The following is a 114,707-nucleotide window of genomic DNA, read 5'->3' on the forward strand; positions in this document are numbered from 1 at the left end:
ACTTACTCAATCCACTGAGGTACATTTAAGCGGAGTCCAGAAAGCCAAAGCTGAATCCAATTCCATGTCAGAGCCCGCCTCTCTTCCGCAAAGAGACAATTTGTCACCGGGCATCGATCAAACACAGGACATCCCAGTGGCCTGGCAACGGGCGCCATTGAGACCTGGATGGCAGGCCATAACCGCAAGGGAGCGAGGTGAAGCCGCTAATGTCTGGAGTGCACATCCAAGTTCATTAGTCTTGGATGGGTGCGGAAAAGCAGCTCGACACGAAATGGAAAGTTTTGGCGAACTTTCCAGCTGGTGAATGGTCGTAAATCGCAGCGCGAAAAGCTAAAGGTCTAAAAATATCCCGGCACTCAAAGGCAATCGATGTGCCCGCAGCTGGCAGAGATGGGCGAACGCGAGCCGGAGTCGGACGAGGACTGCGAGGTCTATTGTAAGTCGTTCCCTGTAAGTTGGCAGTAGCAGCATGTCCTTACTCATGGATTATTCCGCAGTCCTGAAGCCGGTCAACGAGTACAACATTGTGGACAGGATCAAGGAGGCCAACAAGGAGCTATTTGCGCTGGACGACGAGGCTTCCAATGGCAACGGCAAAGTGACCAAGGTGAAGTTTGCCCTGAATCTGGAAGATTACGAGCCCACGGAGCAGCAGAAGGAGCTCAGTCCCAGTCCGCCTGATGAGCTGCTGCAGCAGTTGACGCAGCTGAAGCTGAAGCCCATTGCAGAGGAAGAACCAGCGGCTCCAGAAGTGTCTAAGGTAGCAGAGGCACCGCCGCCGATGGAAGAACCAGAAGTCGATGAAGTGGAGGAGGAGATATGCGAAGAAATCGTGGACTTGAGTGAGGTGCCCCAACAGCCCGTGGTCCAGGAAGCCACTCCCATAGACGATGAAGACGACTTCTCCGGCGTGGATGAGGCAGACCTGGATGACGATCCTCCGGCTAAGGATCCTTCTGTTCCTGGCTCACTCCAACTGAGACAGAGCACTTTCGACCAGGATGACTCCGATCAGAAGAGTCTTACCAATCTGCTAACCGAATCCGACTGCGAGGAGGAGGAGCGCACCTTGAATGAGGCGCGCCAGAAACTAAGGGATGCCTACAAGAATCTTTACAAGACTTTGGATCCAAAGCAGCAGGCAACCATTGACAGGTTGACGGGAGCCGAAACTGAAGTACCTGTGCCGGCGCCAGTGGTGGCTCCAGTTGAAGTCGAAGAGGAGGATGACCTGTCCATCATTGTGGCCAGCTATATTCCAGATGACTTTGAGCTCAACGAGCAGAGCATTTACTACAAGAAGGAGGAGCCCGATGAAGTCAAGGAATCCTGCACCACATGTCCCAAGGCCGCTTCCAAGACCTTCTTCACTTCGCGCAGTTTTAGCTTTCGCCGTCGGGCCAAACCCACGCCGACGCCATCCTCTGCCTCTGCCTCCGCTTCCACGACATCTCCGTCCGTGCGGATGAACTATAAGATCTGCTGCGAGCACCGCCATTCAATTCAGGGCAAGCTACCAAGGTACACGGGCTACATGTCCGAGTACGGACTGACTGCCCAGCAACTGCAGCGACGGGACCAGCAACTGCGGCGGAAGCAGCGCTTCTCCATGGAGCAGACCATCAATCGCAACGAGCAGGAGCTGAAGAAGATGCAGGACAACGAGCGAGCCTTCACCACCTGGCTGAAGAACAAGATGCGCTATCCGATCAACAAGACCCGCAACATGTTTGATGCCCACAAGAGGCGGGGAAGTGTGGCCGCCGCCGGAAGTCCGCGCCAGCATCCCCAAGCTCATCCGCATCTGCACCAGGAACAGGAGCAGCGTGGAGGACGGCGAAGGCGCCGACGCGACAGCGGCGAGGTGGAGGTGCACGCCTATCGACACCTACTCGGCAGCTGGAACAAGTAGAGTAATGTAGTTCTTACATTAGTTTATTATATAAATGTATCGTATTATATTTAATTTGTAATACAACTTTTGAAGCGTGAAAAATGAGTGACAGGGATCGGAGTGGCGGGTCCTTTAACAGATAGACAATGGTAACAGGATAGTTTAATTACGACTGGAGTGGCCCACAGGCTTTGAAACAGCTGCCTCTAATGACGCGACTTCTTCGACTTGTGGCCATTGTCGCGACTGTCATCCCGCGAGCGCTTGCGATCCTTGTCCTTGCTGCTGCTCTTGTGTCCGGACGATGAGGAGGAATGATGCTTGTCCCGGCTGTGGTACTTGTCCTTCGACGATTTCGATGGGCTTTAAAATAATAGAAGGGGTTTGCGAATGTTTTAAATGAATATTCTCAAATAGTTATTCTGTGGTTTTACAATTTTGAGCAAGCAAGGTGTGATGCTTTTCGTTTCTTTGAAATCAATTTTGCCAGACTAAACAATTATAAATAATTCGACATAAACCCAAACAACAAAATACTGATTGTATTACACCGAAAGTCAAACGGAATTTGGGGTACACCTAATCAAACTTGCCAAACCAACACCAGAAGTAACTTATCAATTGATAAAAATATAAATTAACAAAAAAAATCAATGAAATAATTTTTTTTCTTAAGAATGTTCAATTGCTTAGAAGAAAATCAAATTTAAAACGAAATTTCCGTGGTGTGATTGTGGGTGAAATGATATGGGAAATGCACTTGCGTTAGGCCGTATGGTTGGGTATTAGGTGTTCGGGGCTTTCGATAACAAACCTAGATGAGCTGCCATGTTTGGAGCTGGAGGACTTTAAATGCGAAGAGGACGAGGAGGAGTTCGACTTGTGCTTTTTACTGTGCGTCGACGATCGAGCCTCCTCGCGGTCGCGGCGACTGTGTTGGGCGTAACATGGGGTAGAACGATTGATATAGATAAGAGAAAGGAGATCTCGGATAAGGTAACTCTTCATGGGGTCGCTGCTCATACCTGTGCTTTGAACTCTTGCCGTGCTTCTTGGAATCGAATTTGCCGTTGCGTGGTTTGTCATCTGTGGCATAATCATGGTTGCGGTCTTCCTCAGCAGCCTCGCGCTCCAGATCGGACCAATCCTTGCCAGATTCCTCATCAGAGCCAAGATCTTCTGCAAATTTCAATGAAAAGAAATACAACTTGTGCTTGGGAAGCTTGGGTTTGTGCATACCATCGCTTTCTTCGCTGTCTTCTGATGCCTCTGAGTACTCGGAGTCCTCGTCCGACTCCTCATCCGATTCAGCGTCGGTGGGATTATAGGCCTCATCCTCTTCGGACTCGGCGGTTTCGTTTTCGCCTTCGCTGCCCGATTCCGGGTCCAAGAAAGTCCAGCCGCCTTGGTCAAAGAATCCCTCCGGATCGTCTGTGATAGTCTTCATGATCTTTTGCCAGTTCAGGGATTGAACGCCCTCCGAATAGCGAATGTCGCAGGAGCTGTGGGATACTCGTTAGTAAAAGTACATTTTAAAAAAGGGGCAGCGAAACCTACTTGAGCCACTCCTTCACGTGATCCAGCATGTTCATGGGAATGGCGTTCACCATGGCCACCTTTTTGTTATACTCCTTGAACACAAATATCATATCGAAGTTACGCAAATGGAACTGAACGCGCTCGAAGTGCACCAACTCCACATCGTCCAGCGTGATGACGAATGGCGGCCATTCTGTGAGATTGACCAGTGATCCCGAGGTGGGTTGCAGCGTCACCGTGCTGCGGAAGGGAGCTCCAGGGAATCCCAACTCACGGAACGGCGTGTCGAACTCCACAACCGACTTGGTCATTGTTTCCACCTTCTCGCAGAAGCTCTTGAAGGCGGTCTTGAGCTTGTGGCGCAGCTCGCGTTCCGCCTGCTCAGCAGCCAAGTCGTCGCGGTCGTGCATGTGCTGGTGCTTGCCCAGATCCGTGGTGATCTCTCCCACTTCCGTGTAGAACTGCACATCCACGTGCTTCTTTTTGCCAAACATGATGGCGTACTTCAGGTGGAAATGCAGAAGAATGATCATCTCGCCGTCGCAGGGCTGGAAAAACGCGCTCTTGATGTTGTTGTACAGGATGTCCACCTTGTCGCCGCGCACGGAGATGTAGCGGAATCCATTGGAATGCGCTTCCAGGCTGCCCGTCATGCGCTTGGTCACGATGTTGGGCCGAATGTACAGATCCTTCAGCTTGGGATTGCCCTTGTTCTGGGACAGAATGAGCGTGTCTTGCTTCACAAGATCCTCCTTCTCGCGCTCCTCCGCCTCGCGGGTCTTGAAGCGCTTCTGCACCTCCTTGATCAGCCGGAAGGCATTGTTCAGATTTGCAGATGGCGCTCCCACCTCTCCGTGTTCCTTAACATTGGAGCTGCGGTATGTACTGTAGGGAAAGTGCTTGTGTTAGTGCATTCCTGTAGCAGATTGCGTACTATACTTACACTTCCTTGACGAAGGTGGCCTCTGGCTGAGGATAGAGTCCGCCTTCGTTGCGACCCATCGTGGCGCCGGGATGAAAGAAGTTGATTCGCAAGTACGTATACTCGCCCTCCACCGACTGCGAGATGTTCTTGATGGTCGATATATGGAACGGTACCTGGATGCCAAACACTGGCATGATGACGGTCTCGTATTTCTTGTCCACGTAAAGCTTAAGCTCTTTTACTTCTGGTTCGCGCGGCATTTGGCTGATGGACTTGTATGAAACGGTGTTCTTGCGCACCTTCTCCACCTCCTTCGAGTTTCCCTGCTTGGCCAGTCGATCCTTGGCGCGTTCGTTCAGCTGCTGAGCCAGCTCACGCTGGTGCTCTTTGCGCTTCTCCTCCGTGTTGATCTCGTTTCGCAACTTCGACTCCAGCACCGCATTGCGCTTGCTGCGGCCCAGAATCTCGGTGCCCTGATCTTCTTTAGCGGTCTTCTTGTCATCCACATCTTCCTCGTCGCTGTCGTCCTTGATGAAGATGCCCACGTTCTTGATCTTCTTCTTGGATGGAGTCATCACACTGGCCGGAGATTGTTCGCCAACGAGGACGGTGTCTCCGATGAAGAGGGCGTAGTTCTTGCCCTCTTTGTCGGTGGCTTCGGGATTGGTCAGATTCGAGATGCCCACGTGCAAATTGAAGACCATATTCTTTTTGAGTAGTGCCTGGCATTTGGGTCCGATGACAATGGAGTTTTCCCGGAATTCCAGGCCCATGGCGAAACCAAAGCTCTTGGGAAGATTGTCCACCATACTGGGCTTCTCCTTCTTAACGTAGTCCAGGGTCTTCTCGTAGACGTCGCACAGCTTTGTGCCCGGCACCAGCAGCTTGAGAATCTCCTCCTGCACACTTACCAGAAATGTGTAGTTCTCCTGCATGGCCTCGGTGGGATTCACCAGAAAGGTGCGCGATATATTTGAGCAGTAGGACTTGTAGCGGGCGCCCAAAGAGCATACAATCACACCGAAGTGCAAGGGATTTTTGTCCGCCACGGCGGAGAACTTCAGACTGTAGGCACCTCCCGATTGGATGATGGGTGGATAGGCCATATCGAGAAGTCTTGGATCAAGACCACTGGTGTACTTCTTCTCACCAATGGCAGCCTCGCAGCCATCTGAGAGCTTGTTGTGTTTGACTTTCTAAAAGGGGTTGCAAGGGTTAATAAAAAAGGGAAACACATCACGTTATAGCCCGGAGCTCACCCTATCCGAATCAATAATGTCCATGATCTCATCTTTCAAATACTTGTTGAAAATGTCCATTGACACTAGCGATGCCTTGCGTATGTTGTTGATCTCGGACTCATCCTTGGGACACATAAGGTAGGCGATAATAGTGCTGATGTCCACATGCTCGAACTTGGACTCCTTCAGGGACTTCTTCCAGGCTTCGCTGAACTCCCCGGGATAGGCGTCCTTGGTGAAGATACCCAAGCGCTTGCCCTTCTTGGAGTTCTGCAGGGCTTTGATGAGTTTCTCGAAGTTGCCCTGGTCCTTGTCCGTCTTATCGAAGGGTAGATCAGAAGGGATTAGAGAACATTCGGCCTGGAGCAGAATTGGAAACTCACCCGATCCCTCACAAGGAGCTTTATTTCGGGAAAACCTTCTTCGGTGATGTTCTGGGTCTGTTTCAGGAACTCTATTTTCTTTTTGCTGGTAAGGAAGTAAACTGCGTCTGAGCAGAACACGGAGATGGTGTCCGTCAGCTCGTAGCCCAGCAACCAGAGCTGCAGGGCCATGGACTTGGAGTACATGACATCCTCCTCGACGCCCACGATGCTCATGATGCAGTCCAGATTCCTGAGTGCATCATCGTGTCCGATGCTGGGAGCCTTCGAAAGACAAAGAGATGGAGATCAGTATGCAGTAAGCCCCTTTAACCCGCACAACCTGGTCAATGGGTACTTAATTTCACCACATCTCCCAATCCCCCATTATCGCGTTCCTCCAGCAGACACTCCACGTGCTCCCCGGTGCTCCTGCTGCCCAAAAACCCGGAGATTGCCGACCGGCGGACGGACTCACCCTCCATTCCGTGTAGAGGCGCTTTACGCGGCGCACGAACGCCTCCTTGTCCAGCACAAAGCTCGACATCTTGCCGCCGGATTTGTTACAGTGTCTGCGATAACTCCGCTTAAAATGCGCTAAACGCCAGAAATTGCATTTGCAAATTCCGCCGGATAAAAAAATTGCGCGGCGACCAGATGAAGAAGAAGAAGAATCAGCGTCAGCGCGAGGTCAGTGTGACCGCTCTTTAAAATACCACAATATACCAATTGAGTCTCAGTTGCCACTGATAAAATAGTGTGACCAAGCAACAGTACATACAAACCTAGCAGGGACTCGAACCACTTTTCAAAGTTTTTGGCGCCGTATAAATATGCACTCAAAAAAAAAGTTAGCAATGAATTTGATATTAACTAATAATTAATTTACTTTTAGGAAATGTAGCTCCTGCAAATATTAATTCTGCCATTAAATGAAAGACTTCGGCACAGTTTCGTTTAAATATAGCTAAGTTTATTATTGTTTTCCTCAGTATTATCAACATTTGCAATTACGTACTGTGACGGCTAATATGTGAGTTCGTTGAACTTGATTCATTGGTTTTTAGCAAAGTCTAAGAATTCAGAGCTAGTTTAATTCTTTGTGCCCGCCGGACTTTCGGCCTCATCCGGCCGGGCAACCTGCAGATACTCCTGGATATCGTAGTCGAACAGCTCAAAGTCGTATCTGTGGGGAAAAACAAATTATTTACTTGTTAGCATGCACCCGTATCGTAATAATCATTTAGAAAGGTGTCCAAGGGTATGCATCCATGTGTTTTGCATGGGAAAGCTGGAGGGCACATACTCTTGGGCGTTATTCGAAATCCGTTTCAGTGTAATACTTGTAATACTCGTAGAGCTCCAGCATTTCCTGGCGCGTCAGCTGGGCGTAGAACTGCTGCTGGAGCTCGTGCGTCTTGCGGCCCTTGCCCATGTTGCGCCACACGGGCGCTATCACCCGCTTGAGGCCAGTCTTTTCGATTAGATATAATTGATCCTCCGCCAGCGACTCGAACTTCAGTATCATGTCGAACCGGATGAGGCAGGGTGTGCAGAAGGAGGTGGCCGCCACGAAGTGCATGTCGATGAAGCTGCCGCGCTTCACCTGGTCGAGCAGCCAGTGCACGAATTCCGGGAACGACGGGAACTTTGTGTTGGCCGCACGGGCAGCCAGAGAGGGCTATTGCGGGAAAAGTTAAGGTATAAGGGTTAGTTTCACAAAATTCAATGTACATGTTATGTTGCTCGGTGCGTATACTTGATATTTTCGGGCAGCAATATCGCGTATACGCAGTGGGCGTACCTTCTTGCGGTAGTTGCGCACAATGCTGCGCCCCAACTTGTCGTGGAAGGAGTAGGGCAGGGCGAACACCATCTTGTCCCGATAGGCACTCAACAGCCGCTCGAAGGGATCGCGTGCGATGATAAAGGTCAGCGAGTAGTTCTGCGCCTCACGCAGCTGTCGCCCGAAATAGAATGAGTTACATTAAGCATAAGTTGGAGGGGAAGGAGTAAGCATTGCTGTGGGACGCACCTCGTCGAGGGTCACCCTGGGATAGCGCTCCCTGGCCAGATTGAGGAGAATCTTCTTGGTTTTGCGCAGATAGCTGGGTGAGTAGCCGGCCAGGACGTTGAAGTTGAACATCCAGGACGAGGAGGCAGCCTTAAAGACATTGCACCTGCATAGAAAATCAGCTTAATAATAACTCTACTTTTAACCACAAGAACGTATTTGCTAAATCCAAATTCCACACTGGAATGGAATCACCAGATAACACCCACCAGATAATGTGATACTTTTTGTTGACCAAAAACTCCCACGTGTTCGGCGTGTGCCACGCGTCGTGACCTGTAAGTAAAGCATAAGCGATCAGACCCCCTCCAGTGGTCGGTTCCAAGCGGAAGGACCCACCCAGGACATCCAGGCCGTAGGCGGAGCACTTGTCCTTCAGCCGCTCCCTGCGCTGGTCCATCCGCTGCTCCACCTGGAGCATTTCCTGCGGCGTGAGTGTCTGCACGGCATACTCGGGGATGAGGGGCAGGAGTGTCTGGTTGCTGTCCTGTTTGGAGGGCAAATATGCGAAAGGTGAGCCACTGTGCGTCCAGCTTGGGTTTCTCGGCGGGAATGGGGGTAGATAATGGGGGTGGGGTGCCCAAATGCCTGCCAATGCGACTCGCTAATGCGCAATCAATTTGGCTATCTGAATTTTATTTAGCCGCTCTGTTTACATCATTAATTATACGAGCCTGTGACTTGAAGTGTTTGTTGTGTGTGGTGGGTGTGTGTTTTGGTTGCATGGTGTATGGTGTATGGTGTATGGTGTATGGTGTGTGGTGTGTGGTGTATGGTGTTTGTGCGGGTTACATATTTACTTTATCAACATAGCGCCACTTGTTCTTGGTCTTGCCCGTTGCCACGACGGTCAGGTCCTTGTTCTTGTTCTTGTTCAGCAGCAGCACCGGATACCGGACCACCGGATACGGAAACTGGCCATGTTGCTGCGGCTGCTGCTGCTGCTGCTCCTGCTGCTGCTGCTGTTGCTGCTGCGGCTGCTGCGGCGACTGCTGCTGCACATTAAAGGCCTAGAAAATCAGTTGCAGTTGCGTTTGTGGATAAGGATTTGGGCTGGTCTGGGTGTTCGCTATCTGGGTTAAGAGGCAGGCGGGGATGGCGTGGCGTATGCGCAATGTACAAGCATTCGGTCTAGCTCCAAGGTCGCCGCCCCCTCGAGCACTACAAATTCCACATTTCACATTTCCCATTTCACAAGCCGAGTGAATCTCAATCTCAATCCCAATTAAAAGCCCCAGACGCCAGTGTCAACTGTCATCTGGAAAATGGCCACATGAATCAAGTGGCTGCGGCTACTCTGCGGATGAGTTGGCGTCATCGTGGCAGGCACTTTGCATTTGACTCGCGTATCCACTTGCCATACCGCCATACCCATGTGACACACTATATATGTGGCCTGCATACCCTTGGAAGGGCGGGGACTTCAACTTAGGGATTGGGCGGAAAAACTCACTGGCACATGAATGCCGCGTTCAGATAAGATTGATTAATGGTCGTGGCTGGGCACTGGAGCTGAATAATGAATGCGATACTTCTGCAAATGTTTGGCCTGCTTCGATGACTTGTCCAAACATTTAGATGCTTTCACCCTAATTGTTTTCGCCAATTTTATTTCGTTTAATAAACGAGTAATTGCTAATAATGCATCAGAATTTGCACTTATAAGCATATTGAAGTGATGTTTGAGGAGGAACTTATCATGGTATTATGGCGAATTTAAGACACTAGCAAGAGCATTTAATTCTCCACTTGCTCGGTGAAAAGCGACTTAAGTGGCGCTAGAGCAGCGAAATGGTATGCAACTGCGGAAATGGGAATGTTTGGACTGTAGCCCCTATTAGAGTGGACCAAATGCGCGCCGCGGCTGCTAGAGTGGGTATACGAGGGTGTTTGTGATTCGCTGTGCTTAATTATGCGTGTGTGCCGCTCGGGCAAAAAAATACGACAGTTTAACTGGCAAACAACACGGCGTATGCGTGTCTTAATGTGCTTGTGCTTTCTGGGTCTGAATAAGCATGTGTCATTTGGGTAATGCTATGCAAATTAGCAGTGGGCAAGCGCATATTGATTGAGGTGCCAGCCACCCGTGAATCGATATCCTCCGGCCCCCCGTTGATGACTTTTTCATGATGCCACACGCAATTAAGTGTAATTTGTGCGAAAGTTTTCCTTTTTCGCAAGCCATTTGGCCAAGGCCAATGGACGATGGGCGATGGACGATGGGCGCCCAAGAGTCTCTGGCGACCACGCAACAAAGTTTTTCACACTCGCAAAACTTGAAAAGAACTGTTGCCAAAGATTAAACGCACCCATTGATATTATTTGGTCCTACAACTTTTCATTTTAATCCATTTATATCTGCTTTCAAACATTATGGAAAAGTGCAGGAAAGTATGCTACGTCTAAGGCATTTATCCTTCGCTTTTGCGGCTTTTTATCACTTACGAATCTGCCTATTGTTGTAATTTCTCGCTGTGTAAGCGGCTTAGGCCATGCCAAAGGGTTGCGCGGGCCAAAAGGGGCGTGGCCAGAGGGCGGTCGGCCAGCTTATGTGATTATAAGCCAAGAACGCTTTCCGTCCATCCACGTCCGCGTTTGAGTGTGTGTGTGCGTGTGTGTGACTGTGTGTGCGTGTGTGTCCGTGGGGCGTCGGAATATTCCGTCTTTGTATGGCATTTGCTCAATTTCAAGCACAAATGGGCGATAAAGCCAGCCAAAGCCCGCCGCTAATTTCAAATTAATTTGCACCCAATCAAGCGCACACATAATGCCCGGAAAGCCAGTTCAAATACTGCAGTCCAGTCCGGGTTCCCCGGCGAGAATTGAGGCGCTAAACGTGCAGTGCCCAGGTGCGAGAAGCACCTCCAAGTTGGGTAAACAAATAGCAGCTAGATGGGATGGGGATGCCTTCGGTTGCGGCTATTTAACGTGGCCATTTATGCCGATCGCTGCTAATTTGCGTGTAAGATTTGGTTATCGGCTCTTGCCAAACGGCCTTCACACCAGATGGTTTATTGAATTAGATAATTGCCCAGATTGCCAGCTGATTAGTTTGTTGATTCGGTGCGCATTAATGCCAATTCATATTAATTGCTTTTCTCGCTTTTTTCGTTCTGGTTCGTTTCTGGTTTTCAGCCACCTCCTCCGATGGCCTGAAACAGAAACTGAGTCAGGCAATCGATGGCCTGCACTGTGTTTGTTGGCAGGCGATGAGGGGCGGGGCGGGGCGGTTGGGGCGGCAACTACAAGCAAGTGTATCTACAGGCAGGTGCACTGAGAGAAATCAATAGTGCGCCTTAAAAGCATAGCATTTAGTTTCTAAAAGGTGTCTGCATAGCTATCATCACACGTAGTAACGAACTCAAAAGAGATTCAATTTCTATTATAATTATATTGCGGCTATATGGCCACAGCTATTTCTCTCAGTGCACTGGTATAAGCGCTTTGTTCAGCAGCTGTTTGCCGGGCACTCAAAGGGCTACGAATGGCACCCTGCACCCACTGCCACAGCCAGTGGCACCGTGGCAGCGTGGCACTTCGCCTCCACTCACCTCGAATCCTCGGATCTTCTGCAGCTGCTCGTTCCACACCAGGTAGGCCAGGGAGAGGGGCAGGAGCAGCAGGGACACGGCCGTGAAGATGAGCAAATAGCGCCGGATGGCGCGACAGTTTGCCAGGCTCTTGCTCAATTTCATTTAAACTCGAAAATAGCTGCATAGGAACTGGTGCGGATTCTCCCCTGCGGCTCCCGTTGGCTGCCGGCTTGCTGGATTCCTAGTGGTTCTGGGTTCCAGGCTCTGGGCTATGGGTTCTGGGTTCGATGCGGTTCGATGTGGATCGGTACTGGACTGGCTATTGATAGTCGTGGGACATTTCCTGCTGCTACGCGGTCGCAAAGTTTGCCTGCAGTTGGCGACAGATTTTGTAAGTTCTCATCGCTGTCGCCGGCGTGCTGGCTAAATTTAGTTTTAGTCCGCTGTGCTAAATGTTCTTAGCCGAAAAAGGCGGCGGGGCACAGCAACCAAACATGAAAAAGAAGCAAACAAGAGCGGAAACCAAAAATATATTGAATGAGCTGTGCGGATGACGTTTTTTGCTTTATGGCCAAGTGGCTTTCGACCGGAATGGTGTCACTGCAGTGGGGCCAATATTTCGGGCCAACAATTGATTCGCTTACGCTTTTGTTCAGTTATGCTTTATGCTTTTCGATTGTGGGGGTGTGTGTGCCTTTGGAGCTTATACATTTCGGGCTGCAAGTCAGGAAGGAAGTGGTTTATTGATTTTCTGCTCACTTCAGAACTCCACTGCAACTGGAGCTCGGAGTTTGTGGGAAAAACACCCCTACATAAATTACTCGACTCTTCGTTTTGTCTGCTTGCTAACTCTGCTCAAGTTCTGCTGTCTCTTCGCCATTGTTATCATTAATTTATGTTTTCTGTCTTTTGGGCAATGCTTAGTTCTGCTTTTTTGAGGCTCCATTTTAGCTAGAGGCAAGCTGTTGACTTTCCGCTGTTATTTGTGTTTGTTATTGATTTTCTGCTCACTTCAAACTCCATTCTACGGGCCTCGGAAGGCAAATAAAAAGAACACCCTCATTTTTGTCTGTTTATGTTTGTAAAGCCGTGCCTGTTTATTTTCATTTTGGCCAGCCTTTACTTTGCTCTGCGTTTTTCGTTTATTTGGTTTTCACGCCATTTCTGCTGACCTTAAACTTCTTATAAATAGTCACATTTACGCATTCAAATATTTGCTTTTTCATTTCAAGTTTGTAAGGCTATTTGAATATCACTTTATAGCAGTTGTATTTATTGCTATGTGATGCAATGCCATCTCTTAGCAGAACTTTAATTTTCACGAAACTAAACAAAATCACTTCCAGCTTGTGCCCTTTTCAGCCTCTAGCTTTTGTATTCAGTTGGGACTTTATTGCACTGTGGGTCATCGAGTTAATTGTTTGGCACCGTGCACGTAATTGTTTCTTAATAATTTTATACACACTCAAGCACACAGCAAACTTGGCAAACAAATGCTAAATGCGGGGCGTAAGAGGCGTATACGTAACGTGCTGTCAATTGCCGTGATTTCTCTGCCCTTCCGCTCTCTCCTCTCTCCTCTCACCGCTCTCCGCTCTCGCTTCACAACAATAAACAACAACAAACACGCGGAATGCGGGATGAGGGCAACTTTTTAGTTGCTGTTAGTCAATTGTTTGCCAATTGAAGAAAAGCGCGCAATCAATATCAATTCGCCGCCAGGCGGGCTTGGCTGATTTTCTTTATATTTATATTTTTATTTTTGAATAGAGGGGGTGTGTGAATGAGCAGCAAACACCAACCGTTAGCGTCATCACCGCACAACGCACATTTCACGAGTGAAATCAAAATCAAATGCGAAATGAGCACAGGCTGAAAGCAGCGGCGTCGGCAGCGCGGCCGCTGCGCAGTTTCGGTTTTCGCCAGTCTCCATTCTCCCTTCCTTCGAGCTCTCCGTGTGCCATTCCTCAGCTCCTTGATTCCTTGATTCTTCCTTGCGCGCTCTGTTTGTTGCTGTTTCTCGGGTGGCTTTTCGGAGGCGGGGTTTATCGGCGGGCGGGGGCGGAAGTTCCTCGAATTCTGGGTTAACGCAGCACAACAATTTTTGTTTATCGCTGAGCAAAGGCGCCGGTAACGGTAAACGGGAGAGTGACGAAGGCGGAAAAAGTGCCGAGAGAGAGAAGAGAGTGCGCAGTGAGAGTAAACTGCTGTTTAGAAAATATATATTTGAAATCATTTTTAAACAGCCTAAAATGTTAATTTACCAATTTTAGGTTTCTATTAATCTTTGCATTGTTGAAATGCTTTGAAATACTTCAAGTGTGTTTAAGACTAAAATGAAACGTACAATCCCACACACCATAAGTATTTCAAAGCATACTTTTTGGGATTTCAAATAATTAAAGAGCAATGTAAAAATATAAATAAATAAATAAAAACTTAAACTTATAATTTTTCGTTCTTTGCACATTATTTCTTGTAAAACCAAAGTTTATTTTTTGACAGCACCAAAATTTAAAATAGGCTCTCTAATTAATGTTCGAAAAAGAATCTTAAAATAGTTTTCGAAATATCAATTTCGTTATTTATCTTCGCTCTTACTCAAAATGTCTTTTCGTATGCCTATTTTCGTATTTTTATTCAAAATAAGATTATTGCTACGCAAATGAGCTAGTTGACAAGTTCCATTGAGAGATTACACGCTTCTGTTATCAATGCCAAATATATTTCGTTATAAAAATACGCCTCTCTCTTAAACGGTGCTTGACATTTCAAAGATTTCATAAAAATTCGCTACTGAATAGGTAAATGCAAGTGTGGAAGGCTTAGTCACAATTCGATTAGCTCTTAGTACTTGATGAGGGAATGCACTTTTCCATCCAGCCGTTTGCGACCCTCCAGTCCAACTAGTTCCATGACCACCAGGCTCTCCACGACAACGCCACCCACTTTGCGGATGAGTTCGGTGGCGGCCACCAGGGAACCACCTGTGGCTAGTAGATCATCTACGACAACGACTTTTTGGCCCGGCCTGATGGCGGATTTTTGCATCTCAAAGGTGTCCTAAGATGATGAATTTCAAAGCATGAACGTCTGTGTGCTTGTGAATAGTTAGCAATAAATTAGGGAGTACTCACGCTACCGTACTCCAGTTTGTACTCCACGGAAACCACTTCTCCCGCCAGCTTGCCCTTCTTGCGAATCGGCGCACATCCCAGGCCCAACTCGGTGGCTATGAGGAGATTGAAGAGGAATCCCCTGGAGTCCAGTCCCACTATGATCTCCGCATCGGGAGCACTTTCCCGGATGTGATCCACCAGCAAATCCCGCAAGTACACACAGGCCTGCGGATCCGTGAGCGCTCCAAAAATGTCGCTGATGTTTTACATGAAAACAGTGGGTTCTACACATTAACAACCTGATAAGGGCCCATCCTGATAGCCCCGTGCGAAGATAACTCACCGAAACAGAATGCCCTCCTTTGGGAAGTTCGCATACTCGCCAATCTTGCTCTTCACGTAGTCTAGCTTGTCTTCCGCGCTGATTGAGGGGCTCATCTTTCTGCTTTTTAGATATTTTCGCTTATAAACTTACTTTTAAGGGGCTTTTTACATGGGTTCTCTGATTTCAGCGCTACGTGAGTGCGTGCCCAACTGCGGATGGTTCTGGGGAACAGCTGATAAGTCAGCTGTTTTCGGGGGAGGTGGTTGCTGTTGATGGGAGATACTTCACGCGATGAACGGTCGTGTTGAGTTCGCTGCGCGGTCGATTTGAAATTGAGGTGGATAAGGAAATGTGGGGACTTTTATATATTATAAAATCAAAGCTTTACAAATATAAATATAATAAATAAATATAAAATATTAAATAAATAAAATAATAATATAGCCAGTTTGGCGTTCTTTCACTAAGTACAGCAAGTAATATTTAATAATTAATATAGTATATGCGACCTGATTTGATTAACTACAACCACTTTTCTTTCTATGATTTTTTTTTGTATATTTTCTGTGTATTTATCTCAGAGCTATAATCTTTCACAAATGCTGGCCAGCTATTTAGAAACCAAACATTTGGTTTGACATTTGCTTGCACAAAGAAAGCAGTGCAAGGAATTCGGCAAACATCCTGCAGGTAGTCATGTGGGATAGAGAAACCTCCCCCGACTTTTCTCTGTTTCTCTGGGTCTTTCTCTAGGTATCGAAGCTATGTGAATAATAAGTGGAGAAATCTCAGCAATTCTTCGAGGGAAAGACGCAATTGCAGCACTGTTTATCGAGCTAAATGATTGAAAAGAAATGCCAACAATTTTCGCTGCACTTATCAAAGGCGGGCCAAGATCGGGAACTCTCACCTGGACTCCCTCTCTCTCCCTCTCTCTATCTGGCTTGTTCCCTCTCGCTCGCTGTCTGCTACTCACACAGGTGAATGCGAGTATCTGTGTGTCTGTATCTTGGACTCCCAATGCCAAGAAAGATTCAGTTCGTTTCTCAGCGCCGAACGCGACGGTTCAGTTTTTGGTGGTTTCTTCCGAAGAAGCGTGTCGAATTCGAATTCTCTGCCCGCGATTTTTAATAATTAATGCAAACTCGCGAACAATAGTAGTAAATTAAAATAACAACAATAGTCCGGAGGAACAGCTAAAATCGAAACCTGTTCTCGATCAAAGTAAGCAGCGATATAACGCATGGAAAGCAAGAGTTTGCAAATGCTCATATTAAATTCGATCTTAACGGCCAAAGTAAATGTCAGCCGACAAAACTGCGCCCCGTTTTTGCCATTTTAAAAGTCGGAAAACCACTCTAATGCCAGCCATAAACCACAACCATGCTGCAGTTACTCCAATAACGACTGAAACAACAAAGTTCAAACAACATAAAAACGTGAAAACCTACAAATAATATATATGTGTACATCTATGCAACATTAGAGACAACTGCAACAATATAGCATAGTGCAGCAACACATTCACATTGCAGCGGTGCACCTGGAGAAATATTTGCGCAAATAGCCCTCGAAACTTAGTACAAAGGGGTTTTAGTCTTAGGATTGGCTTAAAACAGTTGAATCTCTAGTATAAGCTTGTTGTAATCCTTTCTGAAATACTTCAAAAACTGAATGGAATTTCCTTTTTTCTCAGTGTGCCAGTCACACACACACGCTTAACTCGGCGATGTGAAGACGTGCGTACTGAAACTGCAACTGCAACAACAACTGCTGCAACTGCAACTGCAACAACAACTGCGCCCGAGTAACGTGAAAAACCAGAAAGAGGCACAGTTTTTGTTTTTCTGCTGGGTTTTGTTTTTATATCTCTTTTCTGAGCCAAGCGAGCATCTCGACTGAAACTTCTGCGGCTGCGCAGAGGCGGCCTTCGTGGTGAAGGGCATGGAAATGGGGCGCTCGGAAAACAGCGGGAAAAAAGGGAAATTTATGGCCGAACTTTGGGAGCTGGGCTGTATTGTGTGTTGGGTTGTGTGAAGGTTAAAGGATTCCACAACTGAACCCGTTTTTAGCTGATACCTGCACATCGGATCCTAAGTATCCGTGGCACTGGGTAGAACCCCTAGCCGCTCCTGATCTTTTCGTAGGCCCCAGCCGAGTGAAGAATCTCGGTGTGAGTTGCGATTATGCATAGACCTCCATTGTAGTTGCCTGGTTGGTGGCTTGGTATGCGCGAATGTTTGCTAACATCCAAATCGTGATCTAATAAAAAACGTAGAGGCACAGAGACACATACCAGAGGCCCACGAGCTGGATGAGTGAGCGGACCAGCTCTGGCTGGGATGGGGTCGTCTTGGAGCGGATTGGAGACTCTTCAAAGGCGCCGTGTGGCTGTGGATGCCACCAGCTTTCGCAAAAAGTAAGCGCGTAAAATGGATGGCAGCTGGAAGGGCTGTCAATACATTGAGTAACTGACCGCAGAAAAGTAAATTTTTGCCGGTTCCACGGGCCTTCAATCCCGTTTCGTTTGGCGCTTCTCCCAGTTGGAGGAGAAAAGAAATCGACTGCTTGGCATACAATACAATATGCAGAAACGATCATCGCACCTGAGAACAACACATTGTATCAAAAGGGGGAACCCGAAACCGAAGAAATGGGCAAAAGCGAAAAGTTCGAATGAAAACATGGAACAAGAGCCACTTTAAACGCCATTTCCGCATAATTCTGAAACGTACAAGTAGGAACCAGTTTCGAATGGCGGTGGCTGAAATTTAGCAACTTTTTTGAGAAACCACGAACGTGTTAATCAAGCCACTGGCACCAACGTCTTTAGGTTCCACTTTGTTGGCCCAAACAAACCATAACAAGCTGGTTACATCTACATGTAGCTACGCTGATCGCCAAGCGGAACAATGCGAGATTTTCCCCCGCTTAGCCGGGCAAAAGCTGAATATGTGAAAATTAATTACCAGTGTGCGGCCAATTGGTCGGTGTTTCGGCGGTTTGATGGCTTCTCGCCGTCTTTCAAAGCCAGAAGCCGCTCCAGACTCGGCTTACTCACCCAACGGTCGTCTGCCTGGCCGTGCCTAATGTGAAATTTATGTTTATAAAGTAGAAAGTCATCTGCGGCTCAGGGTGATGGAAGTGGATATGGAGTGACCAGTGTGGATCGAAATGGCCGCAAAAGAAAGCCCCTCTCAGCTTGGAGTGCAGTTTTCGCAACTGCCACTGCAACTGCATTTTTCTGGTGGTCGGGGCTCCTCAATTTGGCTGCTGGCCACGTTTAAGGTATTACCATTACCCAACTGACCTTATTTCCTCGCTCATACGAGCATGTGCAGTCGCAGCTAAAAAGTCGCGTAATTGCTGAGATTGCAGCTCACCCATAGCCGTTGACTTGCTTGTTTTTGAGTATTTATTGCAGTGCACAGGAAACTAAACTATCTTGTATCTCTACTGACGAGCAGATATTCAAATCAGCTGAAACATCAGTTTACAAATGGTACCTGCATCGTAGTACCCGTAGATCTTCGATCTCGTTTTCTTGGTGTATTTATACGTATTTAGGAATATTTCTCTATTCATTATTTTTTGCCGTGCAAGTGAAACTCGTCCAAAATGCTGGAACCGCCGGCCGGTGAGCGGATGTAACCCAAGTCGAGACCACGCTGATTTTGCTGCGTCATACGAACTGGAGAGCCTGCCATCCGTCCAGTGGTCACTTTCTTTTTGGTCACGTTCGAATCCGAAAAACCATCGATGCAGTTGAGCTGAAACGCCCAACAAACGCTGAAAACCCACTGCAAACAATGAATTACCCCATGGAGATAAAGGAAGTTATTAGACGTCTGCGGTTTGTCTGTCTGGTCCAGTGCAATTTTCCCGAGACTCGCTTTTCTGGCTCCGCGCACATGAGTCATGGACAAGATTTTCCATCGATGCGATTGGTATGGGCCAAGTTATCACGTGCTGACAGGAAAGTTTTCTTCGTGTTACTGGGCTGGGCTCGTACTACGAGTATGTTTGTTCTGCTGGCCCGACTCTCTCTTTTGTGTTAGCATTGTTGTGTTAATCGATTCCACTTTTGCCTTGGACTTCAACTTCAACTTCCAACTCCCATAATTGAGTCTTATTCTCTTTGTTTGCCGCAGCTTTAATTCACCTTAATGAGCCAGTCTTGACCAAGTTCCTTTTGTTGTACTTCTCACGGGCGGCGACCTACCATTGTGATACAGTTTCCTCAGTTTCGACACAAAAATAAATATGATAAATTGGGCTGGGAAAACTTGTTGGAATGGTGGCCAGATGAAAAGCCAATGAAATTGCACTTAGGAGCACATTTTTCGTGTCTGTCAAAATGATTGGATCGAATCGCAAACGAGTTTATTGATCGCCAGCCAGTTTGGGCCGTGAATCATGGCTAAAATTAGGCAGTCGAGGCACACAGATTTTTTTTTGCATAATGGCTCTCTCCCTTTGACATAGAATTAGTGGCAGATATGAGGCAATAGTGGTAAGAGTCGTTAGCTTTTGGCCAAATAATTGCTGATTTACATAAGCAAAAGCAAAATTGTGGCCCCCGGCTACTTCTCTTTCGCTGGTTTCGCGATTAACATTCGCATTCGAATGTGTTTTGATTGAAGTGAAGGGGAAAAGCTCACAGAAAACATGTTTAATGATTTGAAAATGTTTTCGAGTGGACCGACCCATGCAGATGGATGGAAAGTTATCATTTGATGGTTTGACAGAAAGCCTCTTGCATCCGACTCTTGTTCCCTGACTCAAAAGCATTACACATCACGAGGTCATCAAACCGCAAGCTGGCCAATTTAATAAGCTTAAGCAGCATAGAGCGCCCAAAAACCGATTTATGACCAGCAGAAACGGCATTGTACGAGCTGCCCTGGTTGCTTTGGTTCCATCTTCCAATTATTACCCACAAGTTGGTCGCCAAACACTTATCCACGCTCGATTCACTCCCTCCATTCACAGGCAAACAAAGCAGCATTCCGCACTCTCTAAAAAATGGGAACGAAGATCGAGTACGTGGACACCACGCATCTGTACGCCTCCAAGTACATCCGCAACTCCAAGGCGATCGGCGTCTTGTGGGCCATCTTCACCATCTGCTATGCCATCATCGGCATCGTGGCATTCGTGACACCAGGTGGGCATACTCGGTCTTATTTATTGGCATTAGTTCCGTGACTGATCTGCTTTACGCCGTCTATTTCAGAGTGGATCGGTGATCCGGACAACGACGGAGCTGGTCGCCTGGGCCTTTGGCAGCAGTGCCAGCGGGACGAGATCTTCGACAACTGCCGCCGACGCTGGGAGAGCATCTTCGAAGTGCCCACCTTCTCGTTTCAGGTAAGTAAACCGCTGAGCTCTGGACTAGAAATGCAATATAGGTGTTTTGCACATATACTTTACTGATGAAGGGATAGCCTTGCAAGTGATTGCCATACCCTATTGAATTCTGTTTCATTGAGTTCTTAGAGGCCTCACCTCAGTGTGATTACTCGTCAGATACCTGTACTTGACCACTTTGCATTTTTTCCACCCATCTGCAGTTGGCCACATTCTTCATGTTGGGCGCCATCGCTCTGGCCTTGCTGACCATCTTTTTCTTGGTTTGTTTGCTGTTTATGAAGTCGACGCGTGTTTTCCACCTTTGCGGTTGGATGCAAATCATATCAGGTATGTATCTCCCACTCCATCCCCTTGGGTTAACTATGGTTAGGCCATATCGAAAACATCACGTTCTTGTGTATACACTGTGTTTTGATGTTTTTCCTCTATTGATAGTTGTACGTGTTGTTATCTCTGTTACACAATGCTATTAATTAATTCCAGCTCTCTGCATGATTGTGGCCTGCGCGGCGTTTCCCTTTGGCTGGAATTCGGACGATTTCCGCAAGATCTGTGGCCCGGAAGCGAATCGCTTTGAGCTGGGCTTGTGCGGCATTCGCTGGGCTTATCCACTGGCCATAATCGGTTGTGTAGATGGTGTGGTCTTGGCCACTCTGGCGTTTATCTTGGCCACGAGGCACGTGCGCCTGCAGCCAGATCCGATATACCAGAACTCGCTATACAAAGGTGGGTTTTGCGATAAGGCTTTTACCAAGGAAAAATTTATATGTGGCTTATTATTCGCAGGTGAAATCAACAACGCGTACCTCACGGATGCCATTAGCTTGGCGGGCTCGAGGAAGTCGAATCCACGCATAACTGGCTTGAATTTGCAGCCCATTTTGTTGGTGGCTCCGCCAAATGAGGACAGCATATCGCAGTTTTCTCGTTATCACTGAGGAAACCATTCAAACAGCCAAGACACCAACCAACCAAGCCTAGCACGCGCACGAACCAGGGGTGAAACTCAGCTTAAAGTTTTCCATAAATTGTTTGAGCTATATTTTTAACCGATTTTCGCCGCAACTATAAGATGAAACTGTGTAAATGTGTGTGGTGTGTACTTGAGTGTGAAAGTCAGAGAGTGAATGATTTGTATATGCCACTTAGCCCGACTGAATGCCAACTTGTAGCTGTAAGCTTGGATTTTAAACTATTATTTAGCATTTCGTGTGAATAGCTTGTGCCTAAATGTACGCTTCGATTAAGTTAACAGTTAAAAGATAGTCCCTAAAGCTCTGCCTGTAAATTATATACCCATTAACAATAAACATGTACAAATATTAAACATAAAACCAATGTTTATTTCGACCACAAACAGCAGCCTCAATTATGCCATCATCATCATCATCAAGGTCAGCAACTTCTGGACTAGGCAAAATCAAATTACGACCACCCCACGCATAAAAGCCCATAACGAACAACTTAGCGCCCAATTTGTTTGTCCTTAGTCTGCATTCAGATTCGAATTCGGCCCACTCCCACTTTCAATAACCATTTGGCACATACTTTTCCAATAAAGTATTTCCAAGGAATCGGGAGCTTACTCCCCCTTCCCAGTGTGGGAGGCAATTGAAATATCCCGGGCAAGAGATCCGTGCCGAGTGCAAGTGGCTCCGGCTCTTCTACGGCACGTTTTAATATTCTTGTATAATTCATAAGCAATTCCATCACGGGCCTAAGTGGCCAACCAGCTGACGCCGAGCAAATCGCTCCAGATTCGACAGGGAATCCACCCCGAGATGGGATTTGCCTCCACATCTTTGAGATACTCTCAGATACTCTGAGATACTTCTATTTTTGTTTAGCTTTTTTGTTCAAACACCCAAATAATTGTTTTAAATTTTAATCTTTTTTGCTTATTGCACTGCAAATTCTTAGTTTATAATATACTTTTAGGTTTCCGACGTTTTTTTTGCAGTCTTAAAAATGTTTCCATTGAAAAGGTCACATAAGTTTTTGTAGTCTGCTCTTGGGCTTTCGTGCAGAGCATCTAAAACCTCGGCTTGCCAGTCGGCAAGCAACTTTGATTGTTTTTATTTACTTGAGCCATTTCTTTTGCCGCCTGCAACATATGGCCAGCATTTTTCCAATTGTACTCACGCATTTTCCGGCCAACCCCAAAGGAAACCCACCCAGCTACACAAAATGGCAATGAAGATCTCGGGTATTTCCGGCTGGATTTTGATGTGCCAATTGTTTTTATTCGATTTTATGGTGCGTCATAAACGAATTTTTAACTTTTGTTGTCCTTGAGGTTTGGCGGCCATTTCATTGCGAACATCGAAGGACCTAGGAAGGGGCTCTTTATAAGGGTGGATATGTGTGGCTTGCGTTTATGGCGCCGTTGGCCGCACATGTTGTTGGCGAATATTAGTTTATCACTCGCCGCTTTATGGATTTCCAAGTGGCTGAGGCAAATTAGAGTGGCATAACAACTTTTTCATGGTCTATTCGTGGATATTGGGCGTTATGATAGCTGGCCACGCCCTTTCGCACAGCAGTTCGTTTCGTTACAATACTCCGAGGGCAAATTCTGAAAACCCCCTTTTCATGTACAAAAGGAGGCGAAATGAATTGCGCCTTTAAGGTTTTCGTTTAAGTGAAATGTCAGCAACAGAAATTGAATCGAAAATTGTAAAATTGGTTTTGTATAAACATTTTTGCCAAATGAAATGAAAACGCTTTTCTTAAGTCCTGTGCCGCTTGCCTCCTGCCTGCCATGAAATTTCATTCTTATGTCTCGTTTTCCGCTTTTCCTTCCTTTTGCCGGAGCTTTCCGAGCAAACATTGCAAAACATCATATTTCTTGTGCCTGTTTTTTATTTCCGAAACAAAAGCCCATCCAAGTGGCCTAAACTAGCCACCCCGTCCGCCCTTTTTCACAGAACTTGTGTATAATTTATTGCTCATACGACCCGTGTTCGTGCGGGTATTTTCATTTGCTTCTTTTTCAAGGGGGAAAAGCAGAAAATGTGTGGAATTGTGGGAACGTCAAAAGTGCGTCAATCAACAAAGGCTTCAAGGCAACGAAAAGCCAGTTCTCCTGTTTATTTTCTAGTTCATTTTTCCGTTTTTTACTTGCTCTGATTTATAAGAGTCAGAAATTGTTCTGGGAACTGCCGAAGCTCGGAGATGGAGAATCTGCTCGTAACAAGCAGATTTATGCTTTCAGCTTGGATTTATGGAGCCTAAAGATATTTTTAAGAAATATGAGAACTCTGGCCAAAAATTATTAACCCAAAGCCATGGTTAAGCCATGGTAATATGGTTTTAAATATGGTAAGATTCTCATTTATATTTCATAATTTCGTACATCCTCAGCCTAAACAATATTTAACAAATACATCAAATATAATTAAGGTCTACGACTAACTTAAGCTAACAGCTAACAAAACTAGAAATGAGTGCTTGCATTTTTCACATTGTAATCATTGACTAGTGAATTATTTGTAGCATTCCAGTGACAAAAATGTGTACAAATCATACGTCTATCTGCAAGATACAAGATACAAGTTACTAGCAAACCCGTTTGGCGTTAGTAGCAGCAAGATGAATATGATTGATTGGTTCGATGTGGAAACTGAGTAATGATAATGCTAATGCAGTGGCAAGAACGTCAAGTATATGCCACGAATTTGGCCAGAACGAAACTAAGATTAAGTATTCGCATACACACTCTCACTCGCAGACTCAACCATTCACACCTTAAGGATCTAGTTGTACGTCTATATCCGCAACTACGACTCCTGACTGATTCCTGCACTGAGGCTTCCATCGATGATGGGCTGCGCGTCCTCCTCGCTGTTTCCCTCCCCCAAGCAGGTGGCCATGGGTCCATGCCGCAGCAGGGAGTAGCTGTCCCGATGATGCACGAGTAACCTGTGCTGCTGATGGGCGATGAAACTGCTGCCCCGCCTCAGGGACCTCCTGCCCATCTCGAGGATCTCCAGCGTGGGATCCCGGGCGAACACGAAGTTCTGGTAGGCTCTCACGAAGCTGAAGATAATGGCAAAGGCTCCGCCCAGGATCATCAGGTAGGATCCGATGGGCACGGCACTCGGGGCTATCACTGTGCCCAAGTAAATCCAGCGCTTGATGGCTGGTGTCAGCTCAGAGATGCCCTGTAAAGTTCGCAGTTTACTAGACTTTCTGGGTGTGTTCTGGCATTTGATGGCTCACCTCTTCCAGCCACATGACCGGAAAGATAAAGTCTCGAAAATCACGCACTGGATAGACGTCCTTGGCACGTGTCACTTTAAGATTCAGCTGTATCCGCACTTTGCCCTCCAGTGGAACTCCAAGTTTCTAATGGAGAGCAGACGTTAAATTAGAAGAGCGTTATATAAGAACGTTACATTTAAGTTGCAAATTAAGCTACATAAGCACATGCCGGAGTTTGATACTTTAAGTTTATTATGTATTATTATATTCACTAACCGGTTGTATTTTGAAGTAGGTTTCATGCTTCTCACGTTCCGGCTTCAGGCCTTCCACGGAATTGAGAAGATCTGGGTGGGATTCAAAGAAATGGGGATTGGATATGTACACGGGGGCGCCGTACTGGCATGGGCTGATGTTCTGGAGACCCTGAATGGGCTCATATTCGCTGGTATCGTAGCACTTGTTCTCCGGATTGTGTGCGGAGTCGCCGTAGGAATTGTTGGGCAGCCGGAACAGATCCGCCGCTATGCCATCCTTTTCCAGGCTCTCCACATATTTCAGCGGTATAATCCTGCACAAATCCTTGTCGTATATGTGAACCACCTCCGACTTTGTGAGCTCCCGCGGCGGGAAGAAGGATCCCTCCGATCCAGCTATACTCGTGCACGGCGGCTCACTCCAGTGGGGCAGGTGATCCAGTCCGTTCAGCTGGTCTATATAGCCAAACTGGTCCATGCTGTCCATGCCCGTCTTGACGGAGGACACCTCCGTGAGGGTGCCATTGCGACCCAGGAGCAGACCCATCCTCTCCATCGGTCTCATGTGCTTCGGATAAAACCTGTGGGCCAAGCTCACCAGCGCATCGTCGTAGCCAAAGGCCAGTTGCTCGGCAGTGACGTTGATGAAGGGTTTGAATTGAGCAGCCGTTACCACTACGGATATGGTTTTGGACAGGAGATATCCCAGCTTCGGGCTGAGACTGGTGAGGGTCTTTAAAAGGCATTTCATATTGGTAAATATTATAAATTATAGGGAACATAGCTGTGGAATTTAATTTAAAATGTCCTTACCAGCAGCGGAATATTGGGCGTGGTTATGGGCGTGTCCTTATCAATACTCAGTTCAGGAACAAATTGCAGTATCTTCTTATGCTGATATGACACGGTGTAGTTATTCTCGTGGAACTTGACATTCACCTTCTGCATGTCTTCCCTGTAAAAAGCGGAGAAATTGATAGTAATGTCTTATCATTAATCGGCACGTGCTGCGCACTCGGATTCGTGGTCCAAAGTCAGGGGCGGCCAACAAAAAGCCAAGCAATTGAATGTCAAGTTCAGTGTCGGCCGGGTAAAAGCAAAAGGCAAAACGAGTCGAAGCCAACATAAAAAGTGGCAGCGGATGACGGGCACTTTGGGCCCGATTGTCATTGCGGCCACAAGTTAACAATTTGAACCTATCATCACAGCCGAGATTCCCATGCAAATTAAACTCTAAGCTTATGATGCAGTGATTGAATGATTGATCACTTTGAACCGAACCCTCTCAGGTTATCCTTCACTGAAACGGGTTCAGTTCGGGCTGTCCATATGGAGGCCCATTATTAAACATTGCACTACATTTGCACGAGCTCTAGATGTTGTAATCTCAATCAGCGGAAACTCGCCTTCAAGAGCTGTGAGCTCATGGTTTAATTGGCCAGCTAATTGCACGGCGGCCCACGGCTGTTGGCCAGTTTGATTGGGTGTTAAAATCGAAGAGATAATTCAATTGTTTGCACATTGCCGTGGCTAATGCCCAGGCTTAGTTTAATCTGATCTCGATAAGCCCAGGTTGCTTAAGTGATTACTATTTTAGCTGATATGCAGAGATATAACTAAGTGGCGCTATTTTTACACCCGATTTAAGGAAACTCCAGCTCAGACACCAAGTAAAACTTTGTAACTTATGCATTAGTTTTAAAAACATCTGAGCTATAATTATTTTGCAGTTAGCAGTGGAATGCTAAGTCCGGAATTCAGTAGTCTATGAACCAGAGAAAAAGGCACATATCACTTCCTAAGCCCCTAATTATCCCTGCTAGAAGTTCAATAAGTTAACCATTGACCGTTAGCGTGGCTAATATTTTTAGCCACTTGAATTGCTTTTAGCCACTTGCGTTTCTAATTACAGGTATTAAGACATTAACTTCCGAGCAAACCACGACCAATCGGAGTGCTGTGCCAAAGCGGCCGTGGAAATTTATCTATGCTCAAAGGTTTTCCAGCCTGAGGTGTCAGAAAAGGCGTAACGAATTTTTCAATTGCCGCGATTTATGGCCAAATACAGCAGCTGGTTGGCTTACCTGTAGACAAAAGGACCCACTTCTTGCAGGTGCGGCTTTTCCCCTCGGAGAAATCCGTCCGGATTGGTCACATTGTAGATGTAGAGCTTGGTCAGTCGGATGACGCCAGGCCTTTGCCAATAATGATAGCTCAGTGTATCATTCCACAGCCTTAAGTTCTAAAGTTCACAAAATTAAAACCTCTGGAGTTCAGATTTCAAGGGGAACAAACCTTTAGTATAAAGTAATCCAGCCAGGGCATGGAGGATAAAATAATGCCTAAGATTAAAGTAATTATTCCAATAATTATCACAGCTAATCTGTCTGGAATGAAAGAAGAAATATGAAGTTATTATTTTGCTGTTTAGGCAAAAGTTGAAGTATTGCAGCAAGACTTAGCTAAGTGCTATTATTATAAATCACTTGGGCAGTCCTGAAAGCGGAGCAAAACGCTTGAGTTATATTATAACCCGGTTTTGTTGACTAAATAATGACGAAAATTACCCCCTGAAGTGCAGCTTTTCATATTCCTTTTTGATGCCGGTTTTTGTGCGATTTCGTAGGGTAAATAAAATAAAATTATTTGCGAATTTCACGGTGCAATTTCACGGATGTCACATGCAATTACAATGGTCAACACACTCAGATTCGCCATCTCGTGGGCAGTCAATCGCGATCTTGGCCGACTTATACAGCATATGCACGTACATATGACAGCTGCCAAAATTTACGACGCTCTGTTATCACTAATTGAAACTTAATCGCGGCCGATGCAAAGTTAATTGGCGCATGCACTTCGCGTCTGCAACTTCATCATCATGTATCTGCATCCACATCGCCTTGCTGGCATTTGGAGGCGGTGGGCGTGGCCAGCAGCATCTCGCTTGACGAATACGAATCCGAATCGGAATCCTCTGATGGTTCCGCTGATTATTATTAAGATGATGATGAAGCTGCTGGACATATACGTACAATGCCAACGAGTTCTGAGTATTTTCACGGGTTTTTCTGCACTTGCGGCGACCAGTCAACGAACTGATCGCCACGCCAATCCGATCAAGAAAAAGCGTTTTCGCTATCAGGTTTCGCCAAAAAGTGCCGCCGCCCCGAAAAAGTGCAAGGTGAAGCGTTTTGAAACAACATAAATTTCAATTTTATTTATTATTTATTATCTTTTAAAACGCTGCTTCGATTTTGCAGGTCACTGAGTCAAAACTGCGACGTCAGCGATAAGGTCGACAAAATAAGTAAAAAGGGAAGGAAGTTGGCTGGGCAAAACGAATCCAGGAGTACTCTACACGGATAAAAGGCAGGGCTAGTAACTACCACTGCTATTACTAAGACCGCCAAGTAAGAACTAAATTTGTGAAGTATTTTTAATTGAAAAGTAGCTTTAGCACTTTCAATTCTTTTACTGATTGATCTAACAATTAAACAATTAGAACAATTAACCACCACGAGTGCCATAAATCAGCTTGGAACTCATTAAGTCCACATTTCAATATGGGTGCAATACTTGCTGTCAAAACATAGCCGGATTATGGAGTATGTGCACTGAATCACTCTTGGCCTGGCAAAATTCCGGCGACTACTGCTCTGGCTGGTGTGCCACTGACCCTGAAGAGCTCTACGATCGTAAACTCTGTCCCAGAGAAAGTTACGCAAAAAGGAGAGTGAAGTAAAAAGCCGAAAAGCGACAACAAGTGTCATAAAACCAGGCACATAACATTTTGAGCCCAAGGTCAAGGGAAGACAGCGCCTGAACGGAAGGCTTTATTCGGTTGTTCAGTTCTCCAAAGCTATAATGTTACTGCAATCGAACGCCTATTGCAAATCGAGCGAGGGTTTCCGAGCGCCATGGGAAGATACATATAGCCATATAGGCATATGCCATATAGGCATATAGCCGCAGCGATATGGTCACTAAACATGTGGCACACAATTGATACGTCAGCGAACGACGACTGTTGACAATTATGCTGATCGCCAACTTACTTGGATATTTCTGTTTCGAGTTATGTTTTCTTTGGCGGGCTTGGCTTTTATGTGCCATTACCTGCTCATACTTGAGGCTTAAAATGACAAAATAAATCTTATAGTTATTGTAAGCTAAATATGCTATTGCAACCCCTTTCTGTGCGCCTCTGCTTTAATTGGATTTGGCCGCTGGTGTCATATGCTCGTTTCTGTTCAAAATTGCAGCTGAGCACGCGATTCTCATATTTTCAAGCTTCTAAGCTCGACAGCTAGCCAAAAACCACGCACAAATGCTTAAGAACCAAAACAGCGAGAAAAGCGAGAAAAACCTAAGAGCTATGCAATTGCCGTAGACTTTCAGCTGTTTAAATGAGACAATTTAAATGGTAAGTAAGATTAGCTGGGAGGCCTAAGTGAAACATTTGTTGGCTGGGGGGCCTATGCAACCTGCTTTTATTTGTTGTTTCTGTTGAGGCTTGGCCCCAAAAAGCACAGAAAAAGGCGAAAAAGAATAAACGTAAGTTTCCCAATTGCCTGTTAAAATTAACGCTCACAATTACCGGCCGTAAAGCTGCAGCTGCTTCGCAGCTCTTGGCCAACAAAAGTGGCGGCGAAAAGGCAACAAAGCGTGCTGGTCATATACCATTTCAATAGACAGTTTCTGGTCCCGCATAGACAATACCATACTATGCCCATTCACAATGGAGCTAAACAGTTGCAATGTCCGAGACAATCGAGCCGAGATTTCGCCCAAGAACGTGCCATGCAAATAACAATAATCCCAGACCCGATCCGGCTGCCCCTCCCCCAAAGTCATGATGGCCATGTAAACACTTTTGTTTAAGCAAATAATTGCCATTCCTGGCGGTCCGAGCTCACTTCCTCGTACGCGTTACAATTTCCATCACGTGGCCGCATCTCCTCCGCCGATCTTCTATCCGAATGCTATACATGTATATAGCAGATCCCTCAGTGGCCAGCACTGGCCAATTAGCCGAAACAAAGGGCAATGGCAATGGGCATGTCCCACGAAAAAAAAAACACACACATCCCAACCGGTTTCTTGCCACCGAGACGTGCCTTCGCGCAATTTTGCATTTAAGTTATCGCGTTTCGGCCCTTAATTAAAGCATTTACAACTGATTCTCGGCCGGGATAAGGACCCAACCGAAAGGAGGCTATGCTTGAAGAGATGCGCCGGCCGAAGGTTAGGAACTGGATCTGGAAAGTTTGCCCCGAGATGAAAGGCCAAAACACTGCGAGGGTTCGTAGCGGAAATCCTGGGGAGAAACCCAGAGTGGAAAGTGAACTGGCACTTCCACTCGGTTGAGTCAGCCGAGATCGAACTGGAATGTAATTGATGACCCCATTTAGATGAATATGGGAAGATACCAATTTAACTGGCGAAAACATTTTTTTGCATTTATTGTTCTCAGACTTCCTATATGCATGGTTTGTTGGTCCTATTGTATAATAGTGGAGCTGTAAAAGATTCGCTTTATTGTTTCTCATTTTGTATTTACAACTTTTAAAGATTTAGTATTCCTTTTCAATATTTATGCGCTTTTCAAACAGTATACGAGTATTTATTTTGGCTTCTGGTTGACTGCATTCTGTGTCAACATCTTAAAAATTCCGACGCAGAGCAACCGAAGCTGAGGCACGATCTTGGCCAGGCCTTAATGCCAGCATCTGGTTATATAATCGCAAAGTACACTCCACTCGCAGACGTGATTCGGTGTTGCCAAAGAGTCCGCTGCATTCGGGAACTCTTCTTCTTCGGCCACTTGAGCCACTGCATCGACTGCCACCATCGCGCCTGTTTCTGTTTGAGCCGGCCAAACAAATGGCCAGAAGCTAGAGCCCCCGCTTAAGACACAGAATTGGCCATAAGCAACCTGCTTATGCTCACTCTCCCAATCCACACGGCATCCACGGCGGCTACTTGATTTCGCACTCAACTCACTGTCGCTATCACTGGCCCCTTGAATCCACTCGGAACCCACTCGTTCACTCTTTTCGGCGCTCATTCACTGATTTGCAGTTTCAGCTGCACAGGGAGAAATACTAGGGCTGTAGTACTCACCCATCAGCTTGTGAGTAAAACTACTAATTAAAGCAATCACTTGAAGCAATACAGTAAGTAAGGTATCTTCAGGTTTTTCACATTATGAAGATACTCAGCAGTATTATTAACATCAAGTTCAATTGCTTTCTGTGTGGCCACTTGCCCCCCACCCCCTGCCTAAATGTCTTAGCCATTGATTTGGCAACATTTTCATATTTGCTTTGAATGAGCTCGTGGCTAGTTGCTGGTATTGGTCTTCGTAAGTCCGAGTATTTGGCAGTTAAAAGTGGCTAGTATTGCTGGCCACAAAGTTTTCAATTGCGAATTTTGTGTTTTTAATGCTGCTTGTTGTTTGTTCGTTATGCTCATGCTTGGCCATAGAATTGCCCAAGAGAAATCAGCCAGCTTCCTCAATAAGCAGTAACATAACTGCTAGACAGCTTCTCTCATATAAGCCAGTATAGGGGCCAATTAAGAGCTTGGCTATTTTGGCCTTTAATCGTGCAGATGTATCTCAGATAAATCCTTCGGCGATCGTCACGTCCAACAGAAGTACCCATAATTGTCCCTGGCCAAACAGCATCCCCTAGAAGTCCAATAGCAAGGCACTTGGCCAACATGGCAATAAAGCCAGGCCAATAGTCAAGTGCAAAGCGCTTAAAAAATAATTCTATATAAGCGACAATCGAAAACGCCTCGAAAACGAAGTGAAACCAAAAACTAGTGAAAAGCGAAACGTAAACAAACGGAGCCTGGGCTTCAGTCTAAGCCAAGTTCAGACAGCAGCCGTCCCTCTCTGGCGAATGTTCTTGGCCATGGTTACTAGTTACTGTTTGCCAGCTGGCTGGCTGCTTGCACACTTGGCTGCCTTCGACTAACTAAGCCTAGCTGGCCTGGCTCGGCTCACTCGGCGTATACGCAATGTCGGCCATTGCATAGAACGCTACAATCTCTGTTTGAATTGGAAAACTCGAGTTCGTGTCTGTGTGTTTCCTTGATTTACATCTGCGCGTAGTTGGCTACTTAGTTTAGCTGTTTGCAACTTTTCGTTTCGTTTTCAAGTCTGCCTCTAAATTGTTTTGGTTTCTGTTTTGTTTTGTATGTTTCGGGTTTGTTTCTTATTGCCTCTCAGTTTTTCCTTTCGGCCAAAGACTAGTTTTTCATTTTTTTGGCTGCAGTTCTTGGATGACCAGTTTTGTAAACAGCATTTTGCGGTATTTTTTCAAACTGTCAACATGCCAGTGTGGGTATGGTCTTTGCTTTCAGCCAACTCAACAAGCATCTGACCAATTTGGCAGTTGATATTGACTTTTAGCTAGCTAATTGAGCATTTAATAACATTTTTCCTTAATTCAATTTTCTTGTTGTTCGACGAAGGTGATAAGAGTCTGTCAGTCAAGGCATTTCCTTTTCGGGAAAACTTGTCAGAATAGTATGGGAAAACTCCTGATACGCTGGTTTATATTATGCTAAAAGAGTTTTTTAAGATGTTTTACCTTTTTCTTAAATAAATTTTCCGCAATTATAATTAATGAGTTGCCTCGTGCTGAAATTAATGTACTAATTGTTTTTGCTTTCAAATACGCCTTGTTTATGCATCATTATTTTGAATTCAGTCGGATGACTGGCATATTTTGCTGTGTAATTAAGTGGGGTGTACTTACTATTGCTAATCCTAACTCCATTTGATATTAACATGGAGAGCGGCGTTCCCCTGTGTGTCACATGGGGGCGGGACCTCCGCCCCGTGGCAGTTGACCCCTGTGATGGCTGTGCATGTTGTTGCTGCTGTTGTGGATGCTGCTGTTGCTGTTGCTGCTGTTGCTGTTGCTGTCGTCGACCACGCCCACAGGTGGCCCAGTCAAGGAGGTGATCTCTAGCGGTGCGTCCATATCGCAAGTAATGTTTTTCCAAGCCCATAATTCAAGTCTATCGGAGATAGTAGCAATAAAAGCGGTTGAGGTGGATTAGTTCAACGCGACTAGGGGACAACAACATATTTATGGAAGGCAATTATAAATTAAATTGCCTGCCGTGTCGGTCAAATACTCCCTGGGGTCGTTCGTCTGACCAGGAGCCGCGAAGAATTTCTAGAACCTGGCACCGCCAGCCTTGGCATACTTCTCCAAAGATTTGGCTGCGATTAGCTGCATTTTCAAGCGGACCTACTGAAACCGCAATGAATCGTGCCATAAATTCAGTTACAACAGTATAATAATATATGTTTTTATTAGCCCGCTGGCTGATAAATGCTCCATGGCGTAAATACATTTGTCACTCGGTACGTGAGTGGCGGGGAACCCTCTCCGCTGGCAGGTCGTTACCTTAAGCACAGACAATATGCTAATTGGGCAGCAACCACCGGCTACCGGCACAGTTTCATTTGCTTACTAATTGAAAATGCAGAAAATAAAATGGAATTTATCAGTGGGTCCAGGAAAACGTGAAGATCACAGCTCGATCTTAGTGTATTAATCAGGTTTTGCGGAAATAAACTCAGGTCGATGCACGTGATCAAATCATATCATAAACAACTTAAGAAGAACCAATGCAATATATTTAGAGTTCAGTTCTTGTTAAAGAAATAGATATGGATTTTTCCATATTTTCATTTACTGCCTAAAATGATAAGCAGCCCTTTGATTTCCATAAATATTCCATAAATCTATTCGGCTAATTGCTTCATGCTGAAATGGTTCCACTAATTGTTTTTATGTGTCTTGTTAATGCCTTGTACCTTATTTTTCATTCGAAATATGCTAATGCATGCTTATAAATAAAACAAGATAAAGTGATATAGTCTAGTATAATCTCAACATTCTAGCATTTGCAGTTCTTGAGATCGAGGCTTTCATGCGGACAGGCGAAATGGCCAGATTAAATCCGCTATTGATCCTGATGAAGAATATATAATATAATATAATATAATATACTTTATATGGAATCATTTCCTTCTGCCTGTTACATACTTTACATCGAATCTAGTATACCCTTTTACTTTACGAGTTACGGGTATAATTAAAAAAAAAATAACAAAAAAATAAATTTCCAAATTTGAATACAGACTGTTAGAGAATTGCGTCAGAAAAATTTAGAGGTATGCCACTTTAAAATCCGATTAATATAAGTTGAGTTATGGACTTTAGAACTTCAGCCTTGGGACACTTTTGAATTTTTACAACATCATTACATCAGAAAAATTACAAAAAAATTTTGAAAAAAAAAATTTCAAAATTTGAATGCAGACTTTTAGAGAATTGCTCCAGAAACATTTAGAGGTATGCCACTCCAAAATCCGATTAAGATAAGTTGAGTTATGGACTTTAGAACTTCAACCTTGGGACATTTTTTAATTTTTACATCATTACATCAGAAAAATTACAAAAAAATTTTGAAAAAAAAATTTCAAAATTTGAATGCAGACTTTTAGAGAATTGCTCCAGAAACATTTAGAGGTATGCCACTCCAAAATCCGATTAAGATAAGTTGAGTTATGGACTCGAGAACTTCAGTCTGGAGACATTTTTGAATTTTTACAACACCATTACATCAGAAAAATTACAAAAAAATTTTGAAAAAAAAAATTTCAAAATTTGAATGCAGACTTTTAGAGAATTGCTCCAGAAACATTTAGAGGTATGCCACTTTAAAATCCGATTAATATAAGTTGAGTTATGGACTTTAGAACTTCAGCCTTGGGACACTTTTGAATTTGTACAATATCATAACATCAGGAAAATGACAAAAATATTGAAAAAAAATAAATTTCCAAATTTGAATGCAGATTTTTAGAGAATTGCTCCAGAAACATTTAGAGGTATGCCACTTTAAAATCCGATTAATATAAGTTGAGTTATGGACCTTAGAACTTCAGCCTTGGGAAACTTTTGAATTTTTACAATATCATAACATCAGGAAAATGACAAAAATATTGAAAAAAAATAAATTTCCAAATTTGAATGCAGATTTTTAGAGAATTGCTCCAGAAACATTTAGATGTATGACACTTTAAAATCCGATTAAGATAAGTTGAGTTATGGACTTTAGAACTTCAACCTTGGGACATTTTTGAATTTTTACATCATTACATCAGAAAAATTACAAAAAAATTTTGAAAAAAAAATTTCAAAATTTGAATGCAGACTTTTAGAGAATTGCTCCAGAAACATTTAGAGGTATGCCACTCCAAAATCCGATTAAGATAAGTTGAGTTATGGACTCGAGAACTTCAGTCTGGAGACATTTTTGAATTTTTACAACACCATTACATCAGAAAAATTACAAAAAAATTTTGAAAAAAAAAAATTTCAAAATTTGAATGCAGACTTTTAGAGAATTGCTCCAGAAACATTTAGAGGTATGCCACTCAAAAATCCGATTAAGATAAGTTGAGTTATGGACTCGAGAACTTCAGTCTGGAGACATTTTTGAATTTTTACAACACCATTACATCAGAAAAATTACAAAAAAATTTTGAAAAAAAAAATTTCAAAATTTGAATGCAGACTTTTAGAGAATTGCGTCAGAAACATTTAGAGGTATGCCACTTTAAAATCCGATTAATATAAGTTGAGTTATGGACTTTAGAACTTCAGCCTTGGGACACTTTTGAATTTGTACAATATCATAACATCAGGAAAATGACAAAAATATTGAAAAAAAATAAATTTCCAAATTTGAATGCAGATTTTTAGAGAATTGCTCCAGAAACATTTAGAGGTATGCCACTTTAAAATCCGATTAATATAAGTTGAGTTATGGACTTTAGAACTTCAGCCTTGGGAAACTTTTGAATTTTTACAATATCATAACATCAGGAAAATGACAAAAATATTGAAAAAAAATAAATTTCCAAATTTGAATGCAGATTTTTAGAGAATTGCTCCAGAAACATTTAGATGTATGACACTTTAAAATCCGATTAATATAAGTTGAGTTATGGACTTTAGAACTTCAGCCTTGGGACACTTTTGAATTTTTACAATATCATAACATCAGGAAAATGACAAAAATATTGAAAAAAAATAAATTTCCAAATTTGAATGCAGATTTTTAGAGAATTGCTCCAGAAACATTTAGATGTATGACACTTTAAAATCCGATTAATATAAGTTGAGTTATGGACTTTAGAACTTCAGCCTTGGGACACTTTTGAATTTTTACAATATCATAACATCAGGAAAATGACAAAAATATTGAAAAAAAATAAATTTCCAAATTTGAATGCAGACTGTTAGAGAATTGCGTCAGAAACATTTAGAGGTATGCCACTTTAAAATCCGATTAATATAAGTTGAGTTATGGACTTTAGAACTTCAGCCTTGGGACACTTTTGAATTTTTACAATATCATAACATCAGGAAAATGACAAAAATATTGAAAAAAAATAAATTTCCAAATTTGAATGCAGATTTTTAGAGAATTGCTCCAGAAACATTTAGATGTATGACACTTTAAAATCCGATTAATATAAGTTGAGTTATGGACTTTAGAACTTCAGTCTGGGGACATAATTGAATTTCTACAAATTCATAACTCAGGACATAACTCAGCTAGTGGAAGTGCGAAAGAGAAATTTTAATATTTTCTGGATGATCGGTAAAAATTCGGCCAAAGGGGAATTGTACTCAGTGCACATGATCAATAATCGGGTTCAATTGCGGTGACAATTGTGCAAAGCAGAATATTTCTATGCAAAGTGCGGAAAAAACATATGACTGAGGCAACGAACTTTGCATACCTGGGCTTATGTTTGAACTGGACTCTCTACTCTCAACTCTATTTTTGCCGCTCCGAGTGTGATCTCATAGCTCATTTGGTCATTTACCAAGATTTTTATTTAAGCCGCATCTCAAGTGAGGGCAAATTATTTTTAATTGACTTCTGACATAACTGAAATGTTAGTTAAACGCCTGTCACAATTGAGCGATTTTGGTTTATGAACAAAGTTGTGTAAAGTTGGATACAGGGAAAAAATAAGAAAACAACCATATTCAAACCCAATTAATGACATTTATATCTTTTGTACTGTGTTTCGCGATGTTTTTTGGGTATCTCTTTTAATTGCAGCCAGCTTGTAAGCTGCTTTGGGCCAAGAGAAGCTGCCTTAACTTTTTGCCATTTTGGCAGGGCAAATATTTAGCCGTGCGCTTAATGAGCATAAAATAATTAAGGCCGCATTTAATTTGCCAGCTTCCCAAGGGTATTCAAAGGGAAAGGATGCGGAAACGAGCGAGGTTCTCTGGATAACGACTTCATTCGAAGTCCAGCATTCAGCATTCAACATTCAGCAGTCGGAAGTGGCTATTATTTATCATCTTGCGGTGCGGCACTCCCCCACCATTAACCCCTTGTTGCACACTCCTTTGCCAAAAGTCACGCCTCAATGGCCAACGCCAATCCATTAAGAAGTCCCCAGCTCGGCGGAGCAGAAGAAAATAAATAAAGTGGTAAAATCAGGGGAAGAAATACTAAAAGATAAACACGTTTTTTTACAATTTTGCGCTTATTGTGCTTATTTGCCACGCCGTGGTCACCTGGCTTCTTTGGCATAAGCACATTATGCAATCCGAAAATAAGACACCGGCACAGTGAGACTCTGGACTGGATTGGCCTGGCTAGAAAATCATTAAAAAATAGCACAAGCATTTGCGTAAAGAAATTTCAAAATGCCAAATGCGAAATTTGATTGACCTAAATACGGTTTTATAATAGCCATATATCCCCGGCCAGACCAGAGGTGTATATGGCAACTGGCTGGATGTGTCGCAATTGCCACATGCCTCTCGCCGCCACTGGAGCACCATGTCCAGCTTGGCCAGCGAAGCTTTCTAACAGCTGACGCCGACGATACCCAACCCGATTCCATGGCTTGCATCTGTATAACCATTCCCATTCCCAGTCCCAGTCCCAGTTACAGTCGCTCAGCCTCACTTTCGATTGCAGTTGCAGCAAAAGTAGTGCCAAAAGTAGGTTGCCTGGCCAGCAGGCCACTTGGCCACTGAGCCACTGAGCCACTCCGTCCAAAGCGTTCGTTGGCATTTGCCGAAAATCTGCATTCCCGCTTGCACCTGCTGCGCTTTGCTGCGGCTCATGTTGCTGCTGTGGATGTGGCTGCTGTTCGCGTGCATTTCGAAGTGTGAGTCAAGAGCTGCGCCTTCTGTGGCGCCTGCTTGGGGGAATTGTGTTAAACTCACTGGGAGGGAGGATATCAATTTCGGAAAATCCCACATTTATCTATGGCTTCGTGAACTTTAAATGGGCAGAAAAAATTGGGCAAACACTGGCATTCCGCGGGGATTCTGGAATAACCAGTCGGCAAAAGAAAAATCAATGTATGCTTTTGGTTTTCTTGTACTTATGGAGCATTTTAATTAATAGTGTTGTAACTAACAGAAAGAGTATTTATGAAATGTTAACCAGTTGGCTGGCTCTTCTTTTTCTAGTGCCAAATAATTTCCTTAACTTCTGTAGAGTGTATCTTAAGTTCGCTGCTTTCCTTGACTCATTCGCCGATGTTGCCCATTTGCAAACAGTAGCCACCAGCTGAAGTGGCTGTTTCTCCTCCTCCTCCGACTGGCTGTCCGCTGTCTGATGTCTGCGATGTCGTTCCTCTTGTTGCACTTGTTTGTTTTGGTTTCTTGGGAGTGCAGTTGTGACTGTGGAGCTGCTGCTGATTTAATAATTTCACACAGCCTCAGTTTCAGGTTACTGTGCATTTTTTGCTCAGTAGTGCGAAGGTCACGCGCCGCTTTTTCTCTTTCCCCCAGATACTATTTACCATCCTCAGCTGCAGAGGGATCCAGTTTTTTGGCTGGAGTGCGAGATTTCGGCCTGTTTTATGCATTTTTAATAAATTTCTGCTTAATTTTTGGCAGCCAACGCTTTATAATTTTATGGTCGTTATTATTTATTCCTTCTTTCCTGAGCTTTTATTACATATGTATATAAAATATCAATTTTTTGGAATCATCTGCTTCCTTTTCCTCCTTGGGCGAAGGCACTTGAATGGCTTCATAAGCCATGGCCAAGAGGTGCGCCCACAAAAGGGACGAGCACATGGACACATGGGCCTGGCATTTCATAATTGGCATCGTTGGGAACGCGTTGATTGGCAAATTGTATGCAATTATTGAAACTGTGGGTTGCCTCTTTTTGTTCGATTTCACATGCGAAAGGTTCGTTCATCTTTCCCGCTGTTGACATTGAGATAAACATAAAAATCTTTCCGGAAGTCTCCGTTCGAACCAGAAGTGCTCTCTCATTTAGCTCTAATTGCAGCCTGCACTTGGTGCATTTATTTGGCTATGCCCCCAGCAGCATAACGGCTAAGTGCACGGGAAAAAACTTTATAGCCCTTAAATTAAATTTAAAGAATATTTTATTATAACCTACTGCAAGCTCGATTGGCTTCATATAATTCGATAGTAGTTTATTTCTTGCTTGAAGTCAAATTTCTTTCTGTGTAAGAGCTTTCCGCTCGGTAGCGCCACACTTTCCTTGGCGGGGAGTAGACTTCATCCAACTCTTATTTTATTATGCCATCGTTTTGTTCAGCTCAATTAAGATACAACGCATCGGGAGCGAGAGCGATGGCTATATTTACATGGGTATATTCATAGCTCAGCTAGCCAGGCCAAGCGCAACAAATCATTCTATAAATGGTACAACAACAGCAGCAAACACTGCACGAGCCATGTATACAATTTAAATGGCATTAAGTAATTCAACATTAACATTAAACTTCATGTTATAATAATTGTTGTTGAGGGAATTGAAAAAATGGTGCAGTTGTGTGCGGAAAGTAGAGTTCGCACAACTGAAACGAAAGACTTAGGAAACGAACTTGACATTGTGGGATCACACTGTTGGTAGTTTTATTTACTTTAATTACTCTTTCCCTTTCAGATTTCCAACTTAACGGGGGGATAGTTAAATCCCCCAAAATAAAAGTTCGCTTTTTTTGCAGTAGCTTGATAACTGCCTTTTCAATTGAGATGCCCTAACTGAGCTCTCATCTTCAAAATCACTTGATTAGTTGCCGCGGCATTTGACACGCGTTCGCTCAAGCCCGAGAGCGGCAAAAAGCGTTAACAAGATTGTTGTGAACGTCATGGAGTCTGGACGGCGTTGCAGTGCTCGTCCAAGTCGCAGACTTGGCTTAAACCGTGGCCAATCACTGAAGCGTTGCCGGCCGCTCCATGAACAGCTGAATTATTGGCAAATGTTTTCCAATACTCGGCAGCAGCTGCGTCGAGTGTTGTAATTTATACGCGCACACTCTCCCGCTGTCTATTTTTGGGAACATTTTATGGCCTTTTTTTTTGGCGCAACCATACGCGAAATGCTCCAATTACGCTTGAGAATTTCCACTGAATTAAAAAGCCCTTTTCGAGCAGGCTTTTTCTGCGAGTCATGAATCAATTTCGTTGGGTTTGAGAAGGGTCTGATCTGGTTGTCAGAGAAATAAAGACGGCAAGGTCGTGCGCGAGTGTGTGTGGGCCGGCAACTTCAATCCTGACCTAAGTCACTATATAAGCTTATAGCCAGCCGATTCGCTTGTCTCGCCCGCGGCCAGAAATTAGCGATTGATTGCTTTCTCGCACTTTAAGCCGCCAAATGGCAATTTGCCAATTTCTCGGCCTTATCAGGGGGCCAATCAGTTGGTTATTAAAGAGCATGGCCCGCTCATTATGTAAACCTATCTGCCAGATATTGTATGTTCGCGTTATTAGCAAGTGTGCCTGCCCCGGGCGGTGGTCAAATGAATCAGAAATTCACAAAAAAAAAAAAAAAGCGGCTACACTCATCACAAAACTTGTGTCAATATTTCAATTTAACGGTTAGGAAAGCACCAAAGCAACGCAACAAAAGCGGCCTTTTGTGTGACGTCTATTGCACTTAAAGGTATTTTTTCGCTTGCGGTTAATTTAAGACAACTTCTGTGTCCACGTTTAAGTCTGGCAAATCGGTGGGCGGACAACTAGATGGATGGCTGGGTGGGTTGGGATGAGTGACTAGCTGGCTGTCCCAACTAAGTGCTCTAGGAGGTGTAGACAGCGTTGGAAATTTCGCCTAAGTTGTTGTCTGCGGTTCGCTTGAAAGTGAAACTGATTGGGCTAAGCCGAAATGTGGCGTGATAAAATGGTGCTCGAAGACTGGCTTAGGGGTGTTGAAAGACCTAAATTTGCCTTAAATTGTATATAGTAAACACATAAGACTTCTAAATGAGGGTAAACGCTTCTTCCAGCATTCCCACATAACGTGGATTTTAGTTAAATCCAAATATTCTTTTAAAACCACCGCAAATGTCATCGTAGATTGTTTGTTTTTGGAACATCTGTTTGCGCTGACCCCTAAATTTCACACCATTTCACACACAAATGTCTCAATTTTTATTACTTTTATTTGCTTCAAGTGTTTCAGTTAAGCTGTCACTGGGGTCATAAACCGTATTTTGCAAGATCTGCGCAAATGGCATAGGAACTCGTAAAAGAGGCCGATTTGTCAATAATCAATAGCGAGATGTGACACATCAAATAGAAAGACCTATGTTATACGTCAGACCTGTAGTTTCGCTAAAAGGGAAATACGCAGAGTTGGGTGATCTTACCTCTGTGGCTCTTGTAAATTCACCTTAACATTGACCTTAACTCAGCGTGCATGTGGGTCAAACGCAATCAGGGGTGGGGAAAACGCATCGCTGTGGGGTTTTTGGTACGTGTCTGCGGTGGCATATTTGCGAAATCCCCCACTAGCCAAAACTGAAAAAAAAACCCAAAAACAGATCGCCAGACTCCGAATCATATGCATTTGGCCAAGAGACAAACATACGAGAAATGACCGCTCATAACCACATTGCCGTTATTTTGCATAACTTGCAAAATGTTTACACTTAATTGCAGACTGCTAAAATAAGCCAAAATGCGAAGGCAGAAACAGCACACAAAACTGTTTATAAATTGAAGCAAACAACCCAAGAGTCATTGGGCAAGGGCTTTTCTGAGTAGTCTAGATTTTGACATCCCATTGATAAGGCTGCCGGCTGTCCAGTGTTTTTTTTTAGCAATCAGCTTAATTGATTTGCTCCCGTCTGGCAAATAAAATGATATTTTTGACAGCTCCGTTAATGTTTATAATCCAATTAAATGCGCACAATGAACTGCATTTCGATTAAAAGGTGCAGGGGACTGCCTATTTGAGCTTATATAAGCATGCCGCTGATGAAATTGATAAGTCAATAATAAAACAATATAAATATAGCATTATTGAAATTTTATTCGTTGACATATCACTGAAATGCATTTAATTATATTTTCGATTTCAATTTAAATCAGATAAGTACTATTCATTTGAATTGAGATAGGTTGCTGAACATTTCTATTGACATACAATATTAATTCAGTTCATGAACAATTGGATCACGATATTTAAATTAATTATATTCAAGAGAAATAAACTAATTCCAACCAATAAATAAATGATTAAATTATTTAAGTTCCATGCGACTTAATTTGAATACACTTATACAGTCACAACACAAAAAATATATTCTTTTTCTAATCAATCAATAAAAGTTGGTTCACTTATGCGATTGAAGTCAAGGGTTAATAATTATGTATGTTAAATAAATTGCAGACCATTTATTCTTCGGCAGTTAATGAAAACATTGCAGCCAATCCGCGAAACCTTTAACAGAAGCACATTAATAAAATTCCGTACTTGACACGCGGAATATAATTAATGAAACCACACTTGATATTTACTATGTTTTGACACCACACAGAATGTTGCACATACGCCCTCAGGCCATTACTCATACGCCCCGTTTGTCACTTACGTTTCGAAAATTCTCAGGGGCTGCACGGCTAATCCAAGGTTTGTCTTTCGCTGGTGGAACTACGATTGGAATCTATTTGGGTCAGATGTAAACTTTTCGCATATTCACTGCCGCAAACTTGATTGATTTTGAGCCAATTACGATATGTTTTTGCTTGGAATTTGGCTTTCAAGAACTCATACTAGCATTATCCTTCGCACAGGCACTCGTCGAACTCTGTGGATTTAGTTAGCCGCATTTACTGACGATCGCGCCCGCTGGCGAGAGCATGTGTCGTTTTAAGTTGACGCGTCGAAATGAAAAACTGGCATGAATGGACCGTCGTCTGGGCAAGACGTTTTTGTTTAAAACCCACAGACTTCGGCAGCGATCGCCGACTAAGTACGAGTGCTTTTAAGCCGAGCCGATCGTTCAGATTCGCTTGAATGTATCTGTGAGATACTCGCACCGCTCAGCTTGCCGGAGTGCTGCAATCCTAGCCGCTGTTTAGATTTAAGGCAACAGAAGCAGAAGCAGAAGCCGAAGCAGAAATTTGGCAATTGGCTAAAACGCATGCGCAGCCGAGGTGAGTTTCTCTCATGTTGAGTTTTTCCTTTCCTCAACAGGTAATTGGCCTGATTGGAACTGGGGTTTTTTTCCCATTTATGCTGAGTCACCTGTACTTTGGGTTACTTCTCTTGTTTACTTGTTTGTTTTTGTCTCGCTTTTTATCGCCGTCGGTGGTTCTAGTTAAGTGAACTTGACGTCTTTTTATAGCTTCCTTAGTATTTCCGACTTTTGGGGTTTTTCTGAGGGATATGCGGTGCGACAGCTCGGAAAGTCTTGCCCTTACAGGATCGTAAGTGCATGGAGAAAAAATATTGCCAATGTTTCTGCTCTGAAAATTGTTAATCATTTTAAATATTTGTGTAGCCTATAATTGCAACCAAGGTTAATTTTGTTTGGATGCTCCCATTGAAGACCGTATCAATTGCAGATAATAAACCCGAATTATACACCTTGAAGGCGATGGTTGTGAAAAACTCCCCATTGGCCATAAGCTGAAGTGGAATTTTCCAGACGCGCAATTGTTTTTATGTGTCTAAGTAAACAACTCAAATCGGGGGCTTGACTGCCCTCGCCAGACGGCTAATTCCCGCCAATTCAGAGCGATTTAACAAATACAAATCAGCTATCACGCACTGACGTCATAAATATAGTAAAACCTTTTGTTGATCTTACCTGACGGGATCTGAACTCTGCAATTAGAGACCTGTATGTAGATAGGGGTTGCTTTTATGGCCAAGAACTTGGTCATAAATTTAATGGTATTGATTAATACACTCATTAGATGAAGGACATCAACTATCCAAGTCAATCATAATTTTCTTAGGCTATAAATACCACACAGTAATTAGCATGGCACTCTAGTATATCCGCTATAATCTGCGAGTTTTACATACGTGTTTTGCATTGGGATAGCTTCGGTTCCAGTGAAGATTGATGATGTTAGATGACAGCTTACATTGCTTACTTTAGATTTCAGCACATTAAGTAGCATGACCGCACCGGAAACTGGTCTTTTGTGGAACCATTTGCCGCCTCAAAGGAAGTCATCCCGCAGTTCAATGCGATGCCAGTGGGTCACAATGCGAAGCCTCTCGAAAATCCTCAAGTGCTCAGTAAACTTGGTGAGCAGGGTAGTCGGAACTAGCTGTGCTTCGCTTGGCTTACAAATGACACAGTTACCCAGTTATCGGCCAAGGATGGCACTGCACTTATTTGTCCCAAGACCTTAATCTAATATACAGTACAAGCAGCAACGAAGGCTGCAGTGGTCAAGAACGACTTAATTGCAATTGTGAAACTCGAAACTAAAGCACAACCAAGTATTTTTACATTTGACAACGAAAATTTAAGACCGCGACACATGTTATGGGACAAGTTGTGGTCGCTTTTGGACAACCAAAATTTTAACTTATATTGTTTATAATTATAATTGCCAGCATTTTGCGGAAAAGGCCACGGTGGACATTAAAAATATTCAAACTGCCTCGGCAGACGCTCCACTTGAATGGCAAGAGGAATTTGACTCTGGAATGACTTAAGTCATTTTTACAGAGGCCACTAGTGGCCACTCATCGCAAGTTCAAGTTTGCCAGACGCAATCACATGGAGTCGGTCTTAAATGGGTGATTAGTTAACGGCACGTTCGAATTAATTGGCCTGCGACAAAGATCTTAACTACAGGATCATGCTCGCTACTTGGTACGGATATCAAAAACGAAGAAGTCACTGAAAACATGGTGATTTGGGCAAATGATAAAAATGATACTAAGGGAAATCGTAATAGGAAAGATACACATTTTTAAATCTCAGCCTGGCCTGGCTATATGCAGGTTATTAAAGGCGCGAAATGTGTGAAATATTATCTAATAGAACCCACGTCATAACCATTAAAAAAGGTAGTTTATATGGTTTATGTTTTATAAATAACAAATATTAAATGTACGATAAAGAGGTACTGTTGATACGCCGATTAGTAGAAGTTTGTTTGGCAGAATATTCTACGTTAGATTTGCTTAATAAAATTCACAAAAATTACGCTTTCGCCAGCATTAAAACAGAAATTCACCGCACTTCGAACTGGCCAAGCCTTAATTTTGTATAGACCCTTTCGAATAGGTTTCGCAAACATTTTAATTTGTTTGTCAGACACTCGGCAGTAAACCTTGCTTAAACAGTGGTAAGGGCACAGATTAATGTGGTAATCGCACTCGAGGATCAACAAAGTAGACCTGGGGTAATACGAATTTCGAACCTGCGACACTTTTGATTTATTAATAGAGAGTCGCTTTTGAAAAGGGTGTGACCAGAACGACACATCATCCTTCACATTGAGAGTTGATTCACCTGAACGATCACAAAAACAGGTCTCAAGTGTCGCAATCCAACCTAGAGAGGTTACTACAAGTCCCCAGCCCGAAAACCCAGCCAGAAAGATTGAGAAGATCAAACGGCATCTCATTGCCAAGCAAATCGGAAATCAGACAGCACGAGCCAGGCCCATGAAACATATGACCTAGCTGAAACAATATGTGCTAGCTGGTTATGGCCATAAAACTATTGCCAAAAATATGACGTGAAGTGCAGAAATTTTTACATATCCATTAATTCAATTATTCACCGACCAGCACGCGGTAAACAGGCTTACAAAACTCTGCCTTCCAAGGGCCATAATTCACAGACGACTGGCCTAGAAGCCGTCGCAGCCCGAGGAGTTGGCCCATCCAGCGAATTGGCCAACTTAATGCATCTTTTTCTTTCAATTACCGCTTGAAGGACAAAACAGACAAACAGCCGGCTGCAGGGTTCTGCGCAATCGTGGTCAAAAGCAAGCCAAGTCAGCGCCTGCAGACAAATCTCTTTATTATGGCCAAGAAATGAAAAGTTGGAGTCGCCTTGCTGTTGGAGGCGTTGAAGAGGAAATAATTACCCGCAGACTTAATGTTTTAATTTGTGGAAAATGCTTTGCATCTTGACGATTTTCATTGGAATTTATATGGCTGGGGGATTAATCGCTGCTTAATTGGAAATTTCAGGGCAGTCGAATTCTAAAAATGTGCAGCCTCACAAATATATATATTCTATCAATTTAATCTTATGTTAAGCCAAATAACATTTATTTGACAGTATCTACAAGTTTCCAGCAGAAACTGCAATTATTGTTGCTGCTAACATAGCACTGCTCGCCACATAATCAGATACTGTTAAAGCTGAGATACAGTTCTGCATACTTTTAGGAAGATACAATATATATGTATTATAATCTTCATAATCATTCCAAATAAATAACTTTCTTTGAATTTATGTGAATTTTTCCAGTACGCCTAAGAACACTTATCACTCTCTATTTTATAGACGTAAGTTAATGCCTAATGACAGTTTATTTTCTTATCGAACATCTAGATCCCGCCGCTATATAGAAAGGGGCGGTACCCGACAAATGATCCACATGGGAAAAACAGGGCTTTCCTCGATTGCCCCACCTTTGCATTGCCTTCTCATTAATTTCGAGCTGACTTCCACTGCAATTACCAATTACTGTCAAGGCTACTAATCTTGCACCGACTATTGGAATAATAATAATAGTTTATGGAGGGATTTTACGGCGATCGCATTGCGGAAAGCGCCTCTGCATTTACGGCTTAATTGATTCAACTGTAAACTCACTACAAATGGTCTTAAAATAAAGCGTTTACATTTATTGAAACTGGTTTAAGGCCCAGTGTGCTTTTTATGACGTCGGCCACTAAAATGATTGCGATGTGCGGACAGACACCCAACGGTAAAGCTATATAACTTCAGGTCGCCGGGTCAAATGACCTCGACTCACTTGCGCCCGGTCAAGGGTCAGCGAATTGCGGCAAAGCTCGCTGTATTTATTGCACTTTTTATTCTGGCCGCACTCAATCAATTGTCATTCAGCTTGATCGATATATGCACTTCAATACTCAGTACTCACTGCTGACAGGTCCTTGCCTTCGTTGATAATGATTAACTGGCTCATTGCCCGCAGGATAATTATGCTGCTATTGTTGCTTAATTATTATGCAATAGTTTTTATTATTCCTTCTTTTTCTTTCCTTGTTTCCGAAGGGTCAGTCAGTGCACGCCATTAATTATATGGTAATGAAGCACTACTCATCTGTAGAGTTAATATTCTTTTACTCTACTTATTTTCAGAAATAATATCATCACTATGACTACGCACAGAGCTTCGAAATCGACTAAATGGCTTGAGAGGCTGTGGCCCTTAGTTTACTCAATTTCAGATTTCTTTTTGCGACTTCAGTAGCGGACTGAGGGTCTTAAAAAATGGAAGAGTAAGAAAGATAGCGTTCAAAGGCACATTTTCGTTTAGCCTGGGTTCTATGCCATATGCCTTAATTTTATGTTATTTTTTAAATATATAGCATCTTGAAAATATAATATTATGCGCCCCTTTAAGGCGCTGTGTGTTTAGACTGCCCTCCTGACTTTTGCAGCGCATTTAACAGGTCTTAATTGAACTGTGCGGTTGACCTGTTGGCATGCGTACGACAGTACATATAGAACCACACACCAGACTTTCAGATACAAATTCCGCATCATGCGTGGGGAATTTAGCAATTACAAAGATGTGCCACCACTAAAACATTAGGTATTAAATTAAGTATGAGAAGTGTATAAAGAGGAATAAATATTAAGCATAGCAATATGCTCTAAAATGAAATAAGATAGGCAAATGATGTAACTCTCGGTATTTTCGAACCTACCGCAAACTAAACAAACAAAAAATATGATTCCTTGATTGTGGCAACTTCAACCCTTCGATGCGTCCGACAGGCTGCAAATGTCAATCAACTGGAGGCAAATAAAAACAAATTACAGACCGCATTTTGCATAAATGTAAATAATAATTTGAACCCAAGGCAAACAGGGCGCTGAAAAAAAGTAGATGAAGAATTAAATTAAATTGTGCAATCAAAAACTGTGATGAGTGAGCAAAAACCGAAATGCCAAAGCCTGGCAAATGCAGAAATTGTTTCGAGGCACCTCGTTTGCCGTTTGCCGTTTGCCATTTGCCATTTGCTGTTAGCTGTTGGCCTGGTCAGAAACAGAAGCCAGATGTCCATCAGAAATGCATCCAATGGATTTGCTAAAAAGTAGCAGGCGCCGTATCCCGGATGAAACACGGCGGAAGAGGAGCAGTCACAGGAGCTCTCCGTCCGGATAATTAAAAATGCTGCGCCTCCGGCCGCAGGCCTTCACTCACCGGCTTCAACTGCACTGGCAGCCAAGTTAATTGAATTGGCTTATGGTTTTTCTGATTATTTCTTTGGCTTTCTCAGGTTAGAAGCGACCCATCCAGGCATAAGCGCTCATTCTATATTTCATAAATAATCATTTCATATTTCCCTAAGCACGTGACCAAAACTAATTTTATTTTCATTATCCAATTGCGTTCCCCGCACCTAATCCCCATGCCCTATAAATATATCCGTATAAAACGGGGTCACCCTTTCGCTAATTTAGCAGCGTGTCCAAATTACCGGGCATCCCTTTGTCCTTCTCGGCGGCGCGGCGGTGGTGGTTTGATTTTCCAACCTTTGCATACATTTCAGCGCAATCTGTTGCCCAACTAGGCGTTACATTGATGCCAGTTCCGTGGGGCGGGGTTGAGGAACAGGCCTTATATAGGGGGTGGCACTCGGCGGCGTCAGCTGGCCAAACTCTCTAATTAGTCCTGACAACTTGTTGTGAGATCACGCGAATCGAGCAGTCGCTACTTGCCAATTGGGTGATCCATCAGATAAGAAACGAAATGAAAGTTATGGGACAATTCCTATTACAGGATTTATATCTAAAGGCTAGCGATTAGGGAACTGGAATATTAATAATTAAATGTGTAGCTGGAATACAATTATTTAAGAGCTCAGTACTGATCAACACATACCTTGAGAAAAACCTCCTTCCACTCATTTCCTTGCGTGCAATAAATTTCGTGTAAATTTGTTTGACTAATTACTCGCGATCCGGCGATCCAATGTGACAACTACAAGGCCGCATAAATTCCCAAATTACTTCCGAGTGGCTGGGCGCGCACCTCGAATCGCAGATTTCGTTGCCCACAGCGAGTCACATAACTCAGCGAGACATAAAAATTAATTAAAGTGCTCCTTGGACTCCTCGAGGGACTCGAGTCAAGTAGCCGCCGAATGTCCTTTGGCTGCTTTCACACGTTGTAGCGCGTCCTTTTCCCATTTTTCCTCCTTGGCCGCAGCGTCAAGTGATGAGCCGTTTTTCTAGGCATCTGGATTTCAACCCTCCTCGAGTCCTGTGGGTTTGCTACTGTTGTTATTGTTTCGAGCTGTCAAATTTCGTTGTATCCTGCCTATCCTTTGTGTGCCAGTCTGCGTCTCCTTTCGTGTAATTTTATTAATCACAACAACACATTTGTTGTCTGCTACCCTTTTGCTCCTTGCGATTGCGATTGTGATTGTGATTGTCCTTCTCCTGTGATTTCTGGGCCTGTGTGCCTTGTGTCCTGTCATTTAGTTTTGACTAATTACGCAATTTGTATGCAATAAAAAATATTAATTGCCTTCGCGCCGCCTCTCCTCGCCTGGAAAATTATGCAACTCTTTGATTTTTCGCAAAAGCACTGTTTATTTACTTTTTGCTGCCGCAATTCTGGAAAAATGCTGGGCGTGGGGAAATCAAGGGGGCATGGTCGAGCAGGGGCTATGCGAATTTTCCAGTTGGTTTAATCGGCGCCCTCATGCGGACATCGAAAATCAACGAGGTTCAGCTGTAAAAAATTGTAAAAAATAATATTGCAAAAATATTCCTTCTGTTCTGCCTTTAAAAAAGCGGAAAGAGAACTTCATCGCAAATCATGAACTGGGGTAAATTAATAATTGTTAAACAAAATGTAACCATTTGAACTAAGGTTCAACGGGGTGTTTAATAAAGACGGGATCGATTTGATACCCCATTCAAATACCAATAATTAACCACTTTATTTGCACTTTATTGGCATTATAAGGAGCTGGTTCAAATTAGCTTTTCTCACATATTTACACACCTAACTAGGCCCACTTAACAACCACTCAACTGAACGGCACTTTCCAACCACATGGTCCAAACACAAATAAATATGCGAGCCACCACAAAACCACAACTACCGACAAACCACACACACACACATGGCCAACTCACAAACCATTAAATGTGTAAATTTCATAAATTAACCAATAAAGTTGGCAATTATTTCCATACACTCACGAGCTGGTGAAAAAAGCACGGTGTGCAATCAAATTAAGTGAAATAAAGTCATAAAGTGAGGAGTGGAAAATATTTTCATAAACTGTTTGGCGGGTCGTGGAGTCCAATGAAAACTTTTCGCCCAGCGCCGAAAACAAATACAAATAAAAATAAAGAAAATAAAAATGTGAGCCAGAAACTTGGCAACTAAAAATCGCTTCATTCTAATTACTTCCGTTCGCGACTCCGCTGAAGGACTTCCGCCAGCAGGACACGTCGTCCAGTCCAAGTTCAAGTTGAAGTTCGGGATTTTCTCGGCATTCGAGTAGTGGGAGTAGCAGTTGCGAGGGGGGCGTGGCGCATAAAACAATCGTTTTGTAATAAAGATGAAAATTTTATTAAAAGATGTCGGAAACAGATGTCGCCGGCAGGACGAGAACGAGAACGAACTCCGAACCCAGAAGCCAGAATCCAGAATCCAGAATCCAGAATCCCGAACCCAGGAGGCTGGAGCAACCCACTGGGCAGCAAAAGCCAACGACAACACACACTTTATAATCTTTTATCGCATTTTTTCTACTTGGCTGACACAAAGAGCGTATTTATGCGACTGTTAACGTTATGAAAAGCCCATAATTTCGCAGCCACCCCGAGAGTTGTGCTTCGGTTTCTCTAGTTGCCGGCGCGTATAATAAAAATAATAAACGTTGTCCTGAAAATCGATGGCAAACAGAATTCGCATTCATTTCATGGATGGTGGGCGGTGTGGAGTGGGTCTCGTGGTGGGCGTGGTGGGGACATGGTCGTGGCAGCAGCTGATATCGACAGTTAACTTGGCTGGAATGCTTTTTCTATATCGTCTCTCGCATCGAGTGTCGTGTATAAATGTTTGCGCTTTATTATATTGCCCGGCCACGCCTCCCCGTCCATGAATTCCGAATCCCGAGTCCCGAATCCCGAAACCCACCAACCAACCAACCAACCACTCAACCACCCATTTGTGCCCCAACCATCTTGCAGCATCTTGTGACATTTTACCTTTTTTTCCAGCTGTAGCTGTAGCTGCTGCTGCAGACGATACACGATAATGATATCCATATAATGATGCGACTGTCAGCGGCATTCGATTCCACGTACTCGCCCCAAACAGCCATGAAGTTGTTTATTCGAGCCGGAGTGGCATGTGGCAGGGCTGACAGAAAGAAGTCTTTGAATTTGGCCAACTGGATTTACCTGCAAGGGTATTCGCCCGATTGGGTGAAGTGAGTTTAGTTGTCAGATGCTTCAGGCTTAGAAGAAGCAGTTGGAGATGAGTAATAAGCTTTGATGTGTACTATCATCTTGATTCAGATTCGTGTGCTCATCTGTTTATGAACTGTGCAATCATTTCTACAACGATATAGTGGGTTCAATACTTTTGTAAAGAGGAATCTATATTGCCTTTGATCTGTTTTAGATCGAATAAGACCATTCACAAATATGTTTTTCATACATTTTTTGTGTTGTTAGGATGGGGAATATAACATATTACATTTAAGTTATTCTTTGATTTCTCAATCCCATAATCAATTCAATCTCCTCACATTCATCATACATACTTGTATATTGCGTTACGAGTCCGAACAATAAACGCACAAAGCCCGGCCAAAAAGCCAAACGTTAACAGCACAATAATCCCCACTGCAGACCCAACATCATTTACATATTTTCAATTCGGCAAACAAATTAAAAAAATAAAAACGGAAATCCACTCACCCTGCTGGCAACACTCCGAAAAACAATTAAAAGTTTGTCTTCAACACCTTCCCCCGGCCGGAAAATGGGGGCAAGTATATATATTATTGGGGCTGCCTACAAAAGCCTGTTTTGGTGACCCCTTTCATTTGTCAAAAAGCAGAAGCAGCAGCAGCAGCAGCAGCAGCGCCATAACAATGCCAGATGGAATCCGTATCCGTATCCAAATCCGAGCAGGAAATGGGAAGTCGGAGGAAGCTGCACATTCAGCCCACTTATCAAATAATTGTCCTCATATTATGGCGACTACAAAGAGAGATGCGAGATAGCGGCTAAGAGAGCGCCATTTTCCGAGCGGAGCCGTGGAAATTGTAGAAAATGGAAAATACTCAGCTTCAGCTTCTGCTTCAGCTTCAGTGTCGGTGGCAAATAAAAATGTAAGGACTCTTCAGCGCACACAGACACACACAGGCCACAGGCGGAATCCTTTGCATAAATGATGATGGTATGATGAGAAGTTTTAATCATTATTATCACATATTTATACGCTTATATGAGCATGTTTTATGTACTCGCTGCCAGCAGGAGCAGCCGGAGTGAGTGCGGGTGAAGTGGAAGTGTCCTGGCTGCACGGATACGGGGTAATCCTTTGAGGCGTGCTCCATATGAAAGCAAAAAGCCACAAATGGCAGCGCAAAACAATCTGTGCTGGGGCCTTTGTTATCCTTGTACTTCTTCCTATTGTCGAGAGCACTTCTCCTCCGCTCCGCTCCGCTCCTGATGCCATTCCGATGGCATTCGAGTGAGGCCACGCCCCTTCAGCGGGAGGGAGTCCTTGGAACCCCAGCCACTGGCACACAAGGGTTGCTCGCTGCTCTCGTCCTCTCTCTTTCTGTTCTGTTCACACACAATAGAGGCCAAAAGGACACACACACAATCTTTGCCACATTCTGCTGTTTATCTAGTTCCTAAGCTTACATAACCGCTGCTCAGCTATTTTCGCATTTACCACGCTTTCGACGCCGAGTAAATAAGTCATCATTGTCGATAAACTCGATTGTCGTCATCAACGGCGACGAGGACAACTAATTTGCGGTCATAATAAAAGTTAATCTACTGACTTCTTGGCCGCTTGCCGGGATTCTCTTTCTTTCTCCACGCCTGCAACAAATTGGTCGCACAAATTCGAAAGTCTATGGATGGAAAAGTCCAGCTCGTCTTATGCACCTTAGTTCCTTGACTCTGCATTTGTAGAAAATACTTTTAAAATTAACCGAGCTGGTGCAAAATTTGTTCTATACCTACCCAATGCTCAGCTTAAACAGGTTGAGAATTATAATATTTAAAACGAATTTTAAGTAGTAAATAAAAAAGCAGTTTAATCGATGCAGCTCAGTTCCTTGACTCTGTATTTTAAAATTGTAATTTATTGTGCGGAGTTATTTGTAGAAAATATCTTTAAAATTAACCGGGCTTGTGAACATTTTATCTTTGCTTACCCAAGGGTCAGCTTAAACAGGTTGAGAATTATAATACTTAAAACGAATTTTAAGTAGTAAATAAAAAAGCAGTGTGGAGTTATTTGTAGAAAATGTCTTTAAAATTAACCGAGCTGGTGCAACATTTTTTCTTTGCTTACCTATAGATCTTATATTTTTATTATATTATATTATTTTATATTTATAATAATTATTATATTATTATATAATTATTATATTATTAATTAATCGATTTGCACCACTGTACGGCACTGTGCAATGGCAGCTCAAACTTAATAAGATCGAGGCAAATTCAGTTCAAGGCAGCGAGTGGCAAAGGCAACAAAACAAGAAAATTAAATTTTTATTGTTTTCACACAAATAAAATCAAATAAAAAGCGTACAACAATAACGAGCAGGCAAAGGCTAAACAGGACACTCACGCACACACACGCGCTCTCGCAAGGAGAGCGAAACAGAGAGAGGAAGACAGAGAGAGAGAGAGAGAGAGAGAGGGCGAGAGCAGGATGTACATAAGGACGAAGCATCACGTGCCGCACAGACGACACTTCTACTGGGCAGGAGGAGCGGACCAACCAACGACGAGCAACCCCGAAATCGCAGTCCTGGGCATACGGATGCTGCGTCCTGCGCCTGCCAGGACATTCTGCCAACGAGTTCAGTTCGAATTGAGCACTCGACGCGAACGCGACAACTGGCGGGTAGAGACGATAACTGACTCAGTACGGATAATACAGACTACGGAAGTATAGAGCAGCCAGCTCCGTCGCGTTATGTCTACGGCCTTCCTCGTGGACAGTCTCCTGCACGCCCAGCAGACCTACACGGAAAGCCAGCTGAAGTCCAGCCTGAGCGAGATGCTCCTGTCGCGTCGCCCGGGCACGGGAACGGATACGGCGGACACGGCGGAACAGCCCAACGAGTCCTGCGGCTGCTCCAAGTTGCGCGGCTACAAGTGTGATAAGTGCCGCGAAATCCGTGCCGAGAGTGTGGACAGCATCGAGGAGATGGACGAGGACGATGGATCCTCCTCGGCGGACGAGATCGTCGCCGACATTGGCAGTGTCGAGGGCGAGGAGCCGCACATGGATCTCGACGAGGAGCTGGAGGAGGAGCTGGCCGATGTGGACGAGCCCGTGGCAATCAAATTGCCCAAGGTGGAGCCCAAGGAGCCCAGCATGCCGACCGGCGGCAACACCATCCTCAAGGATACCAACAGCAAGCCCATTCTCAAGTTCAGTGTCAGCGCGATCCTTGGCGACACCCGGGAAGGAGTGCGGGTCAGAAATGGTAAGATACTACATCTGACTTGGTTTCTGACTTGTGTTTAATTTTCTAGTCGTAGTTTAGTAGCTTTTAGATCCAACCGCCCTTTCATTCTCTTTGAACGTCGTTTTCACTGGAACCCCTTGCTGCCGAAATGATTATATTTTATAATTACCTTGGGCCTTTCCCATTCTGAAGTGGCCCTAAGTCGGGAGATAGTTTCCTCCAATTAGGCTTACGCCGCGGGCTGCTTCAAAGAATGCCATAAAAAGGCTTGGCAATTAATTTGCCGTGGCTAATGCCGAATGAAAACAAAATACCAAACACAATTGCAATATGAAAAGCCAAAAGAATAACAAATGTGGCCAAAAGTTTCGGCAGACTCCTAGCGAGGGTAGAACCCAAAGTCCTGGTACTTCGCAGTTGCCTTAGTTTTTGCGCCGCGATTTATTGTGTGTTGGTCCAAGTCCTCGGGGCGTTTCGCCGCTGATCCTGCAGGCTGTAAAAACACAGCCAGACCTAATCATGTTTAAATTATTGAGCCAAGCCCCCGAGCACAAAGCCGCATAACCAGTTCGTCCCATCCACATCCGCACTTCCGCCAGGATCCGCATGGGAAGGATCCTCTGCCGCGTGCTGCTTACAACGGGGGATGAGAATGGGAATCCCTATGCCAGATAGGACATGGAATAGTCCCGGGGTGGGGGGCAGAAGGTAGGCGGAACCAATTGGCCATCAGTCAATGTAACAGCTCTGCCTTGGCCGTTTTTTAACCATTGTTCCCTTGTAGTTCTGGGGATTGTGGGATTTAATTGTCACGTGATTATGGCATCGCGGTTTACTTTCCATATTAATGAGTGGGCAGGACCTTCTGATTTCCCTTATTTTATGTCTATTTTTTATGGGATTTTATTGGCGATATTTTGGCGCTAAATCGTGTTGTTTTTTATGGCCAAAGCGTGGCAGAAATAGGCTGCTAAAATTCAGGAAATATTACTATTAATAGGTATTATAATTAGAAATGATATGCGTAAGTAACTTTTAATGTCTTCATAGTTCAGCCAAACTACTTTGACCATTAGGTATCCATTAGGTATTACCCACTTTCTAGCTTTTCCACCCATTAAGTTTCCCAACTAATTGCCATCGAATTTCAATCAATAATCCACTTAGCACATTTTCCCCTGTAAACGGCTTTTTGCGAGAGTAGGAAAGTAAGCCATGAATGAAGTTTTTTGCAGGGCCGTAAACCAATAAGTCGAAAAACTTGCCACATTTTCGGAGCACAGATGCAGATACAGAAAAGTCGGTAAACCGCCGACGAACAAAACAAACAAAAGCGAACAATTATAACTTAATTTGTGCGCTCATTAGGCACACATGTGCCACAACACACCCACACACACACACAGGACAATCAAGGATGCCACATAGAAATGGAAATTTTCGGGGCTCCGCAGAGCAAAAAGCCGTTGGCCACAGGAGTCAAAAGCATCAGATTGAACGCGCACACATTGTCGAAACTAAAGAGGCGTTAATTCGTTAATTGTTTCAGTTCTCTAATCGAATTAAAATCATATCCTGAATATCCTGAATATCCTGCAGCAACTGCCAGCCTGTCAGGATGTGTGCGTGAGGCGGGGCAAATCAACATGGGGAACAGCCACCATGGCGGCTGCCTTTTTGGGGTGTTTAATTAGAAAATGAAATGCAGCCACACAGGGCTCCAAGCTTCGAGTTTCCATCCCCCGATATCCTGCCGTACACATCCTTTCAGCATATCCTTCAAAGGCGCCAAACTTTGCTCTCAAGGTGCGAGCTCCTTTGTCTGTCTGTCCGTCTTCCTGTCCTTCTGTCTGTGTGTGTGCGTGAAGTCCTTTATGGCGGAGTTTGTGTTTGCTTTAATTATGCCAACTTCACACTGACACTTCAAAGCAGATTTCATTTCCCATTGTCTGCGCGCGCGTATGTGTGTGTTTGGGGGTTGGGGTTGCTACTTGGGGGCCATGGCGCCTGTCTGGAAATTCGCAAGACAGCACATAACGCGCTTCAACGACTCCTTGAGAGTGAACCAAGTCTCGAGGCAGGATAACGACTTTGGCAGATTGTTTTCAAGGCTGACAATCTGACACTTGAAAGTGGTCTTAGGCACAGCAGACAGAGCAATTAATTAGCATGCAATGAAAGGCAAGTTAGGGGTCTATTATATTTTGTTAATACCTCAAATTTGATTAAATGGCACCTTCTAGTTTTCCCTCCAGTTTTTTTTTCCAAGTGCCTCCATTTGACCTTCAGTGACTCACTCGCCACTAATGGTGCCGCCACTTCTCCTCCACAGAATTCATGCAACCGCAGCATATATGGCCTTATCTGCAGCAAAACTTCATGCAGCAGCACTCGCATCAATATCAGCAACACCATCAGCAGCAGCAGCAGCATCAGCATCCGCATCCCCACCCGCAGCACCAGGCGTTGCCAGTGCCAGGACATCAACACTCGCATCCACATCCGCATCACCATCATCACCAACATCCGGGCGCGGGGCACGCCCACTTTCCGCATCCCGCATTTCTAACGCATCAACTGGCGCCGCATCAGCAGCAACATGTACAGCAGCAACATCCCGGCAATAGTTGTCAACCGCAAACCGCATCCTCGTCGTCGTCACCTGGCAGCACAATTAGTGATAGCGATAACAATCACGGCGCATCGGTTGCCACTGCCAATGGCAATGGCAATGCTGGCCAGGATGGTCGACCGCACGAGCTGGCGAATCCCAATCCCGACGACGACAGCAGCGCCAGTCGAAGATTAGCGCAAGACAAGCAGCATCAGCAGCAGCAGTTGCTGGGCGCAGGAGGAGCTGGAGGAGGGAGTGGCCATGGCCATCCGACGCCGCCGCCACCGCCTCCTCCGCCGGTGATTGCCAAGCCCATGCCCAGCCGCCCCACGCCCTTCCTGCCGCACACCCTCAACCACCCGCACCTCCACTCGCTGCTGGCGCACTGCCGCAATCCCTACATGAGTGGTAAGATACTCTGAAAAATTTAGATCTAAGTAAATTTAAAAGATTATTACACAGTATATATTAAACCAACAATATATGCTTGAAATCATCTTTAGAGGCAGATTAAATTAAGCAAATGCAAGAACTCATTTCAAAGTGTAGGGCCCTAATGGCCGAATATATCAAGTGTCACATCCCCAACCAGCAGCCAGTGGCACCCCGCTGTGCCCATTAACAAGTGTTTTGGTCTAATGCATTTCCTCATTTCCCGTTCCCCCTCTGGTTGCAACAATTGCAGTTGGCGCCCAAGTGTTTCCCCTGCCGCCTGGCCAGGGATTCCCCTGGGCGCACTCGACGCGTGGCAAGCCCCGCCGTGGGATGATGCGACGTGCCGTCTTCTCAGGTGCGTAGTTGGGGCACCCACTCCCGAAGGGGCTCAATTAATGGTGGCACTCATTGCAGATTCGCAGCGGAAGGGGCTGGAGAAGCGCTTCCAGCAGCAGAAGTACATCAGCAAGCCGGATCGCAAGAAGCTGGCCGAGCGACTGGGATTGAAGGACTCTCAGGTGAGACAATGCTGACATTACGCTGCTTTGGAGGATGGCTCCAAAGGATGAACATGTTGTCTATCATGCCGCATTTCATTTATATAACCCAAGTGAGTGGCGTTTACTCAACTGGGGGCATAGCTCAGGGGTAGAGCGTTCGACTGCAGATCGACAGGTCCCTGGTTCAAATCCGGGTGCCCCCTTCCTACACTTTTGCTGTGATTTATTTTGTGCACTTGCAGCACAGTACTACGGCTAGGAAATAACTTCTTCAGTTTGTGTATTGCTTATACAAGTCTCAGTATTTATTTAAATACAGTTCCAGCCACTCGTAAAATTATTGCATCATTCTTTTAAGATATTTGCAATCACGTTATTTTGCCGTTTCACTCAAAGGTATAGTTTTACTTTTTGCACCAATGCAAGCGCCTAAAATACTGCAAGGATTTAAGCTAGTTACTAACTTTGCATAGATACTTTTCCAAAATCTGCAGAGGAAACTGCTCTCGCTGCAGTTTATAAGCTCTTTGTTCCGAAGTTATCTAATTACCAGTTTCCTTACACATTTCGGTGACCAAATTAATTTATTGCGTCTAGTTTGGCAGAGTTTTTGCACCACACATGTGCCCCAATTTTGCCAAACTTGCCCCACCAACACAACACCCAATTAGCATTTCAAAGCCCATTTGGCGCGTCAAAAACTTTGCCACTAAACTCAGTAAATTTGGTGTAAGCCATCCATAAACAATCTGCGCTCGAAAACAAAACAAAAATCAATAAGCATAATGAGCGCAGAATTATGCCATTATAAATTATATTTAACCGCTTACGAACATTTCGTGTTGCCAACTTTTCGAATCAGCTTTAATAAGCAGACAACAAAGGGCGCCATAGCCGTAGTATAAAGTGGCCAAAACCACTTGGCCCCACACAAAAAGCGAACAATGTGGAGAAAACTCCGCCCTGGAAGCTCCGTGGCAATGGCTGCGCACGGGAAAATGGCAGAAAAGCGGAAAATGGATGGGGGTCAGTGCTCCTTGAAGTGCGCAGTCGCTTTCTTATGCACATAGCCCAGATACACATATATACTGGCGATATATAGCCGAGGTCGCGGTGGAGTATAATGAAATTATAACGAGCTGTAAGAAATTCATGCCGCCTGAGACGGCGGGCAGTTTTCATTGATTGCGCCGTTTTTTTCCCAGCCCGTCGGCATGCAATAATTAAATTAATTTTTGTAAGTCAAAAGGAGCCCTTTTCGCTTTCACATTTCACATTTCACAGGGCTGCGAAATTGGCCATTTGCGTGGCCAATTCGGTCGTGTCACAATGTAATCGATCACAACTCAATCACGGCGAGCAGTCATCCCCTGAAATGCTGGTGACGAAAACGATGCGGATGCGGATGCTGATGATGCTGATGACTGACAATGTCACGCCGAATTAGTGCAGCTCTTTTTGCACTTTTCGCCGCATTTCACTGGCATATGATTCATAAAAACTTCATAATTGCACAATAAGCGTGTCCAGTGGCAGGGAACTCAGGAATTCATCAACTCATCGGCCGGGCCACGCCCCTTTCAGGAAAACATTTGCCGATCGATCACTTGCGCCCTAATGATCCTATAATGTCCGCGTCCGGAAAAAGATCGTCCAGTCGAATGCGACGGCATTTCATATGTTCAAATGTTACTGCGAGATGGAAATTGCGGAATCCGCTCCACAAGCTGCGGCGTTAAATAATGGTGATTTTAAAATGATTGATTAAGCAGCGACTCAGTTTAGTTAGATGGCTGGCGTTTAAATTTATGGAGTTCACTTAGTCCATATGGATCAGAGAACCCGCCTGCATTGTAAATTTCCCTGTAATGAACCATTTGTCTTGGGCAGTCCATTATAAGTTCGCTGCCTTAGCTGTTTTTGTTAATTCACTTAGCCATGATAAACTTTGGCTAATACTTTTGCAGTTACCTCAGACTTATTCCCCTCAAAAGTTTCAACTATTATTTGATGATCATTGCCTAGACTTCAGCTATAAATCTTTGGTTTGAACACTTGAAAGCGCAGTTTGTCAAAGTGTGAAAATGGGGAGCCAGTAGAATGCTAAAACAAAAGGCAGGAAAAACCCCAGCGATGAAAAAAGCTAAAGGAAAAATGTGCAAAAATGTCAGAAAAATTCGCAATCAAATCGCAGCGGGTGTGCAGCTTGCGGTGGCTGGAGCCCGGGAAGCTGGACACACAACACTGGACCCTGGGCATCCTGGAATCTGGAGCCTGGGCGGGGAATTGTGACCAGGACACAGGACAAAGGACACACAAAGTGTTGGCCAGCCGGCGGCGATGGGAGCTCCATTAACGATGGCTTCGTAACGAGTGGTTTGGGTGTGGATCCGGAGTCCTTTTCCCCTGTGGAGTGGGCGATGAACGAGTGCGGATATTCACACTCGAGTGACACAGGTTGAGCGTGAGTGTGTTTGTGTGTGAGTGAGTCCTTGTAGCCACAAGGTTGCTTGAGTGTGGGTGCATTGCACTGCGCCTAGTTGTATGCAACATGATTTAAGGGCCTCCATCCTTGCTTTTGCTGCACTTTTTGCGGCCGTTTGTTGTTCATTTTGGCGCACAGTGGCCGCCATAAATATCAGCACACATTGCACTGCCCTGCAATTGGTGGAAGTGGACTTCGACTGGGCACCATTGTCCAGTGTCGCGTGCCCTGCGGTTTGGCAAACGCTGCATTGATGAGGACGCCCAGGTGATTCATCATTTCGAGTGTTGTTCACTGCAACGTTTATTGCGATTTTTACAAACGCACTCGAAAAATCGCTGGCGCCCAAAAACCGAAGCGTTTATTGCAGCCAACGCGATTTATGGGCGGTTTTTGGTTTCACTTTTCGCCCCACCCCCTCCCCTCCGCCAATTGGAATGCAGGTCACGTTCTGGGTGTTATTAACTAAGGCATTGATCAATGGATTTGTCTAGAATGCATTATTAGCTGGCAGGTCTGGTGCCTGAAATCTGTAGTACTGTCATATAGTATATTACTGTCATGTAGGCTAAATAATGGGGATTATGGAAGCGCATATTATAATAGCACCCTGCATTCAGCACATAACTGAGGATCCATGAGCTCAATATAATTTCTATAAATAAACCCCGCGCGGCACACTCCTTCAGTCAGTCACGCCCTTCAAAGGCGAGCTGCAAGTGACAGTTACCAGCCTCATAATCCGCTGGCTATAAATTTAATTGCCATTAATGGCACTCGAAGACAAAGGGCGGTGGGAAAAGGGGAAAGCTGAAAGTTGTCCGCAGGCGGCTGCCAAAATCACGCGGCGGAAATGAAAACATCTTGAGGCCAAATGCGATTTGCATTTTTAAATCAATACGCAGGGACTCAAGGATCGGGAATATATATTCATATAGATGTGTGTATGTATGTGTGTACTTCAACCCCCGCACACACACACGTGTCTGGCCTGCTGCCCTCTCTTTCGCACAGAGCAACTTTTTAAGTGTCGTGTCCAAAACAAATTCGTCTGTTTTTGATTTGTCGAAAAATGGGGGAGCGAAAAAATAGGCAGCGCGCAGCTCGAATAAAGGAAATAAAGGAAATTCCCGCCAGCGCCTGGCAATCAACTGTGGAATTTCCACCCATTTCCCCACCCTTTTGGCTCTCTCTTGGCATTTTCACGTTATAAATATTTTTATTTTCCATTTCGTCTGGATTGTCTTTTGTACGTTTTTTTCCGGATTCACGGGGGATTCCCACAGCACTCGTTTCGTTTTTCTGCCCTTATTTGGTTTGCGATTTCGATTTCTTTCGCGGTGGCGACAGAAGCCAGCGGCTTTAAATCAAATTGCACAATAAATAATCCCCGAATGGGAATCGAGCGTATTTAACACTCGATGTGGGTTGGTCTTTTACGCTGTTTGCTGCGGTTTTATGGACCTTGTAATCCTTAAGGGCCGTTTAGCGGTTTATATGGTAAAAGAACTGGGTGAGATTTGAGATAAAAAGTTGAACAAGAGGATTGCTTAATAACTCCGATTTGATGAGCATCGAAACAATATGAGCATATCTTATTTGAAGCGTCGACTTCCCAAATGAAAGAACACTTAATGCTCATAGCTCGCATTTCATTTCAATTTGGCAATTTGCAACCCTCCGCGCCCAGCGATTGGCGAACATTAAAAACCATCATTCGCAGCTTTGGTTACAAAATAAATTGTTGACAAATTGCTAAATAAACGGTCGTGGTCCACAGGCCAAAGTATTTGGCAAGCACTTGGCCTGCTCCTGAAACAATAACCACAAAAAAGGGGAGGACCAATGGACCGTGGTCAGTAACCCAAAACGCACTGCCAACTGCTGCCGGAATGACTTTCGCAAATTGTAGCAGACTATTTAATACGCTATTACGCAGCATATCGAATGACATTCTCGGTGCCGAAATGGGTTGACAGCCTGCTCCTGGCATGGATATATACATATATGTATATGCTATACCATCCCCGACATCCAGTCTCATTAGTTAACATATGTTGCCGAGGCCAGGATTCGGGATTTGGAACTTGGGACTCGAGACTCCCCCACAAAACAACAGCTTGTGCTCATTGCCCAAAGTCAATTTTCGGCAAAAAAAAAAAAAAAATTCGAGGGGAGGAAGAAAAGTCCGGCAGAGGGGCGCAATTTGTAGCCCACTTTCCGCCCGACTCCTCTGGGTGGTTTATAAAAACTTCAAACGAATTCTATGCGCGTTATGCTGGCAGCGTGTCAGAAAAATATGTTACTTATCGTTTTGGCTTACTGTCAATGGAATGGGCCCAACTTCCTTGGGGGAGAGCGTTTATATTATATTGAGGGCTTGGGTCTTTACCAAAGTGGCAAGACGTTTAGCCGGACTTCGAGATGAGGTGGGTGCTCAAGAACTCTATTTGGATGTGAATTAGTTAAGTCCAGGCTAAAATTAAGATGAACTCAAGAATTCATCTCCAGGGAGTTGGAATGGTATAGAAAATACCTATAAAGCTGTCTAGAAGTATGCAACGCACCTTTTTTACTGGCACTTTCTATTTAACTGCTGATTTCTGTGGCACCCACAAAATGATAACTGATAACGACTAAATCAAATAGCTATTAAAACGATGGCATGCCAATATTACCCCTGGTTTTACAATTAATATTTAATACAATATACTACATATGTTGCGCAACAAACAAGCCATCTATGCGAATCTGCTAATTACTATTCACAGCAATTGGATTTCAGCATTTGTCGCCAGGCACAAATATTTGCATAAATTTAATTATTATAATCGCCGCTCATAGCGAAAAATGAAGCGAACATTTTTGTGTTAGACAATAATTGCGGGTTTGTCGTGAGGGGCAACTGGCACTCGTTACATGGCCAATATTTGTTAACAAGCCGGACTAACACACAGCAAAATCCGGCTCATTTGGGGGCCTATCGAGTGCAGTTCATAATTCCATAATTTCCGAAGCGGATTGTCTATCGGGGCATTTCCGTAAGCTGGTTGTTTTCACGGTGGGTCGGTTCAACTGGAACCGGTCTTGGAGCAATGCAAACCAGGAGCCACAAGCTGCTGGAAGAACACCAGCTGAACGAGGAGCGCAAATGTCCAGACGCCGCTCCTTGGCACACTAAACTGCACGCTTTATAATTAATTTCCATCAGAAACAGACGATGACGAGATGACGACGGTGGTGCCCAAGTGGTCCCAAGGTTCCATTTCTCCCTCAGTATACGACTGCCTTTCGGCTGGACCCATAATCATTAATCTTATCGCCGCCTGAGCTTATTATTTCAATTGCTTGCGGGGTGGCGGAAAATGGGAAATCTGGCTTTCCGCCGCACAGACGCTGAAAAACTCGATGACCGGAAGTAAGCGAAACAGCAAGCCGAGAACCAAGTGCCCAAAATCAGGCACGTGCCACTGGGAGTTGGGTGTAGGGTGTTGGGGGTTTGGATTCCGTGTGTTGTGTTTCCAAGGAATCTCTGCGGTTAATCGGTTGTTCAACATGTCAGCGGCTTTTTGCAGCCGTTGTTTACTTACTTATTTATAAATGCCAGAGCTTAAGTCTAATTGAGGGGTTGGCCCGGGCTCCCACCCACTTTACGCATCAATTTGCTTTAAATTTCACATCAAGTCACAATCTAATTACCGCCGGGGTGTGGGTCGCCCATAAATTGTTGCAAATTGCTGGGCCTGGCTACAAAGTGCGAATGTCCTGCTGTGTCGCAGACTCGCAAGGAGCAGGGCGGGTGGCAGCCAGGACTGCACAATAACTCAAAAACAGCTCATGGAGCATGGTGGGCCAAGGATGCTGCCCGGCCAGTCCTGCAATCTGCTTCAAGTGTCCCAGCTAGCCTGTCAACTGCAGGGAGCTAAGCCCTCCACCCGGGACACCAGGAAGTGAGTTGCAGGACTTACAGCATTTTTGCTGGACCAACTTTGCAGCCTGCACCGTGGGAGATGGACACATAAATAAGTATTAAATGCAGATCACATGTATATGGGCACTTCAAGTCTTCGAAACCATAGGGATATTTTGTGCATTAGGATTGCGGTTTTAAAATCATTTAAAATCATTTGAAGCCCTTGGCTTCCGATTGTTCTTGCCCCACTGTGCGGCCTCTAATCAATTTGTAGCCGCTTTGGGTAAATGTCTCTAATTTGCATTTATTATGGATATGCTCGTCGTCTGGCGCTGGCAGTGCAGTTCAAACTTCTGGCCGGTCCATGGCCACGCCCCCACACACACGACCCGCCCCAATTGGGTGGTGGTGGTGGACGGATCCGGACGGATGAGTGGGTTTGTGCGAGATTCAATTTGCCACAGAAAAGTTTTCGTCGGATAGCCGACAGAAGTTTGTTTTCCCAAAAGCGAAATTTGATACCCACTCCACTCATACCTCATACGCCCCGACGGCCATGAAAAGTTCCAGATCTATGGCCATCCCAGGTTGGCTGCTCCGGACAGCTTTCCATCCGCTGGACAGTCGCAATTTACCCATTTCAATGAAACTACAGCGTGTTTTTCAGAACCCATTTATCCTCTTCATTTGCAGGTGAAAATTTGGTTTCAAAACCGGCGCATGAAGTGGCGCAACTCCAAGGAGCGGGAGCTCCTGGCCAACGGCGGTTCCCGCGACCAGACGCTGCCCAACAAGAACAACCCGAATCCGGATTTGAGCGATGCCAAGTGCGATCGTCCGCTGACGCCCCTTTCGCCCTCCCTGCTTTCGCCCAATGGTAGTGCCACGCCTCCTCCGGGCGCGGTGGCCAAGGATGAGCCGCCGACGGCAGCTGTCACGCCCAAGTCGCCGCAATCCGCCAGCAGCAGGAGCTCCCCCTCCGTGGGCTATGGCCTCCAGATCAGCTCGCCGCCTCCGCTGCTCACCAGCCTCAAAATGGGCGATCAATCGGCTGCGGCCACGCCCACTCCGCTGCCGGGCACAACCGTTTCCTCCGCCGCCTCCTCGCCGCCCGCAGTCACTGCCTCCGAGTTCCAGGCCAAGATCAATGCCGAGATGCAGAAGCAGCTGGTGGCCGCCGATCTGAAGTTCAAGCTGGAGAACAGCATTCAGGAGGCCAAGCAGCGCCGCTTCGAGCAACTGCAGCAGCAGCTGCATCACTCGCCGCACTTCAGTGCCATGCGGGAGGTGGAACTGGCCGCCGCCGCCGCGGCTGCGCAACTGCATCATCACCACCAGCAGCAGCAGCAGCAGCACCAGCAGCAGCAGCAGCAGCATGCGCAGCAGCAACATGTGCAGCAGCAGCACCCAGGCGGCTCCGAGTTCATGAAGCTCTACTACGACGACTACGACGACTCCAATTCGGACAGTGACGAGGAGATCAGCGTGACGTGATTTGCGACTGGAGGAGAAGCTGGTGGTGCAACGGGCCGTGTACATATATGTTTTAATTGTAAATTTATTGATGCATTCAAATTATTGTATTTAATGATATGTGTATGATATTTTTTCGAATTTAAATCCGCAAACGAAATAAACTCCTTTGAAAATTATAACACCCATGCTGGTCCACACTTCACTTGACATTTCAGCTACCAACGCTGATCAGGAATATATAGGTTTTATTACATGCCTTAAAATGAACTAAAGGTAAAATCATTTCGTAGTAACATTAGTAAGTGTGTGTTTACAGAATACTGAGCCAACAACCTCGGCTGGGACTTAAGAACTAGAAATCACTCTTTCGACTAAACTAGGACAGTTAACAGATGGCGACTGGTCTTTGTACATGGAGGTTACAGGTTACACAAGGAATTGGCCGGTGGGGAGCGTCGATCCCCGCCAGAATTCGAGTTTTGGCTTCGAGTTCTATTCGTCGTCCATGCGAATGGCATGGTTCACATGGCCCTCGTCACTTGTTGACTCTCGCGGATCGGCAATCACCGTCGTGGTGGTGTACTGCACCTGGGAGTCGCTCTTGAAGATCTCCTCGGAAACGGCGGGATTGTCGATGCCCTTGCCGGTGATCTTCAGCACATTGCGTCGCTGGATGAAGTCAATGATCAGGGAAATCAACCAGCCCAGGAAAACGGTGAGTAGACAGCCGATCATGCTGTACCACATGTAGCTCAGCCGGAAAATGGGCCAGGATCTGTAATCTATGAATCAGTAATCTATCTAGAAGATACCTTGCAGTGGTCTTACGTGAATCCGCCCTCCTCAATGATGTCCACAGGTTCGGTTAGCAAGCTGCCAATGATGTTCGTTATGTTCACATGGCAATCGCATTGGTCGATGGACGTGGGCAGTGCGGGCTGCTCCACGCTGACTATTTGAGCCACCACGCCCACGAAAATGACCAGGGCCAGGGACAAAAGTCCTCCATAGAAGGCACCCTTGGTATTGGCCTGTTTGCAGGCGATGCCCAGCACGAAGAGGCCCAAGGTGACGCCACCAATCAGTCCGTTGAGGGTCAGCGTGGCCTGCAGGACTCCACCCAGGTGCTCCACGATGAAGACCAGGCCGAAGGAGGCGATGCCGAAGCCCAGAGACATCCACTTGGCGTAGGTGGCTCCCTTCTCAGGGGAGATTTTGATGTTCATGCCATTGACCAGCAGATCCTCACAGGTCACAGCGGACAGGGAGTTCAAGGCAGAGGCCACAGTTCTGTTGGAAAAGGAAAACAATTTGAATAAGACTGCCTGAAACTCCTCCGGAGTGCAAGAGCTCACCCCAAACTGGCTGCGAAGATGCCAGCCACAAAGATACCCGCCACGGAGCTTATGTGCTCGTAGGTATTAATCACATAGTAGGGCAACAACTGGTCCGTGGCTGAAATGCGACCCGCAGTCAGGGGATCGCAGTCCGCATAGTGGGTGAAGACCATCAGACCCGTGTAGAAGTTCAGCAGGAAGACGGCAATCAAACCAATAATGGCAAAGCCGAGGGCAATCTTGGCCAGCCTCAAGGACTTCAGGGACAGGCATTTCTGAACGGAGGCCTGGTTGGTGCAGAACAGCGAGGTCCAGTAGAAGAAGCCACCAATGACCACCGACCAGACGGTGTGACGTGTTGTGGGATCGGGATCCATGCTGGAGGATTAACCAGTTTATTAGGGTACTTGGATGCTTTGCACCTAACTCACTTGAAGAACTCCAAGCGATTGTGTTCGGATGCAGTCTGAAAGACCTGGATGGGATTGCCACTGTAGAAGCAGCCCAAGCCCACGATCAGCACCAAGGATACAGCCAGGACAGCAGCCTGCAAGGATTAGCATCTGTTGAATACCTCAACTGGGAGAGTAGTCTTAGCGCGGCACTCACCTGGAAGGAATCCGCAATGACCACAGCCTTCATGCCACCCTGAGAGGAGTAGAAAACGCAGACCACATAGATCAGGACCACTGCTATTTTGGTGTCCAGTCCCGTGGCCTTGGACAGAGCAATTGCCGGGGCCAGGACAGCCACAGCCGTGTAGAAGCACATCTGCAGATGGAAGTTATGTAAGGAACGGATCCTTTGCAAGTGAAGTACCAGAACCCACCTGAATGACATAGAGCACTGCACCCAGAATCCTGATCTCCTTGCCAAACCGAATGCCCAGGTACTCATAGCAGCTCGTGAGCTCCATTTTGAAGTAAATGGGATAGAAGATCTTCACGGCCACCGGAATGACCAGCACCATGGGGATTACGATGAGCACAAACTGGGTGCCCTGGAAGTACATCTCGGAGGGATTTCCCAGCAGTTCGATGGCCGTGATGAAACTGGTCGTGAGACTGAGGGTCACCGGGAAGATGCTCATCTCGGAGCCCAGCAGGAACTCGTTGGAGGAGCTGCCGCCCTTCTGGAAGAATCCATAGAAGATGCCGATGCCCAGCGAGATGACCAGCATGCCCAGCAGGATCACGTAGTCGTATCCCGAGAACGTGGCCTTGTGACTAGGCGCACTGCACTCCTCCAGAGCCCCGGATGCGGGAATCTGTTGGTTCTTGAAGGCTCTCAGGAGCAGGGTGGCGGCATTATCGAACTCCACATGCTCCTGGGATCCACTGGGCGCCTCCCCCCGCACGATCAGATACTTGTGGCTGGAATCCAAGGGCGCAGATCCTCCTGGAGTCGGAGACCTCTCCTGCAGGGCCAATGCGGTTATAGAATGTGCCAGGGCGCACAGGGTCAGCAACTTTAGAATGGTGTCCTGGGTGGCGAACATCCTGGATGACGGGCAAGGACGATGGGATGGGGATCCAAGGATGGCGATTTCCGGGAGATCACTTTCTCCAGCCGACTTTCCGCCCGGCGATGTGTGTGCAAACTGAAACGAGATCAGATCGGAAACGATTCAGACTTGGATCACTTGCAAGATCAAGGTTCGCGAAGAGAAATTGCAACGAGGCGGCATTACAAAGCCCACACCGCACCGTGGGTGTCACATTTGGTGTCATCTTGGGGCCCATTAATTAATTAACCGAATGATCTGGATCTCCCGATCCGGAGGAGGGGATGCCATCGACCACTGGCCATTGGCCATTGGCCAGCGTCCCATGTTCAAGTACAAATACATTATTTCCTTATACAAACAATTCCATTGCGCGTAATTGCTTTATGATTAATATGTTTTCTTCATGGGGCGGCAGTCAAGGCAACGCTTTTTTGGGAGATATTTCTTTTTCTGATTTCGGATTCCAGATCCAGAGTTATGGCTCTTTTGGGGTTACAAGTCACAAGTGGTAGGGCGAAGAGTGAGCCCAGCAGAAAGCTGCCTCAAACTGGTTGTTGATTTATTCAAACTGGTTATTTCTGGCCAAAAGAAATCGCACATCTTGTAAGCGGTAAGGAATTTGGTAAGATATTTGGTGTTATTCCACGCCCATTCTAGGATGCCCTTAATGTTTGCATATTTCATCAGTTTATTAGTTCTGTAACACCGTTGTATATTTCCATTTCCTTGCTGATTTATGCAATTACTTGTCGTTTAAATTGTCAAGTATTTGAATGCATTACACAAGCCTTATCTTTGAGTAACTTGAATTTATTACACATGTCTATTACTCTGTCCCCTCTTAATTGTTAAATCATAAAACAAACATTCTGCAACTGATCAACGATGGCAATCACTTCCCATTCAATTGATCCCAAACACTCGGCAATTATTCTTGATGAGACCAGAAGCCCTGGCGCCTCCTCCTCCACCTCCTCCCACCGCCGCCCGCCTCTTCTGCCTCCTCCCACTTTTCCGGCCAATCAAACCATTTGAGAAAAGCTGCTCCTGTGCCCCATGGACATGAGCACTCATATGGCCTGAATGGCGAATAGATAGGGCTACAATGTTTCAGCGAAAATGGGCAGTGTGAGCGCACCAATCGAGATTTAAGCGAATTCAACTGGTTTAGATCGGTGGCCATTGGACTGAGCCGGATTGCGCCGGTTTTGGCCAGAAATTCGCCATCGCTCGGCGAATCTTCGAAGAGCAGCATCCAAGTCTCCGAAGGCAAGGCCGGAAACTAAGAGCAAAAGGCCCGACCAGAAGAGAGCGGTGGTCAAGATGGCCAGCTGCACAGAGAGAAAATACCAGTGAGTATTTCCTCGTGTAATTATAGCTAAATAAAGCTATTGCCAACCAGCTTATTTCAAATAAAGTACTGTTAAATAGGAGTATTATTATATATTTTGTTCAGATTTACAAGCTTATAATTTATGTACACTAAGAGTAATATTTTATATTTTTTGTTCAGATATACAAGCTTATAATTTATGTAAAACTATGAAACTATATTGGTTGTTTATTGGTTTGTTATTTGTTATACTTTTGGGGAAACCCGTTTTTCTCGGTGCTCATATGAATTGTGGGTTCTGGTTGAGAACAGGCGTCTGGCTTAATTGGTGGACTTTTCCCCAGCCCATTCCAAAAGCCCTTTGCTTCCATTAAATGGCATCATCATCCAGTCTTCGTACCCAATTAATATGCGCGTGTTGTTTTGCTTTTCTAGCCTTTTTAACTCGTGTGGGGGAACTCGCTTCTATTTTATTATAATTAATTTAAACAAAATAAACCGCTTGACAAGATCTGTGCTGCAGACTGTTGGCAGAAGATACCAATCGCAATCAGAGCGATTTTCCACAGCCACGACAGCTGCAAACATTGCCTACTTCAAATGCGATTAGCTCGCACAAAAACAGAGTGAAGTAACAAACGCCAATATTTAAATGCTTTTGGGAATGTAAATAAATACCTTACTTACTTTCAGCTTTATTAGCTTGTTCGACAAATGCATTCTACAATTTGTTTTTGCCCTCACAACTTTTTTTCTAGTTATTCATGAGCAATTGAAATAAATTTATTTTAGCTAAAACTTTTTAGCGTTCTGGGCTGAGATATTTGCCAACTATCAATTAAACTGTCTTGGGTGCTTGCACTTATCAATGACAACCAGTACGAAAAACTTCAAAATAACTCACTCACTTGCTTTCACTGAAAAACTGATTTACTTCTCACCTCAGTTAGTAATTTTCCAATTCGTCAAGTTCGATATCCTTCGGTTGTCGTATCCGTTTAGCTCTCAAATGGAATTAAATTTGCTGCACTGTATCTTAGAAATGTTCTGAACTGGATTTGCAATATGGTGCCACGATTGTTTCTGTATTTCATTAACGTGTTTTCTATTTAGTCACAAAACAAACTAATATCACTGATTCGCTTGGTCCCTCGAGCCGAGTCCTTTCCGAATTATTCTTCACTTTGAGCACTAGTTGTTTCCTGGTTTTCCAGCTCGACGACCGAGCTGTTCGAACGTATTGACAATTTTTAAATGAATGAGTTTTGCAAGCGGCCGTTACGCTATTTTATACAACACCCAAGGCGGCGCAGGCAAATCACAGATCTCGGATCTCGGATCTCAGATCTCGGGCTCCCAGTTTCAGCTTCAGCTTCTGCTTCGGGAACCCCACCAATCGAGATCTCTTCGGGGTCTTGGAAAGCGCAGAAAGAGAGAAAATCGAACTAAGAGCAGGCGAAGCGTCGCCGGATATGATAACGCCGATCTCCACGAAGAGGGGAAACTCGATCGGTGGCCAGTGGTCGTGTGGAGTGCTCAGATATAGGCAACTTATTTTAGTCTGGGCCTAGACTGAGCAATTTAAGATTATGCTACTAAACTGCTTTTTAAAAAGATAAATTATAAATTAATAAATTAATTTATGAAATAGTATAATACTTTCAACTAAAAGGTTAGTAGAAAGTTATAGAAAAGTGTGGGTACTGAGTAGAAAATGTTTGAGAAAATACTTCGGGTGCAAAATCGCGCATAAATGTTTGCCAAACCGTCACATAAATTGATGCCAATTAATTTCAGAAAATTGCAGCGCTCTGATTCATAAGCGACGATTCATCTTAATTCTACAGAACTCGCTCCCAGAAAATATCCGGTAATTTCCAACTCCTTTGCATATCCCTCGATCGCGATGGTTAATTGGCGGGCTGACAAGTAGAGCCAAGTGAAATGCGCTGTAAACAAACAGAAAAGTTTAATTGCTGGTTCTTGGCCAGTTTCGCTTGCGTGATGTGTAAATATTTCCATTCGGCTCACCCTTTATTACTTTTTAAGTAACTCGAGCCCGAGTCACAAAGGCAAAAAGTGCGCCAATTAATAATGGAAGCGATTATATCTTTCGTTTTTGTACATTTGTCGCCTCGCCTCAATTGCTGGCCATGTTATGTTTTACTTGGATAACGATAACGAGTTCGATCTGGTACGATTTTGATCAGGCATGACACTCTTTCTCCCGCTAATAGAAACTTATTTGTTTACAATTCCTGTGCGCCAGTGTGGGAGTTGAATTCTAATTGAAATGTATTCGCAATTTGAGTTTAAATTTGAACTCAAAACGGCGCCGGTCAGTTCAAAAAGCGATCCAATCACAATAAATTAAAACAGTGTTAAAAGGAAAGGGATCCAAAGCACTGAGATGGCACATCCAAATATCCAAATATGCAACGGGTGCTTCCCCTCGAGCGGAAAGTCTCCAAATCGACGCCTACTTTTCTAAAGGTCGGTGAGTTATCTAGGCAGATATGCACTTAAGCATGAAGCGTGTTGCATTAATTAAATATGCCCGACATGTCGTTAACTAACAGTCTCATGTAAATCTTGGCCATTCAACTAGCTTAGCCGACGAAAAGCAGTTAAAAGCAGTTCGGCAAATGCGTCTCGGTGTCTAGGCCCGAAACGATCCCATTCCATCCCATCCCATCCCATTCCACATCCACATCCACAACAAATCCAGCTAACTCTGTTCCTCGGATGCAAGTGGCCGGAGACGTCACAAAACTGGTCGAGCCCCTCGTCCGTCAAGTTGTTCTTTCGGACTTTGGTCCGGTTGGTTGGGTATCACATCACATCATATCAGAATGTTTTCCAAACATTACAAGACAATCTGCACACGTGCTGGCTGCGTGGTGTCGAAACTGAAAATACGCAATATCAATAAACAGAATTTCGGATTCAATTCCGGCATTACACAAGATCAAGCGCCCCTCCTCCATCGATTCATCGGATCGGAATTGGAGAAAGCGTAGTAGTCAATTAATTTACTAATGAGAGTGGGCGTTGACATTGCTAAAACACTTGTTACTAATTACAAAGCTGAAAAATATATTTTTCCTTTCACTCAGAAACCTAACATCTATTTATAAATTCCTTGCAAAACAGGTATGCTAATATCAAAACGTATTCCAAACTCTCCTTGATTTTTCCCAATATTTTGTTTCTTTATAACAACTTAAATTTCTTTCTGTGTATTTATATTCAATTAACGAATGTCTCAATTAGTTGCTGGCCTTAATTTTGGGTTTGCGAAGTCATCGCACTTCCGTCATTGCAATTTAATATTTATCATATGTTAAATACTTTTCAAACGAATCTAGTATACCATTTTACGTTTTCTTTAAAGTTTCAAATTGCGCGCCTAGTTCAATGGCGTTGCCACTGTGGTTTCGCTGAGCTGCCAGAACTATTTTCAAAAATCGTAGTGCATCGATAATATTTCAAAGAAAAGAATCGATTATTGCTCACCTCTAATTTCCAATACTTTTATCAAAGGAATATTTACATTAAAAATTTGCTTTTTAGCCGTTGATTATAAGCGAAAACAAGGATGAGTGCAGCCGCCGCCGCCGCTTCTGGAATCCAGAGCACAGCGGGCGCCATTCCTATGCGCAATGAGAAAGGTAAACAGCATAGCTCGATCCCCGCCAGAAATTGTTTATAAACTTTGTATCTTTTCAATAGGTGAATTGTCCATGCAAAAGGTGAAGGTGCAGCGGTACATATCCGGAAAGCGACCCGACTACGCCCGTGCGGACTCCAGTTCGGAGGAGAGCGACGACGATGACTTCATTGACACCAGGAAGCGCCTGGAGCGCCACAAGGCGGAACGGCATAAGCTGGAGCTCTCCCGTCGAGGAGGCAGCGCGGAGGGTGAGGAGCGGGCTGCTGGTGAGGGCCAGGAGGAGGACGCTGCCGAGGTGGACGATCCCCGCCTCCGAAGATTGCGACAAAGACCCGTGGACATGGAGGACATGGAACGTGAGCGGAGGGAGCGCCATCGACACATACACGAACCGGAAATCATGGAGAGCGACAGCGAGGACGAGGAGGAAGACGAGGAAGCCCAGGGAGCGATTCAGCGGGGCACCAACAAGATCACACTGGCCTCCGAATCCGACACGGATGCCGAGCTCAGCGACGCAGAGTTGGAGAACCGACGCACGAAACTGAGATCCCGGATGCTGCAGCAACAGCGCGAGGAGGAGGTGCTTCAGAAAGAAGATGAGAAACAGTCGGAGTCCTCCGAATCAGAAAGCTCCGAGTACGAGGAGGAGACCGAAAGCGAGGAGGACAACGAACCCCGCCTGAAACCGCTCTTCGTCCGAAAGAGAGATCGTGCCACCATCCAGGAGAAGGAGCGAGAGGCTCAGAAGCAGAAGCAGCTGGAGGCGGAGGCCAAGCGGGCAGCCAAGGAGCGAAGAAGAGCCACCCTGCGAATGGTCGAGGAGAGCGTCAAAAAAGATCTGGAGAAGACCAAGCCGGAGACCAATGAGGCCAGCATCGAGGACGTGTGCACGGATGACGAGAACGACGAGGTGGAGTACGAGGCCTGGAAGCTGCGTGAGCTGAAGAGAATGAAGCGGGATCGCGAGGAGCGTGATAAGTAGGTGCATTTTTAATCGCTTTGACAGCCACTTTTTAACCTTCCTTTCCCCTTTTCTTTCAGCGTCGAACGCGAAAAGGTGGACATTGATCGCATGCGCAACATGACCGAAGAGGAGAGACGCCAGGAGCTGCGCCAGAACCCGAAGGTGGTCACCAACAAGGCTACCAAGGGCAAGTACAAGTTCCTGCAGAAGTACTATCATCGTGGTGCCTTCTACCTGGATGAGGAGAACGATGTCCTTAAGCGCGACTTCGCCCAGGCCACGCTGGAGGATCACTTCGACAAGACCATCCTGCCCAAGGTGATGCAGGTGAAGAACTTCGGCCGCTGTGGCCGCACCAAGTACACGCATTTAGTGGACCAGGACACAACCAAGTTCGACTCGCCCTGGTACGCCGAGTCATCCAGCAACATCAAGTTCCACAACGAACGCGCCGGCGGCATGAGGCAGCAGTTTGACAAACCCACCGGTTCGAAGCGGAAAAAGATGGAGTAGTGTTAGACGTATGATGTATTTGACAGGCAGTAGGAAAGTAACAACTAAATATTGTATGGCCACAATTATGATGGTTCCAAAAAACAAACAATTATATATAATACAAAAAGTTTATGTGTAAACTGTGAAAGAGATTTCGTCTGGGACTCCGCAGTGTGATGTACTTCCTTGTAGTTAATCGCGAGCTAAATGACATAATGGCTGACAAACGATAACAATATAAGCGCAAAAGCACTTAAAAAAATATGAAATATCCAAAAACAACGTTTAAAGTTTGAGCTTGTACTCCTGCAGCATTTCAATCTTGTGTTGAACGAGCGCCTGCATAACAGCCTCGGCTTTGATAAAGTGTACCTTTTCATAGTTGTTCAGACGTCGCTTAGACTTCGTATCCTTGCTCGTGGTGACCACGTACAGATCCACACTGATGGCCAGCGAAGGCGGTTGCACGTGCACCTTACCGCCGGCGCTTTGAATAATGACTGTGGGAGATTACCTATTAGCTAATAGTTGGCATACGTTTTCAGGAAGACTTGCCTTTCATTTCGGTTGCCTTTGGCACGATGTCTTCACCGAGCATAAAGTGCAAGCCATACAACAAACGTGGGTGTTCCAGTACGCTGGAGGGTTTGAACTTGTAGGTCTCCTCAAATGTAGCGTCGCTGAACAGATGCTCTGCCTTTATGTCGATGCTTCTGGTCTTCTTTACAGAGTGCAGCCAATTGGTGGACAAGACTGGTTTGTTGGAAGCAATGACTGTCAGAAACTTGTAGGTGCGCTCGCCCTTGTCCATCATAAGCAGGTCGCACTTCAAGGGATCTTCGGTGATCTCCACCACGTCTAGAAGGCAGAGAAGTGAAATTAGAATTCAATTCGCTTTGCGGCATGCGGTTTCTTACGCTTCAGTGACTTTAGCACAGATTCCAAAGCTGGACGATTGCACATGGTAAACGCTATCTTAATTTTGCCTGCAGTCTTGGCCTTCCTCACATATAAGTTAATTGCTAGAAGGAAGAAGGAGGCAAATTGAGTGTACACCTTAAAGCGGAATACTTACCTCTAATCGGATCGCTATCCGTCTGACTAAATCGCGTTGTAGCTGCAATGAGAGATAGTTGCGCCAATGAAATACTCAAATACTCATCAGCAATAAGTATTAAACTTACTAGCGCCTGATCTGCTCTTTAGGACTTCCCCATCAGTAGACATTTTAGGCTTCTTGGAAGTGGCCTCTTCGGGGGCCGCTAACCGCTTGAGTCCCCTGCTAGTTCCGAAGCTGGTTGGTAACTGATCGGCTTTAGGGGTTGCGGTACCCGACGTGGCAGCCCGAGCTGACCTGGCTGTGCGTGTAGTTCCTGACACATTTGGCCCCTTGGCAGCAGCAGAGCTGGATGATGGCTCTTCAATTGAGGGCGTTGCAGAGCGCGACTTGGCAGATCGGGTTATTCTGGCGTTATTTGCAGAGCTTGTGGAAGACTCTGGGTTTTCAATGCTTATTTTGGATATGCGGACAACCGCACGTTTAAATATTGCGCCCTCTGGTTTTACTTCCGCCAGGGTGTCGGAATCTTCGACGATTGTCTTGCGCCTGGTTCTAGTCGTAGACTTTTCCACAGGTGCGGCAGCTTGGTTGGACTCGGATTTCTTGCGTTTGTATCCTCTTTTCGGTTTGACGGTCTCTTCAGAGCTCTCAGCCTCTTCTACGCTAGCTTTGCGCCTGGTTTTGGCTGCTGGCTTGGGCAATTCCTTAGCTATGTTCCCCTGAACCTGTTTTTCTTTTTCTGCTCCAGGTGCCGTAGCATCTTCGTCGGCAGTTTGGCGCCTGGTTCTAGGTCTTGGCTTGGAAATATCTTTTGATGTTTCCTCTTTACTTGACTTGACCTTTTTAACCTTTCTCTCACTTACAGTCTGGACTGAACTTTCTTCTTTAGGCACCTCGGCATCATCAGCGCTATTCGTCAAACCCTTTGAAATATTCTTAGATGTGTCTGCCCTACTCGACGCAGCCTTCTTGAGCTTTCTTCCCTTTGCTAGATCAGGCGCTCGAGCATCTTCGTCGCTGGTTTGGCGCCTTGTTCTCGTAGTAGGCTTGGGAATATCCCCGGATGCGTCTGCCTTATTTGTCTCCGCCTTCTTGACCTTTCTACTAGGTTTATTTTTGGTAGGCGGCTCTTCCTTAGACTTATCCGCCAACTCAGCGTTGGCTTCATTCTTTTCTAAAGAGCTTCCCGGAGTCCCAGGACGGCTTTGGATTCGGCTTCTACGGGATTGCAATTGATTGACAACTTCTTTAATAGGATCGTCTGCTTTATCTTCCTGTGTTTCCTCTTCCAGAATAGAATCGATATCTTGTTCCCGAATAACTGACTTGTTAAGAGCTACAAATTGGATTGTAAATACGGTTTCCTCAATTATAAAATAACTTACGTTCTGATTTTTTATCGACTGGATTGTCTCGCCGTTTTATCAAATTACTTTTTGGTCTCTCAGAACCCTCTGAAATTCGTCTGTTTTTACGACTTGCTGTGAATTAAATAGATTTCAGATCGGTGAAGAATGATTCTATTGCGAGTGGCTTACGTGTTGCTGGAGGAGATTCCGATTTCGCCACTCGTTTGCGACTGACATCGTCAGTTGCTCTTGTGCGCCAACGACTTTTGTTACTCAAGTTACTAAATACTCCCTCAATCTGACAAATCTGTAAGGAAATATTCCACATTGCTAACTGAGCTTGGAGTTTACGATTAAGTTACCTTTTGATAGTGATTCTTATCCTTGATCACACACGGCTCAAAAAATTTTATCGACTCTTCATTGGGATTTACAGGCGACGTTACCACAGTCCCTGAAATCATTTCATTGAGCACAGCATCTATCTCATCGCAAGGCTCTTCAAAGATTTTCGAAACTGGAAAGGGTTTTAGTTCCCAAATCCATAACACGGAACTGCTTTGATATGCTTACCTGTTACAACTTTGGCACTGTCGTCGAGTGGAATATTCTCCTTGTCTCGTAAACTTACGGAATGCTGATTGACCACAGGAAAAGGTTGCGTGGCTATGAAGTCTTGGCACCGAGAGCTATTGATGTGGGCAGGAAATGCTTGAGTAGCTATGAAATCTTGGTTGGAAGTCTCAGTATCTCCTGGTGGACCAACAGAATTGTTTGCTTGTGGGCGTCCTAAGTTAAATGCCTGAGTTGCTATGAAATCTTGGTTGGAAGAATCGTTAGCTGTCGAGGGTTTAAGTGAATCAATTTGTTGTGGCCGTCCCAAGTTGAACGCCTGTGTCGCTATGAAATCTTGATTAGTTTCCTTATCTTCTTGAGGCTGCGGACGTCCCAAGTTAAACGCCTGAGTCGCCACGAAGTCTTGGTTATTTTGCTCATTGTCTTCCTCGTCACTTTCCAACAATTTATGCCGTGGAAATCGTTGAGTGGCTATCATATCTTGATTAATTTCCTGACTAGATGATTTGTCTGTGTCCGGTGTGGCAGTAGGAGTCTCAATTGTCGCCACAACCAGCTGTTTAACGCCGTTAAACTGCGGTGTGGCGGTATTCGTTTTGTCCGCAGGACGAACGAAGAAATCTGGACTGCTGGAGCCATCGCGCGCTTCCCTCCCCATGATTAGCTCAATCAGATCGGGGGTGCAAATGCTTCTAGCCACAGACGGAGCGGTCAAATCAGGTGTAATGCAGCCATCGCCACGCGGCAATATTTCATCCGCTTTGGTGCTACTCAGGGCACTGCATTTGGAATTGTTAGCTGACCAGTTTAAGGCACTTATTTCAATGTCGGTGGTGTCCAGTTGATCTAAGTAGAAAGCACACATTATTGAAAGTCATCAGACTCAATGGATGGCCATACCACGCTTATCATCCTTCTTATCAATAGTTTCCATTGGCTTTGGTGGCTGCGCAAAAACATCGCAGAGTACCTGTGAGGTATCGAAGTCATCAATGGCATCCTCATTATAATCCTGGGTGCACATGCGTATCACGCTGCCCTCGGATGATTCCCCATCGCTTTCCACCGTCGGATCCCGGTTATTAACCACCGGAATAACCGAGGGTTTAATCAGGGGTTTTTCAGGAGGAAGATACGCAAGCATATCCTGCGTTTCGGGTATCATGAAGTCATCGCCCAGCGACACTCTTTCACCGGTCGAAGGTCTGTTGAAGACCACCGCCTGGGTCTCGGGTATGAAGAAGCTATCTGCCGTTGTGTTGACTGACGTGTTGGCGGATGGAGGCTGTGTTTCGGGAATATCCATGCTGTCCAACGTCGTGTTGGTTGATCTGTTCTTCAGGCATTCCCCGAATCCACTACTATCGTGGACCTGAAGCAAAAGGTAGGCATTTGGATATGGATCCTGTTAGAATGGCAAGTGCTCCTACCTCATCGTGATCACATTCAATCTCCAGCCTGGCCTCCACATTGCCAAAGCGGAGTTTCACCTTGCCGGCTAAGGTGTCCTCCCTGGCAATGTCCACCACGGTCTTCTCCTGGTCGTTCACGAAGATCCTGCCCACCAGGGCGGCCAGGCGCACCACCCCTCGGCGCAGGATGCAGGCGGTGGCGTGTGCCAACTCCATTGACTGTCGTCCATTAAGAAAATGTTATTAGTGCTGGAATGTACATAGTAGAAGTAAAGGCAAATTTACCTCGTCGGCGATGCTGATTTCCAGGCCCTTCTTCCTTCCAATGCGGTATATTATATCAGGCTCCAGAAGAACGGCCGGCAGATCTCCAAAAAACAGGCTTACATCTGCCATCCTGGCGGGAATTCCTTGATCACTGAAGGACGAATAAAAAACAATACAATAGTTGGAAACAACAAACGCAACGGACGGTCACACTTGCAACGGGCGCCAAACACAGTCGATAGGCTATATGGTAGCATTAGTTCGAACAGAGCTGCCAACTCGTGAGGATAGGGTACACAATTTATTGTTAATAAAATTACTAAAGGCCTTGTGCTACTTTAATATCGATTCTTTCTGATATATTTTGTAATAGGTAAGAGGTGGTGTTTTGACAAACTGACTTTGAATATATTGTTTTAACGATATTCCGATAGACAATTGTTTACGATAATCCGCATTATCACAAGCAGATGGCAGCCCTATTCATCACCATGACAATCGGTGGCTTGTCCACTAGTTTTGAACAGCAATTTTTATAATATAAGCATAGTTTTAATATACTTAACCATGAGGCATGAGTGATACCGATACGGACGACACCGATCTGCTGCTCCTGATACAACCGAACTTCTGCGCGGAGGACAAAATGAGCGCAGGCGCGGCGGCAGATGCACTGGCCATGCCCCCGCCCCCGCTTCCGGCGTCCACAAGTTCGGCGTACCAGTTCCTGCATCCCAGCAAGAAATCGGAGCTGAATAGCATTAATGCCCGGCTCCAGAACATCGCACTGGATGCGGAGGGACCTCCCTCGGACATTTCTACCATTTCCACGAATACTGTAAGGAACGCTGGACGGCCAAACAGAGAGCTCCATGGCATGGTGCACTCCACGCCGAAGAGTGGGTCCGTTGAGCCCCTGCGCCATCGACCTGCAGACGATAACTTCCTTCTCGAAATTGACCACTACCTAGACGACAATAGCGCGCATCGCTGGCAGAGGCACGATCAACACCTGCACCACCGCAGCGATGATCATCTTAGGAACGAGCGGGTGGGGCAGGAGGGTCATCCGGGCACCTCGTCCCTGCCCAGCATGAAACTAGCTTCGTCCTCCTCCGGCGCTGTTTCTGTGGAAGCAGCCAGGGTCGATCGAAACAGCTTGAACGAGAACAAGATCATTAGCCTAAGTGAGCTCTGGGGCAAGAGTAGCTTGTCCAAAACTGTACTCGACAACAACTCTCCCAACCGATTATTGTGCAGCTCTTCGCTGAAAGAGGAACAACTAAGAAGGCAACATCTTGAGAAAACTGTCCACGCACTGCAGTCGCAGCTTCTGGAGTACCAGCAGCGTATCTCGGTGGCTATCGAGGTGGATCGTTCCAAGGATGTTGCTCTTACCGAGGCAGAACAAACTCTTCAAAGTCTCAACTACGAGGTTCAGCACCTGCGGGACGCTGTCCACCGGCTGGAAGCGGACAGGGGCCAGTCTCAGAGCAAGTTTGATGCACTGCAGAACGAGTTGTCGCAGGCGGTCAACTTGGCCACCAAGTTCCAGGAAAAGAATGATAAACTCGAAAAAGAGTTGGACCATTGCAGGCACGATGCCAATCAATGGGAAGAAAAACTGGAGCAACTGGAAATGCAACTCAACAGCAGCAAAAGAGCGGAGGAGCTGTCCCATGCCGAGCTTAATAAGCTAAGGGATAAGTTTGCCAAGGTGGACTACCAACAAGAAAAGGTAATTTCAAAGAAATTATACAAATTCTGACCATTTTTAAACACATTTTCTTATATATTAGCTAAAAGCGCGGATTGAGGAACTGGAAAAGGACAAGAACACGCTCACTAACCAAAAGGAAATGCTGCAGGAATATCATCAGAAGCAGAAAGCAAGAGCGGATTCCTTGGAGAGCCAGCGTAAATCCCTACAAGAAACTCTGGCCAACCTAACAGAAACTGAGGTTATTTTTATAACTCCCAAAAATAAATCCAATAATAAATTATTGCCGTTTGCAGACCAATCTCAAGAAAAAGCTAGATATACAGCAGAAATCCCTCAAGCAATACTACCAACAGCAAATGGAAAATGTCGTGGCCAAGAAGATGCAGGAATTCCAAGACCAGCTGGACAAGAATGAGGAGCATTTGAAGAACGAAGCTCGTGAGCGTGAACGTCTAATAGCCGAGCGGGCCGTAAAACAGCTTGAAATGATCAACGAGAAAAACAACCAGGAACTGAATCTCATCCAGGAAAAGCACAACGAGGAGGTGGAGCTGTACCGCCTCCAACTGGCGAATGCCTCGAAAAAGATCGATGAAATGGATCTCAAGCTCAGCTGTTACAAAACTAAGCGGTAAGATGTGAAAGCTCTATATGTTTTCTGGTAAAATACAAGTGTTTGCCATTCCAGTGCTGATATTGCGGAGAAGCTGCACGGAGTAATGGAGGCCCAATGGCAGCAGGCCCTTGCTATACTCACCACTCCTAGTCAGAACTCTCTCATGCAAGCCAGTGACACTGAAGGGGAATCCCCGGAGCTGAACAATGCACGCATGTATCCAGAAACGCCAAAAACCAGCAAATCGCAGCGCAGCAACAGCACTGAAAAGAATAACCTGGATGTGGTGGGCAAACGGGATCCACCCTCGCCGATGGACAAGCTGCAGGCCTACATTGAACTGCTGCTCAGCAAGTCGCCCAGTGACTTCGACAGACTAGACGAAATCCTAGCCATGACGGTTAAACAGGGTAGCAAGCAAACCAAACCAAAGAGCGGAAGTGGCAACAGTAAGCTTCCACCCTGGAAGTGCTGACAACGAGAGAAGCTCACGATAAGTAATATTGTATCTAGAGATACCTGTAGTTTAATAAGCATGAATCCCTCCTTAAACGGATGCTACGATGGACATTGTAGTTGTATATTTTTCTATGGAATTCTAAAAGTAAATAGTTTAGTTTTTGCAAAATATGATGGTTTATTTGATAATATCAACAATTGAAGGCAGCGTGGCATTCTTATGCAGCACGGGAAAAACAAAGACGAAAATGTAGTAATAATATAAAGTTTTGGTACAAAAGGTGTATTTTACAGCTCTATGAGACCTAAGCCTAGGAATCTTGTGATATATTCATTTTTCGGCAGTCGCCAGTGAATGTTGTATTTTTATATCTTTTAGAAGGATTCATTCTTTGATTCATCTGCTTTTTAGATTGTTTATGTGTCTGTCATTGATATGCTTTGAGTTGAGTTATTGAGTATGTTGTGTGTTCGAACCGATCGCATTCCCATTAACCTTATTTGTAGACGATTTGGGGGAACTTTGGGGCATTCCCATAGAGACCCTCTGATTCCCAAACTTGAATGTGAGACTCTCGCGTTAGCACCACCAAATGCTGATGGGTTGAGTAGCAGATGCTGGAATGAAGGCAGTGATTAGATTTGATTTTATTCGAATATGCAGCCACCTCTCTCCTACCTACGAATGGGCGATGTGCCCGTGGTCAGCTCACTGACGAAGCTCAGGTTCCAGCTAGACCAGAAGCGCACGAATCCTCCCTCCACGGCGGTGGCTATCACGTTGACACCCACTCCTTCTTTGATGTAGGAGTAGCACACGGCCAGGATGCGATCCTCGTGCACCAGGTGCTGCACGTACCGCGCGTTCACTGAGTGCAGCCTCAAAATGGATTTGCCATTGGGATTCACATTCACATTGACGAAGTCGTCCAGGTTCTCCTCCGTTACCTCAAAACATTCGTCGGCCACGTTGAGCGAATTGGGCCTGATGGCAGCTGCTGTGGGCTTTGGATCCGTGCTGGTGGTGGAGGATTGGGGCAATGTGTGTACCGTGACAATGTCTCCCAGCGTAGGACTAATTGCCACATGCGTTATGGGAGACTGATGAATCTCTGCCGGGCGGGCAATCGTGCGCACATAGCTCCAGCTGAGGGAAAATCAAATGAATACTTTCCTTAACAGAAGATTCACGTGTGGACTTACTCATTGAGATCCCATATGACGGCAATGCCATCGCGACCCGCAGTCACCGCGATCTTAAACTCCACGGAGAGGGTAATACATGTAATCTCGTCGGTGTGCCGCACCAGCAACATGGGTCCCAGCCAGTTGAGATCGGCACCGTCCCGCTGGAAAGCATCCGCGCCGGAAGAAGTGCTGGACGAGTTTACTGAGGAGGCAGAACTGGTTGGATGCAGGCTGCCGCCTTCATCTGACCTCTCCGATCCACCTACTCCGATTCCCTTGCTAGTCATCTTCCGGAAAGCTGAGTTGTACGACAGGCTGAATCCGCGGGCATAGCTCTGTCTGCTCTTCGCCGAGGCTCGCTGTTGGGAATCTAGTCCTCCGGTGCACTTGTAGACACTAATCCTTCCAGATTTATGGCCAAACCAAAGTTGATTCGAGTTCACATCGCACCCACAGGCGGTGATGTCGTCAAACGTTCCATTGTGTAGGAGGTTCTTTGGCTTGGCCTGTGGCTTGTTGAGTGGCTGGATCCTCACAATGCGATCATCGTAGCCCCAGGAGATCACGTTGTACGTATCCGGCTCAGCTCCCTGCATCACACTTGCTCTTCCAGGAAGAGCATACACCACGTTGGTGTTGCAGAAGCTTACCAGGTGCTCGGTGCCGGGTATCTTGTGGATATTGGCCCATGAAGGAGCTTTCAGCTGCGGCGAGCCAACATAGACGCCCCAGCGTAGACCTCGTACGGTAGAAACTATGGGTTTGTCCACCAGTGAGTAGTCCAGCGGCTTGGACGCCGGATGCGGAGACTTAAAAAGCTGCCTGGGCATCTGGCCATATGTCTTTACCATTGTCTTGACTGCTTCCCTTTCGATGGGATCGCTGATCTCGGAGTCCAGAAAAACGGCGTAAGTCTGTGGATAAAATCAGAAGAAGATAAGCATCTATAATCATTGCACAGGAAATCAACACTCACTGCTGGGTGAAACACATTGATGGCCTCCACGGCGCTCTCCCCGCTCTGTTTGTAGCCGAAAATCAGGTCTATCCAGTTATGAATCTGATTGCGTACCAGCTCCGATTCCAAAGCCTGGCGGTGGATTAGGACGAATAGCCGGGAGTCCCGCTGACTCCACGGTGGTAGTGAGACATCCTCCACCCGCTCCCCATTTTGTCGACAGCCGAATTTGAAGCGTTCGAAGTTTTCAAACATTTCCGGCAGACAGAAGAATTCCGGGATCAGTTCCTTCACATCCGTCGGACTATCCCGGCTAGCCAACGACCATGTGGTGTTCAGGGCATGGAATGTGCGATCCGGTAAATCGAAGTCGTTGTCCTGGTAGCGCAGGAAATAGCTCGTAAACGGAGGAACCCTCACCAGGAAGTGGAGCACAGTGCCGGAATTCGAGTAATGGGAGCTGTAGTGATAGGGCTTAAGGATCAGGGAGCCCATGGTGGTGTTGGTACTGTCAATGTACTGAAAGCAGAGAAGCCAGAAAGGTCAGCTTCCACAGGGTTGCTGGATAAGGTCGTAACATACTGTGTAGTTGCTGATGTAGTGCTTCTCGTTCTCCTCCAGCTGCACGGCAATGGGTCGTCCAAGTCGCCTGAAGTTGTGTCCTTCCCGCAGATCCAAAAACTCCGAGTTGTAGTTGGCCAGCACCCAGGGAAACACTGGGTACTGCATGAGATCGTTGTAAGTACGGCCGGAGATCTGGTTGAGGGTCATCAAGTACTCCCAGTTCGTCAGAAGTCCCTCGCGCCACTGCTGGGTGATGGCCAGTACCTTGGACTGGTCGGGCGTGGCTACGATTTTATCACAGAATACCTCGCGCATGATCTTCCAGTCGTCGGCGTTCTGCAGCGAGAAAAACAGCGACTTGTTGGTGTCCAGTAGAATCTCGAAAGCCGTCTCCTGGTGCTGGTAGCGCTTCAGCCAGATCTCGGTTATGTTGGAGATATCACAGTTCACGTTGAAGTACCGACACCGGTACGTGGCCAGGAAGTAGAGCTTCAGATCGGTGATGATGATCTCGCCCTCGATCTCCCCGTCCACGGGCAGGAATTTGGCCGCAAAGTTGTACAGGATTTGGGAGTTCAGCGATATGTTCAGTTGTTGATCATAGCTGGCTATCAGGTAATCCAGAGGACGCACATATGGCTCTAGATCCTCGTGATGTCCTTGACCCGGTCTGTACTCGTTCATGAAGAAGCGCCGATCGATGTCCAGGTGGCAGCGACGTAAACGAGTGTGAACTCGAGACGGTCCTTCGGTATCGTCCAGTTCCCAAGAGCTAAGCATTGGGTTTTAAGTTAGCTGCATTCTGTGGAGATTCTTCAAGCTCACTCACCATTCAGCTCTTTCATCAGAGTGCCAAGGAGCACCTTCGTGGGTCATGCGACGTATGATTTCCAGCCATTTGGTGTAGGTATAGGTATCGTCGTAGACTTTCATGTGACACATCAGAGCCTTGCGCTCAGCGTTCTAGAGAAGATCAAAGATATTATAAATGGGAAGGAATGGAATATCACGATCACTCACCTGCAGTTCTGCCACCTTTCTAGTGGTCACCATTGAGGACTCTACGCATTGCTGCACTAGTGGCTCAAACCTGTACACGGTCTTCTCCAGCAGTGTCTTCTGTTTGGCCGCCATATTATTACGGTTCTGATCGAGGCGATCTAGCTCATGGACCAGATTCCATGAGGAGTCATTTTCCTTGATTCCCAAGGCATCGCAAAGACGCTGCAGGTTTTCAATGGGCTCCGGCATGTCCTCCAGCAAGGAGAGCCAGAGTAGCGCCTTGATCATCTTAGCATCACAGATAATAGCCCGCTGGAACTCTTCCTGTTGGGATCGCCACAGGGCATCCACAATGTAGGAGCGCAGATCCCGTGGACGCGAAGGTTGAAGCCCCCATGCGATGAAGTTGTTGCATCGCTGATTGCTCGAGATCCCGTAGGAAACGAGCAGCTGGAAGAGGGCCAGCTCCTGGGAACTGGCCACATAGTTGCTTCCGGTGGTCTGGCCTACACCTACGGTGAAGAACTGGGTGCAGCGATCTATGAGGAGCTCCACCCGGGTCCGGAGTTCCGAGTGACTCAGGGCGGAATCGTTGGTCACTGCAACACGGAAACTGTTGGGCTCAAAGAACTTGGTAAGCCACTCCAGCTGAAGTTGAGCCTGGGCAGTTCGGAAACTTCGCATAATCAACTGCGGTTGCTTGTCCTGGTAGAAGGATAATAGGTTGAGAATATCCCAAACGAGCTAAGGCAGGATGAAAATGGATGTTAATAAAATTGCATTTGGCTCATTCAGTATATACCCACATTTATCTGGCCAACAGAACGCATTGCCCGCTCTCCAATATGGGCCAGTAGTTCCACAATGGACTCATCGGCATTGGATTGACCTACGCGTAAGGAGTAGATCTTGTAGAGGGCCTTCACCGAGCACTGCAGTAGTCCTGCGTCAATCAGACACGTCTGATCATCAGGATTCTAGGAGGAGATGAAGACCATGAAGACTCGAAGGAATTATGAAGGTTTCGATTGTTTACCTGCAGATACAGCCGCAGGAGCGCTTTGAATACCCACTGAGGTTCTGTTCCTTCCGCAATGGCCAGCAGGGATTGGAGTCCAAAGCGCTGGCGAATCCTTAGAGGTGCCTCGCAATTTTGAACATCCGTCAGGCTGCAATGCCTCCCGTTGATCCAAGCTAGACAGGCCTCAAACATGTCTGTGTCACATCCGTGGATGGTCAACTGGTTGGCCAAATGTAGAGGATACATCAACTTGGTGGCAGCGTTGAGTTCGCCACTAGGCAGACGCTTTGTCAGCACGTCCACCAACTGAATGATGGCCTGGCGCACGGCGCAGCTGCGCTGGTTGGCCAGAACCAAAAGCAGCTCCAGTTTCACGTAGTGGCGGGTGACCACATCCACCGATGAGTCCGGCAGAAGGCAAAGGAAGTCCTTCAGTAGGATGAGGAGGCGCTGCTGCAGTCGTATGATCCCCGGCTGATCATAAAAGTCCGTCTTTCTATTCGGCAGTGATGACTGACCCGAGCTAGGAGTACTGTGACCCGATGGCTGCCAGATTTTTCCGAGATGCAGATGCGGATGGATGCGCCTTCGAGCGATCTTCAGCGGGCTCCTTTTCGGACTGTTGGCACTGGTGGGATGTCGACGCTTAAACTTTAGACGCCATCGCGTGGCCTCCACGGGACTCAGCAGTCTTAAGGCGGTCTTGTTGAGATGCGAGCAGTCGGCCATCTGGTCCAGCTGCTCCTCGAATTCGTTGACAGCCTTCCGATAACCAGATGTGCTGGCGTGAAGACGTCGCAGTTTCTTGATCCGTTCCGCTCGCTCGGAATCCAGTTCCTGCGGCTGAGGATGCAACTGCCGGCGCAGCGAAGTGGTCACCCTGCTCAAATTGGCTGCCACCAGGGAGCGTTCCTTTGCCGGCTGTTGCGCCGTTAGGAGGAAGTAGAAGTGCGTACGATCGTGGGTCACATAGCAATCGCTGGGCTTGTGGAGCAGCAAGAGAAGTTTCATGATCTCATCCAGCATGGAAGAGTCTGGTGGCGATCCTGAAAACACGGCAAGAATCTGGACAAAGCACTCGGCGGCATAGGGTGAAATCTGAACCGGACTGGGTGACTCTATCACATAGACTTTGCAGAGATTGAGGAGTGCTCCCAGCAAACCGCACTTCTGAAGCTGCTCCATATTGAAGTCCCTTTGCGGATGCTTGTCCCTGGTGAGAGCCAGAATACAGCGGAATAGCATGTCCAATACATCGGAGTGGCTTGCTCCGGATCGGTGCCAGTCGGAGTAGCGCTGAAGCACGGTCAGCATCAGGCGGGGATATACCAGTGTGGCCATCGTGTTGTCATTTACATTAATGGAATCCCCCTTCCTGGTGATCAGCACCTGTGAACAGGCATTGTTCACAATGCTCCGGAGCAACTGGACATCCTTTGAGCACTTCTCCGACTTGATGACGTATCCAATTAGAGACAGGTAATCCTGACGCTGGAACTCCGTGTACAGCTGAGCATCCGAGTGCGCCACCTGCAACAGCAGATCCAAGGCCAAGGCCTGAGTACTTGCATTGCCTGTGAGCTCAACAATCTGTGAAAAGAGCATATTATACAAGGATTCTCGAGGATGCTAGTGTCAGACTTACCCTGGCGAATAGATACAGCAGCGTGGAGAGCCCACCGCTGAGGGATGTGGCCGACTGAAGGGTCTGCGGTTGGTGCTGCTGCAGTTCCCCGTACAGCATGTGTCCGTGGGGCTGCCCATAGCAGGCCATGTCCAGTTCCTGGCTGACATCGTAGCTCATCACCAGATCCGGCTGCTGGGCGGTGTACACTAGGACTCTAGCCTGTCTCAGCTGGCGCATGCAGTCCAGATGGTTACCGAAGTTTGAGGACGCCAGCTTGCCCAGGCTTACGAAGCCATAGTTTGGCTTCCAGTTGGCCACTTGGCACTGGGTGAATTCGGTGAAGTCCGGTCCCATGGCCGTGAGGTTCATTATCAGCAGCGGATCCACCAGTCGACGCCTGAAAAGGATCACATTCGAGAGGGCATACCGAGGGGCCGAAACATCCAGGGTGGATCGCGAGGAAGAGCTGCTCCCGGGACTCCTGGTCGGTTGTCCTTCACCCAGAGCCAACAGCTGGAAGCTGTGCACCCGGGTGATCTGGCGGAGATTGCGGAAAGGCAACCGCATTGTCTGTTGCTCCAGACCATCAAGGAATATGCTGATCTCCACCGAATCTCCTTGCTGCTGCAGTCCGAATACCAAATGCATCCACTTGTGGCGTGGCAATCGCAAATGCTGGAGCTGTACTGCGGAGCCCTCAAAATAGACACCTGCTGAATCCGGCGTAGACTGGTGGCCATTGAGCAGGTGCATCTGGCCGAAGCTGTTGAGCAGCGCCAACTTGGTCTGCTTGAGAGCATGGCGAATGGTTCCTCCATTGGCCGCCTGAGTGTTGGCCGATATTACGGATGCCGCATCTGCATTGGCATCTATATGCTCCTCCGCGCGAAGTGGAGCTAGCTGCTCGTTTGGTTTGACCAGCTCAAAGATAAGCTGCATGCTGTGGCTGATGTATATGCTGACCATGGCTTGGTTAGTTCCCAAAGAAAGCAGGTGCAGTTTCTAACGAAGATTGGGCTGAATTATGCTGTATTAAGATGGCTTATTCTCCAACTTACTGTTAGATCCTCTCCAGAGTAACGGGTTTCATCGTCGTTAAGCTGCATGGAGCTGCGATGCATCTGCTGCCCTCTTAGTTCCAGCCAGAGGGATAGGGTCAAGCCATCCGGTTGCCAAAGACGGGTCTGGGTCACCAGAAAAATGCAGGCAGCCCGAGTGAAGAGCGTGCTCGTTTGGCATTGCTGGTGATGCAGGCGCACCCGTTCTATCTGCTCGCTGACCAGCGGCTCCGAGGTGATCACAATCTTGCCGTCAGTGGTAATGGGAAAGTCCAGCTCCATGCAGGGCTGAGCTCTTCGAAGCGATCCGGAGGAAATGTGGTGCATGTGCCGCATCAGCAGATCCACGGGCGGTTGTCTGGAGGCCAGGATGGAGTAGTAGCACTGCAGCACCTCTGGCGTGTTCAGATGGGTGACCAACTCTAGGATCGATTGCTGTAACTCTAAAGGGTAACCAAATCAGGTATAGAAGGTCATTACCAGGGATACCATAACTCACCCCTCAATCTCGGATCGCTGCAGCTCAGAATCGGCGCGAATCCCCTGAGCAGGCATAGAGGACCGCCGAGGTAATCCCTGATGACGAACAGCCGGTTGGCCAGTTGGGTAAGGCTCTCTGTCCATCCATTTGGCTGCTTGATGCAGAGGAGGGATAGTTCCGCCAGCATTTGCACCACCAGCTGGCTGAGACCGTGGTGCATGATGTGGCTTCGATAGCGGGAGGATGGCTGAAACGGGGTCCACGACGATTCGTTGGCTGCCAAGACGCCGCCATTGAGCTCGCACTCGGACTCACTGAGGTCAGCGATTTCGCCATCTGCCTCGTAGCCCTCGTCGGCGGTGAGATAGAACTCGTGCTCATTCTCGCTGAGTTCCAGTTCGCTGTCGGCGGCGCAGCTCAAGGACGCCCGGGTGGAGAAGTAATCCGCATCCACGCCCGCATTCACCTCACTGGAATTGGGCCTCCGCCGCGGGGTGGGTGGCGTGGCCAGTGAGTTCTTGGCCGGCAGTTTGACGGTCTGCAATCTGGGCAGCTCCACGCTGCCGCTGTTGAAGGATCTGGCACGTGGTCGTGGCTGCTGGGAATCGCCGGAGGGGCTGTTGACCACGCCCGTCGGCTCCTGGTGGGTGCTCGATAGCTCGGCGATCTTGAGCAGGGTCTGCAGCGTCTGGATGACCGCATTGTCCCGGGCATGCTGTTCGCCGTGGTCCGACCAGTTGTCCGTGGCGTGGCTCAAAATGATGGCTCGCAGCTTGCGCAGGTGCTTCTGCATCTTCTCCACTGTGAAGAAAGTGAGATAAGCCACGGATTAGTGGTAGATATGAGCTGGTTATCGCCTCTATCCTCTATCTTCCGCAATCTGGAGCAAGTCGTCAGCGCTGGGCGAGCGCCAAAGCAAAAGTGTCGCCTCTTGTCTGGAGTGTATCTCGTTTCGGTGCCTATCTCTGTCTCTATTTGTAAATGTATCTGTGTTTTTAAGCGTATCTGTCTCAGCGATGTTGTAACTTGTGTACCCAGAAATTCAATCCCAGCGGGCAGAGCCTTGTAAATGCCGCGTATTATACTCCAGCCGGCCGACTGACTAACTGTCTGCCTAGCTGGCTTATAATTAACTCTCCTAGTCCGCAGCCACAATCACAACCACAACGCCCCGTTATTAGCCAGAGTCTAGAATCTAGAATCCGGGCTGGATTGGAGGTGAATGTGGGTGCCTTGTTCTTGTCCCACTTCTAGGGCTTCCCCGAGAGTGCTCGACTGCAGTGCCTTGTCTGTTTTCCATTGCCTATTGCTTATTGGCAACGCATTAGCCGCAGAATGCAGTGCGACCCACCAGATGGGCGGTTCACCATACGGAATATGGCAGGCAAGTAATGCCCTTTAATTTTCAATGCTCTACTAATAGGGTTCTTAGTATTTTATTTAGCTAAAACCAAAAATCTTGTAGTATTTGTACCTTCCGAAGAAATCCGAAGAAATGATAATACCTTTGTGCTCCTTTCGTTTAAATTTGTTATCTCTGATTATATATCATTGGAACTTTCTTTGTAGAACTAACTAGCCCTGAGCACCTTCGCATATCTCTCCACATGTGCAGCACACCCACTTTCCTTATCTTAAAGGTACTCAACCGAACAATCTCTGACACTTACCTTCTTCGTTTTGGAAACCCTTGATGCAGATGGCCATGGTCGCCTCGAAGAGTTTGAGCAAGAGTTTCTTGCATTCGCCGTTGGGTTCGTATAAGCAGAAGAAATCCGCATCGATATTAGCACGTGTCGGTGAGTTGGCACTTCCGCCGCTGCCTGGACTGCCACCAAAGAGGGAGCCCACAATGCTGAACAGCTTGTTGATTATGCCATCGGCTGCTGCCGCTTCCTGCTCGCTGGGCAGGATCAGGGAACTGCTGGGGCAGTCCTTGTTGGACTGACTGCCACGGATGTCGAAGAGCACCGTGCTCTCATCCGGTTCGCTGGCGAGAAGTTGCTGCAGGAACGAGGGAGTGGCCATGTCCCGCGAGTAACTATCGTAATTGTCAATCACAGATGCGTAATCCAATGTCGAGTCCGCGTAGTCCGAACTGGCAGCCGTTGTGACCGAGACTGAAGTGGAGCCACCGAGTGGCAGCTGCGAGACCAGGGTTTCCAATGAACTTGAGCCGCAAATGCCGGCTGTGGGCGTGGTTGCATTGGAGGTTGTGGTTGTGGTCGTGGTTGGCCCCATTGTGGCTTTGGGCAGCATGAGGAAACAGCCCAGAGCGTTATAGTTCAGTCTTAAGATGTCAAAGATGTTTTTGTCCCCATGTCGCAGTTTCTTCTCCCCCGGGACCAACTCGCACGTTGGCGTCTCCACCTCACCCTCATCCTCGTCGTCCAGCATTTCCACGGGTATGGAGTAGATTTTGGCAAACTCGTTGTAGAACAACTGACTGGTCTTCAGGAGCTCAAAGTTCAGGGTCCATTGCAGGGCGGTTATGTAGAGTATATCCGCGGGTTTGTGACCCTCCAGCTGGGCCGGATTGGGGCTCTCATCCAGCCAGAATTTGCCGCGCGAGTGCTTGGAGCACTTGTGCAGCAGAGCCTGGAAGAGCTGGGATGCCCTGTCACTGCTGTTCAGCTGCAGCTGGATGAGTCTCCTGCTCAGAGTGATCTGCTCCTGGCTGTTTTCGCCCAGAAAGGCTATGTTATCAATGCCCACCTTGATGAGATCACAGACTCCCCGCTGTAGCTCGGGTATGATTAGAAGATCCTGCATATAGCGGATGTTCTCCTCGTTGTAGAACGCTTTAACCAGGCGGATGTCACTCAGGTACATGACGAAGATGCTCAGGCATTCGTGCAGAGCTCTGTAGTTCTCCAACCTACTGGGCAACTGAGGGGGAGTGACCTTGCTCTTTTCTCTCTTGCTTTCGCCGCTTTCAACCAGCTCTTTGTACAGCCTGAAAATGGGTAAAGCAACCTCCGCTAGGATTCCAGAGGCCAAATCATAGGGTAGCAGATAGGCGATATGTTTCAGGTGCTTCAGGAAGAGCAACATTGCAGGTGTGTTCAGCAGGTCCTTGTAGGTATCCTTGTAGATGTTCAGCAGATCCATGTGAAATACAGCTGACTTCAGCTTATCCTCGCATCCCGGGCATCCCTGGGGATTCCGCTTCACAAAGATGGTGTGCAGCACATTATAGTGCAGGAACTTGTAGGCACACTTCTGATAGCTGCTGGATAGTTGGGTGGCCAGTTGCAGGCAGGTGGCGTAGTTCCTGACATTGTAGTGGCAGCAGCAGCTTCCAGTTCGGAGCAGACTCCTCACGCTATGCTCCTGCAGCTCTGCCTCCAGGCTGGGCAGTAGGTGATAGAGTTTTCCCTGGAAGTAGCAGCTCAGGGAACTGGCTCCCAGGCAATGCAGTTGACTGCTCCCTTGTCTTTTGTGCCGCGGATGTTGCTGTTGCTTTGGCATCGCGGTGGACGCACTGCTCTCCATGAGACTCTGCAGGTGCTGCTCCTGACGCGACAGATTGTCCGTCAGGCGTAGCAGCATCTTGTAGATATGCAGGAATATGGCAGTCGAGAAGTTGGTCGATTTGGCCGCCTCTTGCAACACCTCGAAGCAAGCATCAAAGTTCCTCACATCGATCTGGTTCAACTCCCGCACGCCATTATCCACCAGGTTGTGCAGGGTGCCAAACATAATATATAATACTCCATGAGCCAGGAGGGGACTCCTGCGATTGGCGGTCAGCGCGTAGAGTAGCTGCCCGAAGTTGCTGTTGAAGTCATGGACATTCGGCTGCTGTTGCTCCAGCACGTAAAAGTTGTTTACACAGTGGGCTATCAATTGGAGCAGTTCAAACTTAATGATCTCATCGTTATCCCCTGGTGCATCCTCCTCCAAACTGCCACACAAGTGCCCCAGTGCAAAGTTGTGGACCGTAACGCTTAGCTGGGATTCCTGCTCCGCATCTACGCACCTGGTGAGCAATTGGATGAGCAACAGGGCGAGTTCATCACTGCTCCTGGTTGTCCCCCTGAAGTCCTTAAAACCCGATTTGATTGCATTGGATATGTGATTGGGTAATTGACTTTTTTGTTGCTGCTGGCGTCTCAGCTTTTTGCTTTGCGAATTGAGGTAGAAACTTCCGATGAACTGGGAAATACTGGTCATGGGAACCAGCGCCTGGTTGGAGGAACTCCACTTGCAGTTGGGAAACAGGTTGATGCACAACTGGCACAGGCTCTTCTGTGATGCAATGAGCTGCGGGCGGAGAGGGGGAATTGATTAAATTCAAGTATTTTATTTCTGGGATGCCAGAAAAGCACGTGCCTTTATATCCACGCGCAGCAGAAAGGCCAGTAAATGATGGCCCAACTTATCGGTGAGAAATGTCCGCAGTGCGAGAATCTTGTTGCAATCACTGGGAGTACTGAGTATTAGCTGCAAGAAGAGGTATTATCTTGGTAGACTAAATCAGGAATAGTGGAATATGCTTAGATAGAAACCTGGGCTAGATTGTGCTGCTTGCGCAGCTGCTTGATGCACTTGTCCTGCTGCTCGGGCTCATGCGTCGGACTGCTTTCCTGAGATCTCTTCGCCTCGCTGATGATTTGATAGACCTGCTCCAACAAGTAGGAGCAGAGCTCCTCGGGCATCAGATTGAAGTGGCTGCAAATATAAACGATGATGTGATTAAAAGTAGAACTATACGTGTTGAACGATCATCTTACCTATTTAGCCAGGCATCTTCCAAGTTCTTATCGTCCAGAAACTGGAAGTTATACAGCAGCAGCCAGAGCCAGTGGTCCTGTGAGCACGAGAGCATGGGAGGAGGAAAGCAACCAGCGATAAGACCTGGGAATATCAATGGAATGGACGAAGGAGACCACACAAACCTTGACACTCGCATCTTCGAGCTCCGAGGCCTGCAGATACTGGCTCCACAGTCCGATCAGGGTGTCCAGCAGCAGCTGCTCCTCCTTCACCTCCATCCCGGCCATGGAGAATCACAGATAGTGTTGTTGCCCCACAGCAGGCACGTCGTAGAGTGTGCTCCGGCTGGTCAGCAGCTCCGCGGGCATCGGGCAACGTTGCGTGCGCTTGGAGCGATGAGACCAAACTGAACGTGTCGATCGCAGGAGAACGCCAGCTGTAATTGCGGAGCAGAGTCAGTAAATACAGTCTTACTTCCAAAGCAGGAAAACTAGTCACCAACGACTCAAACGCTATGATAACAAACCAGAAAATGTGTAGTTCAAACAGACAATAAGACAATTTACAGGGGTTAATGGTTAAAGTTTTGAAGTGAAAGGTGTAAATATCCCACATGAATAGATCTGATAAGTTCGCCCTATGGAGGCCGCACTGTAACTCTTTTGTGCGTGAGATTACGTGAAGAGATCAGCACGAAGAGGACGTGGAGTGGGCTGAAGAGGCCACCATGTTTACTTATTTGCCCAGAGGCAGTAGTCGGCCGGTGATGTTGATAATTCGGTGCAGAGTGGAGTGGAAACTTTGGCTGTTGTTGCGGAAAACTATTGAGATTGCTATTTATAGCGGATCGCATCGGATCGGATCGGTGGCATTGCATCTGGTTGGCTGGCTTTCGGTGGGTTGCCAAGCCGGTAAGACGATAGTGTTCGGGGATGGGACGGGTGGCTCAGGGGGTTTGGTGGAAGCGGTGGGTGCGCTGGTTGCAGTGCTGCTCCATTCGGGTAAACAGCTGGCGATGGAGCGTGTCTGTAACGGCCAGTGGATGCGAGATAAGCTCGAAACTATGGAAATCAGGAGGAGGAGACCATCTTCATTTCCACCTTATCACATTGAGCATTTTACATACACACAGCGCATTCAGCATTTGAACCACAGACACAACCACTTACACACATTTATCAACTGCGCAGCACCGAAATTATTCATCGCTGCGTTTATATATTATATAGGTATTTGATTTGCTACTAGACTAATGTGTAAAATACATCAATTTTTGGCCATGGCTCACCGCAAACAACTGCAAATGTTCTGCTATTTCAACGCGACATTCTGATGTATGGTTTCCTGAGCTCATCTGGCGCGGATTCCTGGACAAGGACACCTTCGAGCAGATCCTCGCCAGCCCACAGCGGACCGAGTTCAACACCAATACTCAGGTGAGGGCACTGGCTGTGACGTCAGCAGCTGGCTTATGGCTTATCAGGGCAATCCAGCAAATGTTCAAGAAATTACGTTTGTTAGTACTGCTGCAATTCCAACCACTTTGTTTTTGTTGACTCCGCTTCGCTGTGTTTGGCTTTTGTGAGCGTCTGAGTTTGCTTCTGTTGTTGTTGTTGTTGTGGCAGTCAGCTGGTGGCGAAACGCGTTCGGTGGTCGGTCCCACTATAAATCGATAACCAGGCGACGCGACCTGCACTGATACAAATTTGTAATCATTTAAGAATTTTAAAAAATACTAAGAAGAAGGAAATACTATATATATTTATAATTTGTAGTAGTGCATATGGGGCTTAACACAAATGTTATGTATAAATCAACTATAAACAACATAAAACTGGACTTTACTTAAACATAAAATATTTGAGTTACTTTGTATTTGTCTTTTGAAATATTCAAATAATCAAATAAGAATATTGCATTTTTGGCAAGCAGCTGTTTTGAGGAAGTTATCGAACTGGTTCGAAAGACCAACGGTACCTGTTGCGGTCTGCAGCTGTTCGCATTTCATTCTGGTTTGTGTTGATCTGGCGAGCAGTTTGTCCTAGTTGTAAACCGCTTTTATTATTTTAAGTACACTTAAGTTAAAATGCTCTGCCGACTGGTGGGAAACAGCAGCCTGGGCGCCCGATATTCCGCCTCCATCAAGGTAAAATCCCTGCCGGACAACGGTTTTTCTGGAGTTTATCTTCCAGCAGTGGATAGTCTAGCCTTTATCTCGGTTATCTCTTCAAATATCAAGTGCTTAATTAATCATGTGATTGCAAGGCGATAAACCAGTTCTCCAGCAGCCAACATATCAACAGGTGTTAATTCAAAAATTTCCAGAAATAGATACGTTCCATCTGTAGCTATACCATTTATACACTCTGTTTTGACTTAGTGTTTGGCTGCCAATTGAGATAAGGTATTATTTTGACGAATCTCACACGAGCCTTCCACTCTAAAGTCGCCCAACTGATAGCATTACCCCCCTGGAACAATCCAAGCGAATTAAAAATAGGCTAACTTACGTAACGACTGTGCACAAACAAGCCACACGAACGCTCACTTATACCATAGAACACCATCGCCCCATGGACAAACCGCTTTTTATGCTAATAGGCCGATCATTTGCAGGCTATTGCGTGCTACTCCACGTCCGGAAAGCAGCGGAATGGCAAGATCTACGAGTCCGCCATAGATGCTGTGTCCGATGTGCAGGATGGTGCCCAGATCCTGTTCGGAGGATTCGGAATCTGCGGCATTCCGGAGAAGATGATCAACGCCCTCAAGCAGAAGGGAGTCAAGAACATCACGGGTGTTTCCAATAATGGAGGTATGCATGGAGTTACAACATAATACTCTTACTAAATCGAATTCCTTTCCAGGAGTGGACGACACTGGTCTGGGTGTGCTGATCAAGCAGAAGCAGGTGGCCAAGGTGATTGGCTCCTATGTGGGCGAAAACACGGAGCTGGTGCGCCAGTATCTGGAAGGAGAACTGGCCGTCGAGCTGACGCCTCAAGGAACCCTAGCGGAGAAGATCCGCGCTGGAGGAGCCGGCATTCCGGCCTTCTACACGCCCACCGGCTACGCCACTCTCGTGCAGGAAGGCGGTGCACCCATTAAGTACTCCAAGGATGGCAAGGTGGAGATATCCAGCGAAAAGAAGCCTGTGAAGGAGTTCAATGGAAGGAGCTACGTGATGGAGGAGTCCATCTTCGCAGACTTTGCCTTTGTCAAGGCCCAAAAGGCCGATCCCTTGGGCAATCTGGTGTTCAACAAGGCGGCCAGAAACTTCAATGCACCCATGTGCAGGGCTGCCAAGATCACTGTGGCCGAAGTGGAGGAAATCGTGCCCATCGGAGCCCTCTCTCCCGATGAGATCCATGTGCCCGGCATCTACATTAACCGCATCTTCAAGGGCACCGACTACAACAAGCGTGTGGAACGCTTGCGCATCACGGAACCCAAGGATCCCAGCAAACCAGCACCCCCACCCAATCCTGCCCAAGCTCTACGTGAGCGCATTGCCCGTCGAGTGGCTCTAGAGTTCCATGACGGCATGTACGCCAATCTGGGCATTGGCATTCCCGTGCTCTCCTCCAACTACATCCCCAAGGGCATGAGCGTGATGCTGCAGTCGGAGAACGGAATCCTGGGCCTGGGACCATTCCCCACCAAGGACAAAGTGGATCCGGACTTGATTAACGCCGGAAAGGAGAGTGTTACCGTGGTGCCTGGCGCCTCCTACTTCGGCTCCGATGACAGCTTTGCCATGATTCGTGGCGGCCACGTGGATTTAACCATCTTGGGCGCCATGGAGGTGTCGGCCACAGGCGATCTGGCCAACTGGATGATTCCTGTGAGTAAATCTATCGTGACCCATTAAGTTTAATTACTCAAACACACACTGTTTTTAGGGCAAACTGGTCAAAGGCATGGGTGGAGCCATGGATTTGGTGGCTGCGCCTGGCACCAAGGTGATCATCACCATGGAGCACAATGCCCGCGATGGTTCTCCCAAGATCCTGGACACCTGCTCCCTGCCGCTCACTGGCAAGGGTGTGATCGACATGATCATTTCGGAGAAGGCTGTGTTCAAGGTGGAAAAGGGCGTGGGCCTGACGCTGATCGAGGTGGCCGAGGGATACACCGTGGACGACATTATCGCCAGCACTGGAGCCAAGTTCACAGTGTCGCCCAATGTGAAGACAATGGGTCAGATTCCGGTTTGATGAACCACGTGCGTAGTGTCCGAGAAGCTGCAATACCTCCACCTGAGTGATAAACGAGTGCATTTATTTTTTGTTGATCGTGTGACAAAAACTTTTATGTTGAATATATGGACCATATCAAATCTAATCCCGTCCAGCTTAGCCAATCGCCTTGGCCATGTCCTTCAGCGTCTCCGAGCGATGTGCGTTGCGCATCTGTTTGTTGAGGATGTCGAAGATGCGGTTGTACTTGCTGTCGCATTCCGTGCGGCAGGTGGCGCAGAACTGCGAGGACAGCACGTGGAGTGGACTCCGGAAGTACAGGCCCTTCTGCATGGTGAGGCTGTTCTTGTGGTGCGACACCATGTGCAGGAAGATCTCGATGAGGGCCAGCGTGACTCCAATGACGAAGTTGTAGCAGAAGAGCGTGGGCACCAGGAACAACAGGTAGTGGTTTCGGTTGTAGCCCAGGATTATGTTCTGCAAGGAAATACCATCATTTAGTAAGGAGTTCCATATTCCTAGTACGGCATGGACACCTACGCTGCTCACGCCATCCATTTGACAGTAATCCTCGCGTTCGTAGCCCGGTGTGACCTTTTTGGGAGCCCTGTTGGGAATGGCGGTGGCTGCCCCATGCCTCACTGTGTTGGCCAGCTCGTCGTCCACCTCATCGCATATGGTTCCACGGAGATAGTGCTTGGGTACATGGAAGTTCGTGTGTTTGCGGAAGTGCACCTTCATGACCTGGTCGTGGATCGGTTCGCCGGTCTCCTCATCGTAGGCGGGTCTTTTTTCGCGCACGGTGTCTGTGTAGAAGTACTCCAACTCACCCGTTTCGCAGTTCTGCAGGGTATTAAATGGAAACGTTAAGAGAGCAGTCTAAGAGAGCGAAAGAGAGCGCAAGAGAGCTGTGCGGCACTCGAGAATCGCGTGATCGAGGCTTTGTTGGTAATTTATGGGGCCAGCCTGGTGGAATTTGCAAGTCAGATTTATGAAGCGCAACTAAACATCTTTTAAAGGCTTTTGTCTAGTTTTCTTGTGGGTATCACAAATATCTGTACACCAGATTTAAGAGAACGTTTCTCTTAGGCTCTCTTCCCCATATTGTTTACGAAATGTTATCGTGGGGCGAAGAAAAGGTAGCAGAACGCCAGTGGAAATGTGTTTATATATCCCGAAAATAGAATCACGTACAGCTTTTCTGATAAGATCGGCAGATGGAACACCAGGGCGTATGAATAATGAACCTGAGATTACCCACCCGACTTCTTACCACCAACATGGCAACTTTGGTACTAACTCTAGGCCCCCAAAATCCACGAGGGCAAACAGAGCCAGAAATCAAGTAGTACTTATCAGTTGCGTTGGAAGTCGGGCTGATCGACAGACGCCGCCTTATCGTTACTATAAAATATGACGGGGAAATGGGAGGCTACTTCTCCCCTTCAGTCTGTTAAGGTGCAATTAAAGCTTATGAACGGCAGAAAATTGTAAATTGCTCATGCAATTACAGGCTTTTTCACTCAATTCCGCAGCCCTTTGTGTTTGCCATTGTGACACTAATACCTTGAGTTGCATAAGCACTGACTGGCTTGCGTGTCAAATGTGATTTGATCAGAACAAATATAATACAAATTGACGATCTCCCAGATCTCGGATGGCGATCGAATAAATTGAGTTATCGAGGAGTATCGAAGCTAGTTTGTATAAAACTGTGCATTTAGTCTAACTTTAGCTTGACAACTAGTGGGCATTATGTTCCCAAGATCACGAAGGCAATTACACACACAATATCTGTCAATTTCAGTACGATTACTATATCTAATATGCATACAACACATTTAATTACCTTATACTTAAAAGCAAATTAAAGTCTTCAAAACTAGATAGTTATCTGCTCATTTTTTAAAGCAATTTCTGGGAAAAGTACTACCAACACTACTTGCAAGGCAAAAAACTCAACAACTACTTGGAGAATATTCTATACTTTTGATGGGTTGGGATGATAAGTTGGCTACTCCCACTTGAGTTAAGATTATTTGAAACTCAAAACCCTTATCGAAATGCAAAATGAAATAAACAGAACACCTTATAATTGCAAACTTGATAAGTAAATTGTTAGTTGAGCCTGACTAATACTTATTTCGTTCCCAAGTCGCTTGAGAAGTTCATAATCTTATAATAATACCTATTAAACCGCAGGTTGAATGACACCTTATATAGAAAAGGGTCGGTTCTCTCCCGTTTTGATGACGAATATCATAGGCAAAGTGGCCTAATGGCAACCGATTTTTTGGTCAGCCCTTTCGACAAAAGACTGTAATGACAGATAAGCGATATGAACACAAAAACAAGGCCAGTTAATCAATGTGACTAGATAATCTACACTGTATTTTGCTTATGGCGTTCTTTTTCCGGCTTAGTGGAGTCACAGTTGGCTTAGTGCTGTGGTGTAATTAACTGAGATTGCGATATGCTTTAGTTAGACCCGGCATTTTATGGCACCCTAATTACAAGCCCGACAAGAACCGAAAAATCCCACTGATCCCGACGCTTTTTCCGTACATTTATTTGTTTTCCGACTAACCAAGATGGGTACAAGTCCGAAAACTGGTTTACAGATCGCAGCGCCCTTTTCTCTTTTTCCCGATTGTTTCTCGCCGCCTTTGGCACTTACCTTAATGGAATATCCCATGGCTGTCTTATATGGTTTATTTTCTTGGTCGGCGTCTGGCTTTGTTTTTAATTGTTTGATCTCCTCGGGCAACACTATTTTTTCACGCGAACCACAAACAAAAACTCACACAAACGACATATATCTGCGAATTTATATGCAAGTGCGAGTGTTTATATTTCGATCCACTGCAATTTGAATATTATATAGGCGAGAAAACTATACGATGGATATTTCGAAACCGGTTAAGCGGTTCCCCAGTTGCCCGTTTCAGTTGCTGCCCGATTATTATGTGTTTATTTTGGTCGGAGGGCGACCTGTTGGCTTTTCGATGCTTTGGGTGATCCGCAACTAAATTTGCATAGCCACTCGGTATAGTGACTCAAAATACGTATTTTCGATATTGGATTTTCACGCATCTCTCGCTGGATTCAAACTCTTTCCACACACGCACACCGAACAACTGAATCCGATTCGATGGGAGAGAAGTTCAGATAGTGTGACCGCTCATATGCCGCCTTTATATACCAGTTTTCGAAAAAAGCTTTTCGAAAGCTCAGCAAAAAGCTCTAAAAATACTGGCATCAAGCATGATTCAAATTACAATTCATTTATTTTGCTTCAATTGTCTCGTGCATTTTTTGTTAATATTGTAAATTTTCCAAAGATCACTAATCCTTTCTAATCCTTTTTGTTTTCATCGGATTCACACTTGGTCTTTTCAGCAGCTTCAGTATTTTGTTTCTCCTTACAGTCCTTCGCTTCCGCGTCCTTTTTTAGTTGTTCCTTCTTCTTGATGTCCTCTTCCTTTTTCTGACACCACACTTTCAGCTCCTCCTCGCTCATGTCCTGGATATTCTTCTCCTTGGGCGAGCACTTGGCATCTTTCTTTTCCTGTTCCTTCTTCTTGATGTCCTCCTCCTTTTGCTTGCACCACTCCTTCAGCTCCTCCTCGCTCATGTCCTGCAGACACTTCTCCTTGGCCTTCTCGGCTTGCTTGGCCTGGTTGGCCAGTATCGCATCGCACTCGCCTTCCAGTTTCTTCATGGTCTCCAGTTGGTTATCGCCACTCTCGGATTCTTCGTCGGCCTCAATGGATGCCTGGAGTCCTCCGTCCAGTCGACGTTCGTCGCGCAGCTCCACAGCCGTGCTCATGAGTTCCATAAACGAGAACCGATGATAGCCGAAGTAGCAGGAGTTCTTGTAGGGCAGGGCTTTGCCTGCTCCTGGTCCCAGCTTCTCGTCGGGTCCACTGAACTGGCGGAAGGAAGAGGGTCTCACAAACGGGGCCACGTCTATGCCATCGTGGTCGACACTGGTCGGCTGGTAGCCCTCATCCGGCGGATCCTTTGGTGGGCGAGGGGTGTTCGAGGGCTTGTTGCTCAGCTTGGGCTTATCACACAAGCGGCGCAGAATTGCAGGCTGTATAAATGCTCGAAGCGGATACCTCACCATTTTTGGGAGCACTTTCTTTTATAGATTTTTGTTTTTCAAGTTTACTGTTGCTCAAAACGGTAGATGTCATTTTCATGGGTTACTTTGTAAACTAAAAAGTATATCAAAAGATATACATAGCACTTGTAGATCACTCATCCGCCCTGATGTCTTAAAAATCCGAAAGCTTTCAGGCCGTCGTCGATGTAAGGTAAAATGTATATTTTGTGTGGGAGTATTGGCTAACTATAAATGTTGGACGCGGTGCGGTATTGTAGCTTTTGCTATAATATATTAGTAAATAAATTTATGATTGCTGATGAACTTTACGGGGGGTTCAAGCCGATCAGCAAACTGGTTAGGGCCCTCATTCGGGTTTTATTGTGTGCACTTAAAAGTGCACACAATATTTTTGGGCATACATTTCGGATTGCTGCACTCCGGTTTCCCAGGTTTCCCGTAAAGGCTTCAGATACGGCTGATTATAGTACAATTATCTTTATCAAGATTATCAGCACGTTTTACGAACGAGAGGTGTTGAGCGGCTTCGACCGGGATCCGAAATCTAGTATCCGTCCGGTGGGCCAGGCAGTCGGTTGGTTCCCCAAGAAATCTGGTTAGACCAGGAATTCGCAATCGCAAAAAGATCTTTGTCTCTTTGGCGACTTAATTACGTGTGATAAAAGATTTATACGCCCGCGAGCTCTAGTAGCTTTATCAAATACTCGTTTGCTACTTTATCGCAATGAAGTGAGTCGTCTTCGTATTATTTTGCTTCCAGGACCGTAAAAAAATAAGCTAGCTGATGCGCAAACATTATAAATGGTTTGTCATTAGCGCCAACGAAAGCCCGTTCAAGAAATAATATATTTTTACGACCTTTATTCTTGAACCGACACCTATTTCTCGAGGAACCTCCTTGGGGCTTATTGTTTTACGACGCATGCCCATTTATCAATCAATCAATTCACCTCAAAAACAACATTTAATTGCTCCCCCAACAGCGACAATATAAAAACCGTGACGGTTTACCCCACAACATTGGAATTAACGACCCCAGCAAAGCCAGCGAATGGCAGTAACGATGATTACGATCCTCACCAGCACCGCGAACTCAAGAATCCCACTACGTAAGCATACTTTCTCCACTGTGCGCAGCCCAAGGAATCATTTTCTGGCCTGTTCTCCCCCAGCAACTTTCAGACCTTTGCCCACTTCCTGAAGGCCTCCGTGGGCACTGGAGTCCTGGCCATGCCCAGTGCCTTCGCACATGCGGGTTATGTGAACGGCACCATTCTCACGCTGATCATTGGCTCGCTGGCCCTGTACTGCCTGCACATTTTGGTGGGTTTGGCTTGGGTCACAACAACCACCTAATAAACTAATTAATTTTTGATTTCCAGATCAAATGCATGTACATCTTGTGCAAGCGGCAGCGGGTTCCCTACGTCAGCTTCTCGCAGGCCATGAATCTGGGACTCAAACAAGGTCCACCCTGGCTGCGATGCCTGGCACCCATTGCCGTGTAAGTGCAGTAACCCAGGGAAACAACTGCTATCTGCACACTCTTTTATTTATTGATTAACTTTCTTAGGGCTTTTAATGATTGAGCTATTGGGTAATTAAATTGTTATCTTGTTGTTTATCAATAGATTTTCACTACGATTTATTGTATCTCTATCTTTAATGACAAGTATAATGCAACCTAAAAAAGGGAGGCACATTCTAATAGTAATTGGTTTTCATAGAATATCAGTTATCAATAGCAGCTGAAGAGGCTTCTTTATTCAATTGCATGTTTGAGTTGCGGAAGCAATGTTTTGAGTACCTAATCTATATACAAGTATTGAAATGTACCTATTTCCACGTGGTTCTGTGACACACTTACTTGAAGTACAATATATTTTACTTAAGTTAAATACATCTTAATAAGTGTTATTCTTCCACGTGGTTCTAAGACACACTTCCTTGAAGTACAATATATTTTACTTAAGTGAAATGCATCTTATTAAATGCATCTCCCTCAGTCCCTTTGTAGATGGCTTCCTGGCCTTTTACCACTTCGGCATCTGCTGCGTCTATGTGGTTTTCATAGCGGAGAGCATAAAGCAGCTGGTGGATGAGTATCTGGTGGTCTGGGATGTGCGACTACACATGTGCATCATAATTGTGCCACTCATGCTGATCTATAGCATCAAGAATTTAAAGCTACTGGCGCCCTTTTCCAGTGCGGCGAATCTTCTGCTTCTTGTGGGTGAGTTTCTTTTCGAATTGGCTTTTCCTGCCACAAGGAAGATACCTAATTACCCTTTTACTTTCTAACTAGGTTTTTGCATCATTCTGTACTATATATTTGAGGAGCTACCTCCGCTGAGTGAACGAGATCCTTTTGTGTCCGCCGGAAAGTTGCCCACCTTCTTTGGCACAGTACTCTTTGCACTGGAAGCAGTGGGCGTGGTATGTCTCAACTTCTTTTGAGTTATCATAAGTAATGCAATTTAAGCAATTCCCTTGCTTAACAAGATTCTGGCAATCGAGGAGAATATGGCCACGCCAAAATCCTTTGTGGGCCCCTGTGGCATTTTGAACAGCGGCATGTCCATAGTGCTGGGCTTGTATATTCTGCTCGGCTTCTTTGGCTACTGGAAATACGGCGATGAGTCGGAGGGCAGTATTACACTGAATATTCCGCAGTCCGAAATGTGAGTTTCTAATGCTGTTTTTACGTTACCCACTTATTTTGAGACCCCTCTTCAGACCCGCGCAGGTGGTAAAGGTGTTCTTCGCCATCACTACCTGGATCTCATATGCCTTGCAGGGCTATGTGACTGCCCATATCCTGTGGGATAAATACCTGGCCAGGCGCTTCAAGGAAACCAGGAGGACGTTGTACGAACTGCTCTTCAGGTCCATAATTGTGCTGCTCACTTGTAGGCGACGGAAAATTCGAATAAAATGCACCCACTAATGAGTTTCTGACATACTTTCAGTTGCCTGCGCCGTTGCCATTCCGGATCTATCGGTCTTCCTGTCCCTGGTGGGCTCCTTTTGCCTGTCGATCCTGGGCCTCATCTTCCCCGTTCTACTCCAGATCTGCGTCCAGTACACCGAGGGCTATGGACCATTCCGGATAAAATTGATCATCAATCTGCTGCTTCTGGGCTTTAGCATCTTCGGCGGAGTTGTGGGCACCTATGTGAGCATTGTGGACATCATTGCGGTGTACAAGTAAACTGCGCACTCGATGTGGTTCAATAAACTCGGCATTAATTTACATTTGATGGTGTGGCAACATGATTTATAGCAATTGGCTGTAGACAATGTTGGTTTATGGCCTGCATAGCCAAACAAATGCCGAAATCATGCTGCCAAAGTAGACCAAATATTTTTAATTTTAATTAAAAGCTTAGCGTGACTTGGTGCGGGGCACATGGGTGGGGGGAAAGCGAAATGCAGCCGGGAAAGCTGGCCAGTTGCAACGAACTGTAATTAAATGCAACCGCAATTAACACAAAAGCGCCGCAGGTCAGCAAGCCAGACACAGAACTCCACAGCCTCCCCTTCCGCAATCCAGCTGCATTTTATTTACAATGTTTTGCTCACAGGTTACTGACAACGCTCTCCTGCATCCTGCATCCTGCGTCCTGTCCGCTGCCCTCCCCTCCACACCCCCTTATCCCCTTGACAGGACCTCTTTGGCTGTCTTCTGCCGGCATGAAGGCCACAGAGTGCCGGACTGAGCCGCAATGACCGCCGGCCCTAAGAAGCCAGAGAAAAGCCAAATGGACAAACGACTGGATGCCACAGCGAAGGCGGATCGAAGAGATCGCATTAAAATGTATTAAAGTCGGCTTTTAGTCCCAGCAGTAGCCATTATGGATAACTGCAAGATAATTGAGTACATTTCTGAATAATTCATGAGTTTGAACCTTCTGGCTGCTATTCTATATAGTTATGCTCATAATTAATTTTAAAATTGGAAACCTTTTCAAGCGACCCTCGCCTTTGTCTACAGCTTTCCGCTCGCCGTCCCTTGAATGTGTTGAAATGTCGTTTGCTTTGTACGTTTAATTACTCTTTTGACGGAAATAACACAACATTCGTGTATTTGAAATTGGCAACAAGGAACTGCAACAGTGGCCAAGAAAGGGAAACGGGGCGGGAAGAGGGGTGGGAAAATGCATTTGGCAATACCGGAAAAATGCGAGAAAAGCCGGCGCTTGGAGTGCGAGAAATTGAACAGCTTTCAAGTGAGCCAAAAAATTCGTAGCTTTTAAATTACGAGGGCTTAGGTCAAAATAAGAATCCGCTGCCCCACTTACATCTTCAATTTACTTTTTCCCTCATCAGCTTGCCTTAGATCCTTTTCCTTTGACGGGCCACATTAAATGACAAGTTCCAGTCCCGTGCTGCGCTTATTTATTTCTACGTTTTTATACAATTCCCCTCCAGTTGCAGGGCATTTTAATTATATTTGTGCAGGCAGGCAGGCAGCTTTTAGTGCTTCTGGTCAGTTGAATCCGGGGCTCTGAGCAATTGAATTACGCACAATTTCAGTTGGCAGCAGGTGCAGGTACATATGCCCCAGCCTTGAAGCCTTGAAGCCTTGGAGCCACGGAGCCTTGGAGCCTTGGAGCTAATATCGCTTTTCAGTCTAGTCCGAATGCGTAAAAGTTAATTAGGGAAAGTCATGAATAAATTGGCAATGAAAAACTTCATTTGCAGACCCTCTGGTCTCGTTTCTAATTAAACTGTGTACTCGTATCTTTTTGATGTTTTGCGTACCTACTTATTCTACAATCTTATTATTACTTTATTTGTTAATTCCTTTATGGCTTTTTACATTCATTATTGGCAATGATACCGCTTAATATGCTGCAGTTCATTTGTGAAACGCTTAAAGACTTACCATCGGATTATAAACCCAGGCATTTTATTTCCATTGTTTTATCTATGTGATTTAAATACTTCTAATTGCTCGTATTTTGTCAGTTGCACTTTGCTTCCGTTTTCCGCTTGACGGACAATCGCTGGCTTGCTATTTATTTCGGCCATAAAATCGTTTTATTGCCAACTAAATATTTGAGCAGGTAATGGATTCATGTACCATATGGTATATAGATCTTTAGCCTCTTTGGTAAGGGCATTGAATGCTGCACGAAGAGTTTGTCGGCGTGCCTGGAAATTATTAAAAAGTTTTTTTGGCCAACTTTTACTTTTAATACTTTGTATCTTCCGTATTCTCATACATTTTCGGCTGCCATGTTTGAGCTGAACTCACCCTTTCCTGCACAGCGTGTTGTTCTTATCCCTAGTTAATTTCCCGCACAATCTTGTGCCTTGTCAGCCACGTTTATTAGCCAGATTGGAGAGCAGCTAAGCCGGCTTATCGCACATACACCTCGGCACTCACGAGCCACGGAAGTTTTCCAGTGATTTCAGCTGCTTACTTGCGGCGCATTCCGCCCACAAACAAATGACTCATTTTTACTCATTCAACTAATTTCTGGGGCCCACGGAGGAGTCATCATCTGGCTGCCGGCAATTTGTAGCAGCTATCGCAACATCTCTATCTCCATGCATCCCCGAATCTTCAGCTTTGCGCTCTTACCGCTTCTGTGTGTGTTTACCGCAGCCAAATGATTTATTTTACGCTACGCTAAACACACACGTACCTAGAACAACAGGCTGCGATGGGACGGGCAGGATGCTGGGTGCACTGAGGAAAAATATGTAACTTATACAACTTTTGTTACCAAACTATTGTAACTTAGAACTAACGTAGATGTAATGTTTGCAGGGCAAACCTTTCGATGTGGATTCTTGACTCCTATTTACATCTTAGTTCTTTGCACACTTAGCTTTGTGTTTTTGATTAATTTTCTTCAGTGCAGCATTTTGGGAGGCCCCTTCGCTGTGGATTCGGGAAAGCTGCAGAACATTGGCAACAATAGCGACAAGCGACGCATTGTTACTGCGGCGGAGCTTTTCGGTTCGGTTTTCGCACTGAGGTTTTCCGTATTTATTTAAGCCCAAACATTTTGTACATTTCATGCAGCCCGACAGCAGGCAACCCGGGGGGTGGTAACAGCATTTGCTATGAATAAATAACGAACGAGTGAATGAAGGAATGGATGGATGAATGAATGGCTGGTTTGTGGAACGCTCGGATGGACGGGTGACGACAGAGCTAGCGACGCGTCTCAACTGTGGGCATGTGATTTATGTACCGAATGCATGGAACTATAATAACCTTGGTGGGGGAAAAGGGTTACACCGGTGGCCTTTCTCCAGGGATCCTGTTCATTGATTGTTGGCTAATACAACCTTGTACCTGCGAGACCCAACCTGCTCCACAATCTTGGCCCAACTTCGCACATTGGCAGCAAAAAAACGGCTGGTAAAAAGGGATCATTGTTATGTACGCCACATGTGCTCACAAATACAACACTTACTGGTGTTGAACACGCTGAAAAATTGCGCTCGCTCACAAGAAAATGAAGGGGTCATCAAAAACTGATACAAACACTGACTCAGATAGCTACATTTTTATTAAAGACTTCCCTTCTTCAGAAGTTATTACTTTGTGTGGTAAGCAATTAGTTGAATGCTTGAAAATAGGCAAAAATTGTTACTTTTAGTGTAGTTTTGTACAAACGACCAGCTGGGCCAGCGGAGTTTTTGCTTTTGGGGTTTTGGCCGCTGCAGGTGCGTTAAACATTTATGAGCAGGCAAGGCGCAGATTTTAATAGGTATAGAGGGTGCATGAATAACGTGAATGATAAGGGTGAACCGCAGAAATGATTATGAATGCGCCGTGTTATGCATAATTCATAAAGTTAAAGTGACCCCGCTGCGTATACGCAATAATCATACGCCATGTGGCACACGGCTTTATTGGGCACTTGAGCTTTGCTCCGCGAATGCCCAAGGCTGGCTTATATAAAGGATGCAAATCAATCATTGATTAGGTGAAGTCTGCAATGACCTTGGGCTTGGACTTAGCTCGGCCTCCTGGGTGGCATAATTTCTATATGCGCCCCCAAATTGTGTGTGCGCTTTCATTTCCTGCAACTAATTTGTGTGCGTTTGGCTGAATTAGTTTTTGGTCCCTGCACCGCCAAGTGCGCAACTGACAGCCACTGACAGTTATCATCTTCATCAGCCGACGAACAAACACCATCATGGGAGCATCCCATTCCATCCCATCCGAATTCATCTATACGTACACACTTACATATAGATATCCCGCTGACGATGAGCAACTGTCATGTCATGAGCTCGCTGAGCTCGCACTTGGCATGTCAATGCTCTGCTTCCTGGCCAGAACCCCTCCCCTTTCCTTCTCCGTCGCCCACAGCAGCCAACCTTCAACCTGACGTCCCCGATCCCCGCCTGCCTCCAGTGCCCCCCTCTTTGAGCCATAATTTATGCCGCATGTTTGCCATAACTCAATGGCTGCGCGACTGCGGCGAGCTGAGAATTTCATGGCAGGGAAGAAAAGAAGCAACTGAAATGCACCAGAAACAATATTTTCTAGGAAACTTCCAAGATGGCAAGCCAATAATGTTGGACTCCATCACTGGCTGGTGTTAAAAATTCATGTCTTTGGTTTCTACCTCTGCAATTAAAGGAATTGAAGTGCATATTTCACGCTACTATTTTGAGTGTTTTCTTACCAACTTTTCTCCCAGTGCCTCGGGACCTTCAACTGTGTATGTGCGCGGTTGATGAAGCCCAATCGATAAATGCGATTCTCGGGCTTGAGCTTTCCATCGCCCTCCGCATTCTGGGCTGCGTTTTTGTCGCCGATTGAGCGAACAATTGCTAGATGGCGGCCAAGATGAATTGCCTGCAATTGTGCGCATTGCTAACCATTTGTTAGCCAACAAGAACGGCGCGGAGATGGCAACTTTAGAGCCGGGCTTAGACGGCATTTCGCAGTTTCAGACCTACTTTTTTCGCAAGCTGCCTAGACAGTTTGCCTCGATGGCATTGGACAAATGGCAATGATAGAGCCATAGGCCCCTGCCCCGATACAAGTCCATTAATAATTATGGTTATGGCCATTTTTGGGCAGTGCAGATGTTAATGGCCCTTCGGTGCCTGGTGCAAATCGATTTCGGCCATTTGCCATTTTGCAATCTTTAGCCTTGTAATTTACCGAATGCGCTCGCGTTTTGGATCAACCGCTGGCCACTAATTAGCCAAAAAACAATGTCATACCATTTGGCATATGCCGAAATGGCCAAAAGCGCACAAAACTCTCCATATGCGCATATATATTTTATTGCCTTTAACCCAAAAACCGAGATAATTCCACCCTCTACATCTGTTATTCATTAGCGCCATTTGTGTCAGTGGGTTAAGCGGACTAATGGAAACTGTCGGTAAATTATACAAATCAAATCCAAATGTAGTGACAAAAAAGCTGGTCAAAGGGAAGCTTCAATTGGTAATTATGCGGTTAGCTGACTACTTGAAATACATATATTAAAGTTGCTCATTTCTAGATCACTCAACATGTATTTTTAATTTGTTCAACGAAATTTTTCACGTACGTGCCCAAGCACCAAAATCATTTAAACAAATCGCAATAAAATGAGAAATAATCATTGGTTTACTTTGGCATATAAATGTGCACACTAATTGAATAATGTGTAATTGTTTTTACATTCGCGGTTAGCTATAGTCCAAAATTTAAATGTGGTTTTGCTGGCAAAAAAGGGGAGGGCGGGCCTTTGTTTGCCAGGGGCAGGGGAAAATGCGAAATGCGCGACCACACTCAATGAAGCGTAGTGAGTTAGTATGTGGGCCGAATGGTCCAAATAGGCCATGATAAACTCTCGCATTTTATTGCGGGCAAATCCTCGGACATATCTGTGAGGAATCTGCCATATTCGCCCCCTATTTGTCTCCGCGCGCCTTAACAAATAAGCATTTCCTTTTGACCAGCCTCGCACTGCCTTGCTGTTGTTATTTCTTTGTAGTTTTATTTGGCATAAAGCCAGAGATAAATGGCAAATTCCAAATGCCAACAGAAGTATAACCAGCGGGAAGGTCAACCGGCCAAGGGAATGGGCTAACACAGACACACACACACACACACTGGAGACACAACAAATCTAGCTGGGAATCCCCGCTTGGCCCACTAACCCCCCTTCCAGTTGGAGGGTCGGATTTATGTGCGCTCATGTCACTGCACACAAAAAGTTAAACAGCGCGCAACGGAAGTGCGACGACGACAACAGACGCAGCCGGAGATATGGTAACCAGGATCGGGATCGGGAGGCCAGGCGGCAGTAGTAGGGAGTAGTTGGAGTAGCCGGATCTGGACAATCAGGAAGCGAGCCAGCCACTGCTGCAGTCGCTCTGGCTGCTGGAATCCCCGCGTGCTCGACGTGCTCTCATTATCGTGAATCTCCAAACTAAATACGGCGAACATAAGAATGTCAAAGGGCAAAACTAGAAGGGAAGACATAAATAAGCGACTATGTGGAGGGAGTTTCTGAACGGATATGAGGATGCCCTTGCAAATGTGAATGCTGCAATATCAATTAGGAAAAATGCGTGAAAACTATTGAAAACTATATTAATTCCAATTAAAATGTGTATTTAAATGCTACTACCAATAAAGATGCAAATCCCACTTGAAATCGCAAATGAAAAGGCGCAGCTGAATAAATAATTATGGCCCGCAGCTATGCCAGCTATCCACTTCCTCTTCGCCCATCCAAATGAGATGCCAGACAGATCCGTAGCCGTAATCCGAACTACCCCGCATACCCTGGATCAGCCGTAAAGTGTGTCAACTAGTTTTATCTCGCCTGGAGCGGCGGCAAAGTCGAGGCATCAGTTGCATCCTCCATCCTACATCCTACAGCCAACAGCCTCCAATCCAATCCATCCCAGGACGCCAACACGCCATTACCTGATATGTGAGCTGAAAAAAATAGGAGGCTAAAGAGGAGGAAAGGAAAATTTGCGAACATTTTCGCCGTTGTTTTCGCCGTTTTCCCCTTTTTATAGTCAGAGCCAACTTCCGCTGCCTGTTGACATATTTCCACTTCATTGGAACTAACAGAGTCAAATGGGGAGACGCCGCGAGGCGAGCTGGGCCCAGTTCTAGCCCACAGTTGCTGATCCCCAGCACCACCTGGGGACCCGTCCAGGTGAGAAGCAGGAGCAGTCCGCCAAATGGGTGAGTGCAATGCCAGGCCGGCAATGAAGACGGACGGAAGCATTGGATACACGGCTCAGCGCTCGCACTAACGACGAATATTTGACACATGTGCGAAGGTGCGATGGAGTGAGTGGGAAATGGCTAGACTCGGAGAAATCTCCATGAATTAAGGGGTTGTGGGGCATTTGAAACTGAAATAAAGCAACAGTGTAGCACTACGAGGAAAACTTTGCTGGTGTCCAAAGTGCCCCGGCATAGAGTGTTCTACTTAATACTTGGTGCAACCGATTTCTTGCAGTGCACAAGACGGTGTC

At 45.9% G+C, this 114,707-nt stretch overlaps 16 protein-coding genes and 1 non-coding gene across 26 annotated transcripts; 8 read left to right on the top strand and 9 right to left on the bottom strand.

Annotated features, from left to right (window-relative positions):
• The first annotated feature begins 354 nt into the window (after window positions 1–354).
• On the top strand, window positions 355–1,950 carry LOC6546033 (coiled-coil domain-containing protein 181). The gene is made up of 2 exons (XM_001971182.3): window positions 355–439; window positions 501–1,950. The coding sequence occupies exons 1-2, from the start codon at window positions 373–375 to the stop codon at window positions 1,913–1,915; spliced, it is 1,482 nt and encodes a 493-aa protein (XP_001971218.2). The 5' UTR covers window positions 355–372; the 3' UTR covers window positions 1,916–1,950.
• Window positions 1,938–6,708, bottom strand: LOC6545992 (FACT complex subunit spt16). Of its 2 annotated transcripts, XM_001971183.3 has the most exons (9): window positions 6,443–6,708; window positions 5,986–6,249; window positions 5,621–5,920; window positions 4,380–5,557; window positions 3,455–4,321; window positions 3,137–3,399; window positions 2,923–3,076; window positions 2,712–2,828; window positions 1,938–2,260 (listed from the first exon to the last, which is right to left on the bottom strand). In XM_001971183.3, exons 1-9 carry the CDS (start codon window positions 6,509–6,511, stop codon window positions 2,104–2,106), a joined length of 3,369 nt encoding a protein of 1,122 aa, XP_001971219.1. In that variant the 5' UTR covers window positions 6,512–6,708; the 3' UTR covers window positions 1,938–2,103. The 2 variants fall into 2 exon arrangements, with proteins under 2 accessions (XP_001971219.1, XP_015013521.1); XM_015158035.2 differs by lacking the exon at window positions 2,712–2,828.
• A 207-nt stretch (window positions 6,709–6,915) lies between these two features.
• Window positions 6,916–13,431, bottom strand: LOC6545993 (carbohydrate sulfotransferase 11). Of its 5 annotated transcripts, none has more exons than XM_001971184.3 (9): window positions 13,374–13,431; window positions 11,590–12,019; window positions 8,839–9,048; window positions 8,378–8,525; window positions 8,248–8,314; window positions 8,000–8,144; window positions 7,769–7,924; window positions 7,308–7,645; window positions 6,916–7,150 (listed from the first exon to the last, which is right to left on the bottom strand). In XM_001971184.3, the coding sequence occupies exons 2-9, from the start codon at window positions 11,731–11,733 to the stop codon at window positions 7,057–7,059; spliced, it is 1,302 nt and encodes a 433-aa protein (XP_001971220.1). In that variant the 5' UTR covers window positions 11,734–12,019; window positions 13,374–13,431; the 3' UTR covers window positions 6,916–7,056. The 5 variants fall into 5 exon arrangements, with proteins under 5 accessions (XP_001971220.1, XP_015013520.1, XP_026833186.1 ...); XM_015158034.2 differs by having other exon boundaries at window positions 8,839–9,033; window positions 11,590–12,028; window positions 13,374–13,429; XM_026977385.1 differs by having other exon boundaries at window positions 11,590–11,941; window positions 13,374–13,418.
• An 843-nt stretch (window positions 13,432–14,274) lies between these two features.
• LOC6545994 (adenine phosphoribosyltransferase) lies at window positions 14,275–15,362 on the bottom strand. Its single transcript, XM_001971185.3, has 3 exons — window positions 15,034–15,362; window positions 14,709–14,946; window positions 14,275–14,634 (listed from the first exon to the last, which is right to left on the bottom strand). Exons 1-3 carry the CDS (start codon window positions 15,126–15,128, stop codon window positions 14,419–14,421), a joined length of 549 nt encoding a protein of 182 aa, XP_001971221.1. The 5' UTR covers window positions 15,129–15,362; the 3' UTR covers window positions 14,275–14,418.
• Window positions 15,363–16,031: 669 nt separating this feature from the next.
• LOC6545995 (LHFPL tetraspan subfamily member 3 protein) lies at window positions 16,032–21,717 on the top strand. The gene is made up of 6 exons (XM_015158154.2): window positions 16,032–16,239; window positions 20,008–20,182; window positions 20,252–20,385; window positions 20,589–20,715; window positions 20,872–21,114; window positions 21,175–21,717. Exons 2-6 carry the CDS (start codon window positions 20,041–20,043, stop codon window positions 21,324–21,326), a joined length of 798 nt encoding a protein of 265 aa, XP_015013640.1. The 5' UTR covers window positions 16,032–16,239; window positions 20,008–20,040; the 3' UTR covers window positions 21,327–21,717.
• Window positions 21,718–23,695: 1,978 nt separating this feature from the next.
• LOC6545996 (lysosome membrane protein 2) lies at window positions 23,696–43,166 on the bottom strand. Its single transcript, XM_015158029.2, has 8 exons — window positions 42,796–43,166; window positions 32,621–32,885; window positions 27,144–27,235; window positions 26,933–27,090; window positions 25,662–25,803; window positions 24,868–25,581; window positions 24,610–24,735; window positions 23,696–24,551 (listed from the first exon to the last, which is right to left on the bottom strand). The coding sequence occupies exons 2-8, from the start codon at window positions 32,874–32,876 to the stop codon at window positions 24,168–24,170; spliced, it is 1,872 nt and encodes a 623-aa protein (XP_015013515.1). The 5' UTR covers window positions 32,877–32,885; window positions 42,796–43,166; the 3' UTR covers window positions 23,696–24,167.
• Window positions 43,167–54,476: 11,310 nt separating this feature from the next.
• On the top strand, window positions 54,477–66,685 carry LOC6545957 (homeobox protein cut). Its single transcript, XM_001971190.3, has 5 exons — window positions 54,477–55,106; window positions 57,421–58,110; window positions 58,388–58,492; window positions 58,552–58,655; window positions 65,729–66,685. Exons 1-5 carry the CDS (start codon window positions 54,590–54,592, stop codon window positions 66,527–66,529), a joined length of 2,217 nt encoding a protein of 738 aa, XP_001971226.2. The 5' UTR covers window positions 54,477–54,589; the 3' UTR covers window positions 66,530–66,685.
• Window positions 58,769–58,840, top strand: Trnac-gca. The gene has a single exon. It is a non-coding gene; the product is annotated as a tRNA-Cys (tRNA).
• A 51-nt stretch (window positions 66,686–66,736) lies between the features above and the next one.
• On the bottom strand, window positions 66,737–72,261 carry LOC6545959 (sodium-coupled monocarboxylate transporter 1). Its single transcript, XM_001971191.3, has 7 exons — window positions 71,630–72,261; window positions 68,678–69,448; window positions 68,458–68,619; window positions 68,280–68,395; window positions 67,867–68,226; window positions 67,340–67,801; window positions 66,737–67,286 (listed from the first exon to the last, which is right to left on the bottom strand). Exons 2-7 carry the CDS (start codon window positions 69,344–69,346, stop codon window positions 67,004–67,006), a joined length of 2,052 nt encoding a protein of 683 aa, XP_001971227.1. The 5' UTR covers window positions 69,347–69,448; window positions 71,630–72,261; the 3' UTR covers window positions 66,737–67,003.
• A 1,900-nt stretch (window positions 72,262–74,161) lies between these two features.
• Window positions 74,162–75,963, top strand: LOC6545960 (microfibrillar-associated protein 1). The gene is made up of 3 exons (XM_001971192.3): window positions 74,162–74,359; window positions 74,421–75,342; window positions 75,406–75,963. The coding sequence occupies exons 1-3, from the start codon at window positions 74,287–74,289 to the stop codon at window positions 75,839–75,841; spliced, it is 1,431 nt and encodes a 476-aa protein (XP_001971228.1). The 5' UTR covers window positions 74,162–74,286; the 3' UTR covers window positions 75,842–75,963.
• Window positions 75,839–80,699, bottom strand: LOC6545961 (mediator of DNA damage checkpoint protein 1). Of its 2 annotated transcripts, none has more exons than XM_026976686.1 (12): window positions 80,506–80,699; window positions 80,239–80,439; window positions 79,709–80,180; window positions 78,806–79,654; window positions 78,595–78,686; window positions 78,422–78,539; window positions 78,269–78,364; window positions 77,008–78,219; window positions 76,899–76,940; window positions 76,741–76,845; window positions 76,379–76,681; window positions 75,839–76,323 (listed from the first exon to the last, which is right to left on the bottom strand). In XM_026976686.1, exons 1-12 carry the CDS (start codon window positions 80,614–80,616, stop codon window positions 76,109–76,111), a joined length of 3,816 nt encoding a protein of 1,271 aa, XP_026832487.1. In that variant the 5' UTR covers window positions 80,617–80,699; the 3' UTR covers window positions 75,839–76,108. The 2 variants fall into 2 exon arrangements, with proteins under 2 accessions (XP_026832487.1, XP_026832486.1); XM_026976685.1 differs by having other exon boundaries at window positions 78,595–78,749.
• A 72-nt stretch (window positions 80,700–80,771) lies between these two features.
• On the top strand, window positions 80,772–83,545 carry LOC6545962 (protein MLP1). Its single transcript, XM_001971194.3, has 5 exons — window positions 80,772–80,860; window positions 80,922–82,225; window positions 82,287–82,448; window positions 82,504–82,841; window positions 82,899–83,545. Exons 2-5 carry the CDS (start codon window positions 81,062–81,064, stop codon window positions 83,299–83,301), a joined length of 2,067 nt encoding a protein of 688 aa, XP_001971230.1. The 5' UTR covers window positions 80,772–80,860; window positions 80,922–81,061; the 3' UTR covers window positions 83,302–83,545.
• LOC6545963 lies at window positions 83,439–97,571 on the bottom strand. Its single transcript, XM_001971195.3, has 18 exons — window positions 97,192–97,571; window positions 96,086–96,339; window positions 95,921–95,997; window positions 95,696–95,858; window positions 95,520–95,630; window positions 92,855–95,450; window positions 91,203–91,985; window positions 90,704–91,146; window positions 89,664–90,647; window positions 88,034–89,608; window positions 87,804–87,974; window positions 87,016–87,741; window positions 86,825–86,958; window positions 86,014–86,767; window positions 85,450–85,950; window positions 84,489–85,387; window positions 83,965–84,432; window positions 83,439–83,903 (listed from the first exon to the last, which is right to left on the bottom strand). The coding sequence occupies exons 2-18, from the start codon at window positions 96,188–96,190 to the stop codon at window positions 83,783–83,785; spliced, it is 10,611 nt and encodes a 3,536-aa protein (XP_001971231.2). The 5' UTR covers window positions 96,191–96,339; window positions 97,192–97,571; the 3' UTR covers window positions 83,439–83,782.
• Window positions 97,572–97,862: 291 nt separating this feature from the next.
• LOC6546453 (succinyl-CoA:3-ketoacid-coenzyme A transferase, mitochondrial) lies at window positions 97,863–100,247 on the top strand. Of its 2 annotated transcripts, none has more exons than XM_026976688.1 (4): window positions 97,863–98,049; window positions 98,505–98,718; window positions 98,771–99,747; window positions 99,806–100,247. In XM_026976688.1, exons 1-4 carry the CDS (start codon window positions 97,990–97,992, stop codon window positions 100,118–100,120), a joined length of 1,566 nt encoding a protein of 521 aa, XP_026832489.1. In that variant the 5' UTR covers window positions 97,863–97,989; the 3' UTR covers window positions 100,121–100,247. The 2 variants fall into 2 exon arrangements, with proteins under 2 accessions (XP_026832489.1, XP_001971233.1); XM_001971197.3 differs by having other exon boundaries at window positions 98,520–98,718.
• Window positions 100,164–103,276, bottom strand: LOC6546454. 3 transcript variants are annotated; one of them, XM_001971198.3, is made up of 3 exons: window positions 102,780–103,276; window positions 100,643–100,945; window positions 100,164–100,579 (listed from the first exon to the last, which is right to left on the bottom strand). In XM_001971198.3, the coding sequence occupies exons 1-3, from the start codon at window positions 102,795–102,797 to the stop codon at window positions 100,259–100,261; spliced, it is 642 nt and encodes a 213-aa protein (XP_001971234.1). In that variant the 5' UTR covers window positions 102,798–103,276; the 3' UTR covers window positions 100,164–100,258. The 3 variants fall into 3 exon arrangements, with proteins under 3 accessions (XP_001971234.1, XP_026832491.1, XP_026832490.1); XM_026976690.1 differs by lacking the exon at window positions 102,780–103,276 and adding an exon at window positions 101,376–101,399; XM_026976689.1 differs by lacking the exon at window positions 102,780–103,276 and adding an exon at window positions 101,364–101,399.
• A 112-nt stretch (window positions 103,277–103,388) lies between these two features.
• Window positions 103,389–104,299, bottom strand: LOC6546455 (stress response protein NST1). Its single transcript, XM_001971199.3, has one exon. The coding sequence runs from the start codon at window positions 104,229–104,231 to the stop codon at window positions 103,458–103,460; it is 774 nt and encodes a 257-aa protein (XP_001971235.1). The 5' UTR covers window positions 104,232–104,299; the 3' UTR covers window positions 103,389–103,457.
• Window positions 104,300–104,777: 478 nt separating this feature from the next.
• On the top strand, window positions 104,778–107,485 carry LOC6546456 (proton-coupled amino acid transporter-like protein CG1139). The gene is made up of 9 exons (XM_001971200.3): window positions 104,778–104,960; window positions 105,215–105,340; window positions 105,404–105,554; window positions 105,614–105,735; window positions 106,238–106,464; window positions 106,537–106,667; window positions 106,734–106,912; window positions 106,968–107,140; window positions 107,201–107,485. The coding sequence occupies exons 1-9, from the start codon at window positions 104,956–104,958 to the stop codon at window positions 107,440–107,442; spliced, it is 1,356 nt and encodes a 451-aa protein (XP_001971236.1). The 5' UTR covers window positions 104,778–104,955; the 3' UTR covers window positions 107,443–107,485.
• The last annotated feature ends 7,222 nt before the right edge of the window (window positions 107,486–114,707 follow it).

This window comes from Drosophila erecta, unplaced genomic scaffold (genome assembly GCF_003286155.1).
Source record: "Drosophila erecta strain 14021-0224.00,06,07 unplaced genomic scaffold, DereRS2 tig00000021-arrow-pilon, whole genome shotgun sequence".
Lineage (NCBI taxonomy): Eukaryota > Metazoa > Arthropoda > Insecta > Diptera > Drosophilidae > Drosophila > Drosophila erecta.

What these genes read in the sequence shown, in the direction of transcription:
- LOC6546033 (XM_001971182.3), top strand. Translation starts at nt 373, where the DNA reads ATGTGCCCGCAGCTGGCAGAGATGGGCGAACGCGAGCCGGAGTCGGAC. An exon ending in CGAGGACTGCGAGGTCTATT is followed by an intron (nt 440 to 500) that starts GTAAGTCGTTCC and finishes ATTATTCCGCAG; the next exon opens with TCCTGAAGCCGGTCAACGAG.
- LOC6545992 (XM_001971183.3), bottom strand. Translation starts at nt 6,511, where the DNA reads ATGTCGAGCTTTGTGCTGGACAAGGAGGCGTTCGTGCGCCGCGTAAAG. An exon ending in GCCTCTACACGGAATGGAGG is followed by an intron (nt 6,250 to 6,442) that starts GTGAGTCCGTCC and finishes TGTCTTTCGAAG; the next exon opens with GCTCCCAGCATCGGACACGA. An exon ending in CACGTGAAGGAGTGGCTCAA is followed by an intron (nt 3,400 to 3,454) that starts GTAGGTTTCGCT and finishes AGTATCCCACAG; the next exon opens with CTCCTGCGACATTCGCTATT.
- LOC6545993 (XM_001971184.3), bottom strand. Translation starts at nt 11,733, where the DNA reads ATGAAATTGAGCAAGAGCCTGGCAAACTGTCGCGCCATCCGGCGCTAT. An exon ending in CCAGGGTGACCCTCGACGAG is followed by an intron (nt 7,925 to 7,999) that starts GTGCGTCCCACA and finishes TTCGGGCGACAG; the next exon opens with CTGCGTGAGGCGCAGAACTA. An exon ending in GAGCTCTACGAGTATTACAA is followed by an intron (nt 7,151 to 7,307) that starts GTATTACACTGA and finishes TTTTCCCCACAG; the next exon opens with ATACGACTTTGAGCTGTTCG.
- LOC6545994 (XM_001971185.3), bottom strand. Translation starts at nt 15,128, where the DNA reads ATGAGCCCCTCAATCAGCGCGGAAGACAAGCTAGACTACGTGAAGAGC. An exon ending in AAGGAGGGCATTCTGTTTCG is followed by an intron (nt 14,947 to 15,033) that starts GTGAGTTATCTT and finishes GTAAAACATCAG; the next exon opens with CGACATTTTTGGAGCGCTCA. An exon ending in ACAAACTGGAGTACGGTAGC is followed by an intron (nt 14,635 to 14,708) that starts GTGAGTACTCCC and finishes TCATCATCTTAG; the next exon opens with GACACCTTTGAGATGCAAAA.
- LOC6545995 (XM_015158154.2), top strand. Translation starts at nt 20,041, where the DNA reads ATGGGAACGAAGATCGAGTACGTGGACACCACGCATCTGTACGCCTCC. An exon ending in CGTGGCATTCGTGACACCAG is followed by an intron (nt 20,183 to 20,251) that starts GTGGGCATACTC and finishes CGTCTATTTCAG; the next exon opens with AGTGGATCGGTGATCCGGAC. An exon ending in TGCCCACCTTCTCGTTTCAG is followed by an intron (nt 20,386 to 20,588) that starts GTAAGTAAACCG and finishes ACCCATCTGCAG; the next exon opens with TTGGCCACATTCTTCATGTT.
- LOC6545996 (XM_015158029.2), bottom strand. Translation starts at nt 32,876, where the DNA reads ATGGGCTTGGAAAAACATTACTTGCGATATGGACGCACCGCTAGAGAT. An exon ending in TGGAGTTAGGATTAGCAATA is followed by an intron (nt 27,236 to 32,620) that starts GTAAGTACACCC and finishes CTTTCATTCCAG; the next exon opens with ACAGATTAGCTGTGATAATT. An exon ending in CGCCCAATATTCCGCTGCTG is followed by an intron (nt 25,582 to 25,661) that starts GTAAGGACATTT and finishes TGCCTTTTAAAG; the next exon opens with ACCCTCACCAGTCTCAGCCC.
- LOC6545957 (XM_001971190.3), top strand. Translation starts at nt 54,590, where the DNA reads ATGTCTACGGCCTTCCTCGTGGACAGTCTCCTGCACGCCCAGCAGACC. An exon ending in GCGACGTGCCGTCTTCTCAG is followed by an intron (nt 58,493 to 58,551) that starts GTGCGTAGTTGG and finishes CACTCATTGCAG; the next exon opens with ATTCGCAGCGGAAGGGGCTG. An exon ending in TGGGATTGAAGGACTCTCAG is followed by an intron (nt 58,656 to 65,728) that starts GTGAGACAATGC and finishes CTTCATTTGCAG; the next exon opens with GTGAAAATTTGGTTTCAAAA.
- LOC6545959 (XM_001971191.3), bottom strand. Translation starts at nt 69,346, where the DNA reads ATGTTCGCCACCCAGGACACCATTCTAAAGTTGCTGACCCTGTGCGCC. An exon ending in ATCTTCGCAGCCAGTTTGGG is followed by an intron (nt 67,802 to 67,866) that starts GTGAGCTCTTGC and finishes CTTTTCCAACAG; the next exon opens with AACTGTGGCCTCTGCCTTGA. An exon ending in ATTGAGGAGGGCGGATTCAC is followed by an intron (nt 67,287 to 67,339) that starts GTAAGACCACTG and finishes CATAGATTACAG; the next exon opens with ATCCTGGCCCATTTTCCGGC.
- LOC6545960 (XM_001971192.3), top strand. Translation starts at nt 74,287, where the DNA reads ATGAGTGCAGCCGCCGCCGCCGCTTCTGGAATCCAGAGCACAGCGGGC. An exon ending in TCCTATGCGCAATGAGAAAG is followed by an intron (nt 74,360 to 74,420) that starts GTAAACAGCATA and finishes TCTTTTCAATAG; the next exon opens with GTGAATTGTCCATGCAAAAG. An exon ending in GATCGCGAGGAGCGTGATAA is followed by an intron (nt 75,343 to 75,405) that starts GTAGGTGCATTT and finishes CTTTTCTTTCAG; the next exon opens with CGTCGAACGCGAAAAGGTGG.
- LOC6545961 (XM_026976685.1), bottom strand. Translation starts at nt 80,616, where the DNA reads ATGGCAGATGTAAGCCTGTTTTTTGGAGATCTGCCGGCCGTTCTTCTG. An exon ending in AAATCAGCATCGCCGACGAG is followed by an intron (nt 80,440 to 80,505) that starts GTAAATTTGCCT and finishes AATGGACGACAG; the next exon opens with TCAATGGAGTTGGCACACGC. An exon ending in ATAAGAATCACTATCAAAAG is followed by an intron (nt 78,540 to 78,594) that starts GTAACTTAATCG and finishes ATTTCCTTACAG; the next exon opens with ATTTGTCAGATTGAGGGAGT.
- LOC6545962 (XM_001971194.3), top strand. Translation starts at nt 81,062, where the DNA reads ATGAGTGATACCGATACGGACGACACCGATCTGCTGCTCCTGATACAA. An exon ending in CCAACCTAACAGAAACTGAG is followed by an intron (nt 82,449 to 82,503) that starts GTTATTTTTATA and finishes TGCCGTTTGCAG; the next exon opens with ACCAATCTCAAGAAAAAGCT. An exon ending in AGCTGTTACAAAACTAAGCG is followed by an intron (nt 82,842 to 82,898) that starts GTAAGATGTGAA and finishes TTGCCATTCCAG; the next exon opens with TGCTGATATTGCGGAGAAGC.
- LOC6545963 (XM_001971195.3), bottom strand. Translation starts at nt 96,190, where the DNA reads ATGGCCGGGATGGAGGTGAAGGAGGAGCAGCTGCTGCTGGACACCCTG. An exon ending in GGGTTTCCAAAACGAAGAAG is followed by an intron (nt 91,986 to 92,854) that starts GTAAGTGTCAGA and finishes CTTTCTTCACAG; the next exon opens with TGGAGAAGATGCAGAAGCAC. An exon ending in GTTCTGTTGGCCAGATAAAT is followed by an intron (nt 87,742 to 87,803) that starts GTGGGTATATAC and finishes ATCCTGCCTTAG; the next exon opens with CTCGTTTGGGATATTCTCAA.
- LOC6546453 (XM_026976688.1), top strand. Translation starts at nt 97,990, where the DNA reads ATGCTCTGCCGACTGGTGGGAAACAGCAGCCTGGGCGCCCGATATTCC. An exon ending in GATATTCCGCCTCCATCAAG is followed by an intron (nt 98,050 to 98,504) that starts GTAAAATCCCTG and finishes TTATGCTAATAG; the next exon opens with GCCGATCATTTGCAGGCTAT. An exon ending in GGGTGTTTCCAATAATGGAG is followed by an intron (nt 98,719 to 98,770) that starts GTATGCATGGAG and finishes ATTCCTTTCCAG; the next exon opens with GAGTGGACGACACTGGTCTG.
- LOC6546454 (XM_026976689.1), bottom strand. Translation starts at nt 101,384, where the DNA reads ATGTTGGTGGTAAGAAGTCGG. An exon ending in TGTTGGTGGTAAGAAGTCGG is followed by an intron (nt 100,946 to 101,363) that starts GTGGGTAATCTC and finishes AATACCCTGCAG; the next exon opens with AACTGCGAAACGGGTGAGTT. An exon ending in AAATGGATGGCGTGAGCAGC is followed by an intron (nt 100,580 to 100,642) that starts GTAGGTGTCCAT and finishes ATTTCCTTGCAG; the next exon opens with AACATAATCCTGGGCTACAA.
- LOC6546455 (XM_001971199.3), bottom strand. Translation starts at nt 104,231, where the DNA reads ATGGTGAGGTATCCGCTTCGAGCATTTATACAGCCTGCAATTCTGCGC.
- LOC6546456 (XM_001971200.3), top strand. An exon ending in TGCCTGGCACCCATTGCCGT is followed by an intron (nt 105,736 to 106,237) that starts GTAAGTGCAGTA and finishes CATCTCCCTCAG; the next exon opens with TCCCTTTGTAGATGGCTTCC. An exon ending in GAATCTTCTGCTTCTTGTGG is followed by an intron (nt 106,465 to 106,536) that starts GTGAGTTTCTTT and finishes CTTTCTAACTAG; the next exon opens with GTTTTTGCATCATTCTGTAC.